The sequence below is a fragment of the Macaca mulatta genome, chromosome 14 (assembly GCF_049350105.2).
Source record: "Macaca mulatta isolate MMU2019108-1 chromosome 14, T2T-MMU8v2.0, whole genome shotgun sequence".
NCBI lineage: Eukaryota > Metazoa > Chordata > Mammalia > Primates > Cercopithecidae > Macaca > Macaca mulatta.
In genome coordinates, this window is record NC_133419.1 from 2,229,474 (window position 1) to 2,350,949 (window position 121,476).

The following is a 121,476-nucleotide window of genomic DNA, read 5'->3' on the forward strand; positions in this document are numbered from 1 at the left end:
TCTTGGAAACACAGCAAGCAGCCCTCACCAACACTGAGTGCTGGTGCCTTGAACTTGGACTTCCCAGCCTCCAGAGCTGTGAGAAAATAAACTTCTGTTATTTGTAAATTACCCAGTCTGTGGCTTTTTGTTATAGCAGCACAAACAGACTAAGACACGGTTGTAAAGTGATATCTTGTCTTTGCAACTAGCAACCAATCTGTGAGTGTTATGATGTAATTCAGGTCCCCAGCAAATATCTTCTTTTCTAGCTGGAGCATCTATTGATGGTCCTTGCCTTAATCACCCATCCCACTAGATGTTGCAAAGTACAAGTTTCTGATCGTGCAGCATCTAAAATAGTCCCAGGATCCCCTTCCTGATAGTGATACCCATGTGCCACCCCTCCTCTAGAGCACTGGCCAGATCTAGTCATTTGATGACCTAACCTTTTTCAACACTCTATCTTGAGACAATTATAGCCAAACAAAAAGTTGCAAAGAAATGCACTGAAGGCACCACATAGCCTTTGCTCCAACATTGACAATGCACCCAACTCTACTACGGTATCAACGCCAGGAGCCAACACTGATCCAGTCTAAGAGCTGACTCAGATTTCACCATTTTACTCATGAGTGTGGCACGAAGGCATCACCTCACACATGATTTGCTGATTACAAATGCGTAGATGTACCTTACAATGAGAAGATAGGGCAGTTAACACTTTAACACACTTAGTATTACCACATGTGGAACAACCTGTCATTAAGTGTCATATATGCCTCCTAATTTGATATAGGATGAATACACTATATCACCTGTGAATTCTTCTGGCCAAAAATGCTTAATCTGAATCTAATCCCACCTCTAGGCCAAACTTCCAGTTTACAGGAACTACAGGGAATAGAGGAACAAAATAAACGACACCACAGGAAACAATTGGACAAAATTCAGGATGTGGGACAACGTACAGAGCAAGTGGCTTAAATTAAAAGAGATGAAGGAGGCTATAACTAAACATGTGAAATTTGATTAGATGCTGTTTGAACAAAATTACAAAAAGACATTTTGGGGGATAAGTACGGAAATTGGAATATGGACTAGATATTAGCTTTCACCAGCTATGCACACACTCGTGTGTGTGTGTTTCTATGTGCTCACATCACGTGACTCATGCAGCAGATACATATCTTCATGTAATCACCACTACCATAAAAAATGAGAGCTTCTGCATCACCACAGACTCACTCCTGAGACTATTTAGAGCCACATCCACCTGGCAACCCAGCAACCCACAACCCTGGCAACCCCTAGGCTGCTTGCCTGCCTACACTTGAGTCATCTCAAGAATGCTGTGTAATGACCATCATATAGCAAATGACCTTTTGAGCTTACTTACCTTTTGTCACTCAGCATAATTCCTTTGAGGTCCGCCCACACTGGAGCAGGTATTAATAGTTCATTCTGATGGGTCAGTGCAGTGGCTCACGCCTATAATCCTGGCACTTTGGGAGGCCAAGAAGGGAGGATCACTGGACCCCAGGAGTTCAAGACAAGCCTGGGCAACAAAGCAGGACCCAGCCTCTCTTTAAAACAAAACAAAAAGGCTGGGAGAGGTGGCTCACACCTGTAATCCCAGCACTTTGGGAGGCTGAGGCGAGCAGATCATGAGGTCTAGAGATGGAGACCATCCTGGCCAACATGGTGAAACCCTATCTCTACCAAAAATACAAAAAATTAGCCAGGCATGGTGGTGCACTTCTGTAGTCCCAGCTACTCAGGAGGCTGAGGCAGAAGAAGCACTTGAACCTGGAAGACAGAGGCTGCAGTGAGTCGAGATTGTGCCACCGTGCTCCAGCCTGGCGACAGAGCAAGACTCTGTCTAAATAAATAAATAAATAAATAAAAGTTCATTATTTTTTAGAGCTGAGTAGTAGTCCATGGATGGACCACAGTGCGTTCGACAGTTTGCTTTTTAAGGGACACTTATTTCCAGTTTGAGGCTATTATAAATAAAACTGTTATGAATAGCCAAGTACAGTTTTTATCAGCGGACATAAATTTTTATTTATTTTGGGCAAATGCCCAAGAGTGCAATTGCTGGGCCGTGTGGCAGTTGCATGTTGAGATTTATTTATTTAGTTAGTTAGTTTTTTATTATACTTTAAGTTCTAGGGTACATGTGCACAACGTGCAGGTTTGTTACATATGTATACATGTGCCACATTGGTGTGCTGCACCCATTAACTCGTCATTTACATTAGGTATATCTCCTGATGCTATCCCTTCCCCCTACCCCCACTCCATGACAGGCCCCAGTGGGTGATGTTCCCCACCCTGTGTCCAAGTGTTCTCATTGTTCAATTCCCACCTATGAGTGAGAATATGTGGTGTTTGGTTTTCTGTTCTTGTAATAGTTTGCTGAGAATGATGGTTTCCAGCTGTATCCATGTCCCAACTAAGGACATGAACTCATCCTTTTTTATGGCTGCATAGTATTCCATGGTATATATGTGCCGTATTTTCTTAATCCAGTCTGTCAGTGATGGACATATGAGTTGGTTCCAAGTCTTTGCTATTATGAATAGTGCCACAATAAACATATGTGTGCATGTCTTTATAGCAGCATGATTTATAATCCTTTGAGTATATACCCAGTAATGGGATGGCTGGGTCAAATGGCATTTCTAGTTCTAGATCCTTGAGGAATCACCACACTGTCTTCTACAATGGTTGAACTAGTTTACAGTCCCACCAACAGGGTAAAAGTGTTCCTATTTCTCCACATCCTCTCCAGTATCTGTTGTTTCCTGACTTTTTAATGCTCACCATTCTAACTGGTGTGAGATGGTATCTCATTGTGGTTTTGATTTGCATTTCTCTGATGGCTAGTGATGATGAGCATCTTTTCATGTGTCTGTTGGCTGCATAAATGTCTTCTTTTGAGAAGTGTCTGTTTATATCCTTTGCCCACTTTTTGATGGGGTTGTTTGTTTTTTTCTTGTAAATTTGTTTGAGTTCTTTGTAGGTTCTGGATATTAGCCCTTTGTCAGATGAGTAGATTGCAAAAATTTTCTCCCATTCTGTAGGTTGCCTGTTCACCCTGATGGTAGTTTCTTTTGCTGTGCAGAAGCTCTTTAGTTTAATTAGATCCCATTTGTCAATTTTGGCTTTTGTTGCCATTGCTTTTGGTGTTTTAGACATGAAGTCCTTGCCCATGCCTATGTCCTGAATAGTATTGCCTGGGTTTTCTTCTAGGGTTTTTATCATTTTAGGTCTAACATTTAACTCTCTAATCCATCTTGAATTAATTTTCGTATAAAGTGTAAGGAAGGGATCCAGTTTCAGCTTTCTACATATGGCTAGCCAGTTTTCCCAGCACCATTTATTAAATAGGGAATCCTTTCCCCATTTCTTGTTTTCATCAGGCTTGTCAAAGATCAGATGGTTGTAGATGTGTGGTATTATTTATGAGGGCTCTGTTCTGTTCCATTGGTCTATATTTCTGTTTTGGTACCAGTACCATACTGTTTCGGTTACTGTAGCCTTGTAGTATAGTTTGAAGTCAGGTAGCGTGATGCCTCCAGCTTTGTTCTTTTGGCTTAGGATTGTCTTGGCAATGAGGGCTCTTTTTTGGTTCCACATGAACTTTAAAGTAGTTTTTTTCCAATTCTGTGAAGGAAGTCATTGGTAGCTTAATGGGGATGGCATTGAATCTATAAATTACCCTGGGCAGTATGGCCATTTTCATGATATTGATTCTTCCTATCCATGAGCATGGAATGTTCTTCCATTTGTTTGTGTCCTCTTTTATTTCATTGAGCAGTGGTTTGTAGTTCTCCTTGAAGAGGTCCTTCACATCCCTTGTAAGTTGGATTCCTAGGTATTTTATTCTCTTTGAAGCAATTGTGAATGGGAGTTCACTCATGATTTGACTCTCTGCTTGTCTGTCATTGGTGTATAAGAATGCTTGTGATTTTTGCACATTGATTTTGTATCCTGAGACTTTGCTAAAGTTGCTTATCAGCTTAAGGAGATTTCGGGCAGAGACAATGGGATTTTCTAAATATACAATCATGTCATCTGCAAACAGGGACAATTTGACTTCCTCTTTTCCTAATTGAATACCCTTTATTTATTTATTTCTCTTGCCTGATTGCCCTGGCCAGAACTTCCAACACTATGCTGAACACGAGCGGTGAAAGGGGGCATCCCTGTCTTGTGCCAGTTTTCAAAGGGAATGCTTCCAGTTTTTGCCCATTCAGTATGATATTGGCTGTGGGTTTGTCATAAACAGTTCTTATTATTTTGAGATACGTTCCATCAGTACCGAATTTATTGAGAGTTGTTAGCATGAAGGACTGTTGAATTTTGTCAAAGGCCTTTTCTGCATCTATTGAGATAATCATGTGGTTTTTGTCTTTGGTTCGGTTTATATGCAGGATTATGTTTATTGATTTGCGTATGTTGAACGAGCCTTATATCCCAGGGATGAAGCCCACTTGATCATGGTGGATAAGCTTTTGGATGTGCTGCTGGATTTGGTTTGCCAGTATTTTATTGAGGATTTTTGCATCGATGTTCATCAGGGATATTGGTCTAAAATTCTCTTTTTTTGTTGTGTCTCTGCCAGGCTTTGGTGTCAGGATGATGTTGGCCTCATAAAATGAGTTAGGGAGGATTCCCTCTTTTTCTATTGATTGGAATCGTTTCAGAAAGAATGGTGCCAGCTCCTCCTTGTACCTCTGGTAGAATTCAGCTGTGAGTCCATCTGGTCCTGGATTTTTTTTTTTTTGGCTGGTAGGCTATTAATTATTGCCTCAATTTCAGAGCCTGTTATTGGTCTATTCAGGGATTCAACTTCTTCCTGGTTTAGTGTTGAGAGAGTGTATGTGTCCAGGAATTTATCCATTTCTTCTAGGTTTTCTAGTTTATTTGCGTAGAGGTGTTTATAGTATTGTCTGATGGTAGTTTGTATTTCTGTGGGGTCGGTGGTGATATCCCCTTTATCATTTTATATTGTGTCTATTTGATTCTTCTCTCTTTTCTCCTTTATTAGTCTTGCTAGCGGTCTATCAGTTTTGTTGATCTTTTCAAAAACTAGCTCCTGGATTCATTGATTTTTCGCAGCTCCTTGCCAGCAATGGAACAAAACTTGACGGAGAATGACTTTGACGAGTTGAGAGAAGAAGACTTCAGATGATCAAACTACTCTGAGCTGAAGGAGGAATTCGAACCCTTCGCAAAGAAGCTAAAAACCTTGAAAAAAGATTTGATGAATGGCTAACTAGAATAACCAATGTAGAGAAGTCCTTAAATGACCTGATAGAGCTGAAAACCATGGCATGAGAACTACGTGACAAATGAACAAGCTTCAGTAACCAATTTGATCAATTGGAAGAAAGGGTACCAGTGATTGAAGATCAGATGAATGAAATAAAGTGAGAAGAGAAGTTTAGAGAAAAAAGAGTTAAAAGAAACAAACAAAGCCTCCAGGAAATATGGGACTATGTGAAAAGACCAAATCTACATCTGATTGGTGTACCTGAAAGTGACGGGGAGAGTGAAACCAAGTTGGAAAACACTCTGCAGGATATTATCCAGGAGAACTTCCCCAACCTAGCAAGGCAGACCAACATTCAAATTCAGGAAATACAGAGAACACCACAAAGATACGCCTCAAGAAGAGCAACTCCAAGACACATAATTGTCAGATTCACCAAAGTTGAAATGAAGGAAAAAATGTTAAGGGCAGCCAGAGAGAAAGGTCGGGTTACCCACAAAGGGAAGCCCATCAGACTAACAGTGGATCTCTCGGCAGAAACTCTACAAGCCAGAAGAGAGTGGGGGCCAATATTCAACATTCTTTCAACCCAGAATTTCATATCCAGCCAAACTAAGTTTTATAAGGGAAGGAGAAATAAAATCCTTTACAGACAAGCAAATGCTGAGAGATTTTGTCACCACCAGGCCTGCCTTACAAGAGCTCCTGAAGGAAGCACTAAACATGGAAAGGAACAACCGGTACCAGCCACTGCAAAAACATGCCAAAATGTAAAGACCATTGATGCTAGGAAGAAACTGCATCAACTAACGAGCAAAATAACCAGCTAATATCATAATGACAGGATCAAGTTCACACATAACAATATTAACCTTAAATGTAAATGGGCTATATGCTCCAATTAAAAGACACAGACTGGCAAATTGGATAAAGAGTCAAGACCCATCAGTGTGCTGTATTCAGAAGACCCATCTCACACGCACAGACATACATAGGCTCAAAATAAAGGGAGGGAGGAAGATCTACCAAGCAAATGGAAAACAAAAAAAGGCAGGGTTTGCAATCCTAGTCTCTAATAAAACAGACTTTAAACCAACAAAGATCAAAAGAGACAAAGAAAGCCATTACATAATGGTAAAGGGATCAATTCAACAAGAAGAGCTAACTATTCTAAATATACATGCACCCAATACAGGAGCACCTAGATTCATAAAGCAAGTCTTTAGAGACTTATACAGAGACATAGACTCCCACACAATAATAATGGGAGACTTTAACACCCCACTGTCAACATTAAACAGATCAACGAGAGAGAACGTTAACAAGGATATTCAGGAATTGAACTCAGCTCTGCACCAAGCAGACCTAATAGACATCTACAGAACTCTCCACCCCAAATCAACAGAATATACATTCTTCTCAGCACCACATCGCACTTATTCCAAAATTGACCACATAGTTGGAAGTAAAGCACTCCTCAGCAAATGTAAAAGAACAGAAATTATAACAAACTGTCTCTCAGACCACAGGGCAATCAAACTAGAACTCAGGATTAAGAAACTCAATCAAAACCGTTCAACTACATGGAAACTGAACCACCTGCTCCTGAATGATTACTGGGTACATAACGAAATGAAGGCAAAAATAAAGATGTTCTTTGAAACCAATGAGAACAAAGACACGACATACTAGAATCTCTGGGACACATTTAAAGCAGTGTGTAGAGGGAAATTTATAGCACTAGATGCCCACAAGAGAAAGCAGGAAAGATCTAAAATTGACACCCTGACATCACAATGAAAAGAATTAGAGAAGCAAGAGCAAACACATTCAAAAGCTAGCAGAAGGCAAGAAATAACTAAGATCAGAGCAGAACTGAAGGAGACACAAAAAAAACCTTCAAAAAAAGCATGTTGAGATTTATAACCAGCCCCTGGCTTTATATAATATTCTGTCACTGGCGTTTTAACCGCCTGCTCGATCCACGCCTAGGCCCCTTTCCCTTTACTAATATTGTTTCTGTTTTGTCGTGATCTGATTTGCGAGGCTTTGCTAATTTTATTAATCATTTCAAGGAAGCTTTTGGCTCTTGGACCTCTCTATTACACACTCCCCATTTTGTCAGTTCCCACTCTTACCTTTATTATTTCCTTCCTCCTGCATTATTGGGATGATTCCGTTGTATCTAATCCAACATGTTCACCGGGATGCTCAGCTCATTCACTTCCAGCCTCCATCTAATACATTTACCGAGTCCACATGTTTCCTCCCAACTCCACTTCACCACATCCCTCAAGTTTTTCGTGCAACTTTTTCAATATCATTCACCTCTACGTATTTTTAAATTTTCATCACAGTTTCTTCTTTGGCCTATTAGTTGTTTATTTTATTTTTGAAACAGGGTCTCACTCTGTCGCCCAGGCTGGAGTGCAATGTTGTGATCAAGGCTCACTGCATCCTTGACTTCCTGGGCTCAAGTGATCCTTCCACCTCAGCCTCCCAAGTACCTGGGACCACAGGTGCACATCACAACATCTGGATAATTTTTTGTATTTTTTTGTAGAGACAGGGCTTTCTTGTGTTGCCCAGGCTGGTCTCGAATTCCTGAGTTCAAACGATCCTCCTGCCTCGGCCTCCCAAAGTGCTGAGATTACAGGCATGAACCACCACACCTGGCCCCTTAGTTGTTTAGAATAAATGTTCAAACCACCTTGTTATCATGGGCCTCTGGCTTACTCGGGTGGGATGGGACACTGGTCTGAACGATTCTGAGCCGTGAGGTTGGTTGAAACCCTCGAGGCCCAGTGTTGAGGAGAGGCCTTGAGGGGCGCTGGATGGAGGGGGCCTGTGCCCACGTTCCACTCTCACCAGGGAGCCTGGACCAGCTCTCTGTCCGTGGCCTGAATTGACCGAATGACAATGACAGCCCCCTCCTCCCCACACATCCTGCTGCTGGGGTCAGCTGGGGGCACTCACCCCAGCAGGCCTGGGCCCGGCCCTGAGCACTGGAGCCAGGACCTGGTGCTATGGAAAGAGGCACACTCCTGCCCGCTGTCCTTATCTGTCCCTGACACTGCCCTTCCAGGCCTGGCTGGGCGGCCACAGGCTTCCCAGAGCATCCTCACAGCTCTTCCCTCATGCTCCCCACAGGAGGGCCCAGCAAAGTCCCCAGAGGCCACAGCCAGCCCCAGCCTAGGGGCTCAGTGCCCGTCCTCCTGTGGCCATGGGGCTGAGTGCACTGGCCGCTCAAGGCGTCCACTCTGAGTGAGCCCTGCCTAGATGGGCGTGCAGGCTCTGAGGAAGCCTGACGCCCTCCTTCCTCTGCTGGGGTCACTTCATCATTATTCCCTGAACTGCGGGTCAACATCGCACGTGCTCTTTGTGTGTCTATTGCACATTTCACAGCGTTTCAAATGTAAGAAGCACCTGTGCAGGCCCAGCCATTCCTGCCACCAGCCTCCTCTGCTCTGAGCTTCTGCGCCCTGGTCTCGAGCTCCAGGAGGTCCCGGTCCCAACAGGTGTGGTGCAGCCACCGAGCTGAGTGCAAGCCTGAGCTTCTCCTAGGGCTGACTCGCCCTACCCAGTGCCCCAGTGCCGTCTGGTCCCGCCTATCATGCACGAAAACTGAGGCACAGCCATGGGAAGGAAAGAAGGCTGGTTGTGTGGGCTTCTCACTGTGATGTGGGCAGCAGTGGGCACCTGGCCAAAGGCAGACGCTCCCACTCAGGGCTCTTTGCACCGTCCTGTGCCCACAGACCCCGGCTCTCCTCCCAACCTCCCCCAGAGTGTGTCTGGCAGTCTCTCCAGACCATGCCAGGGTGACCCATGAGGACAAGCCACTGGTCAGGTCTCAGACCCAGCCAGGGGGTTTCAGCTACTCAGGCACAGAAGCACTGAGGGGAGCCTGAGCCTTTTCAGTCTCCCAGCCACAGGGAACAGGGGACAATCATAGCAAGTGGGCCTCCCAGGCCCAGGGTCCCTGCTGCGCCTCAGAAAGTAGAAGCCAGGCAGCACCCCCCCCCGCATACCAGGCCTGAGTGTCTGGAGATAAGGCCCCAGCACATCCCCATCTGCCCAGCATAGCTGGTGGTGCCTGCCTCACCTTCGCACCAGGAAAGTGAGGGCTTAGCCTGTCCCAGCGGCTCCTCGGGGGCCTCCCTCCTGGACACCTCCAGACAGCTGTGACAATGGCAGGAACCCCCATTGTTGTCCAGCCCCTTTGTCCTAGGAGGAAACTGACAAGCAGAGGACTGGTGGGTTCCTTGGCAGGTCCAGAGACTCAGGGAGCTCCAGGGAGCTGCGCAGTCCCCTCCTCGCCTGAAACTGGGTGCAGTAAGGGAACCCTGTGCCATTTTGGGTTTTCACCTCCCCTGCCCTGGGGCTGATTCCCTTCCAGGCTGCAGTATCCAAACTCCCGAACAGCACAGGCGGAAGCGGGAGGGGCCAGGAGAATTTAAGCAGCTGCTGAAGAGCAGCCTTGGGCTGATTAGAAAGAGAGCTCAGGAAGTGCCAGCTGCCACCTCATCCTGCCTCAGCCCTGGAGCTGGGGGCTCCAGCAAGGCTCCTCAGTGGCCTGGCCTGGGGGGTCTCCTCAAGGACTGGGCCAGATCCCACACGTGTCACAGCCAGGAGTACCAGTTCGAGGGGCCACAGTTTGCCCCTCACCTGCCTGCTCAACCGTGCCCTCATCTACCCAACAGACAAACATCCACAAAGCCTGTCTGGGCCTGGAGGGTGGGGGGAGCAGCTCTGAGCCAGCAACACAGGCTGGCAGGGGAGGAAGAGGAAGGCTGGGCAATGCAGTGCCCAGAGGAGAGAAGGGCAAGAGTGGGAGCCATGGGGGGCTGGAGGGACACCCCGGTGCAATTCCAAGTTGAGACACAAAAAGCAAGGAGGAAGAGTATGTGTGGGCATGTGTGTGTGCCCCACAGTGTGTGTGCATGTGTGTGTTTGCCCGGGAGCGTGTGTGCATGCATGTTTGTGCCCGGGAGTGTGTGTGCATGCGTGTGTGTGCATATGTGTGTGTGCACACACATGTGTGTCTTGGGCAAGAGGGAAACTTCTAAGCAGAGGAGACGGAATGCCCAGTGTCCTGCAGGTGAGGACCACAGTGCGGGGAGCAACAAAGGCTGCAGGTGCAGGTTGCTGCTGTCACCCAGCTCAGGGATACAGACCCCAGGGCCAGAGGCCAGGGATCAGTCTGGGGCTTGCTGTGAGGGGGCGGGGCCTGCTGTGAAGGGACAGGGCCTGCTGTGAAGGGACAGGGCCTGCAGTGAGGGGACAGGGCCTGCGGTGAGGGGGCGGGGCCTGCTGTAAGGGGGCGGGACCTGCAGTGCGGGGATAGGGCCACTGTGAGGGGGCGGGGCCTGCTGTGAGGGGACAGGGCCACTGTGAGTGGATGGGGCCTGCGGTGAGGGGGCGGGGCCTGTGGTGAGGGGCGGGGCTTGCAGTGAGGGGCGGGGCCTGTGGTGAGGGGGCGGGGCATGCCGTGAGGGGATAGGGCCACTGTCAGGGGATGGGGCCTGTGGTGAGGGGACGGGGCCAGATGGTGCAAGGCAGTGCATGGCCCACCTCCTCTTCCCAGGTGTGCTCCTGCATGGCTGACCCAGGCAGGCAGGCGGGTGACACACAGCACATCTGGGCCCAGCCTGTCCCCAGCCCTCCCTTCCCTCACCACCTTGACCCCAGAGGCCACTCGTCCCCTCTAGCACAGCTCAAGGTGGAGGACGGCACCCAGCCCACACCAGACTGTGACACAAGGGGCCTAGCGTTGTATGATGCCTCATCTCTATGTCAGTGTGATGGGGCGACTGGGTGCCCTGACTAAACATTGTTTCTGGGTGGGCCAATGAGGTGTTTCCCAATGAGACTGGCACCTGAGACCATGGGCCCCGTACGGAAGACACCCCTCCCAGTGTGGGGGCCTCATCCAGGGCACTCAGGACCTGAAGAGAACAAAAGGCAGGGAAGGGAGAAGTTCACTCCTCTTTCTGGCCTCACTGTTGAGCTGGGACATCGGTCTTCTCCTGCCCTCGGCATGAAATTTACACAGTCAGTGCTCCTGGTTTTCAGGCCTTCAAACTCCAGCTGAACTATACATCACTGGCTGCCCGGATCTCAGCTTGTAGAAGGCAGATTGTGGGACTCTTCGGCCTCCATGATCACAGGAGCCAATTCTTCACTTTATACACACACACACACACACGAATACATATAAAAAAAATCTGTGTTAATTGGCTGTTTATGTTATCAGGAAGACTTCTAATCAACAGTAGGCTATTAGTAAAGTTTCAGGGGAGTCAAAAGTTATATGTACACTTTCAACTGTGCAGGGGGTCAGCACCCCTAATCTGGAGAACCCAGACTAGTACAGATGTTGGTGCCAGGGGTGGTTCTTGTCAAGCACGTCTGTGTGAAGAAACCACCAAACAGTCTTTGTGTGAGCAATAAAGCTTTTAATTCACCTGGGTGCAGGTGGGCTGAGTCCAAAAAGAGAGTCAGCGAAGGGAGATGGGGAAGGGGTTGCTTTATAGGAGTTAGGTAGGTAATGGAAAATTACAGTAAAAGGTGGGTATCTATTGTTAGCAGGGGAGGGGGTTACAAGGTACATTGTAGGGCGATCATAAGATTTATTGTCCAGAAGAAGAATGTCACAAAGTCTATTGATCACCTAATGGGACAAGTCACATTGATAAAATGTTGTAATTTTGGTTAATCAGTTAAGGCAGGAACTGGCTGTTTTACTTCTTCGTGGTTTCTTGGCTGCTCCAGAATTCTTGGCTCCTGCAGGCCACCTGGATGTGTATGTGCAGGTCACAGAGGTTATAATGGCTGAGCTTCAGCTCAGAGACCTGACAGTTCTGGCAAAACAGAAAGTTAAGGATGAGTTTTCTGAGTTGGTTTCAGGGGTTCTCGAATGAGTGCTCCCAGTCTATTAGATTTTGAAAAGGCATGGATGACTCTGTTTCAAGTAGTAAACCGTGCTGATAGACCATGATGTAAGCTGCATACAGAAATACACAAAACATTTGCATTGGATACTTTCAATCAATCACTTTTAAGAAGCAAGGAGCTAAGTAATCCTGTATATAATACTTTGAAATGTTTTTTGAAAATTAAAGAATATAATATTGTTAGTTCACTTCTCTTAATGTCACTGGACAGAAGTGTTTCAAGAAAAGAACGAGTTCGGGGGTTAAAATTCCCAGCCCAGGCACCACATAGATGACCTAAGAGCTTCTGAGTATGTTCTGAGGGAGAGCCTTGTCTCCTGCAGCCAAGGCTGAGGTTGCTGAAAATCAAACACAGAACCTCATCCTATAACTGAGTGAATTACAACACAAGCTGAATTCTCAGCCTCACAGGGTGCCTACAGTTAAAGTGAAGACATTGGCTGGGAAACAATGGGATCCTGTGTGTTGGGGTGTGGATATGTGGAGAGACCCTATTGGAGCTGGGGACACTGAGCCCCTAAATTCTGATGAGTCTTCTTTGTCAATGAAAGTGTCCTCCCCACCTCAAGGGGTACTGGCCTTTCCACCTCCATCTGAGGGTATTAACCTGCACTGCCTGAGAAAACAGTCACAGCCTTAATCATAGGGTGATTACTCCTAAGGTAATCACCAAGTGAGACAGTGCTAATTCCCTGCCCCTTCCCTTTGCTTTGAGACTTGTAACTAGACTCATGGCCCAGCAGACGTCTGAAAGTGAAACACACAGTGTAACCCAGCAGGTAGTGAGCCACACTCCGTAGGAACTACTTGAGTTCTGTGATTTATACAGACAGACATCTGGGGACATGAGAGGGAATGGATACTGAGGGTGTGGCACAATGGGGTAAGAACATAAAGGTGGAGCAGGCTGAATATATTGACATGGGGCCACCAAGCAGAGAGTCTGAATTTAAGGCTGCAGCTGGGGGAGTTAGAAAGGTTAGAACTCTTTCTAACAGTGTGTTTGGTTGGTTGGTTGAAATATGAACCAAAAGGTGGCTAACAGTGAGTGACCTGAAAATACCAGACATGCCATGGTTGAACATAGAGGAGGGGATTCAAAAGCTTAGGGAGATTGGAACGCTACAGTGGTTTGTCATATAAGACCTACACACCCACTCTGGGAGGGTCCAGAAGGCAGACCTTTCATCAAAACTGTGAGAAACAGATTTGTAAGGGGAGCCCTGGCATTCCTGAAGAGTGCTACAATTGCTCTTCTCTGAAGGTCAGACCTTACCGTGGAAATAGTAGCCATTTAATTAGAAAACATAAATGCAATGGGAATAATTGATCCTGGAGTAGCAGGACCAAGTGATGGCATTCAGCCATCAAAGGCAAGGTAGGCATGGTTTCTGTAATGGACAGCAGAGGCAAAGCAACAATCAGAAAGGTCTGATTTGTGCGGACCTATAGCACTGGCTACTTAGTCATTAGTCATTGTGTTCCTGAAAGCTGTAAATCAAAAATAAAATTTTAAGCCCCCAAACCAACTGAATGGAGCCCTGTCTCGGCCAAGGAGATTTCCAAAGTAAACCTGAAAAATCTAGTTCAGGCCATGATTGGAAGGGTGGTCAGGCATATCTTGTTTTACCTCCTCCCTTTGGAATTCAGGCACAACCGAGCTGCATTAACATTAAAGCAGAGACCTTAAGACTGACAACCAGACTTTGTAGCAATAAGATAGTGAATTCCAGCCTGACTCTAGTACAGCATCACGTGACAGATAAAGAAGGAAATCAAAATATTTTACTCCAAAATAAGTTTTTTTTGCCATATTTTGGGATGGCCCTGCAACATTGACTTTTGTGGGGGGGGGGGGTAGTTTGCATTTTTTTAAGGAGTCTCTATTAACATAATTAGATCTTTCCCCTTCCAGGCTTTCCCAGTTCTGAAGAGGGTAACTCAGAGTCTAGCACCTTTTAAAGGTCAAATTGGAAACATTTGCCATCTATTGTCTCTGAGGGCAGCCACCTATGAGACTTCATCTATATAATAAGAACCTTGGTCTTCACAACCCTTTGTCTTAACCCAGACACTCCTTTCTATTGATTCCAGGTCTTTAGATAATAACTTCTTTCAATCAATTGTCAATCAGAAAATCTCTGAATCTACCTATGACCTGGAAGCCCACACTCCCCACTTTGACTTGTCCAGACTTTCCAGACTGAACCAATAGAAACCTCACATGTACTGATCGATGTCTCCCTAAAATGTTTAAAACCAAGGCGCAACCCAGTCATGATGGTCACATGTTCTCGGGACCTCTTGAGACTGTGCCTTCTGGTTCAGAATCAGCCTCTTTAAATATTTTACAGAGTTGGGCTCTTTTTTTTTCTTTTTTTTTTCAACAAAGTAAAATAGACAGGAAGCCTACTAAATTCTTATTGGATCTGTATAAGCATAAAACTTCCATGTTCAATGTGCAAAAGTCTAGCCCTGAATCATAAAAGCACAGAGTCAACAGTCCTTCAGTCAACTCACAGACTTGCGCCAGTTTACAGATCCAGACTCCTTAAATCAAGAGAAGGCTGGGTCTTCTCCAGGAAGGACCTTGGTCCACTACCAAAAATTTATACCGTTACTCTTTCTCCCAGCCTTCTCATAGTTTCCCAGAGTAACTATCCACTGGGGAAAATGAAACAATCAGATTGATTGAGGACTACTGGACACTGGCTCTGAACTGACACTGACACTAGAAGAGTGGAAATGTCACTGTGGACCTGCAGTCAGAGAAGGGGCTTGTGGGGGATGAGGTGATCGGCGGAGTTTCACCTCATTGTTGGCTCAGTGGATTCCCAAATCCACTATTGGTTATTTTGCAGGTTACAGAAAGCATAATTGGAATAGACATACTGTCATGTGTCAATGATCGGCACATTCTGAGAAATGCATTGTTAGGAGATTTCGTCATTAGGGGATTTCATCATTGTGCAAACATCATAGGATGTACTTATACATGCCTAGATGGCAGAGACTACTGCCCCCACCAGGCTGTGGGGTCGAGCCCATTGATTGTAGGCTAAAAACCTGCACAGCATGTTATTGTACTGAATACCATAGGCCACTCTAACACATTGCTAATTAATTATGTATCTAAACACAGAAAAGTTACTGTAAAAATACAGTAGAAAGGATAAAAAATGGTACACCTGCATAGAGCACTTACCATGAATGGAGCTTGCAGGGCTGGAAGCTGCTCTGGGTGAGTCAAGGAGTAGGTAGTGAGTGACTGTAAAGGCCTAGGATGCTACTGTGCACTACTGTGGACTTCATAAATACTGTATACTTCGGCTACACTAAATTTATTAAAGTATTTCTTTTTTCAATACTAAATTCACCTTAGCTTACTGTAACTTTTTCACTTTATAAAGTTTTAACTTTTTAAAACTTTTTTACTCTTTTGTAATAACATATAGCTTAAAACACAAACACATCGTACAAGTGTACAAAAATATTTTCGTTCTTTATATTCATATTCTATAAGTTTTTTTCTACTTAATAACTTTTTTTTTTTTTACTTTTTAAACTTTTTTGTTAAAAACTAAGACACAAAGGCCGGGCTCAGTGCCTCACTTTGGGAGGCCGAGGCAGGCAGATCATGAGGTCAGGAGATTGAGACCATCCTGGCTAACACGGTGAAACCCAGTCTCTACTAAAAATACAAAAATTAACCAGGCGTGGTGGCGGGCACCTGTAGTGGTGGTGGGCGACTGTAGTCCCAGCTACTCGGGAGGCTGAGGCAGGAGAATGGTGTGAACCCAGGAGGCGGAGCTTGCAGTGAGTTGAGATTGCGCCATTGCACTCCAGCCTGGGCTACAGAGTGAGACTCCACCTCAAAAAAACAAAAAAAAAACAAAAAAAAACTAAGACACAAACACACACATCAGCCTCGGCCTACACAGGGTCAGAATCATTGGTTCACTGTCTTTCACTGTCACATCTTGACCAGTTTTGTGACTGGAAGGTCTTCATGGGCAGTGACATGCATGCAACTGTCATCTCCTGTGATAGCAATGCCTTCTTCTGGATACTTCCCTAAGAAACTGCCTGAAGTTGTTTTACATTTAACTTGTTTTATATGTAAGTAGAAGGAGTACACTCTAAAAAAAAGTATAGTAAATACATAAACGAGTAACATAGTTGTTTGTTATCATTGTCAAGTACTGTGGTGCTGTGCATAAATGTATGTGCTAGATTTTTATATGACTGGTAGCACAGCAGGTTTACTTACACCAGCATCGCCACATAACACAGGAGTAATTGATATGGTTTCCCCCATATCTCATCTTGAATTGTAGTTCCCAAAATCCCCATGTGTTCTGAAAGGGACCCAGTGGGAGGTGATTGAATCATGGAGGTGGTTACCTCCCTGCTGATAATGAGTGAGTTCTCATAAGATCTGACGGTTTTATAAGGTGTTTTTCCCCTTTTTGTTTGGCACTTCTCCTTGCTGCTGCCATGTGAAGAAGGACCTTTTGCTCCCCCTTCCACCATGATTGTAAGTTTCCTGAGGCCTCCCCAGCCATGCTGAGCTGTGAGTCAATTAAACCTCTTTCCTTCATAAATTACCCAGGCTCAGGTATGTCTTTACTAGCAATGTGAGAATGGACTAATACAAAATGCATTGTGCCACAACATCATTAGGTGATAGGAATTTTTCAGCTCCATTATAATCTTATGGGACCACCACCATACATGTACCCATTCTTGACCAAAGCATCCTCATGCTGTGCACAACTGTACTCTGCCACCAACTGAGTCCCCACATTGGTGTCCCGATGTGTGGGGTGAGGGCTACTATTGTGGGCCAAGTAGAAGCCATTAGAGCTGCCTCTACCTAGAAAAATAGTCAAAAGCGATACGATAATAGTCAGTCAAAAGCTGCATCTCCAGAGGAATTTCAGAAGTTAGTGCCACCATCAAATACCTGAAAGATGTAGGGCCAGTGATCCTCACTACAGCCCTATTCCACTCATCTATTTGGCCAGTAGGGAGGGCAGGTGGGTTTTGGAGAATGACAAGGGATTGTCCTAAGCTTGACTCCAGTTGCAGCTGCTGGGCCAAACTTGGTTCCATTGCTTGAGCAAATTAGCCCATTTCCTGCTACCTGGTGCGCAGTTATTGATCTGGCAAATGTGTCTTTCTCCACCCCCGTCCACAAGGCTCAGCAGAAGCCAGACCAGCAATGCACCCTCACCGTCCCACCTCAGGGGCCTCTCGCCTCTCTAGCCTGTGTCACAGGTAATTCTCAGGGGTCTGGATCACCCTTTCCTTCCCTAGTATGTCACACTGGCCCATTACACTGATGACATTATGCTAATTAGACATAAGGCACAAGAAGTAGCAATTATTCTATACTTGTTGGAGTCAGAGGGTGGGAAATAAATCCAACTAAAATTCAGAACCTTCTACCTCGGTGAAATTTCTAGGAGTCCAGTGGTGTGGGGACTGCTCTAAAGTGATGCATAGATTGTTGCATCTGAACCCTCCCACAACCAAAGAGAACACCACCAAGTGAGCCTGTTTGATGTGAGGAAGACAGTTTCTTCCTCATTTAGGTGTCCAACTCTGGCCCATTTACTGAATGATTTGAAAAGCTGCTAGTTTTGAATGTGGCCCAGCAGCAGGTCCAGGCTCTGTGCAAGCTGCTCTACCACGTGGGCCAGATGACCCAGCAGATCCAGTCTGAGGTGTCAGTGGCAGACAGGGACACTGTGTGCAGCCTTTGCCAAGCCCCAGTAGGTGACTCATAGCTCAGGCCCTTAGGATTTTGGAGCAAGGTCCTGTCATCATCCACAGATAACCACTCTCCTTTTGAGAAACAGGTCTTAGACTGCGTGTTAGTCTGTTTGGCACTGCTGTAAAGATATTACCCGAGACTGGGTAATTTATAAAGGAAAGGGGGTTAATTGACTCACAGTTCTGCATGGCTGGGGAGGCCTCCGGAAACTTACAACCATGGCAGAAAGGCAAGCAGGCACGTTTTACATGGCGGTGAGTGGGAGAAGAATGAGCAAGAAAGGAACTACCAAACACTTATAAAGCCATCAGATCTTGTGAGAACTCACTTACTATCATGAGAACAGCAGGGAGGGAAAGAGCCCTCATGATCCAGTCACCTCCCACCAGGTCTCTCCCTTAACGCCTGGGCATTACAATTCAAAATGAGATTTGAGTGGGGACACAAAGCCTAACCAAATCAGCCTGCGTCTAGGTCTTCATAGAAACTAAACACTTGACCAAGGGCCACCAAGTTACTACATGGCCTGAGCTGCCCATCATGATCTGGGGATTATCTGACCCACGTTGCTATAAAGTTGGGTGTGCGGCCAGGCGCAGTGGCTCACGCCTGTAATCCCAGCACTTTGGGAGGCCGAGGCGGGCGGATTGCGAGGTCAGGAGATGGAGACCATCCTGGCTAACACGGTGAAAACCCATCTCTACTAAAAATGCAAAAAATTAGCCACACGTGGTGGCGGGCGCCTGTAGTCCCAGCTACTTGGGAGGCTGAGGCAGGAGAATGGCATGAACCCGGGAGGCGGAGCTTGCAGTGAGCCAAGATCGCACCACTGCACTCCAGCCTGGGCGACTGAGCGAGACTCTGTCTCAAAAAAATAAAAATTTAAAAAAAAAAATTAAGACCGGGCGCGGTGGCTCAAGCCTGTAATCCTAGCACTTTGGGAGGCTGAGACGGGCGGATCACGAGGTCAGGAGATCGAGACCATCTTGGCTAACACGGTGAAACCCCGTCTCTACTAAAAATACAAGAAAATTAGCCGGGCGAGGTGGCAGGCGCCTGTAGTCCCAGCTACTCGGGAGGCTGAGGCAGGAGAACGGCGTGAACCCGGGGGGGCGGAGCTTGCAGTGAGCCGAGATCGTGCCACTGCACTCCAGCCTGGGGCACAGAGCAAGACTCCGTCTCAAAAAAAAAAAAAAAAAAAAAATAAATAAATAAATAAATAAATAAATAAAATAATAAAAATAAAAATAAATAAATAAATAAAGTTGGGCGTGCATAGCAGTGCTCCATTTGAATTAAAGTGATGTATGTGTGATCAGGCTCAAGCAGGTCCTGAAGGCACAAGTAAGTTAGCTGAAGAAGTGGCCCAAATGCCTGTGGCCCCCACTCCTGCTCCAGGTGCCTTCTCTCTCCCCACCTGCATCTGTTGCTGCATGGGGAGTTCCCTCTCATCAGCTGACACAGGAAGAGAAGACTCAGGCCATACTTACAGGTGGTCTGCTCCATAGGCAGGCGCTATCGGAAAATGGACAGCTGCAGCCCTACAGCCCCTGCGGCACAGGCCAAGGATGGAAAATTCCATTCCAAACACAAGAAATAGGAAGGAAAGGACTAACTGAGCGCAACCAAATCCAAAACCCAACAGGACAAAATTAAATCTTAAAGCTTAAGAATAATTTTCTTTGACTCTTTGTCCTACCTTCTGGACACACTGGGGCAGGTGGCCCCACTCCTACGGCTTTGTGTGCTTGTGGCTTTCCCAGGCTGGTGGCTCTACAGGTCTGGAGTGTCCTCTGCTCCCTTGGCACCACTAGGCATTGTCCTGTGGGGACTCTCCATGGCCCGACGCTATGGCAGTTCTCTGCCTAGGCCCCAGGCTCTCCATGACACCCAGTGGAATCCAGAAGCAGGCGCTTTTCCTCCACAGCTTGTGCACTCTGCGCATCTGCAGAGCTGGCACCGTGCTGACCCCATCGCGGTTTACTGCCTGCGCCTTCTGGGCAGGCAGCCCAAGGAACACCTGGACCCACGTGAGCCTCCACGGGGGTGGGCCAGGAGTGATGCACCAGCTTGCAGGGAGGAACAGAGATTGAGGCAAGGCTGGGCAGCACACCCCAAGGTCTCATAGAGGCCCTGGGCTCTTCCTTTGAAGCCATTCTGCCTTCAAGGCCTGGGCACTCTGAGCCTGTGATGGGCATGACAGCCTGGAAGGTCTCGGAAATGCCTTGGGGGTCATTCTCCCATTGTCTTGATGAGCAGCTTCTGGTTTCCTTCTACCCATTCTAATCTCCTTATCCAAATATGTTTGGCCACGCCCTTGCTATTCTCTCCTGAACACGCTTTCTTATTCTTGACATGGGCAGGCTAAGAGTTTTCAAGTCTTTAAGTTCTGTTTCCTTTCTATCATCAATGTCTTTAACTCATTTCTCTTTCCTCACCTTTTGCTATAAGCAGTCAACAGAAGCCATGCAGCGTCCAGAGTGCTTTGCTTAGAGATTTCTTCCAACAAATATTCTAGTTCATCGCTTCTAACTTCTGCCTCCCACAAAGCCCCAGGGCACGGACACAATTCAACCAGGTTCCCTGCCACTTCGTAAAAGGGCCGGCCCCCCTGCAGTTTCCAATAAGACAGTTCTCATGTTTGTCTAAGACCTCACGAGAATGGCTTTGACTGCATGGATCTCCACCAGCATTCTGATCACGACCACTGAGGTCATCGCTACCAACCCAGCGGCTCTCTCTACAGCCCTGCCCGCCTCGGCCTGCACGGGAGTCACCTTCGCACCACCTCCGTTCACAGAAATGTGCGCTTTTCCAGCATGCTCTTCAAAATGGTTCCAGCCTCTCCCATGACCCGGTTCCAGCTCTGCCACCACATTTTCAGGTGGTTGTTACAGCAACAGCCCCACTTCCTGGTACCAATGTCTGTCTTAGCCTGTGTGTGCTGCTCTAACAAAACACCCTAGAATAGGTCATTTGTAAATCGTAGGAATGGATGGCTCACAGTTCCGGAGGCTGGGAATCCTGCGCTGCAGGAGGTGTCTGGAGAGGACCTTCTTGCCGCGTCCTCACGTGGCAGAAAGTGAAAGTGCATACAGGCACCAAACTCATTCCTCATGCTTTTATAAGGCACTGATCCCGCCCATGAGGGTGGAGCCTTCCAAAGGCCCCACCTCTTACTACCGTTGCGTTGGGGACTAGGTTTCAACATGAATTTTGGAGGGACACAAATATTCAGACCACAGTAAGCCATGGCTAATGCACACAGAAAACTGAAGTTTCAGGATGTATTTGCTCTCATTCCTCTCTGTCAACTCAATGGCCGCTGTCAGAAGGCTCTCAGGCTTGAATGGGCCTTAATCCCATCTTTGTCTTCTGTTGATCGGTCCAACTCAGGCATTTTATTGGGCCTTTGTCTCCCAAAGCTTGTTAAAATCCTAACGCTTGGAGCAATTGGCTTTTCTGCCCTTGCAGTGCTCTGAATTTCTGGATCCATCTCTCTGTTCACTTTCATCTCTGCTTGTAAGCTGGGCCTTCTTTCTCAAGCTGGTCTCCGTCTCGTGTTACTGGACCTATCACAAAACTCACAATGTGGTGTTTTTCCACTTCGCCCCTTGGGCTGCTGGCTGAGCCTTCTTGTATTCCGCCTGCCAGGTCACCAGGAGTGATTTTAGCAAGTTTGCTGCTCCAGCACCACCAAGTCCCCATCACTCGGGCCCCCAATGCCTGCTCTCTTGGCAGCAGCTGGGTTTGGGGGTTCTGATTGCTACCACAACACAGCCTGGCCTATCCTGACTAATACAGAAGCAGGTGCTGTGAAGGAGGGTGCTGCCATAATGAGAAACGCAAATTAACACATATCTACACAGTCTCCGTGGCACACAACAGTCAGTTTTTCCTGCTCATGTGTCTGGGTTCTGCTTGACTGATCTTGGCTGGGCACATTCCTATGACAGCAAGTCGTGGCTGGCCTCGGACACAGGAAGGGGCAAGAGACTGGGGTCACAGATACAATCTATCATAGGGGGGCAGATAACTCAACGTTTAAATTCATAGGTTGCTGGACCAAAGGTGTATTTAAGTAACTGTGCACTAGGAAAAGGCCAATGCCCAGGGCTGGGGGACTCTGGGACCAAGTTGACACTGACAGCTGGAGTCAAGGCACCATCATGGGCCCATTAGAGGAGGGCATATGGAGGCCAGCAAAGTGCAATCCTGGTCCAGATCTGGCTCACAATGAGTCAGCCCTCTGCATCCCCAGAACGCTGCATATTCCCCCAGACCCTAAATGTACACTCAGACAATCTTGGTAGTTGGCTGGATCCTCATGTAGGCTCATTGTCCTGTAGGGTAAAAACTATCATAGTGTTACTGAGTAGAAGCCTCCGAAACTGCCCACTGCCTTAGCCAAGGCAATACACCAAAAAGAAAATCTCATTGGTGGGGAATGGCAGAGATGTGGGCCCCTTTGGAAGACTTGAGGGTTGTAGGTGAGGTGATTCCCATCATCTCCCCCATTTCCCGGAGGATGCTAACAGACTACTGTCAACTTGTGATGGGAGATTTTATGTGTCCACTTTATGTGTCCACTTCACTGGGCCATGGGGTGCCCAGATATTTGGTTAAACATTATTCTGGGTGTGTCTGCAAGGTGTTTCTGGATATGCTTAGCATGTGAATCTGTGGTCTGAGAAAAGCAGGTCACTCTCTCTGGTGAAGGTGGGCCTCATCCAATCAGTTGAAGGTCTGACTAAAACAAAAAGATTAAGTGAGATAAAATTCGCTCTCCCTACCCGTCTTAGTCTGTATTTGTTGCTATAAAGGAATATTGGAGACTGGGTAATTGCTAAAGAAAAGAGGTTTATTTGGCTCACAGTTCTGCAGGCTGTGCAAGAAACGTGACACCTGCATCTGCTGCTGATGAGGGCCTCAGGCTGCTTCCACTCATGGCAGGAGATCAAAGGGAGCCAGTGTGTGCAGAGATCACATGGTGAGAGGAAACAAGTGAACAGGGGACTGCCAGGCTGTTTTCAACAACCAGCTCTCAGGGGAACTCAGAGTGAGAACTCACTCACTACCATGAGGATGGCACCAAGCCATCCATGAGGGATCTGCCCTCACAACCCAAACACCCCCATTAGACACCACCTCCAGCACTGGGGACCAAATTTCAACATGGCTGATATCCCAGCTCAAAGCCCAGCTCAAAGAGATGCTTGTCTTTGAGCTGGGATATCAGTCTTCTGCCTTCACACTCAGACTGGAACTTACACCATCAGCTCTCCTGGGTCTCCAGCTTGCAGATGGCAGATGGGGATACTTTCCAACCTCCATAATCACAGGAGCCAACCTCCCCTAATAAGCCCCTGTGTATAGGTACAGCTAATCCCAAACTCCACCAAGCAGTAGCCCAATGATTGTTGCTGTGCCAGCTGTGCTGTATTGGCTGGAGCAGAGGGATACGGAATGGGGTACATGTTAAGCAGCCATTAGTGGGTGGATGAGTTCTATTCCATCCCTATTTTTAAAAAGCCCTGGACACATTTTGGGGGACATCATCATTCTGCCCACCACCCCGGGAGAGGAGGCACATGAATGAACCCATGGGTGTGGTCATGAGAGGTGAAGAGCTCAGTATCACGTGTTCATTCCCAACAGAGAGGATCCACCAGGGAGCCACTAAGCAACCAGTTAGACAGAATGGCCGTAGCCCTTGACTTCAGCCAGCCTCCATCCTGGCCACCTGAGTGCTGGCCCTCTGGGTGCATGCATGGAGTAGCTTTGGTGGTAGAAAGGGAGGCTGACCATGGAACCAGCAGCACAGCTCCACCCACCAAGGCTGGTCTAGCCACTGCTGCCACAAATGCCCAACTTGTCTGCAATGTGGGCCGCTGAGGAGCCCCCACTAGGCACTATCCATAGAGAAAGCTGACCAGGCAACAGAAGCATCCATCCCATTGAGGGCAGCAATTCAACTCCACTAGAATTGACACATAACCCAGGCTGACCCCTAGGACTTATTAAGTGTTGATCCACCAAACAAGGCCTGCATAGCAGTCCCTTGGACCAAGGGTCCCACTTTACAACACAGGGAGGAGGTGCAGCCATGGCACATGGCATGTGGCCATGGCATCTGCTGGTCCTATCACGGCCCATACCACTCAGACGCAGCCAGCACCACAGAGCAGGGGAGCAGCCTTTTCAGAGTTCCATGAAGGCCCCAGCGTGGGGGTGATACTGTTCAAGGATGGGGTGTCACATTGTGGAACTCGGTAATCCCTCCAACTCAACAGCCACCATGGCGTGCCATGTCCCCAAGAGGCCTGGGAACCAAGGGGCAGAAGCAGCAGCGTCCCCCGTACCACCACTGCCAGCGACCTGCTGGGGGGTTTGTGCGTGTTGTTCTCTCCACTCCAGGCTGCCAGTCAGGGGTCGTGGTTTCCACAGGGGACCACTCCACCAGTGGACAGATGGGAGACCCACTGAACTTCAGGCTACAGCTGATGCCTTGTCGCTTTGGATTTTTTGTCCCTGGAGACCAACAGTCATGACAAGGAGCCCCCAAACAGGGAGGGAGGTGGGCTATGGCCATTAGGAGGCAGCAGAACTGCTACTCCACGAGGGAGCAGGGAAGGATAAATTTGGTGCCTGGTGATCCAAGTGGTGGGACTTGGGGGACTCGGTGTTGCCTCAACTGTTTTATTGGTGAGTGGACAAGTACAGCAGCTGTGGCCTGAGCAGGGATGGTGACCAGGGCCTCAGACCCCTCACTGAGGAGGGTCCCAGTAGGCCACAGAGACCAGCAGAGGTGCCCACTGACAGGGAGGGAAACAAGCGTGAGTCAGAGAAGAATGGGGGTCATGTCAGCCGTGGCCAAGACCAGCTGTGGGACAGGGGCTGCAGTTGGCTATTTCTCTAAACTTGTAAACCCAGGTATTAGTCAGCGTTCTCCAGAGAACCAGAACCACAGGATATATACACACAGACATGAGAGGATTTACGAGGGGAATTGGCTCACCTGATTATGCAGGCTGAGAAGTCTCACGACAGGCAGTCTGCAAGCTGGAGACCTAGAGAAGCTGGTGCGGGGCTCAGTCCAAGCCCAAAGGCCTCAGAACCAGGGGAGCAGATTGTGTAACTCTCAGTCTGAGGCCAAAGGCCTGAAAACTGGTGGTGGTGGAGTAGCTACTGGTATGAGTCCCAAGGTGCAGTGGCTGGAGAACCCGGAGTTCCGATGCCCACAGACAGGAGAAGATGGGTTTCCTAGCTCTGGAGAGAAGGAGAATCTGTCATTCCCTGCCTTTTTTTCTCTCTCTAGGCCCTCAACCTATTGGATGGTGCCCACCCACATCAGGTGAGGGTAGATCTTCCTTATTCAGTCCATGGATTCAAATGACAATCTCTTTCAAATCTACCCTCACAGATACCCAGAAATAATGCTTTGCAAGATGTGATGGCTAATTTTGGGTGTCAACTTGACTAGATTAAGTGATACCCAGATAGTTGGAAAAGCATTATTTCTGGGTGTGTCTGTAATACAGTTTGGATATTCACCCTCCACCCCCCACCCAAATCTTATGCTGAATTATAATCCTTCATGCTGGAGGTGGAGCCTGGTGGGAGGTGACTGGATCACAGGGGCAGATGCTACATGGCTTGGTGATGTCCTCGAGATGGTGAGTCACAAGATCTGGTTGTTTAAAAGTGTGTGGCACCTCCCCCCACCTCTCTCTTGCTCATGCTTTTGCCATGTGACATGCCTGCTCCCCCTTTGCTTTCTGCCATGATTGGAAGCTTCCAGAGGCCTCCCCAGAAGCAGTTGCTGCTATGCTTCCTATATAGCCTGCAGAAACATAAGCCAATTAAATCTCTTTTCTTATAAATTATCCAGTTGCAGGTTTTTCCCTATAGCAGTGCAATCACAGCCTAAGACAGTCTGTGACGGAGTTCTCAGAAGATATCGGCACTTGAATCAGTGGACTGAGTGTCTTAGTTCATTTGTGCTGCTATAAGAAAACACCTGAAACTGAGTAATTTATAAAGAAGAGAAACTTATTTTCTCACAGTTCTGGAGGCTGGGAAGTTCAAGATCGAGGTGGCAGCAAATACGTTGTCTGGTGAGGGACCCTATCTCTGCGTCCAAGATGGTGCGTTGTGGCGGCCTCCTCCAGAGGGGGACGAATGCTGGGGTCCTCGCATGGAGGATAGTGGAAGAGCAATACAGGGTGAACTGTCCCTGAAGCCTTTTTGACAGGGTATTCATTCATTCATGAGAACAGAGCCTGCATAGCTTAATCACTTCCCAAAAGCCCTGCCTCTTAATACCACCATGGGATTACGTTTTAACATGAATTTCTAGGGGATATGTTCAAATCATAGCATTCTACTCCTAGTCCCCCAAAATTTGTGATCTTATCACATTAAAAATATATACATTCCATCCCAGTAACTCCAAAAGTCTTAACTCATTCCAGCATCAACTTTAAAATCAAAGTCCAAAGTCTTATCTAAACATTGTCTACATCAGATATGAGTGAGACTCTAGGTAATATTCATCTTGAGGCAAATTGCTCTCCGGCTGTAAACCTACGAAATCAAACAAGTTACATGCTTCCAAAATATCATGGTAGGACAGACATAGGATGGGTATTTCCGTTCCAAAAGGGAGCACTAGGAATGAAAAAAGGGATAATAGATCCCAAGTAAATCCAACGTTGAACAAGGCAAGCAAAATCAAATCTTGAAACTTGAGCATCATCTCCTTTCACTCCACGTCCCACCTTTCAGACACCCTAGGGTGGGCGTTGGGCCCCCAAGTCTCCAGGTGGTCCTGCCCCCATGGCTTTGCTGGCTGTGGCTCCCAAGCATTGCAGTCCCATGCCTTTGGCTGTCCCAGGCTGGAGCTGCGCAGCGGTGTTTCTACTGGCCCGTGGTTGAGGCTCTACTGATCCCATGGCTGACCCCATGACTCTACTAGGCCATATCTCCATAGCACATGCTCTGTGTGTGCCTGCAGAGGATGCTGCCAAGGTTTATTGCTTGTGCCTCTGGAGGGGCAGCCTGAGCCACACCTGGGCCCATGTGAGCCATAGCTGAGGCAGCTGAGGAGTGCTACACTGGAACACAGGGAGCAGAGACTTGAGGCAGTACTAGGCATGGAGGCCCAAGGTCCTATAGGCACCCAGGGACCCTCCAGAGCCCGGGGTTCCTCCCTTGACTCCATTCTGCCCTCAAAGCCCTAGGACTCTGAGCCTGTGATGGCCACGGCAGTCTGGAAGATCTTTGAGATGCTGTCAGGGCCCTTCTTCCGTTGTCTTAACGAATAGCACCTGACTTCCCTCTATCCCCACGAATCTTATCAAATGGTCACTGGGCCGCACCCTTGGTTTTCTCTCCTAAACACGTGGCCAAGCTGAGACTCTTCCAAACCTTTAAGTTCTGCTTCTCGTTTGATTATAGATTCTCTCTTTAACTCATTTCTCTCTTCTTGCATTTCACTCTACGCAGTTAGGAGAAGCCATGCAGCCCCCTTCACGTTTTGCTTAGAAATTTTTTCCTCTAAGTATTCTAGTTCATCACTGTTAAATTCTGCCTCCCACAAAGCCCTCAGGCACAGACACAATTCAGCCTAGTTCTTTACCGCTTTGTAACAGGAACGGTCTTTCCTCCAGATTCCAATAAGATATTCCTTATTTTGATCTAAGACTTCATCTTTACTTTTCGTATTTCTACCAGCTTTGGGATCATGATCACTTAAACATTTCTTTCTTTCTTTTTTTTTTTTTTTTTTAGATGGAGTCTCGCTCTGTCACCCAGGCTGGAGTGCAGTGGCACGATCTCGGCTCACTGCAAGCTCTGCCTTCCGGGTTCCCGCCATTCTCCTGTCTCAGCCTCCCCAGTAGCTGGGACTACTGGCACCCGCCACCACGCCCAGCTAATTTTTTGTATTTTTAGTAGAGACGGGGTTTCACCGTGTTAGCCAGGATGTTCTCAATCTCCTGACCTTGTGATCCGCCCACCTCGGCCTCCCAAAGTGCTGGGATTACAGGCGTGAGCCACTGCGAGCGACAGGCCCACTTAAACATTTCTAAGAAGACTGAGGCTCTCTCTACAGATCTCCTCTTCTTCTAAACCTGCACCAGAATTGCCTTTAATACTTTGTTCACAGCCGTTTAGGCTTTTTCTACCATGCACTCCGAAACACTTCCAACCTCAACCCGTTACCCAGTTCGAAATCTGCTTGCACATTTTCAGGTATTTATTACAGCAACACCCCACCTATGGGTAGCAAATTACAGCTCAGTCCCTTTGTGCGGCCATAACAAAATACCTGTAGTTTGGTCATTTCTACAACAAATTTATTATGTCACAGTACGGGAGGCTGGAAAAAGTGCAAGATCAGGACACTGGCAGTTTCGGTGTCTGGTGAGGGCCCCAGTCTCTTCTTCAAGATGAAGACTTGTCGCTGCCTCTCCTGAAGGGGACAAATGCTGTGTCATCACACGGTGGACAGTGGAAGAGCGATACAAGGTGAACTATCTCTGAAGCCTTTTTTATAAGAGCGTTAGTCCATTTATGAGGACTGAGCCTTCATGACTTAATCACGTCTCAAAAAACTCTACCTCTTAATACCACCACAGTGGGGATTAAGTTTAAATATAATGTTTGGAGGCCAGGCGCAGTGGCTCATGCCCATAATCCTGGCACTTTGGGAGGTTGAGACGGGCAGATCACTTGAGGTCAGGAGTTCAAGACCAGCCTGGCCAACATAGAGAAACTCTGTGTCTACAAAACACAAAAATTAGCTGAGCGTGGCAGTGCACACCTATGGTCCCAGCTACTCGGGAGGCTGAGGCAGCGCTTAAAGCCCGGAGGCGGAGGTTGCAGTGAGCCGAGATCGCACCACTGCACTCCAGCCTGGGCGACAGAGTGAGACTCTGTCTCAAAAAAAAAAAAAAAAACTTGGAGAAGGCAAATTCAAACCATGACAGTAGAGAAGGTCCATCCTCACCCAGCGTGAGTGGGCACTATCCAATCAGTCATGGGTCCAGATGAGGAAAAACGGTAGAAGAAAGGCGAACTCTCCCTCTCTCTTTGCCTCTCCACACGCTCTTTCTGGAGCTGGGACACCCATCTCTCTTGCCCTTGGATATCAGAACACCAGATTCTTCAGCCTTCGCACCTTGAGACTTGTACCAGTGGCCTCCAGGTCCTCAGGCCTTCAGCTGCAGACTGAGAGTTACCCGACTGGCTTTCCTGATTCTGAGGCCTTCACACTTACATTGCACCACACAGCTGGCTTCCCTGGTCCCCAGCTTACAGATGGCCTATTGTGGGAATTTTCAGCCTCCGTAATCATATGAGCTAGTTCCCATAATAAATCCCTTTTCATGTATCTACATATCCATACCTGTATCAATCCTATTTCTTTTCTTTTCTTTTTTTTTTTTTTTTTTTGAGATGGAGTCTCGCTCTGTCCCCCATGCTGGAGTGCAGTGGCGTGATCTCGGTTCACTGTAACCTCTGCCTCCTGGAGAATCAAGCGATTCTCCTGCCTCAGCCTCCTGAGTAGCTGGGACTACAGGCACGTGCCACCATATCCAGCTAATTTTTGTATTTTTAGTAGAGATGGGGTTTCACCATGTTGTCCAGGATGGTCTCAAACTCTTGACCTCGTGATCCACCAGTCTCTGCCCCCCAAAGTGCTGGGATTACAGGTGTGAGCCACCACACCTGGCCTCAATCCTATTTCTCTCCTATCGGTTCTGTTTACCTGAAGAACCCTAACATAGGTTTTGGTATCAGGAGCGATTCTAGAGAAACAGAATCATAAGAATGAGTTTTCTGAATGTGTGTTGTGCTTTTTGGAACTGGCTTTCTAATATGACTTGACTTAAAAGTGCAAGGAACTCTACTTTCAATAGTACACAGAACACTGATGGTCCATGGTGTGAACAGTTTATGAAAATATGCAAATTTCTGCATTGTATACTCCTAGTAAACCACTTACAAGAGGTGAGGAGCTTAGTGACTCTGTATATGATATTTTCGAATGCTTGTGGAAAACCAAGGAATATAGTGATGTAGGCTGGTTACCAGTTGGTTGCTGGACAAAGTGATGAAATCAAAGGATGTGCTCAGTGATTCAAATTCCCAGTTCCAGCTCTGTATAAATAACCTGTGAGTGGCTGAGTGAACCCTGAAGGAGAATCTCCTTTCCTGTAGCCCTAGGGCCAAGACTGCTGAAAAGGAAACAGAGTCCTCATCATGAAACTGGATGAATTACAGAGCAAGTTGAACTCTCAGCCTTGCAGGTTGTCCACTGTTACAGTGAGGGCATTGACTGGGGAACAGGGGATCCTGTAAATTGGGATGGAGACATATGGGAGGACCCTGATGAAGCTGGGGACGGTGAGCCTCTAAGTTATGATGAGTCATTTTGTCAGCAGAAGCAGCCTCCCTGCACCCAGTGGCAGTGCTATACCCACCCCCAGTGCTACACCCACCCCCAGTGCTGCACCCACCCCCAGTGCTACACCCACCCCCAGTGCTGCACCCACCCCCAGTGCTACACCCACCCCCAGTGCTGCACCCACCCCCAGTGCTGCACCCACCCCCAGTGCTACACCCACCCCCAGTGCTGCACCCACCCCCAGTGCTGCACCCACCCCCAGTGCTGCACCCACCCCCAGTGCTGCACCCACCCCCAGTGCTACACCCACCCCCAGTGCTACATCCACCCCCAGTGCTACACCCACCCCCAGTGTTGCACCCACCCCCAGAAGTACTGGCCTTGCCACCTCCTCTGAGGCATTAATCTGTGTTGCCTGAGGAAAGGGTAAGGACTTCCCCTAAGGCAGTTGCTGATTCTTCTCAGGAGCCTCCCCAACCCCTCCCTTTGCTTCAAGACCTATAACAAAACTCACAGCCCAGCAGCCCCTTGAAGGTGAGGCCCACGGTGTGACACAGGAGGAGACAGGCCACATCCCAGAAGAGCCACCTGACCTCTCTGACATATACAGACAGACACCCGGAGGCATGAGTGGGAACGGACACTGGGTGTGGGCACGGGGGGAGGAACGTGGAGGTGGAGGGGCCGGGTGTGCAGACGTGTCCACCAAGCAGAGGCTGCATTCCAGGCTGCAGCTCGGGGACTTGGAAAAGCTCTATCTGGTGGGTTAGTTGAAACATGGATCAAAGGATGCCTGCAGTGAGCCAGCTGGAGGTGCTTAAGCCCCCTTGGCTTAACATAGAAAAAGGGGTTCAAAGACTTAGAGAGACTGGAATGTGACAGTTAAAACTTCCTCACCCACCCTGGAAGGGCCCAGAACTCAGACCTTTCACAACAGGGTCCCCAGCCCCCCAGGCCAGGGACTGGTGCTGGTCCACGGCCTGTTGGGAACTGGGCCACGCAGCAGGAGGTGAGCGGTGGGCGAGTGAGCGAAGCTTCATCTGTGTTTATAGCCACTCCCCATCGCTCACATTACCACCTGAGCTCCGCCTCCTGTCTGATCAGCAGCAGCATTAGATTCTCATAGGAGCACAAACCCCACTGTGAACTGCACATATGAGGGATCGAGGTTGCACACTCCTTATGAGAATCTAATGCCTGATGATCTGTCACTGTCTCCCATTACCTCCACATGGGACTGTCTAGTTGAAGGAAATCAAGTTCAGGGCTCCCACTGATTCTACATGGTGGTGAGTTGTGTAATTATTTCCTTATATATTACAATGTAATAATAATACAGATAAGTGCACAATAAATGTAATGTGTTTGAATCATCCCCAAACCACCCTCCAACTCCGAGTCTGTGGAAAAATACTCTTCCATGAAACCAGTCCCTCGTGCCAAAAAGGCTGAGGACTGTGGTTTCACAACGCTGAGACATAGATTTGTGAGGGAGCCCAGTCTCCTTGCAGAGCTCTGCAATTGTTCTTCTCTGTAGGCCAGACTCACAGTAGGAACTGCAGTAATCAACTGCAAAACTTACATGCAACAGGAATAATTGGATCCTGGGGTAGCAGGGCCCAAGTGGGGGCACTCAAGCACCAAAGGCAAAGTGGGCGTGGTTACCATGACCGACAGCGGAGGCAAAGTAGCAGTCAGACCTGGGCCACAGGTCTGACCCATGTAGACCTATGGCGCTGGCTGCTTACCATGTTGTTCCTAGCAGTGAAACAGACCAGAAGCCTGCTCAATTCCTACTGGGTACAAGCAAAAAACTTCCAGATCAAGTGGACAGAACTCTAACTCCAACCATAAAAACCGAGAATCATGGCCTCAGTCATTCACAGACTTGAGTCAGTCTATGAATCCAGAAAGAATGAAAGAAAGTCTGGGTTCCCTTGAGGAAGGACCCCAGGACTGCCAAAAATGTATATACACTGTTAATTCTTCCCCTGGTCTTCTCCAAAGGGGTCTATGGCCTTCCATCTGGGTAACTGTGTATTGGAGAAAATAAAATAATGCGACATTTTGGGACAATTGGACACTGGCTCTGTCCTCACATTGATTCTAGGAGATGCTGGAGGGACGCTGTGGCCATCCAGTTAGGGAGGGGCTTAGGGAGCCAGGGGATCAATGGAGTTTTAGCTCAGGTCTGACTCCTGGGTCCAGTGGGTCCCCGGCCCATCCTGTGGTCATTTCCCCGGCTCCAGATCCGTAAGTGGAACAGACACACTCAGCAGCCGGCAGAGTCCCCACATGCGTCCCCTGACCTGGGCTGCTATGGGGGGAAAGGCCAAGTGGAAGCCGTTAGAGAGGCCTCTACCTAGAACCGTCAGTCAAAAGCCATCCCACATCCCTGGAGGGACTGCAGACATCAGCGCCACCACCAAGCACTTGAGAGACGCAGGGGCAGTGATCCCCACCACAGCCCATGCCACTCGCCTGTTCGGCCCGTAGGGGAGACAGGTGGGTCCTGGAGAATGACGGGAGACTGTCCTAAGTTTGACTCCAACTGCAGCTGCTGAGCCAGACGTGTTTCCATTGCTTGAGCAAATTAGCACATCTCCTGCTACCTGGTGCGCAGCTACTGATCCGGCAAATGCGTTCTCCTCCACCCCCGTCCACAAGGCCCAGCAGAAGCCAGGCCAGCAACGCACCCTCTCCACCCCACCTCAGGGGCCTCTCACCTCTCCAGCCTGTGTCGGAGGTAATTCTCAGGGGTCTCGATCACCTCTTCCTTCCCCAGGATGTCACACTGGCCCATTACACTGATGACATCATGCTGATGGGACGTAAGGCACAAGAAGTAGCCACCATTCCAGACTTGTCGGTGTCAGAGGGTGGGGAATAAACCCAGCTGCAATTCAGAGCCTTCTACCTCAGGGAAACGTCCAGGGGTGTGGGGCCTGTTCTAAGGTAAAGGACAAGTCATTGCATCTGAATCCTCCTGCAACCAAAAGAGAAAAACAGCACTAAGCGGGCCTGTTTGACATGGGGTTGACATGTTCTTTCTCTTTTAGGTGTCCAACTCTGTCCATTTACTGAGTGATCTGAAAAGCTGCTAGTTCGAAGCATGGCCCAGAGCAAGAGAAGTCTGTGCAGTAGGTCCAGGTTCTGCGCATGCCGTTCTGCCACGTGGGCCACACGACCCAGCAGATCCAATGGTGCCTGGGGTGTCAGTGGCAGACAGAGACCCTGTGTGGAGCCTTTGCCAGGCCCCTGTAGGCACAGGCCTTTAGGATTTGGGAGCAAGGTCCTGTCATCATCCACAGATAACTCACTCTCCTTCTGAGAAACAGCTCTTGCCCTGCTTCTGGGCCTTTGTAGAAATTAAACATTTGGCAGTGTGAATCTATAATCCCAGCACTTTGGGAGGCTGAGGTGGGCGGGTCACCTGAGGTCAGGAGTTCAAGACCAACCTGGCCAACATGGTGAAACTCTGTCTCTACTAAAAATACAAAATTAGCCAGGCATGGTGGCGAGTGCCTGTAATCCCAGCTACTTAGGAGGCGGAGGCAGGAGAATCGGTTGAACCCGGGAGGCGAAGGTTGCAGTGAGCCAAGATGGTGCCGCTGCACTCCAGCCTGGGTGACAGAGGGAGACTCTGTCTCATAAAAAAAAAAAAAAAGAAAGAAAGAGGCTGGGCATGGTGGCTTAAGCCTGTAATCCCAGCACTTAGGGAGGCCAAGGCGGGCGGATCACAAGGTCAGGAGATCGAGACCATCCTGGCTAACACGGTGAAACCCGTCTCTACTAAAAATACAAAAAATTAGCCGGGTGTGGTGGCGGGCGCCTGTAGTCCCAGCTGCTCGGGAGGCTGAGGCAGGAGACTGGCATAAACCAAGATTGCGCTGCTGCACTCCAGCCTGGGTGACAGAGCAAGACTCCATCTCAAAAAAAAAAAAAAAAAAAAGAGAAAGAAGGAAGAAAGGAAGGAAGGAAGGAAGGAAGGAAGGAAGGAAGAGAAACTAAACTAGACAAGGGCCACCAGGTTACCACGTGACTTGAACTGCTCATCATGATCTGGGGACCATCTGACCCACGTAGCCATAAAGTCGTGTGTGCACAGCAGTGCTGCATCAGCCAGTGGAAGCGGGGGATAGGTGATCAGGCCCACGCAGGTCCTGAAGGCACAAGTAAGTTACGTGAAGTAGTGGCCCAAAGCCTGTTGGGCCACCCCACTGCTGCTCCCCTGCCTTCTCCCTCCCCGTCTGTACCTGTGGCTTCGTGGGGAGTTCCCTCTCATTAGTTGACAGAGGAAGAGAAAACTGAGGCCAGACTTACAAATGGTTCTGCTCAGTATGCAGACACTACCGGAAAGTGGACAGCTGCGGTCCTATAGCCCCTAGGGGACATCCCTCAAGGACAGTGGTGAAGAGGAGTCTTCCCCGTGGGTAGAACTTCCGGCATGCACCTGTCTGTGCTCCACTTAGAAGGAGCAGATGTGTGACGATATTTGATTCATGGCTGTTGCCATTGATTTAGGTGGATGGTCAGGTGCTTGAAAGGAACATGATTGGAAAATTGGTGACCGAGAAATGTATGGAAGAGATGTATAGACAGCCCTCTCTGAACAGGCAAATGACATCAAGATATCTGTGTCCCACGTGGATGCTCACCAAAGGGTGACCTTAGCAGAGGAGGACTTCAGTAATCAGGTGGACAGGATGACCTGCTCTATGGACACCAGTTAGGCTTTTCCCAGCCACCCCTCTCATCACCCAGTGAGCTCCTGAGCAAAGTGGCTGTGGTGGCAGGGATGGAGGTTGTGCATGGGCTCAGCAACATGGACTTCCACTCACCAAGGCCAAGCTGGGTACCACCAGCACTGTGTGCCCATCTGCCAGCAGCAGAGACCAACACTCAGCCTGACAGGCTCCATTCCCCAGAGTAATCAGCCTGGTGCCTGGGGGCAGGTGGATGACACTAGAGGCTCCCATCATGGGAAGGGTGCTAAGGCTCCATTCCCTAGAGTGATCAGCCTGGTGCCTGGAGGCAGGTGGGTGACACTAGAGGCTCCCATCATGGGAGGGGCACTGAGGCTCCATTCCGTAGAGTGATCAGCCTGGTGCCTGGGGGCAGGTGGGTGACACTGGATGGCTCCCATCATGGGAGGGGCGCTGGTTTGTTCTTATTGGGATAGGGGCCTGCCATGGATATGCATTTGTCTTCCCTGCACACGGTGTTTCTGTCGTCACTACCATCTGTGGGCTCAGAACACCTCATCCACTGCCGTGCTGTCCACACAGCATTGCTTTGACCAATGAACTCACTTTGCAGCCAAAGAAGTATGGCGGTGGGCTCATGCTCGTGGCATTCACGTGTCTTACCACATACTCCATCATCCTGAAGCAGCTGGCGTGATAGAATGGTGGAATGGGCTTTTGCAAACACGGCTCCAGCACCAGCTGGGTGGCGATGCCTTGGAGGGCTGGGGCAAGGTGCTGCTCCAGGAGGCTGTCTGTGCTCTGGATCAGGGTCCGATATGTGGAGCTGTCTCTCCCACAGTCAGGATTCACGGGTCCAGGAACCAAGGGGCAGAAGTGGGAGTGGCACCACCCACCGTCACCCCCAGTGACCCAGTAGCAGGGTTTTTGTTTCCTGTTCCCATGACTTTACGCTCTGCTGGCCTAGGGGCCTTGGTTCCGAGGTGAGGAATGCTGCCACCAGGAGACACAACAATGACTCCATTGAACTGGAAGTTAAAGTGCCACCTGGGCACTTGGGGCTCCTCAAGCCTCAGAGTCAACAGGCCGATAAGGGAGTTTGGATGCTGGCTGGGGATTGAACCAGAGGACCCAGGGGACATTGGACTGCACTCCACACTGGAGACGTGGAGGAGTGTGTGGAATGCAGGAGGCCCCTTAGAGCTTCTCTAAGTGTAACCACACCCTGTGGTTAAGATCCCTGGAAACCACAGCAAGGCAAGTTTCCCTAGGAAACTACAGCAAGGCCCAGACCCTTAAGCACTGAAGCCTTGGGTCCCCCGGCCAGGTACAGAACCATTACCAGCTGAGGTGCTTGCTGAGGGCAAAGGGACTACAGAATGGACAGTGGTTATAAATACCAGGTACTCCTGTAGCTTGGCCAGTTGCAGAAACGAGGACTGCAACTGTCACGAATGTTTCCTCTCTATTTTGCTAAGAAAGCATTTGTGCGTATGCGTACATATATTCAGCAAATATCTGTTTTCTTTCCTCTCTTACTCCTTTATCATGTAGTGTAAGATCTGCTGACTTTGTCTCAGTATCAAGGTATTGTGAATTTTACATGACAGTGTTGAGGCCATGGGATATTGGGAGAGACTTCACCTCCTCTTCCAGGGAGGGAGTCAGTGCGTGTCTGGTTGTTTGTGGGATAGTTGTAACATGTTGGTTGGAACCATGACCTTGCTGCTGTCTATTTGGAGATGAAGTACAGTTTAAGGAGGCGTGTATGGGTTCCAAGCTGACAAGGAGTGAACTTGCGATGGTTCGTTTCAGCTGTCAACTTGACTGGATGAAGGGATACCCAGAGAGTACGAAAGCATTATCTCTGGGTGTGCCTGTGAGAGTGTTTCCAGGAGAGGCTGGCGTTTGAGTCCGTGGGCTGAGTAAGGAAGGTCTGTCCTCACCCAGTGTGGGAGGGCACCATCCAATCCACTGAGGGCCCAGGCAGAAGGGAAAGATGAATTGGTGCTCTCTTGCTCTCTCTTCCCCCGCCAGAGATGTGACACCCACCTCCTACTGCCCTTAGACATCGGAACTCCTGGTTCTCTGGCCTTTGGACCCTGGGACTTATACCAGTGGCCCCTCTGACTGCGAGTTACACTGTCGGCCTCCCTGGTTCTCAGATCTTCAGGCTTAAACTGAGCCACACTACCAGGCTCCCTGGGTCCCCTTGCACAGGGCAAATCATGGGACTTCTCAGTCTCCATAATCATGTGAGCCGATTCCCATAATAAACTCCCCTTTCTTCCATCCATCCATCCATCCATCCATCCATCCATCCATCCATCCAGCTACTCAGCTAGCTACCTATGTCTCTACTTATCTCTCTCTATGTCTACCTATATCTCTGTCTACATCTGTATATCTCTCTGATCTATCTCTAGCTCTATCTCTATGGTAATCTCGATCTATCTATCTGCCTGTCTGTCTGTCTGCCTGCCTGCCTGTCTGTCTGCCTGTTTGCCTGTCTATCTGTCTGTCTGTCTGCCTGCCTGCTTGTCTGTCTGTCTGTCTGCCTGTCTATCTGCCTACCTGTCTATCTGCCTGTCTGTCTGTCTGTCTGCCTGCCTGCCTGCCTGTCTGTCTGTCTGCCTGTCTATCTGCCTGCCTGCCTGTCTGCCTGTCTGTCTGCCTGTCTATCTGTCTGTCTGTCTTGGTCTCTATGGATCTGTACTTACTCATCTATCTCACTCCGTTTTTCTGTCTCTGTATCTATCAATCTACATCATGGAGGACCATGGCAGGCGCTCACCGCTGTGCACTGCACCATCCCTCCCAGTGGGACCAGAGCACTGGTCCAGCCGGCTGCCCACAGCTCTCAGCTCTCTTCTCCCAAGGAAATGCCCTCAGCCAAAGTCAGGTCCCTCACCCATGGCTTCTCCCTGCCCTGGAAGCCACCTCAACCCAATGAATGGTCGATAGAGGAAGCAACAGGTCAGGTCTTTCACCTCAATTCATGGCCTCTCTAAAGGCCAATGCTCCAAAAGCACCCAAGGCATCATCAGAAACCATCTTTGCGAGTGCAACACAGCTCAGCTCCCCACACCTGCTCCTTCCCTCTCTCCCAGCCTTTGTCCCTAAGAGCACTCGCCACTTTACCCTTGACCTGCACGTCTGTCTGGCAGTGTCTCTCGGGGAACCAAACCTCAGCGGTTTGGAAACAACAAATTCCAAAGGTCGTGCCTGGGCCTGGAGCTCTGCTGACACGGAAGCCATGTCCACCTGGGACCTGAGGGCGTTTCTTGTCTCGCAGGCCTGATATTGAGTGGTGTGCACCTGCACATACATGTGGTTGTTAAAACACAGAACGGCTTCCATGCTGGCTGAACAGCCCCGACCTTGAGCCTCCAGGTGTCCCCCAGAGGCCACCCAGTCCCTTCCCACAGGATCCAAGCAGGGCACGACAGAGAGCTTCTGGAACGTCACTCGATGCCGTGGCCAACCCCATTCTGATGGGTCCGCACCATTCGGGGCTGCTTGTTAAGCATGACTAAAGTCACGCACCGTTGTCTGCCAGGACTGCCACAGCAAAACGCCACACTCTGGCAGCCTTCACAGCAGACATTTATCTCCCCAGCCCTGGGGAGCCCAAGTCCAAGCCCAAGTTGTTGTTGGGGCTGGTTCCTTCGGGGGCTGCGAGGGAGCCTCTGCCCAGTCCCTGAAGCCTCTGCCCAGTCCCTCCAGCCTCTGCCCAGTCCCTCCGGCCTCTGCCCAGTCCCTCCAGCCTCTGTCCAGTCCCTCCGGCCTCTGCCCAGTCCCTCCAGCCTCTGTCCAGTCCCTCCAGCCTCTGCCCAGTCCCTGCAGCCTCTGCCCAGTCCCTGCAGCCTCTGCCCAGTCCCTGCAGCCTCTGCCCAGTCCCTCCAGCCTCTAGGGCTCCCCCGCAGCCTTGTGCTTCTTGGCTCATGGAGCATCACTCTAATCTCTGCCTTCACCTTCACACGGCGTCCTTCCTGTGTGTGCGTCTGCATCCAAATTTCCCTGTTCCTAAGGTCACCGGTCAGATCTGAGCAGGATCCTAATGGCTATAGCTTAGTTACATCTGCAGTGACCTTATTTCCAAATAAGGTCACATATGAGGCACTGAAGGTCAGGACTGCAACTTGCTTGTCTTCCTATCATGGAATCAGACCAGCAGGTGCGTCACATTCTGCCAGAGGGAGAGCGGGCAGACGCCCAAAGGGCTCGAAGCTCCGGGAAGAACTGCAGTTGCAGCTGCTTGGACAGGCGTGGGCGCTCAAACCCTCCCATGACAGCCCTGGTTGGGGGCTCCATCCATAGCCCCTGATGGAGTGGGGTAAGGCCCTTCCTTCTGACCTACAGGACCTTGGAACCCTGGGCCACTGCAGAGGGACTCAGGGTCTGACCAGCAGCCTTTGACATGGCCAAGAGTGAAAGTGATGGGGACCCACGAGCCATCAGAGCTCTGTCTCCAGAGCCTGCACAGGGAGTGTAGGACAAGAAGCAAAGGAATCAGGAGCACGTCAAGGCGGACACCAGATTTGGAAGAACACCCCAGGGGAGGTGCTCCCAGGCGGGTGGGGCAGAGGGCAGTCTCCTCCTAGGCTTCCCTGGGTCCCGGCCCGGCCCAGCTGGGCGTCCCACCGTCTTTGGTGTGGTGTGCTCTCTGCCCGGGGCCCTGTGATGGGCGTCTTGCTTCTCTAAACCGCGAGGCCCTCACAGAATCCCCCAGCATGTCTGAAGCACCTGGAGGAGAAAAGATTTATTTCCTCATTTGTCGCCAGATTCATGGTTGAGGCTCTCATAACAAAAGACAGATTAACAAGAGAAAAGCAGACACATGTATTCAATATCAGTTTCATGTAGTATAGGAGCCTTCAGAAATGAGGACCCAGCACTTTGGGAGGCCAAGGCGAGTGGATCATTTGAAGTCGGGAGTTCCGAGACCAACCTGGCCAACATAGTGAGATCCCCATCTCTACTAAAAATACAAAATCAGCCAGGCATGGTGGCAGGCACCTGTAGTCCCAGCTACTGGGGAGGCTGAGGCAGGAGACTCTCTTGAATCCGGGAGGTGGAGGTTGCAGTGAGCCGAGATGCCTGGGTGACAGAAAAAAAAAAAAAAGAAAAGAAAAGAAGGCCGGGCGCGGTGGCTCACGCCTGTAATCCCAGCACTTTGGGAGGCCGAGGCGGGCGGATCACAAGGTCAGGAGATCGAGACCACGGTGAAACCCTGTCTCTACTAAAAATACAAAAAATTAGCCGGGCGCGGTGGCGGGCGCCTGTAGTCCCAGCTACTCAGGAGGCTGAGGCCGGAGAATGGCGTAAACCCAGGAGGCGGAGCTTGCAGTGAGCCGAGATCGCGCCACTGCACTCCAGCCTGGGCGACAAAGCGAGACTCCGTCTCAAAAAAAAAAAAAAAAGAAAAAAAGAATAGAAAAGAAAAGAAAAGAAAAAAGAAATGAGGACCCAAAGGAAGAGGGAAACCCGTGTATTTTAATGGGAAGTTTGATGGAGAGTCATGCAGAAGTGTGACTGGATTGGACAAAGTGGGCGTACTCGTCCGTTCTCGCACTGGTATAAAGAATACTTGAGACTGGGTAATTCATAAAGAAAGGAGGTTTAATTGGCTTGCCGTTCCCCAGGCTGTACAGAAAGCATGGTGCTGGCATCCACATGGCTTCTGGGGGCGGGCTCAGGAAACTTACAATCATGGCGGAAGGCAAAGGAAGAGCTGGCACTTCACATGGCCGGAGCAGGAGGAAGCCAGAGGAAGAGAGGGGAGGTGCCATATGCTTTTAAACAAGCAGGTCTCATGAGAACTCACTATCATAAGAACAGCACCGGGGGGAAATCCACCCCCAGCATCCAATACCCTCCCAGCAGGCCCCACCTCCAGCATTGGGGATTACAATTCCACATGAGATTTGGCAGGTACACAGATCCAAACCATATCAGGGTGTGGCCTGAGGGTGATAAACTGGGGGGACTTCGCAAGTCCTGCGGTCCTAGTCCATCATGTTCTGTTAGAACAGAAAACCACAGACTGGGTAACTTCTTGGCTCCTCGTCCTAGAGGCTGGGAGGTCCAAGATTGAGAGGCTGCCTCTGGCAGGGGCCTTTGTACTGCCTCATCCCACCACAGAAGGGCAGAGAGGGAGAGAGAACAGCCAGAAAGAAGGGAGCCAAACTCCTCCTTCTGTCAGAGCCTGCTCCCATAACAATGATGTTAGTACATTATGGGCAGAGAGATGGGGGACACATTCAGACCACAGCAGCCCCCTCAACCTCCACATACTGCACATTGAGGGGAGGGCCGGGGCACTGGAAGGAAACATCAGAGCCTGGAGAAGACCACCAGGCTCACCAGGGCTATGCCCTCACCCGGCACCCAGCACCAAGGGGCTCATGGGAAACAAGATGGGTCTCTCGGTGCATGAGTGTGGGGAACACACAGTCCACAGTGCATCCTGGGCTCATGATCTGAACCCCGGTCCTGGGCAGCCCTGGGGAGAGGCTCCAGGCTGAGATCAGCCACATCTGGGGGAGTAGACAGTGTCCCCAGTCTCGCCTTGTCCCATGGACTCTGACAGGGGTTGAAGAAGCAAGGAGGCTCCAAGGACCAGGGAGGGGGAGTCTGGCCGGCCATCTAGGAGCATCAAGGCGCCTGCTCCCTCTTGGCATGGCCCAGTCCTGTAGGTGGTCAGTTATGCAATGCCACTGCCTTCCTACCCACAAGGAGGGTGGGTGGACTCAGCGGTCAGGCCCAGGCTTCCTTCTTGGCTCAGGCGAGGAACACAGGGGGCTTTGGGCTTTGCTTATTCAATTAACAAATGAACTCCTGGTCTGTGCCAGGCCCCCATTTAAATGGTCCCTGGGATACAGCAGGGTACAGAATGGGCCCCAACCCTGGCCCCATGGCTGACCTTCTGGAGAGCCTGAGGAGTGAGGGGTGCCCTCCAGGCACAGCAGATGGGGCAGGCTCTGCATTCGGGGCACCAGCCGCTTTCCCATCACCCACCCACTCCACCCGAGCCCTTCTGGGTCAGCTGGGCTCCTGGCTCTGCCTGCCTGGAGTGCAAGACGCCAAGTTCCTTCCTGGACAGTGAGAGAACCACGCCAAAAAGAAATGAAAGGAAGGCAGACGGCGAGATGAGGGAGAGGGTGGGCACCCAGCCAGGGACTGCAGAGACGAGGAGGAGACACAGAGACCCACTGTCCCCAGCCACTGCCAGTGAGGCTGGCCCAGGGCCAGGAGCTCGGTGTCCCTGGCATGCATGTGGCCCCCCGCGCTCCCATGGCCAACAGGAGTGGGGCGGCCACCTCGTCTGCCACAAGCCTCTCCCACCTCCCATTCACTGGTCTCATTTTTAAGTTTTTCTCTCCCAGTTATTCAGGATTGATTTGGAGAGCAGAGCAATAACTGCACGTGGTTCTTCACTTTCCTTCACATAAGAACCAAACCATCATCCACCCCAAGCCTCTCTCTCCAGCCTGCCCCCGAAGTGAGCACGATCTCCCTCCTCTTCCACGGCTGTGCTGTTCCCAGCGGAGGCCCAGGCTTGGCCATCCGTTCATTCTTGGAGTCCTCAAGAAATTGTGAGCTCTGCAGTGGGGAGCAGCCACTGTCAAAGACCCCGGAACTTCCTCCTTGCTGCGTCCACCAACCCCCACTGCCCGCTGGGCACTTCCAAGCTGAAGCAAGCTTGCTCACTGAAAAAATCTTACCTTTGACCCAACTTCCCACTCCCAAGATACCCAATCTGGCCTCCCCTCTGGATACCACTGTGGGTTTCCCTTTGCTGATGGGGTCCCCTCTCGAGCTGTGGTTCCCCTCTGCTGATGGGGTCGCCTCTCCAGGGGGGCTCCCCTCTGCTGATGGGGTCCCCTCTCCAGGTGGGGCTCCCCTCTGCTGAGGGGGTCCCCTCTCCCGCTGGGGCTCCTCTCCAGTGACAGGGTCCCCTTTCCATCTGGGACTCCCCTCTGCTGACAGGGTTCCCTCTCCAGGTGGGACTCCCCTCTGCTGATGGGGTCCCCTCTCCAGCTGTGGCTCCCCTCCACTGATGGGGTCCCCTCTCCAGCTGTGGCTACCCTCCGCTGATGGGGTCCCCTCTCCAGGGGGGCTCCCCTCTGCCGACGGGGTCCTCTGATGGGATCTCTACTCCAGGGGGGCTCCCTCCACCGATGAGCTCCCCTCACTGGGCTAGGTGACCTCCCTGCCCTATCTGTGTCTGCAGGTTGAGGCCAGGCAGGGCTGCCCAGTATCCGACAAGCTCCCCTTTCTTTCTTGGGCACTGCCCACTTATTCAGGTCTCAGCCAGGCAGCCCCTCCAGGGGGAACCTTCAGAGTCCCCTTCAGCAACACAGCTTCCTCTCTATGGCCCAGCTCATGCTGAAGTAAACAAGGCAATGTCATTAACAGCTGGTATCAGCTTGTACAGGGAACCAATGGCCCCAGAAGCCTCTGCGGAGGCCCAGGCTGTGAGGGTCAGGGGTCAGGAAGAGCCCTCAGGGGTCCCTCCTCACAGGGGATGGTGACAACACAGTGGGGGACAGAGGGGTCAGGGCTGGGTCCAGGACAAGGTGACCCTGGCCAAAAAAGGCCGGGCCTGGTGGGCACCAGCATGGAGGGAACACAGCCGATTGGAAAAGCAGGACTGGGTCCTCTTCTGTGCTTCCAGCCCCTTTAAACCTCATGCAGCTTGTAGGAAGGGGATCAGAGGCCCGTGGCTTCCCACAGCTATGCTGCACCTGGGGACATGAAGCCCAGGGTAGCTCAGCCAGCTCTGGTCACGGCCGACAGACCCTCCCACCAGCCTCACCCACCCTTCCTCAGGGAACAGGGTCCTAACAAGCTGCTTCCTTATCCCTATGTTGAACAAAAACTCATGGGTTCAGACAAGAGTGAAGGTGACTCCGCCACCACCCATCCCACCTCCAGCAGGCAGCCGCCCCCAAAATTATTGATTTATTAAATCAATGTCAGGTGCCAGCCAGCTCCACCTGTCCCCAACCTGCAGGCACCGACAGGGGTCACTCAGTACAGGGAGAGGAGCCCATCAGTGAAGGGGGGCCCCCCTGGAGAGGGGACCCCGTCAGCAGAGGGAAGCCCCAGCTGGAAACAGTAAATAGGCAGACTATTCACTGTCTTCCCCCTCAAGCCAGTCCCACAGAGTCACAGAGTCCAGTGGCTACCAGACCTCCTGGGCCCACCCAGGAGGCCCCAACCCCACTCCAGCCAGCAGGACCATCTAGCCATGTCCCCTGGGCAGGGCCTCCCCCTGCTCAGCTCAGCCTGGATTTCCGGATTCCACTGCCTGCCAGGGATCCTGAGGAGGAGATAGTATCAGAGCTTCACCAGCCCTTCTCATACCCAGGAGTCCTCGTGATGATAACAGTGTGTGCACCAGGCTGTGCAGGTACTGGCCAGGATCCTCTGAGGGGACGAAATCTCCACAGTAGAGCACCTCTCTGATGTCCATCCTGGGCTTCCGTGGCCCTGCCTGGCCACTGCCTGCTGCTCTTGGTCCAGATCATGGACCCTCAGAGGCCAACCAGGCCTCAGCCTGTGCCTACAGCATCCCCTCTATCCACTGGGCTCCTGAATTGCTCCTTCCACCTGTCTCCCACCCAGAGCAGAACGAAGGGGAGGCCCCCAGAGCCCGGCAGCTCCCGGAGAGACTCCCGTCCCCACCCCACACGCCATCACCACAAACTGCCGGAGAGTTTAGCGGATCCCATGACTTGGGGTCTCCAAAGAGACCCCCGGGACATCTCATCAAGACTCCCCTGGGCACCACACGCTCAGGCTTCCCACCCCTGGCCTACCCCACGGGGTGTGCCCAGTCCCGCATCTCACCCCAAATCCACACATGCATGAGCCTGAAAGCACCACACACCCTCTGGTGCTCAGCCCTCCCTTCCTCCCTGGGGTCCCCCACATCCTCTGGTGCTCAGCCCTCCCCTCCTCCCTGGGGTCCCCCACACCCTCTGGTGCTCAGTCCTCCCTTCCTCCCTGGGGTCCCCCACACCCTCTGGTGCTCAGTCCTCCCTTCCTCCTTGGGGTCCCCCACACCCTCTGGTGCTCAGTCCTCCCTTCCTCCCTGGGGTCCCCCACACCCTCTGGTGCTCAGTCCTCCCTTCCTCCCTGGGGTCTCCTGCACCCTCTGGTGCTCAGTCTTCCTTTCCTCCCTGGGGTCCCCTCACCTCCCTGCCCCCAAGCCTTGCCTTCCCTTGCAAACCTCACAAGAGGATTGTTTACTCTCCTGAAAGCAGAGAGGGCCCTTTTCTTGGAACCTCTCGGCCATCTCTGCCTCCAGTCCCAGCTGTTGTCAGCCCTGGCCTGGCCCCAGCAGGAAGTGAACACTGCTCTCCCTGCTTCCCGTCCGGCCCCAAGGTCTGTTCTTGCCCTTCGGCCAGAGAGGTTTAAAAGCACAACTCAGGCCCCGCGTGCCCTGCCCCCCAGGGCTCCACACCTCTGAGCACCTGCGCAGTAACACGGAGGCTCCCAGCCCCGCCTCGCCCCACGGTCCCTTTCAACACTATCTGGCCTTGGGCCTTTGCTATTCCCGGGGCCTGGAAGGGCCCCCTCATCCCCCAAGTGTCAGACAAAGGCCTCAGAACAGTGTCCCTGCCCGGCGTGCTTGGTCTTGACTGCTAGGCCCCAAATCATTCCTTTTCCCATTGTCGCTTGGTTTCTCTGCAGCTCGGGTCACTACCCCAAATTCCTGAATTGAGTGACGTGTCTACCTATTTAATGTTTTCCCCGTCTAGACTGGGAGCCCTACAAAGGCAGGGCCCCCTGGGCAAGAACAGTGACGGCCAGGAGCCCCTGCAGAAGATAGCTATACGTGTGCCCCAGGCCCCAGATGGCACTCAGCCCTGCCTGTCAATGCTGGACATAGGGCAGTTTTTTGTGTGTGTGTGTGTGTTTTGTTTTTTTTTTTTTTTTTTTTTTTTTGAGACGGAGTCTCGCTCAGTCACCCAGGCTGGAGTGCAGTGGTGCGATCTGGGCTCACTGAAAGCTCCGCCTCCCGGGTTCACGCCATTCTCCTGCCTCAGCCTCCTGAGTAGCTGGGACTACAGGCACCACCACCACGCCTGGCTAATTTTTTGCATTTTTAGTAGAGATGGGGTTTCACCGTGTCAGCCAGGATGGTCTCGATCTCCTGACCTCGTGATCCGCCCGCCTCGGCCTCCCAAAGTGCTGGGGTTACAGGTGTGAGTCACCGCGCCCGGCCAATAGGGCAGTTTTTATCCCGGCTTTCTACACAAGGAGGAAAGACTAACCATACCGGCGGGCAGCGGCCAGATCACATATGTCAATAGAACTCTGACCCCTGAGAAGCCTGGAAGCCAAACCACACCTCTGTAGCAATCAGCCCAGAGGCTCAGGCCACGGCTAATGGCTGCCAGGTTCCCTATTTTTGCCCCCAACTCAAGACCAACTGGAGGAAGGCAAATATGCCCCTGATGAAGGGTGGCTGCCTCCAGCTTCCCCAGCCCACAGCCTCAGCCTCCCCAGCCTGCTGCCTCTAGCAGCACACATCTGAAGCCTTCTCTCTTGGTTGGTTTTGTTGGTATTTTGGAAAGTTTTTCTTTTTTTTTTTGAGACAGCGTCTCGCTCAGTCGCCCAGGCTGGAGTGCAGTGGTGCAATCTCGGCTTACTGCAAGCTCCGCCTCCCGGGTTCACGCCATTCTCCTGCCTCAGCCTCCCGAATAGCTGGGACTACAGGCGCCTGCCAACACGCTAAATTTTTTTTGTATTTTTAGTAGACACGGGGTTTCACTGTGTTAGCCAGGATGGTCTCCATCTCCTGACCTCATGATCCGCCTGTCTCGGCTTCCCAGCGTGCTGGGATTACAGGTGTGAGCCACTACGCCCGGCCTTTGGAAGGTCTTTTATACCTTTAATAAGATAAAATTCATATAGCATAAAACTTAGCAATTTAAACTGTAGACTTAGTGTGGTGTGACTTTAGAGTAGTCACAGAATCGTGCAACCATCACCACTGCCTAATTTTAGAACATTTTCAACATCCCAAAGACAGACCCCCATAGATACCTGTTAGCACCCACTCCCCATCGTGTCCGCAAAGCCCCAGGCAGCCACTTAGCAATCTACTTTCCATCTCTATTAATTTGCCCATTCTAACCACTTGAAAAAAAATGGAATCACAACAGTCTTTTGGGTCTGGCTTCTTTCCTTCAGCATCATATCCTCAAAGTTCATCCATGTTGTAGCTTGTATTAGTACTTTGTTTATTTTTATGGCTGAATAATATTCCACTGTATGGGTAGATCAATATTTTGTTTATTTATTTATTCGTTGATGAATATTTGAATTGTTCCCACTTTTTAGCTATTAAAACTAGTGCTGGCTGCGTGCAGTGGCTCATGCCTGTAATCCTAGCACTTTGGGAAGATGAGGCAGGTGGATCACTTGAGGCCAAGAGTTTGAGATCAGCCTGGCCAACATGGTGAAACCCCCTGTCTCTACTAAAAACACAAAAATTAGCCAGGCATGGTGGGGCATGCCTGTAATCTCAGCTACTTAGGAGGCTGAGGCAGAAGAATCTCTTGAATCCGGGGGGGCGGAGGTTGCAGTGCACCACTGCACTTCAGCCTGGGCAACAGAGCAAGACTCTGTCTCAAAAAACAAAACAAGGCCGGGCGCGGTGGCTCAAGCCTGTAATCCCAGCACTTTGGGAGGCCGAGACGGGCGGATCACGAGGTCGGGAGATTGAGACCATCCTAGCTAACACGGTGAAACCCCGTCTCTACTAAAAAGTACAAAAAACTAGCTGGGCGAGGTGGCGGGCGCCTGTAGTCCCAGCTACTCGGGAGGCTGAGGCAGGAGAATGGCGTGAACCCGGGAGGCGGAGCTTGCAGTGAGCTGAGATCCGGCCACTGCAGTCCAGCCTGGGCGACAGAGTGAGACTCCATCTCAAAAAAAAAAAAAAAAAAAAAAAAAAACAACAAAACAAACCACTACTGCTATGAACGTATATGTGCATATTGTTATACAGACATATGCTTTCATTTCTCTTGGATACACACACACACACACACACACGTCTAGGAGTGCAATTGCTGGTTTTTATGGCAACTCTGTGTTTAGCATTTTGAGAAACGGCCAGTGTGTTTTCCAAAGTGGCTGCACTATTTTGCATTCCCACCAGCAATGAAGGAGGGTTCTAACTTCTCCACACCTCTGCCAACACTTGTTATTGTCTGTCTCTTTTATTTATAGCCGTGGTATCTCGCTGTGTTTTGATTTGCATTTCCCTGATGACTAATAATGGGGACATCTTTTCATGAACTTATCGGTCATGAGTACGTCTTCTTTGGAGCAAGGTCTATTGTAATCCTTTATCCATCATTAAAGGTAGGTGGTTTGTCTTTTTGTTGGTAAGTTATAAGAGTTCTTTACATGTTTAGATACTACTCCCTTATCAAATAGATGATTCACAAAGGTTTTCTCCCATTTCGTGGGTTGCCTTTCCACTTCCTTGATGGTGTCCTTTGATGCACAAAAGTTTTTAGCTTTGGCCAAGTCTAATTTCTCTATTTTTTCTTTTGTTGCCTGTGCTTTTGGTAGTGCATATTAAAAACCATTGTTTAACACAAGTTCACCAAGATTTATTCCTATGTCCTTTCCTAAGGATTTTATTTTTTATTTTCTTTTTCCTTTTTTTTTTTTTTTTTTTGAGATAAAGTCTCTGTCGCTGAAGCTGGAGTGCAGTGGTGCAATCTCGGCTCACTGCAACCTCTGCCTCCTGGGTTCAAGTGATTCTTCTGCCTCAGCCTCCCGAGTAGCTGCGATTACAGGCACCCGCCACCACCACGCCCAGTTAATTGTGTTTTTAGTAGACACGGGGTTTCACCATGTTGGCCAGGCTGGACTCAAACTCCTGATCTCAGGTGATCCGCTCGCCTCGGCCTCCCAAAGTGCTGGGATCACAGGTGTGAGCCACTGCGCCTGGCCTTCCTAAGGATTTTATAATTTTAGTGCTTACATTTAGGTCTATGATCCATTTTGAGTTAATTTTTGTGCACAGCATGAGGTCAGGGTCCAACTTCATTCTTTTGCACATGGATATCCAGTTGTCCCAGCACCATTTTCTGAAAAGACTATTTCTTCCCCCATTGAATTGTCTTGGCACCCTTGTCAAAAATCAACTGATGGCTGGTCTGAAGGCAGTGAGTTATCGCAATTGATTGTTCACAGTCACCTACAGATGGAACACCTCGTTCTACTCTTTCCCCCCTTCTCACTGCTGCGCTTGAATTGTCTTTAAAAAAATCAATTGACCATAAATGCAAGGATTTGTTTCTGGAGTCTCAACTTTACTGCATTGATCTGTATGCCTATCCTTATGCTAGTACCACACTGTCTTGATTACTGTAGCTTTGCAGTAAATTTGAATCAGGAAATGTGAGCCCTCCAATTTTGCTCTTCTCTTTCTAGATTGTTTTGGCTCTTCTAAAATACAAATACAAAACGCTTGTATTTCCTTATGAATTTCCTTATGAATTGGAGGACCAGCTTGTAAAAAGACAGGTGGGATTTTGCTTGAGATTGTGAAGCTACAGATGAATTCGGGAGTTTTGCCATCTTAACAATATTATGTCTCCTGATCCATGACTGCAGGATATCTTTCCATTTAATTCAATGTTCTTTGATTTCTTTCAAAAATATTTTATATTTTTCAGTACACAAGTTTTACGCTTCTTTTGCTAAAATTATTTCTAGGTATGTTCTTTTTGCCGATATTATAAATATTGTCTTCTTAATTTCGTTTTTGGATTGTTCATTGCTAGGGTATAGAAATAAAATTGATTTTTGTATATTGATCTTGTATCCTGCCACATTGCTATGCATGTTTATTAGTTTTAAAGTTTTTAGTGGATTTTCTATATATGATGTCATATAACCAGCAAATAGAAAGTTTTATGTCTTAGTCCCTTTGAGCTGCCACAACAGACTGCCATAAACCGAGTGACTTATAAACAACACAAATGTATTTCCCACAGTTCTGGAGACTGGGAAGTCCAAGATCAAGGCACCAGTAGGTTTGGTGTCTGGTCGGGGCCTACTTCTGGGTTCGCAGATAGCTGTCTTCTCACTGTGTCCGCCATAGTGAAAGGAAGGGGCCCAGGGTCTTTCTAAGGCTTCGTTTATATAAGGACACTAATCCAATTTAGGAAGGCTCTGACCTCATAACCTAATCTCCCAAAGGCTTCACTTCCAAATGCCATCACCTGGGGAGTAAGAATTTCAACACTGGGGTGGGGCACAGATATTCAACATAGCATTTTACTTCTTCCTTTCTAATATGGGTGCCCTTAACATCTTTTTCTTACCTAATTGCCCTGCCAGAGCCTTCCGGACAGTGTTGAATGGTAGCGGGGAGTGTTCACCCCACGTTACTCCTGATCGCAGGGGAAGAGCTACCCGGCTTTCACCACTGAACACCACATTAGCTGGGGTATTTTTGTCAGTGCTCTTTATCAGGTGGAGGCAGGTCCTTTCCATTTCTAGTGAGTTCAATGCTTCTTTATGAGGGAAGAGTGTGAGCTTTTGTTTGGGTGCTTCCCCTGCGTCTGTTGAGATGATCGTATGGTTTCGGTCCCTTATTCTATTGATATGGCGTATTTATTACCTTGGTTGCTTTTTGGGTGTTGATAATATCCAAACACTTCTGCCACCCCTTTTAATAGAAAGTTGTACAACTCCCCAACCTGCCTGTGCGTGTCTGCCCAACACGAGTGCCAGTGGCCGACTCCCTGCTAGAGTGAGCACTGCACAAATAGCCTCTGCTTGTCCTCATTTGAGTGATCTTCACGTATTCCACGAGAAATCAAGGCACAGGGGTCTCATGAATGGCTCCGCCAACCGAAGGTGTACTCCACTGGGGCTGTGAGTCACCTCACACCAGGGGGAAAGGTCTCTGTCAAACATGGCTTCAAGGAGCCAGGGACCTGGTGCCTCCCACAGGCCAGGCCCTGCCCCCCAAGTGCAATGGGAATATATGCACATGTTACCTGTCCCAAAATGCTGGGAGATGGTACTTCTGCAGATGGGGAATCTGAGCGACCAGCCTGAAGTCACAGGGACAGGAAGACTCCTACACAAGCCCAGCCGGGCTACAAACGCCTGCCCTTCCTCAACATGCCGCCGGCTGTGCCCACATTGCTCCAGCAGCTCCACCTTCCCCAGGCATAAGCCTTCTCAGGGGCAAGCCTGGGCAGGGCAGGCCCAGGGAGTGGTGCTCCCATCCCAGGCCGGGCTGCTGGGCAAGCCCCTCCTCTTTCTCCCCCTCATCCTCTGACAGAGTCCACCTGGATATTTGTCCTGGAGCCAGGATGGAAGCTCCACCAGGCCCAGCCCACAACAGGAACCCTTTCAGATGCACTCCTGGGTGCCTACTGTCCCAGTATCACACAGACACAAGCCATGTCAGCCATGGGATCCCCAAGGTCCCCATGAGGTCACACCAGTGGGTCGCTGGGAAGGGCACTTCAGATGTGGTGCTCCCACAACCCAGGCCCTGCGAAGTGGTCCTCCTACCTCCTCGTAGCCAGTCCTCCCTGCGAGCCTGCAAGTGCCTGTGAACGTGAGTTCCACTCTGGAGCTGAGACAGGCTGCTGCCCCTGCAATCAGAAGTCAGGCCCATGAAGCCCTCCATCACCTCACTGCAGTCAGAATAAAATGCAGCCCTCCTCTGGCCTCCAGGTCCCAAGGCCAGCCCCCCTGCCTCCTAGGCTTGCACCTGCCCCTGACCTGTGTCAAGCCTCTTTCCCCTGGCTCTGTCCGCTCTGAGGCCCTTGCTTTGCTTGTGTTCCTCCAGCCTCACCGGTCTGCCTGGAGTGCTCCTCCCCGGCTCCGCCTGGCTGACTCCTTCTCAGGCATCAGGGCCTGGATCCATCATGGCTCTTCCAAGCCTCTGCATTTGGAGTGCCCCAGCCCCGTGGTTGAGAAGTGCCCCAACCCCGTGACCCTCTAGCAAGCATCCTAGGAATTCCCTCCCTCCCCAGCACTGATATGACCATCGTGCTGTGACACCTGTCATCTCCGCCAGAGCGGCAGGTCCTCAAGGAGAGGGGTCTGCTGCCTGGCTCCCACACCCAGGGCCTGGAACAGTGCCTGGCACACAGCAGGCACCCACTAAATATTTGATGCATGGCTGAAGAGGACAGGCATGCTGGCTGCTGGCCGGGCATGGCCTGCTTCTGAGGCTGGTGGTCAAGGACAGTGTGCACGGATCTGCCCCTCCTCCCACTTCCTGAAAGTGGAGTCAATGTCTCCCTCCACCCAACTCCCCCTGCTGAGGACACAGCCCACACCTTTAGCGGGAAATGTCCCCATCACTGGGGACAGCAGGGAGCTGATGGGAGAGCAGGTGTCCAGGACATCCAGAGAAATGTTTCCTCACACTGGAACCCTTGTCTATTCCCTTCTAAACAAAAAGAATCCTCAAAGACTCTCAAGTGACCATATAGTGTCTTTTCTTATAATGTCACTTTGACAGGCACAAAATGTAAAACCAGGCATAAATTCGTGCTTGTAGTTCTTATGCAGGCATGAAGCCAAAACCAGTTTACAAACTAACCACCCAGAAAACTGGTAGAGCACAGATGATTACAATAGAGCTGTTCTGTCCAATGTGAGCGCTACTGGCCACCCAGGGCCATGTGAATTTAAATTACAATGAAACACAATGAAAAATTCGGTTCCTTGTGGCCACATTTCCAGTACCCAGTAGTCATTTGTGCCAGGGGTTATCCAGCTACAGAACATTCCCATCATTGCAGAAGGTTCTATCAGTTAGCACTGGATTGGACGACATTTGCTAAGACGAGCTAGCTAGAGCACGGTTCTCCGGACCTGGTTCCACATGGTTCCCAGGTAAGCTCCCGCCCACGACGCAGCCCTGTTGTCCATCAGTTTTCTTGGGGAGGACATGGGAAACCTTTGTCGGTGTGTCATCTCCTGCGAAGGCCTTCACTCCTTCCTCTGGGCAGGAAGCACCCCTCACTCTGAATCATTAGCCCAAAGCAGTAAGTGCAGCGGGCCTGGCCCCACACCTACAGGAAGAGCCACAGCGTGAGGCTGGCATCCCTGGGGCACGACACAACCAGGATGTGGATGAAATAGATGCAATATCTGGAGGTTCTCTTATAGGTGGCTCTGGCCTCCTGGACACTTCACACTGGTCTGGGAGCTGCCCTCTCAGGGCCCAGTGACCTTTTCAGATGCAGACTCCTGCAGCATGGGTCAGCAATTCTTCCCTTCCATGGGACAGGGATTGGTTGCCTGTACTTGAGGCCAACACTGACTAGGGGGCCTCATGCCTGCCCCCGTTCCAGCCCCGGAGAGCAATGTGAGCAAACCCTCCTGTCTCTGCAAAGCCAACCACTGTGGCATCACCTCCTTTAGGGAGCCCTCCCAGATTGTCCAAGGTGCTCACCTCCTTTGGGGAGCCTTCCCAGATTGTCCAAGGTGCTTGAGGGAGGGAGGAATAGGTTGTTCTCCCGGCACCGGGCCTGCACTCCTGGGCAGACGCTGCATGCCTGTCCTCAGGCGCGGCCCTGCTGCCACCCCCTCGGGGGCTCGGAGCGCGACAGCAGCTTAGGGACGCCTCCCGCGCCCAGCACGGTGCACCCGGGCCCTGAGGTCCTGGCCGAAACGCGCCAAGTTGGGGGTAGGTGCAGCGCCCCCATACCCCTCCGATGCGCGCCCTGGCGACGGGAGGCGGGGCCGGGGGCGGGGCGCGAGCTGGCCGGGGCGGGGCCTACGGGGGGCGGGACCGAGGCGTCCTATAAGTGGTGCTGAGCGGGGCGCGCGCCCGGCCACAGAGCGAGCGCGCAGCAGCGGAGATAGCGGCGACCCCACCGCGCATCCGGCCAGGCCTCCGGCGCCCCGCGCCCCCCGCGCCCCTGCGCCCCCGCGCCCCCGCGCCCGGTTCTTCGCACCGAGGCCCCTAGGCCCGCCAGGCCCCCTTGCCGGCTGCCCGCCAGGCCCCGCGCCGGCCCGCCCGCCTCCCAGGACCGGCCCGCGCCCCGCAGGCCGCCCCGCCGCCCGCGTCGCCATGGGAGTGGAGGGGTGTACCAAGTGCATCAAGTACCTGCTCTTCGTCTTCAATTTCGTCTTCTGGGTAAGGGCTGGGCCGGGGGCCAGGGCGGGAGGGGACGGGCACACACCCCACCTCGGGCAGGTCCCGCGGCCGCGTGCTAGGCCCCGCGGGCGCAGCGCGGGCCGCGAAGTTGTGGGGCCACCTGTGGGCTCCAGGAGCGGGGTGGGGGGTCGCCCGGGGCCGCCGCGCCCCCCAACTTTGGGGCTGAGGGCTGCGAGCCGAGTTTCGGGGCCTCTGTGCGCGGGGGCCCAGCTCTGCGGCCGGGCCGGGGCTTCTGGGGGCCGCCGGGCAGTTCCCGCTAAGTGATAGTGATGGGTGCGGTGGGCGCGGGCCGTGACCCGAGTACCCGGCCGCCCCTCAGCTGAGGAGGGGCCTGCGCGGGTCCCTGGCCGCGGATTCCGGACTGCTGCTTCGCGGGGACGAAGGGGGGGCTCGCGGGCGGGACTCCTGGCGCCCCGCCCCCATGAGCTCATCAAGGGCCGCCGCCCCTGGATGGTGGGGCGGGGGCGCACACTTTGCCCGAGGTTGGGGGCGATCCGCCTCACTCTCTCCCCAGCCCAGCTAACTCGCCAGTCTGCTGTCACCACCCGGGACCTTCCCGGGGGTCGCGCCTAAAAGGACGTCACCGCTGGGATGGCCCAAAAGCTGGGGTGCGCGCACCCTGGCTGTCCTGTCTGGGGGCCGATCTCCCTCTCCTCACCCAGACACGTTCCAGCCTAGGCCTCCTCCCAGAAGGGCTCTGGAGGCCTTGCAGGAGTGGGGTCCCGCGGTTCTGAGTTGGCACAAGGAAGAGAGTGGCACCAGGGGCCTGGAGTGGATGGCAGGGTCTGGGAGTGGGGCCGCTGCTTTGGAAAGAGGGGCCCCCACGCTGGGCATCTTTGGGTGCCAACGTGGGTGGAGGAGGGTCTCCTGCTGAGAATGGCTTTCTCCTGACCGCAGTCTTTGCTGCTGGGAAGTGACTGATGGGCTTTCGCCTTTTGTTTCCATTTCCTGTCAGTGTTGGAATTGGGGAGGGGGTGGAAATCCCTTCTTGGCCTGGAAGGACTGGAGTGGGTGTCCATGATGGTGGCCTCCCCGCGGCCACGCCCCTGGGCAGACACTGCAAGCCCCTCCCCGTGTCCCCCCAGGCTGTCACCCCCTTCTCGTGGAAGACTCGGCTGATGTCCCAGTGGAGCGAGTGTTTCTCAAGTTGAGGCAGGGAGGGCAAACTTTTAAAATGGCCCCGGAGCCAGTGTGTGGGACCAGAGACATCTGTTTCCCATCTGGACTGTGAGGATCCCAGTGCGGATCTGGGGCAGGGAGATTGTTTGGACGGGGAAGGACAGAGGCTGAACTGAACTCTCAGCTGGGAGAGGAGTGGGGCGGTCACATCCCACCTTCCCCAAGACCGACTGTTCTGCACAGTCTGCTTGGGACACTGGTGGGAGTCACTGTAGCCTTTGGCTCTGCCCTGGCAGTGGGGGCAGCGAGGCCATCTGGGAGGGGCTTGCCCTCCCCAGGCACAGCCCTGGCACCTCGGCCGTTGCTTAGTGGTGGCCTGCTTCAGCCCAGGCATGTGGGAGAGGCACGGGACACAGGATGTCCCTCTGCCGGCCCCTGGAGCCCCATCCCCTGATGAGGAGAGTGTGGGCCTGGGGGCGGGGGCTGAAGGGGAGTCAGGGAAGGGGACTTCTCTGGAGGTGGATTTTTGCTCTCTGGACGATGCGTCACCGCTGGGTCACCGCTGGGTGAGTCCCTCCTGCCTGCCCAGGCTGAGAGGTCTCCCTGGCAGTCCCCCGGGAGTGTCGCCACGGCGGGCCTGGAAGTTTCCCAGGCAGCTGGGGTGGAGACCTGACGCATCCCAGGGATGCTTGTTATTAAGGCTCGAGGAAATGTCTCCAAGGCCTCACCACTCCTCTCCCCAGGGCCCGCTCCCCGCAAAGCATTGAGAACTGAGTCCGTTCACAGTCACTGTGGACCCACCCATCCACTGGGGCTCTGTTGTAGCCAGGAATGCCAGGCTGGGTGAGGTGAGGTTGGTGGGCACCACCCTGGTGGACCCCCCTCCACCGTGGTGTCGCAGGGTGTGTGGCTGAGAGCACAGTGCCATGGGCTTGGGCCTCCCTCAGTGGAGTCCCCACCACACTGCCCTGGTCCTGGGCCTTGGCCTCCCCCGTCTGCAGTGGGGGCCCTCAATGAGCCTGCCTCCTGGCGTTGTTGGTGGATTCACTGACATGCCTGAGTGTTGACAGGGGGCTTGGTACAGGAAGGGCTCAGGGTGTGGGGGTTGGCCAAGGGTCCAAAGGGACCCCTGCCTCAGAGAACCCAGCCCAGGCAGGCAGGATGTGCAGTGGGGAAGGGGCTGCAGGAACCCTGCAGGGCCCAGAGGGACTCAGTGCAGTCCCGTGGGCTCAGGGGAGGCTGGTGGGGAGGAGGTTGACAATGCGTGTCTGGATGGGGCGCTTGTTAAAAGTTCCATTTTAGAGAGGAAAAAGGCCTTCCCTGTGGGAGAAGGCAGCTGGGGTAGCCTGACCTCTTTCACAGAAAGGAGCCCCCCCACACACGCACAGGCACTCACACACACGAATGTGCACACACCCTCACTCCCACCTGCACACACACTCACACTCTTGCTGTCTCACTTCCCGAGCCAAGGTGCGAGGGGGAGGTCCGGGCAGCGTGCACCTGCGCCCTGACCGCTTTGGGGGCCAATGAGAACTGGTCTCCCTGGGTGCGGGGCTGGCCCAAGCAGGGAAGATATTGCAGACACCCTGGCCAAGCAGCGTGGAAATCCTGTCCCTTGGGTGGGTCTGGGAGCCTCCATCAGAGGCGGCTGGCACCTGAGACCCACTGCTGCCAGGAGCAGGGCAAGAAAGCCTGTGTCCCGGGGCAGGGGCAGGGGACTGGCCCATGGGAGCCTTGCCTTCCTCTTCTGTGAAATGGATATAAGAGTCTTCTCCTCGGGGGCTGGCCAGGGAGCCCAGGAGAGGTGTCACCGGTCCCCACAGGGAGAAGAGCTGTGTCTCCTGCCTGGGACTGGCTGCTCCCCCAACCGAATGCAGCTGGTGGCCACCTCCCAGTGGCAGGGCAGCCAAACCCGGCCGGGAAAGAGACTGATTAGAAGCCTCACTAACGGGTATTTCTCGCTTCCAGACAGCGCATGACTGTCACTTGGCAGGTCTGTTGCCGTCCTTCCGGGAGAGGGGCTGCAACCCTGGCAGGCGCTGTGGGGGAGGGGGGCTAGGACATCCTGTGCCTGGTTTCACCAAGTGGGCGTGTGGACTTTCCCTGGCTCTCCCAGGCTGTCTGACTGCACAGCTTTGGGGAAACGGTCACTGGGGCAAGCAGGCTGAGAAGAGGAAGTCTGTGGTTTGTCCCTGCTACAGAGTGGCCCCAGTGAGGCTGTCCAGAAGTGCAGGGCACAGAGCGAAAGCAAGGTGCAGGGCACAGAGCGAAAGCACAGAATGTGGGCCTACTTTCCTGGTCGCCCCTCTGGCTGGCTGTGTCTCTACCGCGTGCTGACAAGTCACCCACCCTCCCTGAGTGCACCAGGGTGCGTGCCCGAAAGCCCTCCATTCTTTCCTGGGTTTGAGGGTCCTTCTCCTACACCCGCCCCAGCGCCCAGTTCAGCTCAACTTTCAGAAATCTGGTTCACCCCCAATCCCTATCTCATAACTGCTTCCAAGCCCAGACAGGGAGACAGACCCCAAACGATCCCCTATTTCTATACCTGAAATCCCACCACGGGAAGAGCTTTGCTCATAGAGTCAGTAAGGCTTAGAGTCCAGGCACCTGTGCGAGGGAGCAGGTGGTCACCCTCATGCCGGCCGCGGATTGGAGAGGACCCTGGGGATGGGGTAGGGCTGGGAGGAGCCAGGTACCCTGCCCCTTGCTTGGGCCCCACCTCCCTGTGATCCCGGCTGGGCGCACCGTGGGTGCTGGGTGGTCTTCCACCCCTGCAGGTGTCTGACTTGTTCCCAGCACCCCTTTGGGCAAGAAGAACCAGGCTTACCCAGAAATGGGCTTCAGTGATCTCCACTTCCGAGTCGTCCCCACCTGCCTGGTAGGACGCAGTGGCACCTGGTATGCTGGGCAGCCTTCCAGGAACCTCTGGACTTACTCAGTGTTCCCCAGCCCTGCACACACATTCTTTGTGTTTCTGGGCCCAAACTAAGCCCCCCAACCTGGGCTGCAGAGCAGGTGCTGAATCATGAGAGACCCTTGAGGGTCCTCCAGGTAGGCCCCCAGTGCTGGAGGAGTCCCCTCAGGCAGGGGCCATGCCCAAGGGCATGGAAGGTCAGCTGGATCTCGCTTTCGGGGCTGTAGGCATCCTGTGCTAGCCACCAATGCCATGGCCTTAGGATGGCCAGAAGGCAGCTGCCCCCCACTCCCCACACGAGGTGTTTGAGGGCTGCGGGCTCAAGGAGGTGCGGTAGGGCTGGGGGGCCAGGGGCGCAGAGCTTGTAAGTGCCTCTCTCCCGGATGCGGGTGCCCCAGCAGGGGAGCTTCGAGAGTCCAGGTGTGAGATGCCAAATGCCAGGGGCCTGAGAGGAGGTTGCCTCCAGCTTGGCCAGAGGCTGGTGGCTCACGCCCCCACCCCGCCTTGCCCTTCTGTCTGGAGCTGTGCCCTCCCACTACGTTTGGAAAGTGATTGCTTCCCTCTTCCTCAGCCCCTTGGGCTCCCAGTTATGGAAGTGGTGCGATTCGGAGAAGGTAAAGGATGGGAGGGAGAGGGCTGAGTGATGGGGACCCCGCAGGGCGCCCTGTGCTGTGTTACATGGAGCTCCAGGATCAGGGCAGGCGGGCAGCCTGGGGTCCTCACTTCTGTTCCCAGCCAGACCAGGCCCCTCACAGCCTGCCAGGAGCATGATATCCAGTGCGGTGTAGAACTAACCTCAAAGCTCAACCCCAGGTAACAGCGTAGGTAAAACACATGACAGGGCATGAGGCTCACCCCAGGACAGGTGAAGGATCCAGGCTGATGGGGGCCCAGAACAGTCCTGATCCTGGACCTCCTTTCTGAGTGGGACCCCAGGGGTTTCCGAGGGGCCACGGTTTGGGAAGCACAGACTCCAGCCCCCACCCCATCCTGGGCCCCTGGGAGCTCACCCTCTCACACAGTAGATGGGGCAGCCGCAGGCCACTGCTCCACCCCCCGGGACTCGGCCTGACCTTGGGGCTGCATGGAACAGTCTTTCCTTCTGTCCCCGAGAAGATGAAGGCAGCTCAAAGGAAGTAGTCCCCACTCTGCGCTGGGCAGGCTCCGAGCCTGGAGCCACCCACACCGCCCCAGGCTTGCCTGGTGATTATCAGGCCCACTGGGCAGTAAGGAAGCCACGGTTCCAGAGTGGTGGCTTGTGAGGAGCCCCAGCTGAGTGGGGTGCCTCTGGGGCGGGTGGCCACACCCAGGCGGGAGCAGGTACTGGCTCTTGACCAGGCTGTGGTTGGCAGCATCTCAGGTGCAGCTGGAGCCCCTGAGCTGCCCTGGGCCCCTCTACCTGCTCTCTGGTCCTCTGCCTGAGGCCACCCATCTCCCGCCTCCCGTCACCCTCCCTCGGGAGCACTGGCCCACCCAGATCTTTTTCTTTGAAGCACATGGCCCTGGGGTTGCCAGCCACCCCACAGCCCCTTGCCTGGCTCTTCCCCAGTGGGTCACTGGGACTGTGTTGACACACCCTTCCTACAGGGGCCAATGGGGTAGAGGAGCTTCCCAGAGCAGGGATAGGCTTAGAGTGGAGCAAGGGACTTCCTGGCTTCCCTGCCTTGGGAACAGCTGGCCCTGGAAGGGGCTTGGTCCTCGGGGCACCGGTGCCCACCACCCCCAATGCCTGGGAGACACCAGCATCCTCTGAGCCTGTGCCCATCCTCCTGGTCCTGAGGGAAATGACTCCTCACATCCCCCCAGCAGGCGGGGCCCGAAGGCCAGCATCCTCGCCTGACACCTATTTTTAGATGCTGAGACAGGCGGCTTCCTCGGGGCCAGGGGCCAGGGGCCCTGTGAGTGGAGCTTCCGCTTCCTGGCCTAGGAGAGGATTCCTGCTCCTCTTCCCTCCATGCTGCCTTCCCGGCCCTGGAGGCCACAATGGGGTCGGAGGGGCAGCTGCTCACCACCTAGGAGGGCCTGAGAGGGCCCCACATCACCCAGGGAGGAGTCTGGCCCTGTCCCCAACCTCCACACCCAGGCCTGGCACTGCCCCTTCTTGGTGGGCGGAGAGTGAGGGGTTGGCCTGCGGGGACCCAGGCTGGAGGGGCCGTTCACCTCTGGCCCCCAGCGTCCCTTCCTGGAAGCACCTTGGCGAACTGCTCCCCTCCTTCACCCAGTATCTCCAAGGAGACTTCTTCCCTTCCTTCCTACCTCAGGGCCTCACTGTCCTCCTGGAGAAGGTGTCTCAGGCCCCGGCACCTCCCAGTGGCTGAACCAAATGGGCCTTTCCTGGTGTGTTTCCTGCTTGTGCAGTCCCTGGGGTGGGTGAGCAGGCACAGAGCCCGCAGTATGGCCCTGCCTGGTGACCCCTCTCCCCAGGAGCATCAAGGGAGGGCCTGGGCTAGAGACACACAGACGCCTGGCCTCTGTGTAAAGGTGGGTGAGCTGATGTACCATCGTCCTCGTCCCCCACTGGGGTGCCTGGGCAGCACTTGGGGTGACCACTTGGCCCGTCTGGGTGGGAGTAAGGTATGGGTGCAGCGACCAGATCCCTGTCCCTTCCTGCAGCTGTGGGGGTGTGTGTGCTGGCGTGGAGAGCTCCCACCTGAAGTTCTGACTCCCGGCTGTCTGGGGCCTGCGGGGGCAGCGGGCAGCTGGCATGGGTAGGGGAGCTGCCCTCGGCCTGCCTGGGCAGCGCCTGCTGCCTTTTGCTCCCTTTCAGCTGCTTCTTGGAAACAGCGGACAGGCTGGGCAGGAACCCAGTGTGCTTGGCAGCCCCCCCTTTTGAAGTCGATTCTGTTATTTATTAATTCCCAGGAAGGAGAAAGAAACAATCCTTCATAGAGTTACAAACACTGCTTTCAGTAGCCTTGCAAGGAGCCCTCCAGGAACCCCACAGGTTACCTGGGCTCCATCCTGAGGGCCACCCTCCATCCCCAACCCCCAGCAGCGCATCTTGTGGGGTGGGGTGTCTCGGGAGGTGGGGCGCCTTGGGAGGTGGGGCGTCTGGGGAGGTGGGGCGTCTCGGGAGGTGGAGTGTCTCGGGAGGTGGGGCATCTGGGGAGGTGGAGTGTCTTGGGAAGTGGGACATCTCGGGAGGTGGGGCATCTGGGGAGGTGGGGCGCCTCGGGAGGTGGGGCATCTGGGGAGGTGGAGTGTCTTGGGAGGTGGGGCGCCTCGGGAGGTGGGGCGTCTGGGGAGGTGGGGCGTCTCGGGAGGTGGAGTGTCTTCGGAGGTGGGGCATCTGGGGAGGTGGAGTGTCTTGGGAGGTGGGGCATCTGGGGAGGTGGAGTGTCTCGGGAGGTGGGGAATCTGGGGAGGTGGAGTGTCTTGGGAGGTGGGACATCTCGGGAGGTGGGGCATCTGGGGAGGTGGAGCGTCTCGGGAGGTGGGGCATCTCGGGAGGTGGGGCATCTGGGGAGGTGGAGTGTCTTGGGAGGTGGGGCGTCTCGGGAGGTGGAGCGTCTCAGGAGGTGGGGCGTCTCGGGAGGTGGAGTGTCTTGGGAGGTGGGGAATCTGGGGAGGTGGAGTGTCTTGGGAGGTGGGACATCTCGGGAGGTGGGGCATCTGGGGAGGTGGAGCGTCTCGGGAGGTGGGGCATCTCGGGAGGTGGGGCATCTGGGGAGGTGGAGTGTCTTGGGAGGTGGGGCGTCTCGGGAGGTGGAGCGTCTCAGGAGGTGGGGCGTCTCGGGAGGTGGAGTGTCTTGGGAGGTGGGGAATCTGGGGAGGTGGAGTGTCTTGGGAGGTGGGACATCTCGGGAGGTGGGGCATCTGGGGAGGTGGAGCGTCTCGGGAGGTGGGGCATCTGGGGAGGTGGAGTGTCTTGGGAGGTGGGGAATCTCTGGGGCCGGGCCACTTGGGAGGCGGGACATCATGAGGGCAGGGCATCTCAGAAGCCGGGCACCTCCAGAGCCTGGAGTATCTTAGGAGGTGGGAGCTGGTGGCAGAGAGGCGTCCCACAGGCAAGCTTTGAGCAGGGAGGTGCCTGTATGTCTGTCTCTGTGGGGAGAGGGATGACAGGAGGTCCAGATTCCAGCGCTTATGACGCCTGTGTTGGAGAGCTGGGTGCTGCTGTGCAGGCTTTGTTGTGTGGGTGTCAGCTTCTGCACTTTTATTTCCTGGTTTGTAGACAAGGCAGAGAGAGGCTGAGATGGGCCTGAGGTCACCTAGGTGAAAGGCACTCGGCAGCCAGGGCCTTGGGCTGCCCTCTACCTCATCACCATGAAAGCGGGACTCTCTTTTAACTGACATCCGGGCTCCATAGTTACTCCAGTCCTAACTCTGATTGATCCTAAAACTGCACTTCTAAGGACACGGCTTTGGTGTTTCCCATGCTGCTGCTTGCCCCTGGGAAGCATTGGCTCCCCCTCGGAAGAAGTTAGCACCAAGATGGCAGCCTGGGGCCTTTGGGGCCCAGAAGAAACACTGGCCCCCAGGAGTTCAGTCATCAGGGACTTGGGAGGTGGGGGCTTTTCAAACAGCTTTATTTAGACGTGATTGACACACAGTAAATGCAGATGTTTAAAGGGAACAACTTGGTAACTTTTGACAGATTTATACCCCTGTGAAACCATCACCAACTCCCCAAGCGCCTCTGGGACCCTTGGGATCCCTGCTTCCTGCCCCTCCTCCCCGTCCCAGGGCAACCACAGGCCCTCGCTGTGGGTGCACACAGCATGCATTTCAACAAGTGAACTCAGAAGGCCCTCGTGCACCGTTGCTGTTCTGCCTCTTTGGTTCTACCCAGAGGCGCACCCGTGCTGTGGCGTGCCCGTCGTCTCTGCACCCGTGCTGTGGCGTGCCCGTCGTCTGTTCCTTTTTATTGCTGAGCAGGGTTGCACCCACGTGTGCAAGGCCGCGATGACCCCCAGGTCCACCCGTTCACCGGTCAGTGGGCATGTGGGTTATTTCCGTTTGGGGCATTTACAAGAAACGTTGCTAGAACATTTGTGTACAAGTCTTGTGTGAACCTGAGTTCATCTCTCTTGGATAAATACCTAGGCGTGGAGCAGCTGGGTCATGTGAATGTGGGTTTCACCACTTAAGCAGCAGTTTTACATAACTGCCAAACTGTTATTCAAGGTGGCTGGACCGTTTTACAGCCCCCGTTGCGTGCGCACCAGTCACCTCGCCCAGCAGTACGTGCTGTGGTTGGTCGTTTTCATGGCAGCCAATCCTCCGGGTGTGCTCAGGCCGTGGCTGCGGCTTGACCTGGGTTTCCTGGTCCCTAGCGAGGTGGAGCATCTCTTCGTGTGCTTATTTGCTGTGTGCGTATCTTCTATGGGGAAGTGTCTGTTCCTGTCTTTTGCCCATCTTGTAAAGCTTGGGTTGTCGGTTTGCTTGCTTTTGAGTTTGGAAAGCTCTGCATACGTTCAGGGCACAGGTCCTTTACCAGGCCCTGCCCCGTGTCTTTCGGAGAGCAGGTGGCTTCTGCGTTCCTGACTCTGGGGAACTCTAGTCCTGCCACGTGGGGTCTGTTATGGGGCAGGGGCACCTCTGCCTTTCCCACCACGGGGCGTGGGGCTTTGGAGCTGCCATTGCCCTCCCTCGTAGGTGGCCCTAGGGGAGCCCCTCCGCCTCCATTTCCTCATCCAGAAACTGGGGGTGACCATCACCACCACTGTTGTCACCTAGCTCCAGCTCAGGGTCCCTGCTGAAGGCCGGAGAGCTCGGCGCGGCCCCCTGTAGGTCCATGCTAGGGCTGGGAAGACCAAGGCCCAGGTGAGGCCTCTGCCCAGTGCCTGGCACTCCTTCCTGCCCCATTTTTCCGCCCAGGGTGGCTCCCGACTGTTTCTGGTGGCCTCGGGGACAATTGAGGTGGGCAGGCTGGCGTCACCCCCATTTCCCACTGTCCTACCCACCCCCTCCTGGCCCAGCTGTTTTGCCCTATTAAAAGTCACATGGGCCCTCGGGTCCTTCCTGGTGTTGACCCAGGCTCCTCCAGGCCCTGCAGGCCAGGACCAGCCTTCCCTGCAACCCTCAGCAGAGGCCTGGGGCCGGGGCTTGTCTGGGGGCAGCCTCCCCACACGGCCCTGGAGTCTGAAAAGAAGCCCCTTCCCAGAGCCCAGCAAGGAGCTGCAGCGCGGCCTGGAGTCCCACCGTTAGCAGGTTTGGGGTTTAGGCTAAGCTTTGCTGTCACTACCTTTCTGTTAGGACGTTGTGCCCATTAGATGGGGTCATCCCCTCAGTGCCCAGGCTAGAGGAGAGGTGGTCCCTGCCCAGCCAGGGAGGGCGTGGGGTGGATCAGCCCCTATGGAGCAGCTTCCGAGCCAGGCACGGTTCCAGGATCAGCTCTGTTTCATAGAGGGGGACACTGAGGCACAGGGAGCCCAGGGACCCTTCCAGCGGCCCCGCAGCTCCTGTGGCTGAGTCAGGGTTTGTCGCCAGGTCTCTGTGGGGATGAGGCTCCCCCATCCACCTGCCCCACTCTGTCCTGGAACAGCTCTCAAAACGGTCTCCGGACCACAGTTTCAAAACAAAATAAGCGATGTTTTCAGAGGCCCTGGAGGAAGCCAGAGTTACCACGGCAACTCTCGGCCTCGCCACCTCCTCCCACCAGGCTGCAGATGGAGCCAGCTCAGGAGGGCAACAGGGTGAGGACAGCCAGGCTCTCTGGGGCCACCCCCCAGCCCCCACCCTTCTTGCCTCCCCTGCACTGTCCACGACCCTGCCTGTGCTCCCACGGGTGTGATGGGCCCAGAAGCACTAGGAGCTGTCTGCTCCTGCAGGATTCTGGAAGTCGGGGGCCCCTGGCCTCCCTGGGGCCTTGTCATGTGAGGGGCACACTTGGGGTCCCAGCTGCCAGATGGCTTCCAGTACTGCCCACAGGTGCCCGTCGGGCCCTCGGTGATTCTAACACACCTTCCCCTCGGCAAGGAAGAGCTTCAGTCTGGGGCCTGGGCAGGGGAAGTAGGCTGCCATCCTCTCTAAACCAAAGTATGAAAATTGAGTTGAAACTCCCATAGGAGGGCAGGAGGTACAGCTCCTCAGAAGAAGGTCTGAGAAACCACAGCCCAGGTGGTTGTGTCGGGTGCGTGGAGAAGGTGCTCTGGCAGCCCCGCTACAGGGGACCACCAACAACCCCTTTGGGGTGAGAGCCCCACCAGGCTGGAGTGCAGCAGCATTGTGGTCACAGCTCACTGCAGCCTCCAACACCTGGGCCCACAGTCTGCCCACCTCAGCCTCCCAGGTGGCTGGGACCACAGGCATATGCCACCATGCCCAGCTAATTATTTTTACTTTTTGTAGAGATGGGGTCTTGATATGTTGCCCAGGCTGGTCTTAGACTCCTGGCCTCAAGCAGTCCTCCTACCTCGGCCTCCCAAAGCGCTGGGATTACAGGCGTGAGCTACCACACCTGGATAATTTTTTTCTCGGAGACACAGCCTCGCTCTGAGACCCAGGCTGGAGTGCAGTGGCACAATCATAGCTCACTGCAGCCTCAATCTCCTGAGCTTAAGCGATCCTCCCATCTCAGCCTCCTAAGGTACTGGGATTACAGGCGCTTGCCACCACGCCCAGCCCCCTCTGGCCTTATTGTTTGCCAGGCCCAGCTTAGGTCCCAGAGGAGGGGAGGCAGGAGTGTGAGGGGAAGGGGGAAGAGGTATAGAGCCCCCAGCTCCTCCACCCAACCGAACCCTCACCGAGGCCCTAGGCCGGCCTGCCTGGGGAGTCCTCAGGGCTTTCCTTGGGTGTGGGCCATGGTACTGGGGCCCGAAGCTCACACTCTGCTGGGCACAGTCCCCTGCCCACCCCCACCTTAGGGCCTTGCTTCCCTGGCAGGGCCGTTGGAGCAGGAGTGGGGCTGTCCAGGTGGTGGTCTTGGGTACAGCTCCCGGTTTCTCTTCTTTTTTTTTTTTTTAAGCTTTCGGTTTCTCTTCTGCAGTTGACCGGCAGCCCTGCATCTGTGGTGGGGTCGGCGCCTGGTGCTGGTGAGGCAAGGCCTCAGCTGCTGGGACAGGACCTGCCTGGCACCCAGCTGGTGGCAGAGCCAAGCATTCCGACTCAGCTCTGGGAGCAGCTGCCTTCTGGGCTGACATTCTCCGCTGGGGAAGTTGTGCCCTCATCGCCCCGGGTGTCTCCTCACCTGGCTGATTTCATCTTGTGTCCCCCTGCCTCCTCCTCCAGGAAGCCCCCAGGGCCTGGCCCTTTGTGAGAGTGGCATGGAGGAGGAAGGCAGACTCACCCAGGCCAATGGGAGCTGGATGGTGGCCACACTTGTGGGGCCCTGACCCCACAGGCTTCTTTAGAATGCCCTGGCGTGGGTGGTCCCTGCCTGAGTGCTGCGCACGGCTGTCTGCCAGACTGGGTTTTAGGGGATTCTCGTACTGTCCTCCTGGGGCAGCAGGGGGTAAAGCCTGACCCACTCAGACTGTCCAGCAACAAGGGCCTCCTATTGTGGACCAGGGACCCTGGAACTGACTGTGTCCTAGAGATGCACTGTTCCCAGGCTGCTGGAGGGTTGTGGGGCCATGTTTCATGCCTGGGGCGGGAAGAAACCCCAGGAGGGGTCTGAAGGGGACCCAATCCCCATCCCATCTAGCAGGGAGGAGCATCTGCAAGAGGCGACCGACGAGTCCTGGAGTGGAGGAGGGTAGGGGCAGCAGGAGGCCGAGGGGTCCTGGAGTGCAGGAGGGTGGGGGGCAGCAGGAGACCAAGGGGTCCTGGAGTGGAGGAGGGTAGGGGCAGCAGGAGGCCGAGGGGTCCTGGATTGGAGGGTAGGGGCAGCAGGAGGCCGAGGGGTCCTGGAGTGGAGGGTAGGGGCAGCAGGACTCAGGGCCACTGGTCATTTATGGGGATCACATGGCCGCAGTGTGCCCTGCATGGTGCTAGGCACGAGGGACAGAAAAGCTTGTGTCCCCTCCCACCACCAGAGGGCTGGGCACTGCCCCTAGGGAGAGAGGAGGAATTGGTGCGTGCGGAGGGGGGCCTAGGGCACGTGCCTGGCCTGGTCGGATGATCAGAGTGGGCTGAGCTGGGCCTGGTTTGGGACCCAGTCTCAAGGGTAGACCCCACCTGGCTAGAGTTGGTTGTGTGCACACAGGACGACCTGGCATTGAGGGCCTCTCCTCTCTGTGAGCCCCATCCCCGCCGGCCAGACTCCCAGCACAGCCCCCTTCCTGCCCCAGCTGCTGAGCGGCAGTGCTGGGCCGGCTTCTGTGCACCCCTTCCCCCAGCCCATCTTGGAAACCACAGCAGCTTCCTTCCTCCCGTTTCCCTTCCCAGGGCTGATGGCAGCAGGGATGTATCCCACAAACCCCGCAGGCCCTGGTGCCTACAGCTTGGCCTGGTAACATCAAATCCTACTCCCTCCTCCTGGCAGCAAAGATGGGGTGCCCCCACCCCAGAGTTTTCAGCACCCCCAGACAGAGGCAGTGCCCCAACGAGCTCAGAACTCTTGGGGTGGTGCCACATCCTTGCAGGAGGGTGTGGTGTTCCTGGGATGCTCAGGTCCTGGTATCACCTCTGGCCAGATGTGGAAAGTGAAACTACAGGGTGTCCAATTAAGCTTGAACTTCAGATAAACACTAGATTATTTTTTTGTATGTCCCATGCAATATTTGGGACACACTTATCCTAAAGAAGTATTCCATTTTCATCTGAGAGGCAGATTGAACCGGCGTCCCGTATCTTCCTGGCAGTCCTGTGCTGGAGTCGCACTCCACAGGTGCAGGGCAGGGCCAGGCTCCAAGAAGATGGCGGCCAAAGCACCTGCCTCATGCTTCCTGACTCCCGGGGCTCCTCGGGGCATTGCGAAAACCAGGGCAGCAGAGCTGACACCTGGTCCCTGCTCGGGAGCCAGCGGGCGGCTCAGCAAGGCAGGAGGCTGCTCAGGCTGCGCATGTGGGGCAGGCACAGTCCTCTTGGTACATGTGACACCGTTCCCGCTCTTTCCCAGCTGGCTGGAGGCGTGATCCTGGGTGTAGCCTTGTGGCTCCGCCATGACCCGCAGACCACCAACCTCCTGTATCTGGAGCTGGGAGACAAGCCTGCGCCCAACACCTTCTACGTAGGTGAGTGCACATGTGGCCGCAGACGCATTCAGGGAGGGCTTCCAGGAGGAGGCAGGGCCTAGCCTTTTTTTTGGGTGAGGACATGGAGGGTGAAAGGCAGTTAGGCATGGCATATCTGGGCAGGGAGGTGGCCCTGGAAAGGGCTCTGGGCACAAGGGTTGAAATGGAGGTGGGCCTGTGGCCTGCTGGCTCCTTTGGCCTGAGCCAGGGCAGGGGGTGGCAGCCAGGCCTGCGCAGGGACTGTGTCGAGAGCTTGCTTATTTTAAGTGTGGGGTTATTTCAGGGGAGGCTCCCGGGGAAGGGTGGGGCTGGATGCCTGGGCTGCACTGAGCCTGGGAGGGAGGGAGGGATGGAGCTCAAGGGATGGAATCCAGTGAGGGGTGGAGAGGGGGGTGGAGAGGGGGCAGGGCAGGGGTGGAGAGGGGGCAGGGGAGGGGTGGAGAGGGGGCAGGGCAGGGGTGGAGAGGGGGCAGGGCAGGGGTGGAGAGGGGGCAGGGGAGGGGTGGAGAGGGGGGCAGGGCAGGGGTGGAGAGGGGGCAGGGGAGGGGTGGAGGGGGCAGGGCAGGGGTGGAGAGGGGGCAGGGGAGGGGTGGAGACACTCCAGAGGCTGGTGTGACTCAGCTGCCTCTGCAGGCAGCTGCACCTTGCGGCCTTATTAGACTGCGTGTGGGGGACTGAGCTGCCCTCCCCACCCCCAGGAGCAGAAGTGATGGAGGAGGAGGCGGGGAGGGGCAAGGCCCGGAGCAGGAAGAGGACCGTCTCACTGTGCAGAGCAGCACCCCTCCTCCTGGTGCCCCTGGCAGGGCTGGTGCTGGTGGGGCTCTGGGAGCATTTGTTGAGATGCTTCTGTCCTTTAGAGGAGGCCTCTGGGATGGCCCTGTTGCCCTCACAAGCTGAGGGGTGGGTGGGGTGGGCAGCCTGTGTGTCCCCAGTCTTCAGGGCTTCCTTCAGCCGGCAGGTGCCCCAGGCCTGGAGCTGTAGGGCCAGGCCCCCCACCAGTTACGGAGGCTGCTTGGCTTGGTTGCTGAACCAGGGCCCCAGGAGGCCCGAAATGGCCCCACACCTGCACCGTCCCGCCTCTGTGCAGTCACCCCAGGGCCAGGTGAGGGCCCTGGCCACACGGCGTGCCCGTTCCTTCTTCCCCATACCCCGCTCATGGGTCAGATGGCTGGTGCTGGGGTCCAGACGGTGTCAACAGGGACAGTCCTTGTCCTCCCCAGAGACAGAAGCCTGTGGCCCACAGAGGGTTTCTGGGTGCAGCCGATTCTGGGGAGGGTCCCGTGACCCTGCCCATAGGTTCCTGGCCTCTCTCGGGGCGTGGTGCCCTCAAAGGTGTGTGTCAGGAGAATGGGAAAGGCTGCTTGTCCCGGGGGCTCGTGTGGAGACACCCCCTGCACGCAGCTGGGGCGCTCCTGCCCGCGTCCTCAGAAGCACTTGGCTTAGCTTTGCCCGTGTGCCTGGGCTGTGGGCAGCAAAGCCTGGCCAGTATCCTCCTATCTCCGAGGGTGCATCTCTCCTGGGGGGCCCCTCCCGGGCCTCTTCCTCCCCGCTCCCCAGATCATTAGGGCTATTTGGGGTCCAGAAGGTCCTCCCAGCCATCCTGGGCCTTGTCCTCCAGGGCCACCAGTCCAGCCAGTGACAACCACAGCATCCCTGGCCTAGAACGAGGCTGCCCCCAGTACATTCCTTGTACTCCTGTCCAGGGACAGGAGGGGGCTGCCCCCAGCACATTCCTCGTACTCCTGTCCAGGGACAGGAGGGGCTGCCCCCAGCACATTCCTCGTACTCCTGTCCAGGGACAGGAGGGGCTGCCCCCTTCTCCAGGACCTGGGGCCGCTGGGTGTGAGGCAGCTGTTCCTGGAAGGCGTCACTCTCCAGGCACCCAGCGGCCGAGCCTTGTGGCTGCAGCAGCTCCTGCTGCTGGACCAGCGTCCCGCCCCGTGTGGCCGGAGAGGAGCTGAAGGGTCACTAAGCTTCGGGCTGGGGCAAGGACAGGGGACACCCCAGAGAGGTATACCAGGCCTACTTCCTGCGCCCCACTCTCGGCAGAAGCAGAGGTCACAGGCTGTGCTGAGGCCCCATGGGGCAGTGGTGCTGCCTTCACAGTGCCAGGGCAAGGCTGATGTTGGAAGCCAGGGTCTGACCCGCATGGTGTCACTGTGGTCACATCAGAGCTCCAGCCCCAGAGCCGCCCACCCTCGGTCCTTGGCTGTGGTTTCCCTGGGCTGGAGGAGCCTGCTGTGGTGTTGGCCACACGACCACAGGACCCGTCACCTCTGACATGAGCTCTGCCTGGGTCCCCACTGGACGGAGACCGCTTGGATCTCCTCTGGCCGTCAAGTCCTTGCCCATCCCAAAACTGGCCTTCTGGAGCCTCTTGCTGTCCCCGATGCGGGCTGGGCCCTGCCGAGGGCTTTTTTTCCCAGCGCTGGGAACAGGGCGGGTTTGCTGGGCTCACTCCCCTCAGAGACGCTGCGGGTGCGGTGGGTTAGGCCTGAGGGCTTTGGAGAGGAGCCTGGGGTGGGGCTCGGGCCTGGCAGGGGGTCCGGCAGCCCTGGGCCTCCCACCTCCTGTCAGGACCAAAAAAGGCAATGCGCCCCTCCTGACCTGCACCCCTGAGTGAAGCCAACCTTGCAACCCAGGAGTGTCAGGGCCTGAGGGGAGGGAGACCTGGCTCCTGGGCGCTGTGCCCATAAGGAGGTGGCCTTGCAAGGCTTTGCTGGCAGAGGCCTCATCCGATCAGGCAGGAGGCTGGGTGGCCAAGCCCTAGATCTGGGTGTGTTCTCTGCCTGGCGGTGGGTCCTGCCCCAGGCACCTTCTCCCCTGGACTGGCTGGGCAGGGACAATGGGCCTGGCTGTGAGGAGGGGGCCTGGGCTGCCTTCTGCATTGCCGCAGCGACAGGGGACAGTCCCGCCTGCTGAGGGATAGGGGAATGGGCAGGCACTGAGAGACACTAACAGCTGTCCCGAGGGTACAGGGCCCTGTCTGGGTGGCCAGGCCCATGTCTCGGGCCCACAGTGTGCCCCCCACCCTTGGACGGCGCCTTCTCCCTCCCCAGGTGTGTGCTGCCCAGCCAGGGGCCGTGGGGGAGTTCGGGAGGGCTGGCCGACATGTCCTGGTCCAGCTGTCCCAGGTGGGGTGCTGGGCTTCAGCCCTCAGCCCAGGGCCTAGGAAGCCAACTTGATCCGCCCACACAGCAGCCAGGTTCAAATGCAGGTCCCATAACCGAAGTGCTGCTGTGCAGCCAAGATGGGGGGCAGGAGCCAGCAGGGCCCCCCGCCCTCTTCTCGCACCACACTGGGGAGGCAGCACTGGTTCCGGTTCCGGTTCCTGGGCTGCTCCCTCAACCCCAGCCTACAGCGGGGCCCACCCTGTGCCTTCTGATGCCACTCCCACCCCACGCCCAGTCCCAGAGGCTTTGGGAGTGGGTGCAGGTGGTGGGTGGCGGGTGGCAGGCTGTGGGCCACACCGTAGGTGTCATCCCTGCGAAGCACCTGTCACCAGCACTCAGAGCACTCACAAGGTGCACAGTCCCCACGTGGCCTCCTCAGTCTCCGTCCTGTGTCATGGGAGAGGTAGCTGAGGCACAGAGAACTCACCAGGCCGGGCTGGGATGTGGGGTCCCTCGCCGCTCATCCCTGGCCATCAGCAACCCCACATCTTCCCAGCTGGGCAGCCCGTGGTGGGGTCGGCACCCAGGACCCTCCGGGGTCTTGGGCTGTGACGAGTGTGCAGGCACCCACCGGTGTCTCTCTCCCCACAAGGCATCTACATCCTCATCGCTGTGGGCGCTGTGATGATGTTCGTCGGCTTCCTGGGCTGCTACGGGGCCATCCAGGAATCCCAGTGCTTGCTGGGGACGGTAAGGCAGGGAGGACTGGGGATTCATGTCCCGGGCTGCAGACGCCGGGGCCCGGGAGGGGCTGGGGGCTGCGTCTAGCCCTGAGGAGGGGCCAGAGCTGGTGCTCAGGGCGGAACCTAGAGTTCTAGGGGAGGTGGCTCCTGTGCCCTGGTTTTCCTGTTTGGTTTTTAAATTAAATCCCATCATGCTTGATCTCCATCGTGGCCAGTTCCTACGTGACCGCTTTTCTTTGTCAAAAAATAGCCACAAATATAACAGGGAGCAAGCCTTAGCTCTGAGGCGAGCCTCAGTGTCCCGGGCACACCGCCCCCAGTGGGAAGCCCAGGCCTGGCTGTGCCATCCAGGGCCTGGCCAGTCCAGGAAGAGGGAGCCTGTGCCCGTTGTCTCCAGTGGGGGAAACTGAGGCACATCCCATGGCTCCCCCTTCCTGTGGGGAGCAGGAGCAAGGGCAGTCAGGGGTCATGCTGCTGCACACGCCTCCCTGGGGGCTGCAGACATCCTGGACCCACCAGCCTGTGACCCCAAACCTCGCGCCCCGCCCCATCCACCCCGTCCTGCGGAGCCTGGTGCTGCGTGGGGACATCGTGGGCTTTGACGGCTCCTTCCTGGACTGAGTCTTAGTCTCTGTGCCCCAGGGCTCCACACAAGCTGCTCACTCCTCGTCAGGTCGTGGGCTGGTGACTCCCACTAGCCCCTCACACACACACCGGCTGGGCACCTGGGTGTGTGTCCCAGGTCCCTTCCCACAGCCTGCCCTCTTTCCTCCCTCTGGCCACTGCCTGGCTCCAGTTCTTCACCTGTCTGGTCATCCTGTTTGCCTGTGAGGTGGCGGCTGGCATCTGGGGCTTTGTCAACAAGGACCAGGTGAGCCTGGGTGTGTGGGTGTGCCCCTCACCCGCCACACCTCCCCTGTCGTGGGTGGGGCGGGTGGGGGGGGCACCCTCCTCCCCTGTCGCGGGTGGGGCGGGTGAGGGGGGCACCCTCCTCCCCTGTCGCGGGTGGGGCGGGTGGGGGGCACCCTCCTCCCGTCGCGGGTGGGGCGGGTGGGGGGGGCACCCTCCTCCCCTGTCGCGGGTGGGGCGGGTTGGGGGGCACCCTCCTCCCCTGTCACGGGTGGGGCGGGTGAGGGGGGCACCCTCCTCTCCTGTCGCGGGTGGGGCGGGTGAGGGGGGCACCCTCCTCCCCTGTCACGGGTGGGGCGGGTGGGGGGCACCCTCCTCCCGTCGCGGGTGGGGCGGGTGGGGGGGGCACCCTCCTCCCCTGTCGCGGGTGGGGCGGGTTGGGGGGCACCCTCCTCTCCTGTCGCGGGTGGGGTGGGTGAGGGGGGCACCCTCCTCCTGTCGTGGGTGGGGGTTGGGCTGACCCATAGTTTGTGGGAGCTCTTTGGGCTCCTCCTGGGTCCCCCGTGCTAGGAGGATCTCCAGGGGCTTTATGGAGGAGGCAGCATTGGGGCTAAGCACAAGGCCAAGCTCCCGTGTCCCAACACCCCCTGGGCAGCTGAGAGTGCAGAGTCCTTGTTCTCTGGGGTCTGGCCTTGAAGCCACCCTGCCCAGGGAGAGCCTGGGAAAAGTGCGTCTGCCTGGGGCGGGGTGGGGTGGGGGCAAGGTGGGGGAGGCCCCCCCGTGCATGTGACCGCATCGCTCCCCCAGATCGCCAAGGATGTGAAGCAGTTCTATGACCAGGCCCTACAGCAGGCCGTGGTGGATGACGACGCCAACAACGCCAAGGCCGTGGTCAAGACCTTCCACGAGACGGTGCGGCCCGCGGGGGCGAGGGCGGGGAGCAGGGCTGCGGGAACCCGGCTGGGGAGTGTCTCATCCTGAACAAATCCTGCCTCCGCCCAGACCTCAGGAGCAGGAGGGGTGCCCTTGGGACCTCCAGGACCCCTGGGCTCAACCGGTCCTCGGGTGGGAACCTAGTGGGCCAGGCTGGCCCAGGGTGTGGAAAGCTCTGAGCAGCGCAGCTGAGGAGGAAGAAGGCCGGCCCCTGGATGCGTTCTGCAGTGGGGAGCGCTGCGTACCCTTGGCCGCCTCCCCGTGGGTTCCCCAGAGCCGCCATCCCCCGGGCACGTCCAGGGCTGACCTCGCACCCCCGCTCTGTGCAGCTCGACTGCTGTGGCTCCAGCACGCTGGCCGCTCTGACCACCTCAGTGCTCAAGAACAATCTGTGTCCCTCGGGCAGCAACATCATCAGCAACCTCCTCAAGGTGTGCGAGGCCGCCGGGGCCGCGCCTGATCCCCTCGCGCCGCCCAGCCCCTGGGTGGAGTCGGCAGGTCACACGGCAGCCCCACGGGGAGCGACCACGCTGGGTGGCGTGGCCCCTGCCAGGGCTGCCCTGCTGGGAGGGTAGGGGTGGGACTGCATCTGGCCCACGAGGAAGGCAGGCGCCCTGCGCTGCGCATGCCGGGTGAAGAAGGTGGAGGCTCTGGGGGGGCGGAACTCACCTGCACCCCCAGCTCCGCGTGTGCACTTGTGGGTGTGGATGCCCCTGACAGCCTGTGGCTGGCAGGGCCTGCAGGCCGTATAGTGCCCTGTGGAAGTTGCCTGCTGAGGCCTCAGTGGAAGTCGTCAGTGGGTGCACATCAGTGATGCTGTAGGGGTCTAGTGACACCAATGATCGTGATCTCAGGGGAAAAGGGCACAGTGTGTCCCAGGTATTTCGCGTTTATGTTAAAAAGGGTGGAAAATAGAAAGCTGGCAGAGGCCGGGCCGCTGCACCCACCTGGTCCGAGGTGGGTGGGGGGTGGGGGCTGTTTCCAGGATTCCCCTCTGCACTTTCTGTGGTGACCACGGATTACTGAGTGACAACAGGGAGCCGGGAGCTGAGGCCCGGTCCCTGACCACACGCGCCTGGCCACCCTGCAGAAGGACTGCCACCAGAAGATCGATGAGCTCTTCTCCGGGAAGCTGTACCTCATCGGCATTGCTGCCATCGTGGTCGCCGTGATCATGGTGAGTGGGCGGGGGCGGAGGGCCTGTTCTCTGGGCTGCCCCTTCCTCAGGGCCCTATGCTGACCGAGCGCCCCACCACCCTCCCGCAGATCTTCGAGATGATCCTGAGCATGGTGCTGTGCTGTGGCATCCGGAACAGCTCCGTGTACTGAGGCCCCGCAGCTCTGGCCGCAGGGACCTCTGCAGTGCCCCCAAAGTGACCCGGACACTTCTGAGGGGGCCATCACCGCCTGTGTATATAACGTTTCCGGTATTACTCTGCTATACGTAGCCTTTTTACTTTTGAGGTTTTGTTTTTGTTCTGAACTTTCCTGTTACCTTTTCAGGGCTGACGTCACATGTAGGTGGCGTGTGTGAGTGGAGACGGGCCTGGGCCTTGGGGACTGGAGGGCAGGGGTCCTTCTGCCCCTGGGGTCCCAGGGAGTTCTGCCTGCTCAGCCAGGCCTCTCCTGGGAGCCACTCGCCCAGAGACTCAGCTTGGCCGACCTGGGGGCCTGTGTCCACCCAGCCCGCCCGTCCTGTGGGCTGCACAGCTCACCTTGTTCCCTCCTGCCCCGGTTCGAGAGCCGAGTCTATGGGCACTCTCTGCCTTCATGCACCTGTCCTTTCTAACAGTCACCTCCAACTGTAATCACAACATCCTGAATCCGTCATTTAATAAAGAAGGAACGTCAGGCATGCTACCAGGCCTGTCCAGCCCCTCAGTGCCAGTGGCGTCTGAGACCTAGGGGTTGGCCAGAGGGTGGGGGAGTCCGGCACGGGTGGGGCTCGGCTCTGTGGACTGTGTGGGCTCCAGGGTGAGGGGGTGGGTTGGGATCCCTGGTGTTCACAAAAGGAGTCACTCTGTAAAATTTGCGGAGTTATTTATTCTGAGCCAAATAAGAGCACCTGTGGCCTGTGACACAGCCCCGGGAGGCCCTGAGAACTGGTGCCCAAGGTGGTCTGGCTACTTGAATTTATACATTTTAGGGACATAAGACATCGATCAATACATCTAAGATGTATGTTGGTTTAGTCAGAAAGGTAGGATGATTTGAAGGGGAGGGACTTTCAGGTCATAGGCGGATTAAAAGATGTTCTGATTAACAATTGGTTGAGTTTATCTAAAGACCTGAAATCAATAGAATGGACTGTCTGGGTTAAGAGAAGGAGTTGTGAAGACCAAGATTCTTCTTATGCAGATGAAGCCTCCGGATTGTAAATGTTTCTTATCAGACTTAAAAAGGTGCCAGAATCTTAGTTAATTATCTCCTGGATCAGGAAATAGACCCTGAAAGGGAGGGGGATTCTCTATTGAATGTAGATTTTCCCAAGAGACAGCTTTGCAGGGCCATTTCAAAATACATCAGAGAAATATATTTTGGGGTAAAATACTTTGATTTCTTTCAGGGCCTGCTGTCACGTTGGTATCTTATTGATACAGAGTCTGTTTTGTGAGTCTTAAGGTCTCTGTTTATTTTTAGGCAAGAGTTTCGCTCTTGTCGCCCAGGCTGGAGTGCAGTGGCGTGATCTCGGCTCACGGCAACCTCCACCTCCCAGGTTCAAGCGATTCTCCTGCCTCAGCCTCCCGAGTAGGTGGGACCACAGGAATGCACCACCACACCCAGCCAATTTTGTATTTTTAGTAGAGACAGGGTTGCGCCATGTTGGCCAGGCTAGTCTCGAACTCCTGAACACCCGAACTCAGGTGATAGACCAAGTGCTGGGATTATAGGTGTGAGCCACCACACCGGCCTAAGGTGTCTGTTTTAATGTGAATGCTGGTCAGCAGTGCCTGAATTCCCACTGGAAGAGGGTATAATGAGGCACATTGGGCCACCCACGGTCATCATGGCCTGAACTAGCTTTTCAGGTTTACTTTAGAATGCGTTTGGCCAAGAGGTGTCCATTCGGTTGGTTGGGGTTGCTTAGAATTTTACTTTGGGTTTAAACCAGGGAGTAACTCCAGGTAGCAAGGGCCCTTTCTGGGAGGATTCTCTGTGTTCTCTTTTGGGAGAGGCCCTGTGTTGCCTGCAGTCACTTCCACCCTGCCCCTTGGGCACACGAGGAGCACACAGTGTCAGTAGGTTGGCAGGAGGGGTCGGGCAGCCAGGGAATGCAGTATGAGATGGGCTTGGGGTCGGGGCTGGGTGCGCTGCAGGACTCCTCCTCCTCCTAAGGGATGGCAAAGGATGGACACACTGCTCCCTCCTGAGCATTTGAGGGTCTCTGTCCTGCCCATCTATTTCCTGTAAGTGTTCCTTTGAAGAGCTGGCGGCTCAGGCCTGAGCCATGTCTCAAAGGGGCTGGAGGGGAAGAAAGACCTCGTCCTACTAGGGAGCCCACCCAGCCCCTCAGCGGGCGGTGGTTGGGGGGTGGACAGGCTCTGGGGCTAAGCAGCCCCTGCGCTCCCCGTCCTTGCCAATGGGCTTGGTCTAGACTCTCCTATCTTCCCCTACATCGTGGGGTGGGGCTTGCTCTGGGTCAGGCTGCTTTTCCCTAGTTGTGGGGCGGGAGATGCTGGCACATTTAACTGACCCCTGGAGGAAATGAGTGCCTGGGAATTCATGTCTAGGGCTCCCAGCAGCCTCTTTGCGGGCCAATTTGGAAACTGTCCCCAGCCCTGCAATTTAGGGGGTTACAGAGTCTCTCAGCAGGCCCTCCTCCCCTGCTGCTCCCAACTTCCAAGCCTGCACTGGTTGGGGTAACAGGATGGTTCAAGGAGCCCCCTCTCTACTTTCCACTATGTTCCCTGTGGGGAGGGAAGAGCAGTTTAAGGAATAAGGTATCCCAAAGGTGCACAGCAGACCGGGGGCCGAGGAGGGGGTCCTGCTTCCCCTCCTTTTCTCTAGGCTGAGCCACAGCAGGTCCTTGAATCCTATTTCCCAGCGGATGCCAGGACAGCAGGCCCTGGGGGAGTTCTCTCTCGAGCCTTTCAGAGGGACCAGAGGTCTAGCAGCCACGGGGAACTCAGATTCCTTGACTGTGTGGGGCATGAACTCTCCCAGCTGAGAAGGAGCACAAGGTGCCAACAGGGCCAGTGGCCAAGGGAGACGCGGCTTGTCGAAGGGAGAACCTGGGCCCTCGTCTTCCCTTTCAGGGCGGGCATCTGACCTGCCCCCTGGACAGGCTCCCAAGCACGGCGGAGGCCAAACCTTCCCGGCTGCCGCCCACCCAGCCACGCTGACTTGGAAGCTTGAGCATTCAGCGGCCTCCATCCTGCCCGGAAGGACCAGGGACCTGGCCCCAGCTTCCCCGCAGAGCCCTCGGGGGACGTCTCAGTGCCTCCCGGAGCCCGGACCAGTGCACCAGAGCTGAGGGCCCAGAGGTGTCAGGGTGGCCGGGCAATTGTGTGAGGACGACGCCCCACAAGTTTGCGGCCAGGGCCCAGTAAACCCCTAGGGGTGGGAAAGCGTCGGCCCAACCAGCGGGTAAAGCCCCCTTCACCCGTGACCCAGCGGCCACGACCCCGCGTCTTCATCTCGGGCTGGGACCGCCTCTGCGTCTGGCCTGAGCGGGACCGTGGGATCCCGGGGAGCCCCGCCTCGCTGCATTGACGAAGCCCAGGAGGAGCGACAGTTACCGCTTCCGGTCATGACCGGAAGTGCTGGGAACGGCATTCGTTCTCCATACGAGATGATGCACTTCCTGCCTGGGGCGGCCGCTGTTCTCGCGGTTTCCGGCAGGTGGCGCTGGGACCACGGGAAGCCGGCCCGGTTGTCGGTTAGCCGTCGAGCATTCTGGGAATTGCAGGCCTGGCCCCTCCTCTTCCTGTTCTTCTTGGTCAATTCCGGTCTTGGTTCCCCAACAAATGCCGTCGTTTCCGGGGCCGCTTCCGAGCCGGACCCAAGGGCCGGGGCGTAGAGGGGCGGGCGCATGCGCACAGGGCTACACATCCCGACAGGCGTCGGGAGTGGAGGCCCAGTGCCTTGTGGGAGTTGTAGTTCTGCAGGTGCGGAAACCGCGGCGCTCCGCCGGCAGAGCACTCGGTTTCCCAGAGGGCTGAGCGCGCCGCGCGGACGTGCGGCGCCGACCAAGATGGAGATTGCCGTGCATCCTTGAGCCGGTAGGTTTGTGCTGATGGAGGACGGGCCACGGTGGCCGGCCGAGCCTCCGGAAGGTCACCGAGCGCAGCTTTAAATTGAGCTCGGAGGCCCCGCTGTGCTTGCCAACCCCCGTACCTTGCGACCGGGCCCTTGGCACCCACAGCATCCTCTTGAGGCCCGGACCCGGGCCTGTCCAGCCCGACTTCGCACCGAGAGCCAACTTGGCACTGAGAGTTCGTTCTTTCCCTGGCGGGGAGGTCTTGCTGGCACATAGAGTGGAGAAAGGCCCGGCTCTGCATTCATGTGGAGAAACAGACGGCTTCCTTCAGTCTCCAGACATGAAGGAGTCAACTCTGCCCTTCCACTCATTGCCGGATCTCGCCGAGAACCCCGAGAACGGACTCCTGGAGTCCCTGTCTTGCAGCCCGATCCCCGCTCCCCCTCGGAGTGCCCCGCTGACCAGGCTGCTTCTGGCCGCGGCGGCGTTCTGCTGCAGAGGACGGGAGTGCGAATCTGGGAAGCAGGGGTCTGGTTGGAACTCCAGCTTCGTCTGCAACATACTGTGTGACTTGGGCAAATTATGGCCCCCGCCCCATTCCTGCCAGTTTTAAAACGGTCATCAGTGTGGGGGGTACTGGGTATCGCCTTTCCCTGGGGTGGCTTCTTCACTGAGGAGAGTCAGGCCTCAGAGGAATTGAGGTCCTTCCTGTGTTTGACCTGGTGGAGGGCACTGACAGTCCCTAATAGTACCCCTGACCCCATCCTTGTTGGGTGCACAAGACACAGGTCACTCTGGGCGGGCAAGGAGTGTTGGTAGCAGGAGAGGAGTCAGTGGATGGATGGCCGAGGACAGTGAAGAAGGGTGTGGATGGGCCGTCTTTTTTGCTTGGAAACGCAAGCTCTGAGGCACCTAGTCACTCTACCGCTAAATGGGTACAGGAGGCAGCATTTGTCTGCCCAGCTGGAAAGGCAAGGTATGTGCTGAGTGTTACAGGAGGAAGGTCACTGGAGGTCGCTCCAGGAGCTGCGGGGATTTGCTTCTGCCTAGCAGGGCTGCTCAAGGTGATGGTCGACACCCCACTTTCCTGAGAGCTTGACCCTCAGATGCCAGGGCCTTGGCTGCAGATTCCTTGGGAGCTCCCGGGGATCTTCCAGCAAATAGGAGCAAACCTTTTCCCCATGGATCAGGAAGGTGCCGGCTCTTTGTGGAGTACCAACTGCTCACCCTGCACAGCAAGCAGCTTATAAGTGGCCTTCCTGCCTGATCTCGGCCCTGGGTTTAAGCCCTGGGTGGCTGCTTACTACTAAAATCGCTTAGTAGCTCCAAGCTTGCCTGCAGAGGGTTGGCACGATTAAATGAGGTAACGAGTCAAAAGTCCCTACCCTGAGTCCTAGCCTGTCAGGGGCTCTGAAAACCCAGACTTAGGTCGGTCCTGCCTGGCACCTTAAGGGGTGACAATGTGCTGGCACTGGACACAACCTGTTTCACACATGTGTGCTCTGGTCTGAGGTTGGTCCTCTCCCCCACCCCACCCACCTGCAGTTGAGCAGCTGAACAGCGGCAATGCTGGGGCACTCCCAGGCCTGAGACGACCACGCCTGTGCCACTGAGGACCTTCAGCAGGGCTCCATTCACCTGGCCCACTTGGCTGTCCAGTCACACTCCAGTGTCAACCACTGGCACCCAGCAGCCAAGAGAGGTGAGAGGAGGGCTTGGAGGGGGAGGCGGGACTCCACCCTGTGTGGGACGGTTCTGTCAGTTGATTCTCTACTTGTCCAGGGGCAGTGGATCTGCAGGGGGAACTCATTCTCAATACTTTTCCTCCTGAGAGACAAACTTCCTGGGCCGTTTTGGTTTAGGTGTGGCGTGGCCCTGGGGACCCATGGCTGATGCAGGGACAGGTGAGCCGTCCCCCAGCGTGGAGGGCGAGCACGGGACGGAGTATGACACGCTGCCTTCCGACACAGTCTCCCTCAGCGACTCGGACTCTGACCTCAGCTTGCCCGGTGGTGCTGAAGTGGAAGCACTGTCCCCGCTGGGGCTGCCTGGGGAGGAGGATTCAGGTCCTGATGAACCACCCTCACCCCCGTCAGGCCTCCTCCCGGCCACGGTGCAGCCATTCCATCTGAGAGGCATGAGCTCCACCTTCTCCCAGCGCAGCCGTGACATCTTTGACTGCCTGGAGGGAGCGGCCAGGAGGGCTCCATCCTCTGTGGCCCACACAAGCATGAGTGACAATGGAGGCTTCAAGCAGCCCCTAGCGCCCTCAGGCCGGTCTCCAGTGGAAGGCCTGGGCGGGGCCCGTCGGAGCCCCGCCTCCCCAAGGGTGCCTCCGGTCCCTGACTACGTGGCACACCCCGAGCGCTGGACCAAGTACAGCCTAGAAGATGTGACCGAGGTCAGCGAGCAGAGCAATCAGGCCGCCGCCCTGGCCTTCCTGGGCTCCCAGAGCCTGGCTGCCCCCACTGACTGTGTGTCCTCCTTCAACCAGGACCCCTCCAGCTGTGGGGCGGGGAGGGTCGTCTTCACCAAACCAGTCCGAGGCGTCGAGGCCAGACACGAGAGGAAGAGGGTCCTGGGGAAGGTGGGAGAGCCGGGCAGGGGTGGCCTTGGGAACCCTGCCACAGACAGGGGCGAGGGCCCTGTGGAGCTGGCCCATCTGGCCGGGCCCGGGAGCCCAGAGGCCGAGGAGTGGGGCAGCCCCCATGGGGGCCTGCAGGAGGTGGAGGCACTGTCAGGGCCTGTCCACAGTGGGTCTGTGCCAGGTCTCCCGCCGGTGGAGACTGTTGGCTTCCATGGCAGCAGGAAGCGGAGTCGAGACCACTTCCGGAACAAGGGCAGCAGCCCTGAGGACCCAGGTGCTGAGGTCTGAGAGGGAGATGGCCCAGCCTGACCACACTGGCCACTGCCATCCTGCTGCCTTCCTAGTGGGGCTGGTCAAGGGGCAGCCTGGCCACTGCCCAGCTGGAGTGGGAGGAAGCCTGCAGGCTGCCTGTAGGTGGCACTGGAGGCCCTGGCTGCAGCTCTGGGTGGCGTCCTCCCGAGCAGAGACCTGCTGAGGCTCCTGGGGTGTGGGGTGTGGGCTGGAAGCACTGGCTTCCTGGTGGGGACAATAAAGGTTTTGGGTCTTTCTCAGACTTTGTGTATATTTGGGCCCTGCTTACTCAAAGGGGTCTGTCGGCAGCAAGAGGTCCCCACACCTGACAGTGCTGGACCACTCGAGGGTGGCTGACACCTGCATCCCTTAACAGCAGATCACCCAGGTGACAGCAAGAGTTGGTAACCCCAGGCCGCCTCTAGGGCTTGTGGCTCAGTGGCAGGTGTCCAGCGAGTACCCTCAATGGGCCTGAGTGGGTCCAGAATCTGCCCTCCCCCAACCAAAGCCCACAGGATGCCATCAGCCCCAGGCCTAGTGCGGACCACAGCTTGGGAGGCGACAGGGAGATGACAAAATGGGTCTGGACAGAGAAGGCTGGGGTGTGAGTGGGCAGTTGCGGAGCTTGGGCAGGTGTTTGACTGAGCCAGGGGTCCAGTTTTATCTGGGTGTTTTCCAGGCTCCACTGGAGATAAAGCAGCCACTGGCACCAACAGGGGCTGTGTCCTAGCGCCATAAACACCAGCGTGTGCTGTACTGGCCATTGGGTGTTGTGGGGACAGCTGACAGACGCCGTGGGTGCCCAGCCTTGTCTTCCAGGAGCCAATCACCTGAGCCCCAAAGGACCTTTTGGGTCTTAAGTGGCAGAAATTCTAACCAGTAGTGTTTCAAAAAAAGATGAGTCTCTTGTCAGGCAACACAAGTCAGGGCAGGGGTGGGTGCAGACCCCACAGCAGCTGCTCAGTCTGGATGGGGGTGCTCCCCCGTTGCACCGCAGGGCCAGCTTTTCTGCGGTGCACGCTGGTCAGTTTCCAAGTAGGGTTACGGTGGGGCACGTTTTCTGCTCGGGGAGTAGTGCCTGTCAGGGTAGACAGCCCCATGACACTGCGGTGCCCCCAGGGAGGCCGGGAGGGACAAGGAGCGGTTCCTTTGGGTGAGGGTCTGGTGAGGCACCAGGAGGGCCATTGTCTGCTGGGGGGTCTGCTGCCCCCTGGGGGTTCCGCTGGAGGTCGGCAAAGGTCAGTGCACAAGACCCAGGGTGGCCTGCTGAGGTGAGATGGCCCCACATATGGCAGGCCAAGCAGCTTAGGTGTCCGAGGAAGGCTGGCCAGCCCCGGGTTGTTCCTGGCCATCTAAACCCCCTCTGTGGTCAGAGGCCACCAGCCGGCTTCCCCCGCCACAGTGTCGAGAGCCTGATGGGAAGGAAGGCCCCCCTGAGTGGTGGGAGCCAGCAGGGCAGGCCCAGGAAGGGGAGAGGTAGCTGGCTCAAAGGCAAGGGCCAGGATGCCATGACTCCCAGAGTGAGTCCCCACAGGCCAGCCTGGGGAAGATGGGGAGCCCAGAGACAACCAGGCCTCCTCCTGCACTCCTGGGACTAGGAAAGCAACTCCCGTGAGGCTGAGGGGCCCTTTTGCCCCCTGAGCAGGACAGCCCGGTAGGGCCTGTGCCAAGCAGAGCCTCAGGAGTCTGAGTGAACCACATTTGACCCTGGCCGAGGCCGGGGCTCCGTCAGAGGGTTCCCACACCACCCTGAAGAACCATGTTTAGCCAAGGCCTCCTGAGACTCCCAGGCCAGGCAGGGAAGGCAGAGTACACAGCACAGCCTACGGCCCCCACCTGCTCCCACCAGCTGCTGCAGGGTGGGTGCCCATGCCCACCCTCATCCCATGCTCCCCAAACAGGCTTACTGCAGGGGCTGCCACCCTGGGCCAGCATGTCAGCCACAGAGGACACGAGCACCGAGCAATAGTTGATCTGGAGGAGGGAAACATGTCCGGGAAGCTCCAGGGCTCTCAGGACAGCAGGGGACAGGCAACCTCCCCATCTCCCCTCTCCTGCCAGGGCCCCGCTGCCCCGGGACTCCTCCCTCTGGGAGCTGCCACTCAAAGGCGGGGTGGGTGAGGCTCCCGTGAGGCATGTAGAGTGAAACGTGAGGGGTTGTGAATGTGACACCCTCATTTAAGGCTGTGGCCTCTCAAGTGGCAGGGTGGAGCAGGCACAGGTGGGACGGCCCCCTTCCCCAGGACCTTCCTCCACCCACTGGGGTGCTCCTGCCCTGGCTCTGGTCTGGCTCATTTCTGTGAACGACCGGGCAGGGCTGTGGGCAGGTCCCAGTGGCCCCACGCGGCCACCCGCCTCCCGTCAGGGAGAGGAGCTCCAGGGCTCGCTTGCCTGTGACTCCAGATGCTTGATGCGTTTTTCTTGCTCCCTCAGCCCCCTGAGGTACTTGGCAACGAAGTCCACTCTGCAGCAGGAGCAGGCGGGTAGCTGTGGATGGCCACGCAGCACTCCGCGTGTGGGGAGCCTCCCCATCCCCTCAGGCCTCCCTGTGTGCCCGAGTCTGGGTGCCCTGGCCCTTTCCCTTCCCCCCTCATGCCCAGATCTGGTGGCACCAGGACCCCTCAAAGTGCACCTGGCACAGGTACAGAGCGCTCTGTGCCTCCCTGGTAGGGCTGGGGTGCCGTCCCTGCCTGGGCACACCACCCAGCAAGACGGTACAGGGCAGGCAGGCGGGGACAGGCCCCTGCAGCCAGGGCTGGAGGGAAGCCGGGGTGGGGAGTCCCACTCCTGAGACCACAGCAGGGAGGGCGCCACGGTCACTGTGCACGCTTCCTTTTCGCCTGGCTGGGCATCCCAGCAGGGTCCCGCACAGGTCAGGCTGGAAAGTGAGGCCCTTGGGCTTGGCCAGGGCCCTGCCCCTACCCGTTCAGCTTCGGCTCCCCAGCTCAGATCCTCTGTCACTGACGCCAAGGGCACATCCCTGCTTAAAGGCAGCCGGACACCCACCAGTGATCAGGACAGGCCCCCGCACCTGTTGGCGGTTTTCCGCAGCACCTCCCCCTCGCTGTCCCTCTTCCGCTTCTCCATCTTGCTCAGGAAGTTCTCCTTCTGCACTGTCTCCCAAGTGACGACCTTCTGGTCCAGGGGGTCCGGCAGGTCTCTCTCTGGGAAAGCGGGGCGGCAGTCAGCGTTACTAGAGCACATGGGCCTCAGTGGCAGAGCCCAGGCCTGGTCCCGGGGCGAGGTAGGCCCGGCAGGAGTGAGTGGGGCCCAGCCAGCGGATGGAGGGAGAGAACAGCCCTGTGCAGGGACGGCCAAGCTGCAGGGGGACGGGCTCAGCGGTGCCAGTCTGCACAGAGCCCAGCCGAGGACCCACGGGGCTGAGGAGGGGCCCAGGTCTCTCCAGACCCGCCTCCGGCGCACAGCCCCGCCCTGGGACCCACCGCCCCGGCCTCACCCAGGTGCTCCCGCTTGTGCTCGGCCTCCTTCTTGAAGACCCTGCGGAGGGCCAGGCTCAGGTGGCTGAGCAGGATGAAGGGCGGGGCCAGGGCGGGGCGCTCGTGGTACTCCACGATCAGGTTGTAGCGCTGGAACTTCCAGAACATGTCTGCGTTGCCCTGCACCACCTGGAACGTGTAGCTGCAGGGACACAGCCGAGCCGTCACCTGCCGGCTCCCCACGCCCACCTGGGGGACGCATCCCACCTGTGCCCTGATTGCTGTCGGGGAGCCCTTTTTGAAACCGAGGCCCAGCACTGCTTCTGCACTCTCCTTGGGTCTTCCCCTGTCCGCTCTGCTCTCCTGGACAAGCCCAGAGTTCTCGCCACAGCACCCTTCCCCCAAAGACCCAGGCCCTGCTTCCTGGGACCAGGAGGGCGGCCCGCAGAGTTCGAGGTCTTGGGCAGGCAAAGCCCCGCAGTCCAGGCTGTGCCGCCTCCTATCTGCCCTGGGGCACCAAGCCCTGCTGCGGACCGCGAAGGAGGCGGTGTTGGGGAATGACCCTCTGCTCCCTCCGCTCCAGGGCGCTCTCCTCCGGGGGTTGGGTGGAGTCACCTGAACATGGCGATAAGCAGGTTCATGAGCAGCACGTTGGTGACCAACAGGAAGGTGACCAGCAGGAGGATGACCAGCCAGTTGGCGTAGAGGCTGGGGCAGGATGGCGAGTCCTCCAGCAGCAGTGGGTGGGTGGAGCAGTTCACACGGGCTTCTGGAAGGCAAGGGTGCCGTGGGGAACACCGTGGGGACCAGACCAGGGGCAGCCACAAGGGCGGCCTCAGGCAAACGCCCTGAGGTAGAGAGCTTAGTCTCAGTGTTGAACCCAGGGGACACAGGTGCTAGTTAGGTGACCCACTGTCCCAGTTCACCCAGGATGGCCTAGGTTTTAGCACCGAAACCCCCATCACAGCAAACCAGAACCAGATGGGTGGTGAGGCCCACCCTGGGCCCCCTCTGCCATGTCTGCTGGGCTTCCACCAGGGACTGGAGTCAGCCAGGGCCACAGGCCCTGGAGGTAGAGTCAAGACCCCCGGAGGGATGGAAGGTGGGGGACAGAGGGGTCACGGGACACAGGTTTCTGCCGGTTGTTGCGTGTGTTAAAACCTCCACCCCTCATCCCAAAAAAGCCTCTGCTGTTGAAGGTTTGGGGAAGCTGCTGAGGAAAGGGAGATGGGGTCCTTACTGCAGGACGTCTCAGAGCCGTTACAGCACTAACCCCTGTGATCATACTCCAAGCTGGGGAGTAATTCCGCCACCTTTCCAAAATGTATCGCGCCAGCAGGCTCCAGACAGGGCTCGCTGCAAGCCCTGAGGGCACCGATCCCACACTGGGCCACTCAAGTCAAGAACATTCTTCAGGCAGTGCACTCTGGGAGCTGGCAGGCTGAGCTCCCTCGGCCCTGGGCAGGGATACCCTGGAGGGGCAGCAGATCTCACTCCAGTCCCTTAAAACCAGAACCTCACACCGGCTTCTCCATTGCAGGGCTCAGCCTTAGACCCCCACCCCACCCCAGCCTGCAGGGCAGGAGGAGGGAGGAAGGAGCCACAGTGGGAGTCAGGGTGCTCAGGATCCCAGCCAGAGGCCAGAGCATGCCCCGGCCATCCGGGACCACATATCCCCTCCATATCCTAATGGGAGCTCCGCTCTCTCCTCCCTCCCCAGCCTGCATGCTGGGTTGTGTCTGTGTGAGCCTGTACATGTGTTTGGATGTGCCTGGCACACATGCTCATGTGTGAGTCTGTGTGAACACACTGGCACACACACAGGCACATTCAAGTGTGTCTTGGTGCCTGCCAGCTCCAGGTTGCCCTGTGGTGGGTTCTGGGGGTCTCCCTGTTCCCAGGTTCCTGCCTCTGTGCCTGGGTCCTGAGCTGGAGGGGTCCGTTCTCCTTCCTGGGGTGAATTCCTGCCTTGTTTCTCCCGAGTGAGTTATTGTGACACATTGGCCCGTGTGTGAGTTATTGAGTGTTTGTGTGTGCACTGGCAGCCAGTGAGCACCAGCCCTCCCCACGCTCCCACCCCAGGCCTGCCCCTCCTCTGCCCGCCCTGGCCACCTCCAGCCCATGAATCTGTTCCTGGGCAGACTGATGACCCCTCTTGTCCCCGCACGCTGGAGGAGCGGGCCAGGGCCAGCCTGGAGAGCCTGTTTGTGAAGCCGTAAATCTGTCTGATAAAAGCAGCTCTGAGGAATGAGACCCCCACACCCTCCCCGACTCTGTGATTTGGGAAGGCGCCACCAGGCCGGGCTGGAAATTAAATTGTCCCTGGGGCCTGGAGCCCCAGAGAACAAGCTCATCACCACAGCTCAACCCCAGCTCCAGCTTGGCACGAGTGCAGAGTGGGGCAGGGGGCTGTCCTGGGCTCTGAGGAGACCTGCAGGCTGTGCAGAAACTGTCTGAGCCTCAGTCTCCCTCTCAGCCCAGCGTGTGTGAGTGACTCTCTGCCCAGCAGCCCAGCGTGTGTGAGTGAGTGACTCTCTGCCCAGCATGTGTGAGTGACTCTCTGCCCAGCAGCAGAGGGGCTCACAGTGAGTGGCTGGGTTCAGCCTGAAGGGCCCAGACATTTGCTTGGCAGCTGAACTGACCCCAAGGAATTGCAGCTTAGAGAGGGGAAGTGACACATCTGAGACTCAGTGTGCGGCCGGGGCTGGCCCTGTTGTAGGCGTTTCAGCACAGGGTTCTGAGATCCCAGCAGCACCGCAGACCTCCCTGAGAGATCCCAGCAGCACCGCAGACCTCCCTGGGGCAGCACTCGGAGCAGGCTCCTCGGGAGTCTGTTTCCCGCCTTCTCCCATCGACAAGGAGGCCATGGCCAGGCCTGTCTCCCCATACGGGTGTCTGGGACTGGCCCGCCAGAGAGGCAGCCACTCAAGAAAGGGGGGACCCCCAACCCTGCCCCGGCTGGAGGCGCCTGTCTAGAGCTCCTCCTGCCCCGAGGGGCCCTGCGGACAGGGCAGTGTTGGAGACCATATGGTGAGGGCGAGGTGGGGTCGCAGGCAGGCAGGGTCTGGTTAAACTAATGGCCTGGAAAATGAATGCCTGTGATGAGCAAACACCAAAATGTCAGGAGGGGCTGCGGGGGCTAAGAAAACAGCCCAAGGAAATGAGCCGCGCTGGGAGAGGCGATTTCCATCACGGCGTCGCCCACGCCTGTCCCGGAGGCCTGTGTTTGCTCCGGTCTGGCCATCATCCCATCAACAAATATTTATCGCAGATCCTGAGCGCCACTCCACAGAGGTCAGGGTCAGGCCTGGGCAGCACGTTGTGCCATGACTGCCCCATGCTGGGCAGCCCCAGCCGCCTGACACCGCCTGAACAATGTTTCCAGCACCTTCTCTGCTGGATCTCCAAGCATACGGCACCCCTCGAGGGCCCCAGGGGCTGGCTGGCTGCTGGCCCACCTTCCCAGAGGTGTGCGTCCCGTCCCAGGTCGGCTCCTCACTGAGTCCCAGCCATCCCAGGGGACTGCACAGGTCCCTGCCCCATCCCTGAGCTGCCCCATCCCTGAGCTTCCCACCAACCCATCAGCACAGAGGCCCCCATGGCCAAGCGGCTCTGTCCCCCCACCCCGCCCTCCCCACTGCACTGGCTTATGAAAAAGTTTCCAGAGCCTCCACCAGCCCCAGCCAGCTACAGGGGTCGGCCTGGGGACACCCACAGGCACGGACAGGCCACACACACACGTTGGGGTGGGTCCCCAGGAGCAGCCAGGGTGCCTTTAGGAGTGGCCGCATGGTGGAAGGACGGCATAAGGGCTCTGGTGGGTGGGTGGGTGACGGGGCACCTAGGTCAAGCAGGGCCCTGTGGGAGAAGGGCAGAGGCCAGGGGCCGTGAGGAGAGCCAGAGGGCCCAGACCCTGGATGATAGCTGGGACAGCCTTTGGGCGCACTCTGTGCCCTTAGTGACTGCCCATCCCTTCGCCCCCGATGGACCACCCCCAGAGCAAGACTTGCCGCTTGGCCTTCCCAAGCAGGAGGCCAGTCCTGGCTGCCTTGGGGTCTCCTTGTGTCCCCTTCCCAGCCCAAGGCCCCAGGTCGGGGCTTCGTGACTGGAGCTGCCTCTGCCTCGGGAACCAGGCCTGGCCCTTTGGGGTGTGGGGGGCCTGGGGACCAGGCCTCAGCCACTTTTCCCATCTCTGCCCCAGGCTGGGGTCTCCCTGGCCCCAGCAGACCCCTCTGGAGAGACTCGTGCCCAGGGCTTGTGCACACAGGGCTCCACTTGCTCCCCGCCCCGCCCCTGCTGGCTGTGTGCAAACCATCGATCTCGTCCAGTGGGATCTGCCCGAAGATCTGCAGGTAAGGCCGGTAGAGCACCCGGCGGAAGATCCACTCCAGGCGGCCATCATGGGGGTGCAGCAGCGCCTGGGTGGTGACGCCGTAGGCCACGAGCCACACGCTCAGAAAGAAGAGGAAGAAGAAGACGTCCTTCATCTCCACAGGGTGGGGCAGAAAGAGGGGCGTCAGTGGCCAGCCAGGGGCCCGGGCAGGGGCTGTCTGTCCCTCCAGGGCCAGGCCCGGGGCTCACCATGCGCTCCACCACGATGATCTTGGGGCCCAGCTGCTTGTGTATGGCAAAGATGTGGATCAGCCGCAGCGTGAACACCATGAAGTCCATGGCGAGGACTGTGCGGCCAGCCTCAAACGCCAAGGGCAGCATCCTGGAGGGTGGGAGGCTGATGCGGCTGCGGGGCCCAGAGAGGGGCAGAGGCTTCCCCAGGGGCACACAGCATGCTGGGTGTGGGCAGGGCCAGGGCCAGGCCAGGACTCCTGAGGCCCTGAGTGGCTTCATTTTTTGTTTATTTATTTTTAGCAGACAGGGTCTTGCTCTGTCACCCAGGCCGGAGGGCAGTGTCGTGATCACAGCTTGCTGCAGCCTCAAATTCCCTGGCTCAAGTGACCCACCCACCTCAGCCTCCTGAGTAGCTGGGACCACAGGTGCCACCACCACGCCCGACCTGAGTGGCTTCATCTGGCAGCCTGCCCACAAGCCCCCCTGGGCCCCACAGACCTGCAGGTGACACCCACGATGAACAGGAAGATGGCCACCATGTCACACTTGTTCCAGTTGTCCCCCACATACAGTGTGAACTTCTTCAGCAGGTGTGTGTCCTCATCTGTGAAGAAGCCCTGGGAGGGAGGCAGGCAGTCCACTGATAGTTGTCCAGGCCCCCTCGCTGGGGACAGCCCTACCTGGACAAGCTCGGATCTGTAAGGATCAGGGTTCAGTGTGCCATGGGGATCGGGGTTCCATCTATGACCAGGGCCCAGGCTACCAGTGGGACTGGGGGTCCACTGAAGCTATTCCAGGGCTGTCTGGGGACAGAAGCTGAGGTCAGTCTTCACTTGGAGTCAGGGCTCTTTGTGCCCAGAGTCTAGGGATCAGTTTATTCAGTGTCTGGACTCAGTCTGTGATACAGGTCAGGGTTCAGACTCTGACGAAGGAGACCATGGTCATGCTCAGTCTGGGGCAGGGATGAAGGCTCAGTCTGGAGCAGGGCTCAGGGCTGGGTCCTTGACCAGGATCATGGCCACTGGTGACTGGGAAGGTGGGAGGCCCCATGCTGTTCTTGTTCTACAGATGGGTAGCCCCACCCCAAGAGGGCAGGACCCAGCTTAGGTTGCCCAACCTGAAGCTGCAGAGTGGAGGGGACCCAAGCTAGTGTGGCCACCTACCTGCCGGATTTCCTCCAGCACCAGTGTAAAGACCCAAAAGTAGAGAGTGACCTCGGGCCCCGAGGGTCCCTGGGGGGGCGGCCTGAAGTCCAACAGCAGGACATAGGTGAACAGGAAGAGGAAGGCGAAGTACATGACCACATTCCCCAGGAACACAGTCACGGGAGCGCCCCAGAACTTCCGCCAGCGTGTGAGCAGGAAGACAGCATGCGGGCCTCGGCCACCCTGAGCCCTCGGAGCCTCCACCATCTCCTCCACCCTGTGCCGCAGAGAAGGCCGCAGCGGTGAGGCTGGCGCCCAGCTGGGTGCCCCACCACAGTCCAGCCTCCCAGCCACCACCCGCCGGTCCCCTCCACTCTGCCCGGCCCTCTGCCTCGCACCGGCTGTGCAGGCCGTACAGCAGACTCTTCTCCGTGTCCAGGCTGTCCAGCTCCTGCAGGTCCTCCAGGCCTGTCCTCAGGGAGGCTTCCTCACTGCAAGCACAGGAGAGCTCAGGGCCTGCAGGAAGGACTCCCAGAGGCGCCTGCGTGGCTCCGGGCGCTCGGCCATCAAAGTGCCCACTGGGTGCAAGGACTGTGGGGAGTGGGACCTGCAGGGAGTCTGGACTTGGGGGCTACAGAGTCAGGCTACCACCAGCACCAGCGAGGCCCAGGACCTCCCTGTGGTTCCGGCACATGCACTGGTACCTGCCCCAGCCAGCAGGCAGCCCACAGGCCTGACCCACCTGAAGGTGATGAGGTTGGTATAGACGAGGGCGGGGCAGAAGAAGGCTCCTAGCAGCCGCAGAATGGGCGTGCCCGCAGCCATGTCCCCCCACCAGATCCTGGTCAGGAAGGCCTGAGGTGAAGGCAAAACTGTTGGCTCCACCTCTGCCCCTTCGCCCAGGCTATGCCCTGCCCCAGGAATGCCCAGGTGCCTGGCCCACGTGAGCTGAAGGGGTGCCCAGCCCAGCCTTCCCTCCCGGAGCCCCCGTCCTGGTGGGGGACGTGCTCCTCGGGATGCTCATCGCAGGGGTGTGGGTTGAGCTGCTGTGCCCTTCACTAGGGAAAAGATTGGGCTTGGTGGTTGGGAAGGACTGAGAGGAGGAAGTGGCACTTCCGCTGACCCCAGAGGCAGGAATGTGCCTGGTGGAGGAAGCCGGGGGGCACCTTCCAGGAACAGAAGCCCCACCCCGCTCCCCTGTGCTGGGGACGGGAGTGACAGGGCAGCCGCAGGCTGTGAAGTCAACTCAAGCTGGGCCCAGCTCGCCTGCCAGCCCTGCCCCCTGGCAGCTCTCCCCCAGGCCAGCTGGCACTCACCTGCACGCCATCGTGGGCAAAGAAGGCCTTGGCGTCCGCCTCGGTGGCCAGGTGCAGGCAGGTGGTCTTGCTCCAGCAGCGGTTCCGGCGCACCAGCAGGGCGAAGGCGAGGTCCTCACTGTTGCTGTAGCACTCAGAGAAGAGGTCTGCCCCCGGAGACCCTGGCCGCTAGGACAAGACACCGATGCCCGGCCCCCAACGCCCCTCCTCCATCCCCCGCCCAGACCTGGGGTCTGTGGCCGCACCCTGCATTCACCTCCCAGGGCCCAGCCAGGCCTTCTGCCCCCGCCTGGCCTGCTCTGGACCCTTCCTGACCCTTTGTCCTTCTCTGGCTCTTTCCCTCCCCCAGCAGGATGAGGGGGCCTCCGCCGCCCCGAATGTCCCTTGTCCCGCGGCAGGGCCCAGTGCATGCCTGGGGCGTGAGGCTCTATCTTCCTCACCACGTGCCCAGCGGTCCCACACTCAGGGTCTGGGTCCGCCTCCACCCCAGGCAGAGCCGTCTGTCCTCTCCTACAGAGGAGGCCACTGAGGGTACCTGGAGCCCCACAGCGGTAACAGGCGGCCCTGGCGAGGCCCAGGACCCTTTGTCTGACCCTCTATCACATCCTCCCCCGACACGCGGGCCTGGCCCCGGCTGGTCACTCACCCAGGGCCAGCTGCTCGTACTTCGCCTCGCGCATGGCTCGGGCCGCCTCGGCCTCCGTCTCCAGGTGCGACATCTCTTTGAGGATTTTGCAGGCAGCCAGAGCGGCTGCCACACCTTCCTGGCCCTAGGAGACCCGGTCTCAGGAGGCCGTCCCTCCCCCGCCCCCACGCTGGGCCCACGGCCTCGGCTCACCATGGCCCAGAAGTAGGTGGCCATCTCGTGGCGGTTCTGCAGCACGGCCCACAGGAAGAGGTCCCGCCAGGGGTTCTCACTCTTCTGGTTCAGGTCCAGCAGCCACTTCTGGCCTGTGGGCTGCTTGGCCGGGCCCTTCTCCTGGAGGACATGGGCGTCGGCCTCCCACTGTGGCCCTTGTCTCACCCCCCGTTCCCTGGAGCCCCGCTCACCGCCTTCCTGCGGCCCCCCGGCCGGCCGGCCTGGTAGAATCCTCGGCAGGCGTCCTGCAGGAAGTCCTTGAGTACACGGGAGACCTCGTGAAGGGAGAAGGCAGGTGGCCCCGTGGGTGGCTCCCGGGCCTGCTGGGCACCCAGGCCGGCCAGCGTCAGCCGGGCCTCCTCCTGCTTCCGCTGCAGCAGGTCGAAGAGCAGGCTCTTGGGCGACACGGAGCGGTAAAGCTGCTGCAGCCGCCCATACGTCAGGAAGTCAGCCACGTCCGCGCCGTTGTCCACAAAGAGGCGCACAAACTCGGGCTTGTTGCTGACCAGGGCGTCCACCATCACCTCCTCCAGGTCACAGGACTTGGCGGCCATGGAAACCCAAGGGAAGCAGGGCAAGAGAGTGAGTGAGAGACAGGAGGAGGGGGGCCCAAGGAAGGAGAGAGCAGGGAGCACAGGGACCCCATCCCCAGGGCCAGGTCACGCAGACTCTCGCGCTCTCCTGCACCCCAGCCTGCCCCCTGAGTTGGGGCGGGCACAGAGGGGCCAGTCGTGAGAAAATGCTGAGGGTGTCACGACCCCCTTGGGCTTTGGGGACAGCTGGCACCCAGCCGGCTCTGCCTGGGCCAGCGAGCGAGGCAGAGCCCCGGGCGGAACCGTGTGGCCTGGTCTTGCCCCAGACTTTAGGACAGTTGGCAGAATGGGCTCAGCCAAGCAGCCCGCAGGGTGCAGAAGCAGGCAGCGTAGGCAGCTTGGGCAGTGCCGGGAGGGGGAGGGGGAGGGGGAGGGGGAGGGGGAGGGGGAGGGGGAGGCGGGTGGGCCAGACTGGGAGGCACCTTCCACTCCACGTCCCCATTGAAGATCTCACTCTTGGCGATGTCCACGTGGTCCCAGGCCACGGCCAGCTTGAGCTCATCCAGATAGTCCTGAGGCTCCTGGCTGTGGCTCTTGCAGGCTGTGGGCAGAGCAGGCGGGCACTGGCGAGGGTGAAGCTGAGGGCCTGACAGAGCTGGGGCACAGGGTCCCTGAAGGTGGGCTGCCTAGAGACGCGGAAACGGGAACTTCACGCTGGGACTTGAGGGGGCACATGTGCCACTTCTGAGCACCAGCAGGAGGCATAAGACTTTGTGCAAACCGCAGGAGAAGGCGCACTGCCCTGGCCTGTGTCAGCATGGCCCATCTGCTCCCATGTGAGGCACCTTCCTCGGCCGCAACGGGGGTACCCCAGCTAACACCTGGGCCTTGAGGCCACTTCCTGGATGTTGTCAGGGTAGCACGCTGGGCCATGTTTCCTCCATGGGCAAGGGCATTTGACCATGACTTGGTGAGGTCACCAGGGTCACTCGAGGGAGGCCTGCAGCACCTGGGCTGGGTGCATCTGCTGGAAACCGCCGTCCTCGCCAGCCTCAGCCTCCACAGTCGTAGACCCCATAAGACTACGGTACCTCTCTCAGGCCGCTGGGACCAAACTGAGACTCATGAGAAGGGGTGGGGGAGCTCCTAAACACGGAGGTTCCTAAATAGGGGGGCTCCGTTGACCTCCTTGTCCTGGTGAGGTTGCTAAATCCCGAGCTACCCGCAGTCCAGACACCCTTCCCAGAGCAGCCCCTCACTCAAGGTGTCCCCAGACCCTGCTCAGCAGCGCCCCTCCCTGCTGGGGCTATGTCTGCCTGCCAGCAGCCAGCCCTTCAGCACGTGTTTGTCTCCAACAAAAAGCACATCAAATGCTGATCAAAATTTTCCATCGGCGGGTGAACGGATGCATCAGCCACAGTCTGTCCACAGGCTGGAACCTGACTCCGCCTTACAGAAGGAATGAAGCATGAAATGGTATACGCTGCAACACGGATGAACCGTGAAACCCTCCCGCTCCTGCAGGGAGCCATGGACACGAAACGCCCGTCGGCAAATCCATAGAGACAGGAAGCAGATTGATGGTTCCCAGGGGCTGGGGGAAAATGGGGAGTGAGTGCCAAGGGGTATGGGCTCCTTCTGGGGCGATGAAGGCTTCTGGAATTAGACAACAGTGATGGTTGCCCCACCTCGCGAATATACTAAAAACCACTGAATTGGCCAGTGTGGTGGCTCACGCCTGTAACCCCAGCACTTTGGGAGGTCCAGGCGGGCAGATCACGAGGTCAGGAGTTTGAGACCAGCCTGGCCAACATAGTGAAACCCCATCTCTACTAAAAATACAAAAAATTATCTGGGTGTGGTGGCGGGCACCTGTAATCCCAGCTACTTGGAAGGTTGAGGCAGGAGAATCGCTTGAACTCGGGAGGAGGAGGTTGCAGTGAGCCGAGATCGCAGCACTGCACTCCAGCCCGGGCGACGGTGCGAGACTCCATCTCAAAAAACCAAAAACCAAAACAAACAAAAAACAACCTCCCCCACTAAAAAAAACCCCACTGAGGCCGGGCGCGGTGGCTCAAGCCTGTAATCCCAGCACTTTGGGAGGCCGAGACGGGCGGATCACGAGGTCAGGAGATCGAGACCATCCTGGCTGACACTGTGAAACCCCGTCTCTACTAAAAACTACAAAAAACTAGCCGGGCGAGGTGGCGGGCGCCTGTAGTCCCAGCTACTCGGGAGGCTGAGGCAGGAGAATGGCGTGAACCCGGGAGGCGGAGCTTGCAGTGAGCTGAGATCCGGCCACTGCACTCCAGCCTGGGTGGCAGAGCGAGACTCCGTCTCAAAAAAAAAAAAAAAAAAAAAAAAAAAAAAAAAAACAAAAAAAACCCACTGAATTGAGAGCTTTAAGTATAGTTTTAAGCTGTGGTAAAAAACACATGTCATAAAACTTGCCAAATACAGAGAGATGCATGAATCACGTGTCATCTTTCCCGGGAAGGGACAGGCGGGCGAGCGTCCCAAACGGCCAGGCTGCCAAACCCCAGAGTGTCTCCGAGCATGAAGCCGCCTGATGGTTACTGCCGTGCCCACCCTGCCCGCCCTCACCTTTCACCAGCGCCTTCAGGATGACTGTGTCCAGCTCCTCGGAGCCCTCCTGCTCAAAGTCGTACACGGTGAGCAGCTGCTGGTGTGACGTGATGTTCTGCAGCTGGGCACCAGAACAGAGCCCCGATGGGGCCGCCTCAGCCAGGACAGGGGCAGGGGCAGGGGCAGGGGCAGGGGCAGGCTGTGGTCGACACCAGCGGAGGCACAGGCAGTGTCCCCAGGTGAGCCTTGCAGCCTGCGTGCCCACCACCCACTGGGCCCGGCCCGGGACCACCCGCAGACCAAGGGGCTGCCTGGGTCCCTCTGCTCCCTGTGGGCCTGAAGCGAGAGTGGGTGGGGGGCCCGGCAGTCTGAGGTGGGAGGAGTGGGCTGGAGGCTGCATCAGCAGGGGCTCTCCCAGAGGACCACTGCCACCCCGGGAGGAGGGTCGGGAGGACAGGGGTGGGGAATCGCATACCAGCTTGGTCCAGCGCACGATGTCCTCCCAAGAGAAATGCTCGCTGGGGAACTTCTCCTTAAACTGCTTCTCAGCCACCCTGGGCACCAGGAGGTGGGGCTGGTTCACCAGGGCAGCGAGCACATCGGCGATGCCCCCTGAGCCCGCCAGGATCAGCCACGGGGCAGCCTGCTCCACGGCCCTGGAGATCCTCTGAGATGGGGAGGGAGGGGAGAGTGGAGCCCAGATCATCCCGGCGACATCTGGCTGCAGGTGTCAGGGGGGCCCCCCATCCCTTCCAGCCCCATCCCAGGGGTGCCCAGAATCCACCAAACCCCTCCACAAGGCTTCAGCCAGCCAGGGGGCCTCAGCCAGGCCCCTACCTCCAAGGTGCTGGGATCTCCATTGACCAGCAAGCAGAGGACAGGGATCTCGATGCTGCCAGTGCCTGTGGACAGGGTACCCGTGAGGCCCGAGGACTCTGCCTGGGGTGACCACCCGGATCTCAGGCTCTCAGGCCACCACATTTTCTGGTCAAAGCTAGCTCTTCCGAATAAAGTGAGGGCTTCGTCTGGGCCATGTGGCACAGGCCGCTATTACAGCCCCTGCCATATGGGGGCCGAGGGCCCCAGTTCTAAACCCCACTGCCCAGCACGCGGACTTTGTGGCAAGAGCTGGCCTACGGCTGTTAAAATACAAAGTGACATGGAGGAAACGGAGTCCCCAGCCCTGCAGGTGCACCGCCACACCACACACACTCATGCCGAGCGTGGCAGAGGCAGCGTCTCGACCATCGAGGGAGCTCTGCTGGGCGGGCTGCTCCTGACCGCTCAGCAAACCAAAGAGGTAAGGAGGGAGTCTTCAGGTTTCTCCCCCAAACAGAAGCTGCAAATGAGACTTCTATATGTGAAGCCCCCAGAGAGTCCTGGACCTGCCCCCATCTTCTGTGAGGGAGCAAATTGACTGGAGATGCCTTAGAATCACCCACAGGGAACTGAACTCCCAGGCGGGCCCCTGACTTTGAAAGGTGCCTCCTGATTGAATCTGGAGGATAAACCAGACCTGGCCAAACGGTGCCCAGGCCAGCAGGGCTTCCGCAGAGCAGAGCAGGGCCCTCTGCCTGTGTCCCCAGAGTTTGATGAGATTTTGTGTTTTCATTTCTAAAGAGTGCTCAGTTGGCCGGGCACAGTGGCTCATGCCTGTAATCTCAGCACTTTGGGAGGCCAAAGCAGGCGGATCACCTGAGGTCAGGAGTTCAAGTCCAGCCTGGCCAACATGGTGCAACCCCATCTCTACTAAAAAAAAAAAAGCCAGGCATGGTGGCACATGCCTATGATCCCAGCTACCCAGGAGGCTGAGGCAGAAGAATTGCTGGAACCCGGTAGGTGGAGGCTGCAGTGAGCTAAGATTGCACCACTGCACTCCAGCCTGGGGGACTGAGTGAGATTCTACCAGAAAAAAAAAAAAAAAAAAAAAGGCTCAGTTGGCCTTGCCAAGAAATTACGGCAGCCTGAGGCCCTGACTCTCCACCCCACCCGGCACGGGCAGCGCTCCCACCCCACACGGCAGCCCGACGCCCTGACTCTCTGGGCCATCCGGAGAACAATTCCCGAAACTGCCCACCCAAAAACTGCCCACAAAAAACCATTTTTTGTTTCTAAATATTGTATATTGTTCATAGACGTTATAAATAATTATATGCTTTGTTTATGAATATTATTTACACACTAGCACTTTCTTAGTAAGTCCAGCTTTTGAAAGTGCGACTGGCCAGAGGTGCCCATTTCTCGGGTGACGCTGCCCTCTGGTGGCAGCGTACCTCATGCCTGGTGGCAGGAAGTAGCCCTCTTTCAACTCACACCCCAGAGCCTCTGACCACGGCAAGGCCCAGTGAAAACAGAACTGCACCGGCTCTGGTGGGAATGTCACTGCCCAGCCAGACCCACTCTATCCAGCTGTGCCTCCTGCACCGCCCTGCCCAGACAGCTCCTCCTCCCAGGCCCCCACGGCCCAGGTCTCCAGGTCTCGGTGCCCAGCCATGCTGGCTGCGTTCTGCCTGGGAAGCCCTCCTCCTTCTCCCTGGCGGTCACCCCCACCCTCCCATAGGCGGGTCCCTGGATCCCCACTGGGTCCCAAGGCAGTTGGCCGCCGGCGGCTTTCCTGGGTGGCTGGGGCGGGCCTCACCCCCGTAGCCTGTCCTCTGCTCCGAGATGTGCTTCTCCAGCCTGAGCCGCAGCTCCGTCAGCCCATCGCCCTTCCCCGGGGGGCCTGGCTCCACCAGGATGAAGTGGGAGAGGTTGCTGTCCAGCGAACAGAGAGGCCCCTGGCTGCTGCCGTCATCCTCGGGGTAGTGGACAGGAATATCCTCCTGTGCCCATTCAGGGAGACGAGGCTGAGCCCTCGGGAGGCAGCTTGGGCTGGGTCCCGCTGCGGGATCCTCCCTGCCAGGCCATACACACTACACTATGGGGCCCTGCACAAGGCTTCTGCCTGAGCCTTGGTTTCCCCACCCTTCAGACAAAAGGAGGGACCAACAGCTGGGGCCCGGGGACCCTCCTTCGACAGTCAGGGGCAGGGGCGGTGGGGAGCAGGTTCTTTTAGACAGAGCCATGGAGACAGCCGGGGCTGCCGGAAGCTCCTCCTTCCCGACTCTAGGGCTGGTGTCCAGACATCCACCAGGGGCAGCCTGGGCCTCCTAAGGCAGTGCCTTAGACAGACCCCAGCATGGGGGACGGAAGTTGCTTGTCCAGGCTTGGACAGGGCTTGGGGCCTGGGCCCACGTGGTATAGGAGGAGGCGAGGGATCTCGCCACAGTCTACACTGGCCGTTCCCTATGCGGTACTGCCACCTGCTGGCCGCGTGCTTGCTCTGTCCAATCCCTGCTCCTCCTCCAGCCCGAATCCTGTCCTCCCAGAGCTCTCTGCCTGCTGCCCAAACCCTTCTGAGCCCCTGCCTCCAGGCCCCCAGCAGTCGTGGTGCTGGGAGCTGGATGTGCACCTGGGCCTCCTCCAGAATGCGGCGGTGCAGGACGCGGTCCAGAGAGGCCATGCCGACGGCAACCACACGGGCCTTGGTGGATGTGCTGGCCAGCGAGTGGTCGCGCACGGCCTGCCCGATATGCCGGGCCAGGCCCACGTGGAGGGCACTGGTCAGGATCCAGGCTCCTGTGGGGACGGAGGAGGGGCTCACTGTGCCGCACTGCCCGGGTCTTTCCTAGTTGGCCCCACGCCCTAACACCTAGGCCCAATCAGCAGCCAGTTACCTGGGAGTCAGTGGTGGGTGCTGGGGAATACCTCAAGGCGGGGTGGGGAAGTCGAGGCCCAGAGAGGGCAAGACAGCCACCCAAGGCAGAGGACTGGGCAGCAGTGGGACTGGCTGGGCCCAGAACCTGTGAAGTGGCACCCCCACCCCACCTGGAGCACACATGCTGGGGCCCAGTCCTTCCACTGGGCTCCCTCCGGGACAAATCCGACACAGCTCTGTCCAGCTGCCTCTGCTGGGCCAGAATCCCAGGATGTTTTCCCAAACTTTTACAAAGCCCTCGGCCATGTCTGGCTGGAAGATCTCTTTGAGTTTGCCACAGTCATTTCTTTAGTGAGGGTCCCTGAAACCTCAGGCCCTTCTCCAGGGTGTTGCATAGGCCAAGCTACCTCAAAAAAGAGCCCAGTCATTGGACTCTGACCCCTACAGCTGGCTGGCCCGACTGCCTCCCCAGGGGGTCCCACCCTGTATACACCGGGGTGCTTTGGTCCCAGGTATGTGGGAGCAGGGACATCTCGTAGTGGAGGGGGCAGCTCTAAGGAAGGGCCAGGCCCAGCTCGGGGAGGCGCTGGTCCAGTACGTAGGCACTGCTGCACCTGTGGGTACTGCAGAGGACAGGTGGGCAGTTTCGGGAAATGTTCTCCTGATGGTCCAGAGAGTCAGGACCTCGGGCTGCTGTGTGGGGTGGGACCGCTGCCCGTGCCGGGTGGGGTGGAGAGTCAGGGCCTCGGGCTGCCATGAGGGTGGGGGCTCACCTGTGCTCTGAGCCACCTTCACCAGCCCCTTGCGCAGTACGTCCCGCAGCCAGGACTTCATGGCGAAAGGCTGCTCCTCGCCCACAAGGGACACCACCAGGTTGGGGGCCGGCAGGTGCCACTCAGCAAGCAGCAGGTCAAAGAGCACAGACGGGGCCACTCCGCTCAGCACCCGTACAAACTGCAAGGCGGGGGCTGCAGCTCAGGGCTTTCGGGGCACGGGGCACGGGAACTGCTGGGCATTGGGGTGGGCTGGACACAGGAGGCACTGAGGAGGTGCTGAGCATTTGTGGGCTGGACATGGGGGGCACTCAGCACTGGGGACTTGTTGGGCATCAAGGGGGCTGGACACGAGGGGACACTGGGCACTGGGGAGGTTCTGGGCATCAAGGGGGCTGGACACAGGGGGCACTGGGGAGGTGCTGGTTCCTGGTGGCAGGTAGCAGGAGGAGAGTGGCCCCCAATACCCCTTTTGGGACAGAGCCAGTCCTCCTTTGACCTGCTGTGTGACCTGGAGAGTCCTGACCCCTCTCTGGGCTGGCGTCCTCCTCAGTGAGCTGAGGGCACTGGTCAGAGGTGGGGCCTTGGATGCGCTTAACCTTGCACCTCCAAATCTCTCAGGGGGACCTCAGGGGTCCCGGTTATCACAGGGAGGTAGGAGGCTGGCCAGAGCCACTCCTTCCAGCTCTGGAACTCTGCTTGTCTGGGGGGTCTGAATATGGCCCCCGGGGAGCAGACCCCAGGGGTGGGGAGGACCCTGGCACTCAGCTTCCAGGGAAGGAAATGGGGGCTCATGGGTTCCAGGTCAAGGCAGACATCGCCCGAGGCCTGGGGACTGCCCCTACCTTGCCTCGCTTCTTCCCAGACCCTCCAAAGTCGACCTCGCCCCTGTGCAAGCCTAGCCCCTGCCGGTCTTCAGCATCCCCGGGGCTTCCGGGACAGGGGCCTTGGACATCCTGCATGACAGCCTCTAGAGATGCAGGGATACCCCGGCCCTTGAGGGCTGGGAATGCCCATCCCCGCCTCCCTCCCCTCAGGGGGCGAGTGCTGCCTTCCCCTAGGAAGCCCCTCTCCAGCCAACATGCACAAGGAGACCTGGGGACTGCCCCAGGCATCTCTGCCCCAGGGACCTTCTCTCCAGCCGGGCCCTGCCCAGCGACCCCCTGCAGCTCTGTCTCTTGCTGTAGCACCGCCCCAACCAAGCTCCTTTCCAGGTGAAGGTGGGATGTGTGGGGCTCTGCCACTGCCTCCTGGTTCCTCTACTCACCCCACTCTGGGCACCTCAGGTCAGCCACACCTGCAGACGCTTCTCCAGAGGCCTTTTGTGGGGATGACCTGGAAACTCTGGAAGACTCAGCAGAGGCCTTGCAGCCCCCTGGCCACACAGCCCACTCACTCCCAGGACAGGGATGCAGAGCCCCTGGGTGCACCTGGGCAGAGATGAGAAGGTGAGGCAGGTGCCCTCAGCTCAGGTGCAGGAGGCAGTGTGGACAAGGGACCACCTTCCTTGCCCAGGAGGTCCAGGAGGCCCAGGACACACAGAGGGGAGGCCTCGCCCCGGCCCACACAGCATCAGCGGCAGAGCTCTTCCCTCAGCGCTCCCGCATCAAGGGAGAAGAGGCCTCATGCACCTCAGCCCTATTCCCTCAACCCTCATGGGGCTCACGTCTCCCAGCTGCCCAGTGAGGTCGGGCATCTCAGTCCCTCTCTATGTGGCAGGGATCCAAGGATCGGCGCTGTCCCCTCAGTGCCCTGCCTCCATCCCTGCCCACAGCCTCATCTCTCAGCTGCCCAGCCCCAGCCTGGCTGACCTCGGACTGGCTTGGCCCCACCTCCTTCCGATTGCTTGTCTGAAAACTCAGTATTGGAAGCTGGTGTCTGAGGACAAGCCCTGGCAGGCAGAGGGCACCTGCTCCGCTGTCTGCCTTCCTGGAACCATGCGCCGGGTCACAGGCCACCGGGCAGAGGTCTCCCTGGGCCCCCAGTCACACTACCCTGCCCAACCTGGGGCTACCTGGAAGCTCCTGATCCCACAGAACTGTCCCTTGGTTATCCTGTGCCCACCCTATGCCCAGGCGCTCTGGGCTGTGCCCACCACAGAAGGCCTTTTGTAAGAAGATAATGGACCGTTCTGTAAAACCTTTCATTTCCTAGAGAGGGGCCCACCTGTGACCTCAGGAAGGGACATAGGAGTTGAGGGGACCTTCAGGCACGAGAGGGAGTATGTCCTGGGACCCCTGGTGGGGGCCTGGCTTTGGGGCAGAGGCTAAGGCCAAGGCCCTCCCCATTAGGCCTCTGGAGCCAGCACAGTTACTGCGTCCCCAGACAGATATGTCCAAGCCCCAAACCCCAGTATGTGGGAATGCGACCTTTGGAAACAGGCCCGTTGCAGATGTGATTAAGATGTAAGTAAAGATGAGGCCATGTTGGAGCAGGGGGAACCCTGATTCCCAGGTTCTGATATAAAAAGGGGACGTTTGGACATAGAGACAGAGGAGCAGGGAAAGACACAGGGGAGGCGGAGGCAGGGGTTGGGGGATGCAGCCACAGGCCAAGGGACACCTGGAGCCCCGAAGCTGGAAGAGGCAGGGAGGATCCCCCTCAAGAGCTTGGCCCTGCCGACACCTTGACTTAGGACTTAGCGCTGGTGGCCTCCAGAACCATGAGAAAATCAATTGCCGTTGTTTTAAGATGCCCAGCTCAGGCTGCTGTCACGGCTGCCCAGGGTCCCTGTGCGAGGCCCAAGTCAAGCCTGGCACGACTTCTGGTGACTGCCAGCCCCAGGCAGGACCCACTCACGGACCTCAGCCCCCTCCTCCGGCCAGGCCTGCGGAGGCGCCCTGATGCTGTCAGCACCACGTGGGCCTGAGCCGTCCCTGCAGGGTAATGCAAATCCTCCCGCACTTCCTGCCTGCAGAGCACGAACCAGCCGCAGACCGCAGAGAGGCAGTATTTGAATACGGCCTCCCGCGCTGGTGGAGACGCTTGGCGGTTTTCAGTGTTGGAAGCTCGTGTCTGTGGCCAGGCCCTAGGTGGGGGCTGGAGGCTGGGACACGGCTTGGCATTGCTGTTGCATCCCAGGGCTGCTGAAACAAAGGGCCACACCTCGGGGGCTCAAAACAACAAACGATGATCTCATAGTTCTAGAGGCCAGACATCCCAAATCCAGGCATCGGCGGGGCCGTGCTCCCTCTGGAAGCTCTCGGGTGGGTCCCTCCCACCCCTTCCAGGTTCCCAAGGCGCCAGGTGTCCCTGGCTGTGGCCGCGTGGCTCCAGCCTCCGCCTTGGTTGGCGTGCGGTCCGCCTCGCCTGTCTGTCTCCTCTGCCATCACTGAGTGCCCAGGCCTGCCCTACCCCAGTGTGCAAGGACTCCACTTCCAAATGAGGTCACATTCTAAGCTTCGCAGTGGACAGTATGCCACCATTAGTGTCGCCCCGTCTGGGAGGACACCACTTAACACAGAACAGGCAGTGAGGTGCAGCCCTGGGCGTGGGTCCTCACCCTGGGCGGGAGCCTCACCCTGGGTGGGGGTCCTCAGGCTGGCCTTCATTCCCACCAGGCCCTGCCACACCTGGTCACCCACTGGGGTCAATCCTGGCTACATCTGGACATGTGCCCTGCGGCTGGGGATGCATGGCCAGACTTGTCCCCAGCACAGGGTGTAGGGGTTGGGGTTTGGCCATGACCCTCAGCCTGGGGCACAAGGCTGGGCTGGACGACACTGTTATCCTTACTTTCCCAATGACTCTTAGGCCGTAGATGGGGGACTCCCTCTTCTCTTCCCTTCATCCCCGGTGGGGAAGCTAATGGGGGCCTGGGCCTTGGGAGGGGTCCTACGGGGCTCCCTGACCCTTGAATTCCTCTCCAGTGAACCTCAGTTTTGCCTCTTGGAAGTTCTGGGATAGGACACCCATGAGCACCCTTCAGCCTGGAGCTCAGCAGCGCCTCCCCGACTCTGTGCAAGCCCCCCGGGGGGAAGAGCAGCAGCCATTAGAGGTGGAAGCAGCCACAACCCAAGCTCTGGCCCTTCCCAGGGCCCACAGCACCCCTTTCCTCCCGAGGACGGGGCAGAACTAGGCGCCCGGCAGCTGAGGTCAGGGAAGCCCAGCAGCAGCGTCGGGCAGCCTCACCTTCCCGGTGGCCGCAACCACCCCTTGCCCCACACCCAGGCTCGGCCCCTCCTACACCCACCGGCCAGCCCAGGGGCTGAGGAGGCATTTGGGCAGGTGCTGGGCACCAGGCAAATGGGCCCAGAGGGAGGCAATGCAAACAGCCGGGATTTGCATGAGCAGGTGCCCAGGTCTTCCGCACCCCTCCCTGTGCATCCCAGGGTGGGGCAGGGAGCCGGGGACAGCCAGGGGCCTTCGTGACCCCATCCCAGAACTCCCAAGAGGCAACACTGAGGCAGCGCCCCGGGTAGTGAAGGTGCTGGGGCTGTCAGGGCAGTGGGGCACCTGTAGCCACAGTCATCCCCGAGACAGCCAGAGCCAAACATGGCTTCCCCGGCCTCCCAGGACCAGTGCAGGACAGGACTGGATGGCCAGGTCCTGGGTTCCCAGCCCTGCTCATCCCCACCAGGCTGTGTGACTTCGGGCGGGTCCCTCAGCCTCCCTGGGCCTGTCTCATTTGTGAGATTTGGGGGAACGGCGGGTCACACGGGGAAGGTGTCAGAATGGTCCCTGCACGCAGCAGGCAGGAAGTCAGATGTGTGTCCGTGTCCTCCCTATGAGGATGCCACATCTCCCTGGGCTGCAGTGGAGGACATGGCTCAGGGAAGTGGTGGCGAGAGGACACAGTAGTGACCTGGTGACCCCAGACCCCTCCCACAGCTCCACTCCCCTCACCCTCGGCTTCTGAGCCACACCTGCCTTTGCAGGCTGCCGGCCAGACACTGTGCCTGAAGTCTCAGATCCAGAGCCCGTGGGGCTGGCCCTCCTGCCCAGACCATCTTCCAGCACTGGGCAGCCCTTCCAGAATGCCCCACCTCGCCCACAGTGGGGCCGGCCCTCCACAGCCCAGGGAAGCAGGGATCCTCCCTGCTAAAGATAAGGAAACTGAGGCAAGAGGCAGGGTGTGGCCAAAGCCGCACTGTCCTGGTCCCCACTCCTCTCGTGCCCACCTGCCCTTCCCGCCCGGGAGGAGGGGTTACAATCCTGCCCCTTCTCCCCACCTGGGCTGGCAGTGGTGTGAGGGTCCCTACCTGCCTGCCTTCTCCCCAGTACCCTGACACGCGGCTGCTGGCCAAGGCGCGGGTGGAGCCGTCTGCCTACCTTGCAGGGTGTGCCCGTGGGCCCAGCTCTCAAGCCTCTCCTCCTCTTCCCCGCCCACAACTTCTGGCCGGGGCAGCCAATGCCGGCCCCAGGGAGCTGGCCGTGAACCAACACAGGGCACCACCTGACCTGCTCGGCACGGCCGAGCCCACAGGCCTGCTGTTGTCAAAGCCACCCAGACACCAAGCGCTGGCCTTCCTCAGGTGTGACTGGCACCAAGGCCCTGGGGGCATCTCTAATGTGACTGGGAGAGGAGACCCTGTGTGGACGTGGCTTCTAGGCCACTTAGATTGCTGCTGTTGCCTCCTTTGGTGCTGTCTGGTGGGGTGGCCCGGGACTGAATGCAGCTGAAATCCACCCTGAAATGTGATTGGACAGGGCTCTTCAACCTCGGTTTCCACTCTGAAATGTGATTGGACAGGGCTCTTCAACCTCAGTTTCCACAGTAAGTAGGAACAGGAGCTGCCTCAAGAGCACACGTGTCATCTGGGGTGCTGGGCCCAGCTGTCCCATGGAGGACAGGGAGCCAGAGGGACTGCCTCCTCCCTCCTGTGGCCCTGCGAGGCCACGGGGCATCGGCCCCCATGGTGTCTCATCTGTACTGGAAAGGCTGCCCAGCCATGGGCCAGCTGTGAGTGATGTCCAGTCACCGGTCAGCACTGGGGATGCTCTGTGAGGACTGTCTCTGCATCTGGAGTCAGGACAGGGTGCCAGTGGGACAGAGCGTCCAGTCACCGGTCAGCACCGGGGATGCTCTGTGAGGACTGTCCCTGCATCTGGAGTCAGGACAGGGTGCCAGTGGGACAGAGTGTGCCTCTGGAGTCCCACAGTCCTGGGATTGGATCCTGCATAGCTGTTGAGCTACTTAGCCACTCTGGGCCTCAGTACCTTGGAGTGTCAAACAGGGACTCTAGTAGCCTGGCTTCTGGGAGGCTGCAGGTAACACATGAGGAGAACAGAGCCTGGGGGATACCTCTGTGTGCCCCTTCACAAAAGAGACTCCAAGGACCCCCTGTCCGGGGCCCCCTCAAACCATAAACTCCAGGAATGGTGGGGGACAGTATCTGGGACTTGCTCTCTGGGACCCTGGTGGCCTCGCTAGTCTGGCCTTTCAGCCACCAGAGGGCGCCAAAGGACCACAGGCAGAATCTGAGGCAGTGATGGTAATGGGTGAAGGTGATGGTGGTGGTGGTGATGATGGTGGCAGTAGTCAGGGTGGTGGTGGTGATGGTGGTGGTGGTGGTGGTGATGATGATATTGATGGTCATGATGGTGGTGGTGACAATGATCATGGGGACCGTGCTGATGGTGGTGTTTGTGATGATGGTGGCAGTGGTTGTGATGGTGGTGGTGATTGTGGTTGTGGTGATGATGGTGGTGTTATTGATGATGTGGTGGTGATGGTGGTGGTGGGCATGAGGGTAGTGGGGGCGGTGATGGCCTTACTGTTGATGAGGGTGGCGATGATAGGGATGGCGATGGTGGTGGGAATGATGACAAAGATGATGATGATAGTGGTGCAAATGGCAATGGTGGTGGTAGTGACTGTGGTGTTGTTGTTGATGGTATTAGTGCTGATAAAGGTGGTGATGATGATGTTGATGATGGTGGGTGGTGAAGGTGGTGGTGATGGTGGTGAACATTTTGGCAGTGGTGATGGTGGTGGTGGTGGTGGTGGTTATAATAGTTGTGATGGTGGTGGAGGTGGTGATGATAGTGATGGTCATGATGGTGGTGGTGGTGGTGATAATGACTGTGGTGGTGGTCCTAATGGTGGTGTTTGTGACGCTGGTGGAGGGGTGGTGAGGATGGTGTGGTGATGATGGCCACGGAGGTGATTATGGTGATGGTGAAATGGTGGCAGTGGAGTTGATGGTGGTGGTGAACATGGTGGTGTGGTGGTGGTGGTGGTGATAATTATGGTGGTGGTGATGGTGGTGTGTGGGATGATGGTGGAGGTGGTAGTGGTGGTGGTGATGACAGTGTGGAAGTGACAATGGTGTTCATGTTGGTTGCGATGGTGGCAGTGGTTGTGGTGATAATGACAATGATTATGATGATGGTGGTGGTGATGGTGGACATAATGGTGATGGTGGTAGTTGTGATGGTGGTGGTTTTGGTGATGGTGGTGTTTGTGGTGGTGGTGATGATGCTGCTGGTGGTGGTGATGCTGCTGCTGGTGGTGTTGATGATGCTGCTGGTGATGGTGATGGTGGTATTACTGATAAGTGTGGTGGTGATGATGGTGATGATTGTGGTGGTGGTGATGATGGTGATGACAATGATTATGGTAATGATGGTGATGGTGGTGGTAGAGGTAAAGATGGTGGTTGTCATGATGGTGTTCATGGTGGTGGTAATTCTGGTAGTGGTGGTGATTATGATGGTGGTGATTGTAGTGGTGATGATGGTTGTGGTGGTGATGGTGGTGGTGATGGTGGAAATGATGGTGGTGTTTGATAGTGGTGGTGGTTGTGATGGTTGTGTTCATGTTGGTAATGGTGATAATGGCGGTGGTGATGATTGTGATGGTCGTGATAATGATGGCAGTGGTGACAATGGTGGTGGTAGTGACAATGGTGGTGATGGTGGTGATACTGGTGATGATGGTGGGGGCGGTGGTGGTTTTGGTGGTGGTGATGATCATAGTGGTGGTGATTCTGGTGATGGTGATGGTGGTGGTGATGGTGCTGGTGGTGGCAATTATAGTTGTGATGATGGTAGTGGTGGTGGTGGTAATGATGATGTGGTGATGGTCATGATGGTGCTGATGATGGTGGTGATGATAATGGCACTGATGGTGATGACGGAAGCGGTGGTAATGATAATTACGGTGTTAATGGTGATGGTGGTGATTATTGTGGGGATGGTGATGAGGGTGGCAGAGGGGGTGATGATGATGTTGGTAATGATGGTAATGTTGGTGTGATGATGATGGTGGTGATCGTGCTGGTGGTGGTAATGGTGGTGGTAATGATAGCAGTGGTGGTTTTGGTGGTGGTGATAGTAGTGATGATCATGGTGGTGGTGGTGACGATGATGGTGATGATTCTGATGGTGGTGGTGATGGTGGTGCTGGTGGAGGCGATGGTGGTGGTGATGATGATTGTGGTTGGGATAATGGTGGTGATAGTGGTGGTTATTGTAGTGGTAATGTTGATCATGGTGGTGGTAGTGATGGTGGTCATGATGTTGGTGGTGTTGGTATTGGTGTTGTTGGTAATGGTGATGGTGGTGGTAAAAACCATGGTGATGATGATGATGGTATTCATGGTGGTGGTGATAGTGGTGACAGTGGAGGTGATGGTGGTGGTGATAATGATTGTGGTGGTGATAATGATTGTGGTGGTGACGATGATGGTGGTGGTGGTAGTGTTGGTACTGGTGGTGGTGGTGGTGATGGTGATGTTAGTGGTGGTGATGATGGTTGTGGTGGTGGTGATGATGGTGGAGGTGGCAGTAATGGTGGTGGTGGTACCTCGTAGTGGTGGTGATGGTGATGATGATTGTGGGGACGGTGATGGCGGTAGTGGTGGCTATGATAGTGTTGGTTTTTATGGTGGTAGTGATGATCATGGTGGTGGTGACTATAGTCACTGGTGATGCTGGTGGTTGTGGTCATGGTGATGATGATAGTGGTGATGGTTGTGTCAGTGCTGCTGCTGATGGTGGTGGTGGTGATGATGAGGGTGATGATGGCAATGAGTATGATGATGGTGGTGGTGATGACAGTGGTTGTGGTGTGTTGATGGTGGTGTTTATTGTGGTGGTGATGATAGTGTTAATGATTGTGGTGGTGGTGATGATGTTGGTGGTGGTGTTGGTGATGGCGTTGATGCTGGTGATGGTGGTGATGGTGATGATGATGGTGATGATTGTACTGGTGTTGATGATGGTGTGGTATGATGGTGGTGCTGATGGTCATGATGGTGGTGGGGGTGATGATCCTGGTGGTGGCGATGGTGGTTTTGATAATGTGATAATGTTGGAGATGGTGGTAGTGTCAATGGTAGTGATTGTGGTGGTGACAATGGTGATCATGGTGATGGTGATATCAGTGTGGGTGATGTGGTGGGGGGATGGTTAAAATGTTGGTGATGGTGGTGGTGGTGGCAGTGATAGTTAGGATGATGGTGATGATGATGATGGCATGGGTGCTTGATATGGTTTGGCTCTGTGTCCCAATCTCACCTTGAATTGTAATCACTATAATCCTCATGTGTCAAAGGCGGGACCAGGTGGAGGTAATTAGATCATGAGGGTGGTTTCCTCCATGCTGTTCTCATGATAGCAAGTGAGTTCTCATGAGATCTGATGGTTTTATAAGCATCTGGCATTTCCCCTCACTCCATCTTGCTTCCATGTGAAGAAGGTGCCTCTAAGTCTATGGGGTTGGGGGGCACAGTCCTTCCTCTATCCTGGTCCTTCCCTCTACCTCTGTCTCCTGGACACCAAAAAAAACCTGCAGAAGTTCTTCCCCAGCCACCTCAATGTTCCTTCCTGCCTACAACCTTCCATGGCTCCCTATTACCCTGACAATAAAACCCAAAGAAGCTTTGGAACCTTGGCTTCTGGTGCTCTGCCAGGAGCACTCTTCCTTGGAACTCCTGCTGGCTCCCTCTTGCCACTCAGACACTGGCAGAACCTGAAGTGGGTGCTGGCTTGCACTCACTCCATCCTGCTGCCCTGTGAAGAAGGTGCCTTGCTTCCCCTTCATCTCTGTCATGATTGTAAGTTTCCAGAGGCCTCCCCAGCCATATTGAACTGAGTCAATTAAACCTCTTCCCTCTATAAATTACTGTCTCAGGCAGTTCCAATACAATGGTGATGTTGGTGATGGTAGTGATGGTGGTGGCGGGGGTGGATGGTTGTGGTAATTACGGTGGTAGTAGTGATGGTGGTGGTAGTAATGATGATAGTGGTGGTGGTGATGTTGGTGGCAGTGATGAGGGTAGTGGCGGTGATGGCGATGGTGTTGATGGTAGTGGTGGTAGCTTTGGTGGTGGTGATGGAGGTGGTGGTGATGATGGTGGTCATGCTTATGGTAGTGATGACAGTGATGATGCTGGTTGTGGTCATAGTGGTTGTGGTAGCAGGCCATGTTATAATGCTAGCAGCTTTGCTCTGGGTAGGAAAGCTCCAGATACTCCCAAAGTAGGCACCTACGGGCTGCTCTGTAAGTGTCCCTTTGTCCCCTAGCATCACTGAAACCCTCATCCTGAGAAGAGAAGCAGATATCAGGTTCTTCAGTAAATGCAGGTTGGTGTTGAGCTCGGAAACCCAGAACTTGGCTCTGGGCAAATGGGACTCAGACCAGGGACCTCACAAGCCCTCAGGCCTGAGACCCTAAAATCCTGGTTCTGAAGGTGAGAGGCCTATCTTGAGGGCCCTGGGCAAGGCAGAGGGTCCACTAGACCCTGAAAGTCCAGCCTGAGCTCACATCCACTCCTCTAGCCTGGATCGTTGTCCTACAGCAGGTTCTGCTAGTGTCTGTGGTATGTGAAGAATGAAGAGGTTCTCCCAGACCCTGTAAGCCTATGGGGTTGGGAGGCACAGTCCTTCCTCTATCCTGGTCCTGCCCTCCACCTCCATCTCCTGGACACCCAAAGGACTGCAGAAGTTCTTCCCCAGCCACCCCTGGTTCAGTACCAAGTCATGTCCTTCCCTGCCTACAACATTCCATGGCTCCCTATTACCTTGACAATAAAACCCAAAGAAGCCTTGGAGCTTTGGCTTCTTGTGCCCTGCCAGGAGCACACTTCCTTGGAACTCCTGCTGGCTCCCCCACTCAGATCTCAGCTGTCATGTCCTTCCTCAGATACCCCTCACCCTAGACCACATCAGCATAGGGTGCTTCCTTCGGTCTCTTCCCATGTGACCTGGTGTTAGTTTTCAGTATGCCTCACCCTCTGAAATGTCTTTCATTTACTTTTTTGCTTGTCTGTGTCCCCTACATGAGACTAAGGCCTGGGCATTCCCTGCCACCTCCCTGGGGCCCAGAATACACAGGAACAGATCACAGACATGTTCTAAAGTGGTAAGTCAACGAATGAATGAGTGAATCAATCTCTGAGTGTCCAGGTGTGTCTCTGTGTGAGCACTGCCATCAAGGCAGAGACGGAGGTGTCTAGGGAAGGCTGCATTTTTGCAAGGAGTAACTTCCTGGCCCACACTCGTGCCCTGGATGGAAGGGCAGACACTGGGCCGGGGCTCCACTGTCTGCCCGCTCTAGCCACGGGCACTGCTGCCGGGGAGGAGGTGCTCAGGTGCTCACCTGCGTCCATGCATGCTGTCATGAGCGACATCCTAGCTGCCGACCGCAGCCTCTGCCTGCCCTCTACAGCAGTTTGCCTTCAGCGGCCTCCGTCTCCTTTGCTACAGTTGGCCCTGGGCAGGCTTTACGTTGGAACTTCCTTTGTGGGAGAGGCCACGCCGTAGGGCAGGGCTCCAACAGGGCCCAGCCCCTGCCCCCACGGGGCCTCTATCCCTGGGACAGCAGATCCCCTTTGGACCCCCAGCAACCTGCCCGGCTGACTGCAGAGGCTCAGCTCTCTCCTGCTAAGCCCTGCCATGCGAGGCTGGGCCTACAGGCTCAGAAGCTGACCCCAGTGTCCAGGAGAGCATGAGCCGTCGCTGACCGGGGTCCTCCTCCTTGAGAGGAGGAGCTGCAGGCAGCCTCCACCCCGGGCACATTCTTGGGTGCCATGTGGCATTTTATTTACAGAAAGACTTGCAACCCACTTCTTCGTCGTCTTAGAGGAGAGAAACCACCACCCAGAGTAGGGCCCGCTGGCCCTGGGTCCCCATGCCAGTGTGGTGGGTCCCCCCGACCCAGCACCTCCCTCTGAACCACACGTGGTCCAGCCCCCGGTGAGAGGGAGGCAGCTGGAGCCCCTCCGACAGGAAAGCTGATGGTGCGGGCATCAGGTCTGACCCCTCAGGGGGGCAACCTGAAGCCATGCCATGGGGCAGCAGGGCCATGGACAAGCTCTGCCAGTGGTGCCTGTGTCCAAGGCCTCTGGGCAGATCCTGAGTGCCCAGCAGTGCAGACCGGGAGTCTGGGGACCAGTAGAGCCACACGTCCGTCCCCACTCCATTAAGCTCCCTGGCCTGGGCAGTGCCTGCAGCTGGCCACCGCTGTCTTGGCACCATCCTTGCAGCTTCACCTTATGCCTGTCCTTCTACTCTGGGAGGGCAACCTTGCCCCCATCACAAGATGTGAACAGAGGTAGAGGTTGTAGGGGCCAGCGAGGCCCAGTGACCTGCCCATATCAATGCTGCCACGAGGCAAGGCCCATGCCCTCTCCCCTGCTGTTCTGTCCTGGAGCTTCCGCAGCTGCAGGAAGACGTCCCCTACCCCGCTCCCTGCAGAGGATGCTTGGCGGTCAGACGGCGGATCTGCAAAGGAAGGTGTACCCTTCTCAGTGTGCACAAGGGCTGCCAGGCCAACTCCACCATCGAGAGCAGACGCCGGCTGGGGAGAGGCCGAGCGCCGCCTGGGCCCAGTGGCTGGGGTAGGGGGCTCCATGCACCGTCCCTGAGGGCTTGTCCATCTGGTGTGTGTGCACCTGTGAGTGTGCTGTGTGTGGAGTGGGCACTGGGCCGGTGGTCAAGGCTGCAGTAGGACTTTCAGTGATTCCAGCTCCTGTCTGGAAATGGGGATCATGAGAATTCCCTCCACTGAAGGGTACGTGAGGCCTGAGCGTGTGCCTGGAATGTCGCGAGGACCAGCGGGGCTGGGGCCTGGACACGGCCTGGGTAAGTGCGAGAAGCAAGGACCAGTGTGTGCCTATGTGTGTCACTGTGGGCACACGGTGTGTGTGTGCGCATGTATGTGTGGACACCGTGGGCATTTCTGTGTGGATGTTGTGTGTGTGTGTGTAGCTGTACTGTGTGTGCGGACACCATGTGTGCCTGTGCGTATGTCTGTGTTACACTGTATGTGAGTGTATGTAGACACTGTGGCTGTGTGTGTAGATGCAGTGTGTGAGTTCATGTGTGTGCAGGTGCACTGTGTGTGTCTGTGTGGACGCTGTGTGTGAGTGTATGTAGACACTGTGTGGCTGTGTGTGTGTGGAGGCTGTGTGTGTAGATGTACCATGTGTCTGTGTGGACGGTGTGTGTGTTTGTGTGTGTAGTGCACCATGTGTAGTGCACCATGTGTGTCTGTGTGGACACTGTGAGTGCATGTGTGTGCATGGACACCGTGTTTGGTTGTGTGTGTGTCTGTGTGGATACTGTGTGATTGCATGTGTGTGGCTGCAGTGTGTGTGTGTAGTTGCACTGTGTGTGTGGACACTGCGTGTGTGTCTGTGCAAATGCTGTGTGTGTGTGGATGTGTGTGGGTACACCATGTGTGTCTGTGTGGATGCTGTGTGAGAGTGCGTGTGTGTGTGTAGGTGCACTGTGTGCAGACACTGTGTGTGTGTGTGTGTGTCTGGCTGTGTGTGTCTGTGTGGACACTGTGTGAGTGCATGTGTGTATAGCTGCACTGTGTGAGTGTGTGTATGTATGCTGTGTGTCTGTGAGAATGCTGTCTATGAGTGTGTGTGAGTGTATGTGTAGGTACGCTGTGTCTGTGTGGATGCTGTGTGTGAAAGTGTGTGTGTGTGTAGGTACACTGTGTGTGTGGACACTGTGTGTGTCTATGTGGACAGTGTGCGAGTGCATGTGTGTGTAGCTGCACCATGTGTGTGTCTGTGTGGACACTGTGTGTGTGTGTCTGTGGTGTGCAGGTGCTGGGAGGCAGGCTCTGCAGGTGCAGCTGGAGCTCCAAAGTGTGAGCATTGGGCCAGGAGGACCACAGCCCGGCTGATCCAGGGGAGAGAAGTCGTTTCTGAGATTCTGGAAAGGACAGCCATTGGTAAGCACCCCACAGCCACTCATCCGTGAACTCAACCATCCAATCACCCATCAGTTCATGCAGTCATTGGATACAGATTTACTGTTATTCATTTATCCACTTGTTTTTGTAGAGATGGAGTCTCACTATGCTGCCCAGACTGGTCTCAAACACTTGGACTCGAGCAATACTCCCACCTCAGCTTCCCAAAGCACTGGATTACAGGCATGACCCACCACAGCTGGCCTGGGGAGAGATTTATTGAGCAACTTCTATGTGCCAGGCACTGTGTCAGGGGGAGACACAGACCATAAACAAGGGGATAAGTGAGGAAGAAGGAAAATCAATCAATGATTAAAATGGCTATGGAGAAAAATAAAGCAGGGGAGGCCCAGTGGCTGCGAGATTTTATTTTTAAACGGGCTGGTCGAGGAAGAATTAATGGAGAAGGTTCCATTTGTGCAAATAACTGGAGGAAGGGCAGCCCATCTACTGGCCTATCCACCCAACCACTCACCCACCCACTCATGTACACATCCACCAGCACACATGCACCTCCTCACCCATCACCACCCACCCAACCATCCAGCCTTGCACCGGCCTGCCCACCCGTCATTCACTCATGCACCCATTTATCCATCCCTCCGTCCGCCCATCTGTCCATTTGTCCATTCGTCCACCCACCCACCTGTCTGTCCATTCATCCATCTATCCGCCGTCTGTCCATCTGTCCATCCATCCATCCATCCACCCACCCATCTGTCTGTCCATTCATCCATCTATCTGTCTGTCTGTCCATCTGTCCGTCCATCGTCCATCCGTCCGTCCATCCATCCATCCATCCACCAATCTGTCTATCCATGCATCCATCTGTCTGTTCATCCATCTGTCCGTGTGCATCTGTCCATCTGTCCACCCACCCATCAATCCATCCATCCATCCATCTATCTATCTTCACCCAGCTGTTCACTCCTCTCTCCAGTCACCCACTCACCACTTACTAACTCCTCCCCAGTGCCTGGTCTCTCCAGGATGGCGAGTCAGTCTCTGGTCTCAGGATGCCCACATGCTGGGGCACAGGCAGCTCTTTTGCAGGTAGCCATGGGGGATTGGCCAGAGCACCCCAAGAGCATGGGTAGTTCTCATGGTTTCTCCCCAGCCAGCGTATCTCACAGAAGAGGTTACCATCCTTGAGGCCAGGAGCCTCACCTGCCACTCCCCTGGCCTCCCCGACAGGCTGGGAATTCAGCAGGTGCCCAATAAATCCTGGCAGGCTGGCTGAGTCATCACACCTCCTCCTCTCCTACTCATCACCCATTCAGCCTCTGGCCCCATTGCCCAAACCCTGTTAGCCTTTGGGTGACCCACTCAGCTGCCACCTCAAGTCCACTCTCGGCTTGGGGCCAGCTCTGGGCTCCGGCCTGTGATGGGCCATGGTGGGCTTCAGAGGGTGAGCCCCTGACGCCATTGTACCAGTCTGGCAGCATCTGCAAGACAGATGAGTGCCCTGGTCAGGAGTGGCCCACCATGGCCTGGAAGGATGTAGGGACATGCTGCCCACCCCCTGTCACACATCCTGGACAGGCCTGCCTGGGCCCAGGGAAGTGTGTGGAGGTGGCAGGCTGCTGCCCTGGGCAGGGGCCCCGCCAGGGTTGGGGAGGCCTCAGACCCAACACTCCCACTGGGGGTGGTAAACTTGGTGGCCAGTGACGGGAGGGTCAACGGAGGGCCCTGTACTGCTGGCGGAAGCCAACCTCCCCCACAAGGTGATGCCGACAACTCCAAGAATGGATGCTGCTCCAGGAGGAGTCTCCAGAGGTGATTTCTGCAGACGGACTGGGCCTAGGTGGGAATCTGGGAGCTTCCCCAGAACAACAGGGAGCACGAGACCAGCTCAGAAAGTCTGCAGTGACATCAGATGATCTAACCCCAGACCAAAGCAAACACAGTCAGAAGCACCCTGCTCGCCCACCTGGGCGCCGGGCCAAGACCCTGGGTCCTGGGCTGGGAGGAGTGAGTGTGGGTGTGTGACTTGCAGGGAGGGCCCGGCCACCAGCCATGGGCCCAAAGGGTGTAGCTCCCCACCTCTTTACTCTGCCCCACTTTTCCCAGCCTGCCGGATCCTGCTGCTTTAAGTCTGCCTTTCTTAGGAGAAGGGATGGGGGATCCCCAGGTCCTTCATGGTGACAAAAAGGCTTATTCACACATGCACGCCTACACATACTTGCACACGTGTGGGCAGACACACATACAGCCTCAGTCTTCCCTGGCCGGTTCCCAGCTTGGCATCTTGGAAGAGGAAGAGGTAGGGTACACCCAAGCTGTGAATTGGCGGACAGGCCATGGCACACCCATCTCCTACATCTCCTGGTTTCACAGGTGAGAAAGTTGCCTTGGTAGGGAGCCCTGGCTTCAGTGTGCATGTGGACCTGATCCTGGGGTGGGGGGTGCCTTTCTCTGTGAAGGCGTGTCTGTCCTGCACCACTGTGAGATTCACGAAGGTAAGGCCTCTAGTGCGATGTGCGGGGCACAGTCAATGCCAGTGCTCACTGCTGAGTGACCATTCAACGTAGCCTGAAATCAGGAAGGACCAGGTCAAGGAAGAACTGAAGGACCTTGGGCAAGTTCTGGCTCTGTCCTGCTGTGGTGCCCAAACTTGGGGACCCTCAGGGTCTTCTGCACAGGAGAGAGGGGAGTACACTCAAATGCAGATTCCTGGGGCCCACCCAGCCCCACTGCATCGGGTCTGCATTGGAAGCTGTTTACAGAGTCCCCAGGCAACTGCCCTGGGGTCCCTTCCCAGACCTGCTGGTAGGAGCGGATCTGAGCTGACCAGTCTTTATGAGCATGCGGGGGCAGGTAGTTAGGGAATAGGTGAGGTAACAATGAACCAGGAGTTGCCTGTGGGGCTAGGATCAAGAACAGGGGCTTGCTGATGAATGTAAATGTAAAAATCCTCAACAAATAATAGCAAACCGAATCCAGAAGCACATCAAAAAATTAGTTCACCACAGTCAAGTAGGCTTCATTCCTGGGATGCAAGGTTGTTTCAATGTATGCAAATCAATAAATGTGGTTTGTCACATAAACAGAACGAAAAACCATATGGTCCTCTCAATAGATTCAGAAAAAGCCTTTGATAAAATCCAAACGTCCCTTCATGATAAAAACCTGCAACAAACTAGGCATCAAAGGAACATACCTCAAAATAATAAGAGCCATCTATGACAAACCCATAGCCAACATCATACTGAATGGGCAAAAGCTGGAAGCATTTCCCTTCAGGATAGGAATAAGACAAGGATGTCCACTCTCATCACACACAAAAAATTACCTAGGAATACATCTAACCCAGGAGATGACACATCTCCACAAGGAGAAACACTCCTGAAAGAAATTGGCTGGACGCAGTGGCTCACACCTGTAATCCTAGCATTTAGGGAGGCTGAGGTGAGCGGATCACTTGAGTCCAGGAGTTCGAGACCAGCCTGGCCAATATGGCAAAAACCCCATCTCTACAAAAAAACCCACAAAAATTAGCCAGGCACGGTGGCACATGCCTGTATTCCTAGCTGCTAGGGTGGTTAAGGTGGGAGGATCACCTGAGCTTGGGAGGTTGAGGCTGCAGTGAACCATGATTGTGCCACTGCACTCCAGCCTGGGTGACAGAGCGAGACCCTGTCTTAAAAAAAATTATAGATCACACAAATGGAAACACATTCCATGCTCATGGATAGGAAGAATCAGCATCATTAAATCACATTATCCAAAGCAATCTACAGATTAAACGCTATTCCTATTGAATTACCAATGTCATTTTTCACAGAATTAGAAAAACTGCTCTAAAATCTATATGGAACCAAAAAAGAGCCAGAATAGGCAAGGCAATCCTAAGCAAAAAGAACAAAGCCAGAGGCATCACATTACCTGATTTCAAACTAATGTTTAAGGCTACTGTAACCAAACCAGCATAGTACTGGTACAAAAACAGACACATAGACCAATGGAACAGAACAGAGAGCCCAGAAATAAAGCCACACACCTACAGTAATCTGATCTTCAACAAAGTCAACAAAAATAGGAAATGGAGAAAAGACTCCATATTCAATAAATGGTGCTGAGATAGCTGGCTTGCAATATGCAGAATAATGAAACTGGACCCCCAATTTTCACCATATGCACAAATTAACACAAGATAGACTGAAGATTTAAATGTAAGACCTCAAACTATAAGACTACTAAGAGAAAACATCATAAATACCATTCTGGACATCAGCGCTGGGAAAGAATTTATGATTGATTTCTCAAAAGCCATTGCCACAAAAATATAAATTGACAAGTGGGACCTAATTAAGCTAAAGAGCTTCTGCACATCAAAAGAAACTATCAACGGAGTACACAGACAACCTACAGAATGGGAGAAAATATTTGCCTGTATGCATCTGACAAAGGTCTAATATCCAGAATCTATAAGGAACTCAAACAATTCAACAAGAAAAAAATAACCCCATAAAAATTGCTCAAAGGAGATGAACAGATGCTTCTCAAAGGAAGACATCCATGTGGCCAACAAACATATAAAAAATGCTCAACATCACTAATCATTAGAGAAATGCAAATCAAAACCATACTGAGATCCCATCTCACACCAGTAAGAGTGGCCTTTGTTAAAATGTCAAGAAACAATACATGCTGGCAAGGGTGAGCAGAACAGGGAACGCTTATACACTGTGGGTGGGAATGTAAATTAGTCCAGCCACTGTGGAAAGCAGTTTGGAGATTTCCCAAAGGACTCAAAACAGAACTTCCATTTGACCCAGCAATTCCATTAATTACTGGATACATATACAAAAGAAAAATCATTCAACCAAAGAGACACCTGCACTTCCATGTACATTGCAGCACTATTCACAATAGCAAAGACCTGGAATTAACCCAAGGTGCCCATTAGTGGTAGGCTGGGTAAAGAAAATGTGGTATGTATACACCATGGAATACTATGCAGCCATAAAAAAGCATAAAATCATGTCATTTACAGCAACATGGGTCCAGCTGGACGCCATTATTCTAAGCAAATTAACTCAGGAACAGAAAACCAAATACCACATTTTCTCACTTATAAGTGGGAAAGTGGGAACTAAATGATGGATGCTCATGGACAAAGAGATGACAACAATAGACACTGGGAACTAGTAGATGGTTGCGGGGGAAGGGTTGAAAAACTATTGGCTACCATTGTCACTATCTGGGTGATGGGATCATCCATACCCCGGACCTCGGCGTTATCCAATATACCTACGTAACAAACCTGCACACATACCCTCTTGAATCTAAAAAAGAGCAACAGGTCCTTTAATGAGGCAATGCCTTACAGATGTGGGGCATCATATCCAAAGGAGACATTCTCCAGCCAGAAGGATCCTCTGAAGAGACACATCAGCTTGAGGAATACAGGGCGGTGGCTCTGTCCAGCCAGCCTCCACCATCTCCTAGCTGCCCATCCATTCTGCATTGAGTGCCTACTGCATGCAGAGTCCTCCAACAGCAAATACCTCCCAGATTCGCTGAGGGGCCTGCTCCAGGGTCTCTGTGGAGACGACCCCAGGGCCCTTGCTGACCATCCTCCACATTCTGCAACCCCATCCTGTGCCCCCTTCATTTTCTTTGTCTCACCACTACCTGGTGGTCTTGCACACAGCTCTGTGGCCTGCGCCTAGAACAGTGCCTGGCACTCAGCTGGTGCTCTACGAGGATCTGGGGGAACAAATGAATGAATGAAGGAATAACGAATAGGTAGGAAGATGACCTGAAGGAGGATGTTGGCCAGGAAGCCTTTGGTGGGCTGGCTGTTCTAGCAGCCCATCCCTGGCCCACAGATGCTGATCTCATAGCAGCCACACACCCTTCCTTTGGTCAGCCTCAGTTTCCCCATTCCTCATGCATTCTTGGTGACCTCTGAGGCTCCTCCCACTGCGGGCCTCTGACCCTGTCGAAGGAACATGAGGTGAGCCTAGTGAACTGAGGGATGTCGGCAAACAGCCCTGGAAGGTTGGTGTGAGGTAGGTTGAGAGCTGTGTTCCAGAAGGTTCTGAGGCTCTGGGACAGCCTGAGGGCCTGAGAGGTTGGGGGAGGGTTGCCTCCCTGTTCAAGCTGGCTGGATAGGTCTGTCAGCCTTTGCATCCAGGACAGCCAGGGCTGGACATGTGCACCCACCAGAATGATAGAGGAGGGGCTTTCCTCAGTGGAGGGACCCCAGGGGTCCTGCTCCCTCAGCTGATAGGGGCCCTCCTCACCTCCTTGCTCACACAGAGTGGCCACTGGGCTCAGTCAGGCCCCACTTGTATTTCC

The 121,476-nt window shown here is 55.9% G+C and overlaps 3 protein-coding genes and 4 long non-coding RNA genes across 22 annotated transcripts; 4 read left to right on the forward strand and 3 right to left on the reverse strand.

Annotated features, from left to right (window-relative positions):
- Window positions 1-15,946: 15,946 nt before the first annotated feature.
- On the reverse strand, window positions 15,947-53,899 carry LOC106993163 (uncharacterized). Of its 2 annotated transcripts, XR_003722426.2 has the most exons (5): window positions 53,586-53,899; window positions 51,686-51,768; window positions 33,134-33,393; window positions 25,014-25,264; window positions 15,947-16,087 (listed from the first exon to the last, which is right to left on the reverse strand). It is a non-coding gene; the product is annotated as an uncharacterized LOC106993163 (long non-coding RNA). The 2 variants fall into 2 exon arrangements; XR_013403410.1 differs by lacking the exons at window positions 15,947-16,087; window positions 25,014-25,264; window positions 33,134-33,393 and adding an exon at window positions 40,075-40,213.
- On the reverse strand, window positions 40,715-45,190 carry LOC144334046 (uncharacterized). Its single transcript, XR_013403412.1, has 2 exons — window positions 44,486-45,190; window positions 40,715-43,863 (listed from the first exon to the last, which is right to left on the reverse strand). It is a non-coding gene; the product is annotated as an uncharacterized LOC144334046 (long non-coding RNA).
- Window positions 53,900-53,965: 66 nt separating the features above from the next.
- Window positions 53,966-75,911, forward strand: CD81 (CD81 molecule). Of its 11 annotated transcripts, none has more exons than XM_077960614.1 (11): window positions 63,447-63,641; window positions 64,009-64,095; window positions 64,309-64,482; window positions 64,762-64,967; window positions 66,260-68,387; window positions 72,153-72,250; window positions 72,986-73,114; window positions 73,900-74,004; window positions 74,355-74,456; window positions 75,116-75,202; window positions 75,292-75,885. In XM_077960614.1, exons 5-11 carry the CDS (start codon window positions 68,093-68,095, stop codon window positions 75,352-75,354), a joined length of 879 nt encoding a protein of 292 aa, XP_077816740.1. In that variant the 5' UTR covers window positions 63,447-63,641; window positions 64,009-64,095; window positions 64,309-64,482; window positions 64,762-64,967; window positions 66,260-68,092; the 3' UTR covers window positions 75,355-75,885.
- Window positions 75,912-79,199: 3,288 nt separating this feature from the next.
- Window positions 79,200-82,363, forward strand: TSSC4 (tumor suppressing subtransferable candidate 4). 2 transcript variants are annotated; one of them, NM_001193980.2, is given in 4 exon segments: window positions 79,208-79,247; window positions 80,279-80,419; window positions 80,771-80,927; window positions 81,088-82,336. In NM_001193980.2, a coding segment is annotated over 1 exon segment (990 nt). In that variant the 5' UTR covers window positions 79,208-79,247; window positions 80,279-80,419; window positions 80,771-80,927; window positions 81,088-81,110; the 3' UTR covers window positions 82,101-82,336.
- A 625-nt stretch (window positions 82,364-82,988) lies between these two features.
- Window positions 82,989-106,303, reverse strand: TRPM5 (transient receptor potential cation channel subfamily M member 5). Of its 4 annotated transcripts, none has more exons than XR_013403409.1 (26): window positions 106,217-106,303; window positions 102,283-102,445; window positions 101,861-101,985; window positions 101,016-101,196; window positions 99,997-100,163; window positions 99,184-99,367; window positions 97,383-97,447; window positions 97,021-97,212; window positions 96,564-96,666; window positions 94,442-94,560; window positions 93,618-93,968; window positions 93,406-93,546; window positions 93,214-93,337; window positions 92,568-92,713; window positions 91,994-92,106; window positions 91,650-91,742; window positions 91,270-91,528; window positions 90,605-90,723; window positions 90,122-90,254; window positions 89,853-90,027; window positions 86,156-86,309; window positions 85,561-85,742; window positions 85,135-85,267; window positions 84,495-84,590; window positions 84,011-84,077; window positions 82,989-83,515 (listed from the first exon to the last, which is right to left on the reverse strand). XR_013403409.1 is itself a non-coding variant. In XM_028833060.2 (26 exons), the coding sequence occupies exons 3-26, from the start codon at window positions 101,975-101,977 to the stop codon at window positions 83,409-83,411; spliced, it is 3,498 nt and encodes a 1,165-aa protein (XP_028688893.2). In that variant the 5' UTR covers window positions 101,978-101,985; window positions 102,283-102,445; window positions 106,217-106,303; the 3' UTR covers window positions 82,989-83,408. The 4 variants fall into 4 exon arrangements, 3 of the variants coding, with proteins under 3 accessions (XP_028688893.2, XP_077817845.1, XP_077817846.1); XM_028833060.2 differs by having other exon boundaries at window positions 84,495-84,567; XM_077961719.1 differs by lacking the exon at window positions 84,011-84,077 and having other exon boundaries at window positions 84,495-84,567.
- LOC144334045 (uncharacterized) lies at window positions 89,905-91,552 on the forward strand. Its single transcript, XR_013403411.1, has 3 exons — window positions 89,905-90,036; window positions 90,410-90,696; window positions 91,420-91,552. It is a non-coding gene; the product is annotated as an uncharacterized LOC144334045 (long non-coding RNA).
- A 5,573-nt stretch (window positions 106,304-111,876) lies between the features above and the next one.
- LOC144334047 (uncharacterized) lies at window positions 111,877-115,508 on the forward strand. Its single transcript, XR_013403413.1, has 2 exons — window positions 111,877-115,149; window positions 115,262-115,508. It is a non-coding gene; the product is annotated as an uncharacterized LOC144334047 (long non-coding RNA).
- The last annotated feature ends 5,968 nt before the right edge of the window (window positions 115,509-121,476 follow it).

Bases quoted from the DNA above. Each gene is read 5' to 3' on its own strand.
- CD81 (XM_077960614.1), top strand. From the start codon at position 68,093: ATGCTTCCTGACTCCCGGGGCTCCTCGGGGCATTGCGAAAACCAGGGC. The intron at 73,115-73,899 runs GTGAGCCTGGGT...TCGCTCCCCCAG, and splicing joins GCTTTGTCAACAAGGACCAG to ATCGCCAAGGATGTGAAGCA. The intron at 74,457-75,115 runs GTGTGCGAGGCC...GCCACCCTGCAG, and splicing joins TCATCAGCAACCTCCTCAAG to AAGGACTGCCACCAGAAGAT.
- TSSC4 (XM_001093442.5), top strand. From the start codon at position 81,111: ATGGCTGATGCAGGGACAGGTGAGCCGTCCCCCAGCGTGGAGGGCGAG.
- TRPM5 (XM_028833060.2), bottom strand. From the start codon at position 101,977: ATGCAGGATGTCCAAGGCCCCTGTCCCGGAAGCCCCGGGGATGCTGAA. The intron at 96,667-97,020 runs GTATGCGATTCC...TCTGGTGCCCAG, and splicing joins TCGTGCGCTGGACCAAGCTG to CTGCAGAACATCACGTCACA. The intron at 90,255-90,604 runs GTCTGTGGGGCC...CCCACCCTCCAG, and splicing joins ATCGTGGGTGTCACCTGCAG to GATGCTGCCCTTGGCGTTTG.